Source organism: Anomaloglossus baeobatrachus, chromosome 5 (assembly GCF_048569485.1).
Source record: "Anomaloglossus baeobatrachus isolate aAnoBae1 chromosome 5, aAnoBae1.hap1, whole genome shotgun sequence".
Taxonomy (NCBI): domain Eukaryota; kingdom Metazoa; phylum Chordata; class Amphibia; order Anura; family Aromobatidae; genus Anomaloglossus; species Anomaloglossus baeobatrachus.
The window spans coordinates 118,243,115-118,387,293 of record NC_134357.1 but is presented as its reverse complement, the minus strand read 5'-3'; the positions used below and the strand labels follow the sequence as shown (position 1 = coordinate 118,387,293).

Here is a 144,179-nt window from a genome sequence, read left to right as displayed (position 1 = left end):
CTATTGCGTCTATCAGATCCATGCATTTATTACTTCTAGTTCTTCAGTGTGAGACAGATGTTCATGAAGACAAAAATGTTACATAACTTTATAAGTATTTGAAGGGGTTCTCCACTATTGGACAACCTTTTATTAATGGATCAAGGGTGTTGCAGAAATTGTGATAAATGTATATTTCGCTCCCAGCCCGATGATGCTCTTCCGCATACAGCTTTGTGTTCCCTGTCTCCGGAGTGTCTCGTGCCCACCTCTGCCGATTAGCGGCTGCTGACCGCTTATTAGCGGCGGCTGCAGCCTTCACAATTCTATTCTAACAGAAGAACCATGTCTTGTCATCTTGGACAGGAATAGCAGCCACTAATTCACAGCAGCAGTCGTGTGAAGTGATTTGTTAGATCGGTATTGAACAGATCACAGTAGCGGCTCCAGTCCTTAGAGGGAAGTATACATTATTTTTTTAATTTATGAAGCACCCTGTAGCCAATAATGGGGGTTGTCCAGTATTGTACAACCCCTTTAATGATTGATAGACTATGTGAAATTCAAGGCATTACATAAGGTCCAGTAAAAGGAAGATTTTAAAAGAAGTTCTCCATACAAAAATAAGCAGCTGAAAACTAAACGTTAAGAGCCCGTACACATGAGACAGATTCAGGCAATCAACTGAACCTCTGCTGAGTTGATGGTTGGATTTTCTCAGCCATTTATTTGCAATAGGATGTCTACGGTGTTGCTGACAGAGCATGTCTGGTCTTTTGTTACTTTGCATATGGCCTTGCATTACCTGGTAAATGTCTTGTCAATATGTTATATCTATGACCGCCTTGTACATTTAGGCAATAGCCTGTTTTTTTGGGGGAGAGGGGAACCCATAACACACCAGTTAAACGATCCTTGTGTCATGCTTAAGTTCTCAGAATGCTGAGCTCTGTATAACCCCGCCCCCACCACTGATTGGCAGCTTTCTGTGTACACTGTACATGGGCTGCAAGGTGCCAATCAGTGGTGGGGGGGGGGCACAGTTGGACTATATTGCCGCAGGTTTACTAGTCCTCTATAATCTCCTAAGTGATGTTTATGAAAATGACAGTAAGCAGCTCAGTAAGTGACACATCACTGGTATCAGGGTCTCTGTCTCTACATTACGCTGGTCTCAGTTTAGGTAACAAAAGCTGGTTACAGATTCCCTTTAATATAGAAGCATTCGTGCAAACAACCACAAGAGGGCTGCAACATTTCAGACACTCCATTGTTATCCAGTCTAATTTAGAATAGTGAATTGTGTGGGCTGAAATGGCAAGTGAGGAAGAGGCTATAGAGGGCTTTTCTATAGTCTATATTTTTCTATCTCCAGGTGCTATTTTTATGAAATGACAAATGTTAGGTGCAGATATACATGGGGACATGTGAGATTATATTGTGTAACATTTGGATCACCCAGTAATTATTCGGATGACTCCATCTCTGTCCATAGTATCATTATTGTAGCACAATGGTTTTTTTAATGTGAAATACATTCTCTAGGTTTTTATAAAATGTTCTATTGTCTCGTAAGCTGGGAATATTGAAACATATACTTTCTCCAAGTGTTGAGGATTATTTCAATACCTGTTGCTGAAAAGAGCGCATATGACATCTAAACAGGCATGTATATCCCACAAACCAGGAATACTGCACCGATAGCCACACATTATACCAGAAGTCTTCCTGCCGATGCGATCATTTATGGTGAACGGTGGTTAATCAATAATATTAGGAATGAATTGATCGCCCAACTGGTGACGCCATCTACGGCTGCATCTTGTCACACCATGGACCTGTATACTGAGAATAATAATGTAGCATGTTAATAACACAACCATGAGGTATAAGGCATGAGGAGTGGTTCATCATCCTTCCGAATACCGGCTGCTTCTAGGACGTGTAGGTCACAGGTACACTTTCAGACTGAATGCCCTTTGTTCTGGGTTGAGCTGCAGATTGTGACCCTTATCATATCTTGCTATTTTTCCCGTCACATGTGGCCATGCCCTATGTAGGATGGAATTTCCCATGACCACTTATCATTGTCCAAGAAATTTTTTTTTTTTTAATTTCTAATGCAAAAAATATTGAATCCAGCATGAGTATTAATAACATTAGAAGTATTTCTCCTAAGATAAGACGCTCTTGGGAGTCATAAAATATGTTCACCTTCATATTCTGTTTACGTTTAGAATTAAACTAAATATATTCCTTACATTGTAACATTTATCTTCCAGCCTGTATTATAACCCAGAGCTGCATTCATAATTCTGCAGGAATTCTCCCCGTTAGTTTCCGGCTCAATAGCTACATAGTGTTACACCTGGAGCTATTCAGAAATCCGATGTAGAAAAACTAATCCTAATCATAGTTCATTAGAAATGTTCTAATTACAGCAGAACTGTGAGTTCAGCTCTGGACTATAACACAGCCTTTAACTCTTGGCCACTGGAAGATGAGGAACGCTGTGTTCACATGTCCATTTATCTTTTCCATTTGTTTGTTCCGTTTACAACATAAACAGAGCTAGCATTCTGTGCATTCCTGTTTCACATGTTCACATGAAAGCAGATGGGCCCCATTGACTTATATGGGGGGGTGTCGTTTCGATTTATATTTAGAATGGAAGAATACGTTCTGCGTTCAGGACCTTTTTTTTTTTCCATTTGAAAAAAAATAACTAAATCTAAATCAGACAGACCCCATATAATTTAATGGACCCCCTCTGCTTTTATTGGAACAGCAGCTATACACAGGATTCTAATTTCTGTTTAGTTTGTTTGTTCTAAACGGAAGAAATAAATGGACAAGATAAACAGATATGGCCATAACCGAATACAAAATGTATAAAGTTACTTAAAGGGAACCTGTCACATGGATTTTCCCCTATAAGCTGCAGCCACCACCTGTATGCCCTTTTATACAGCATTCTAGAATACTGTATATAAGAGCCCAGGCTCTGTATAATATAGAAAAGACGTTTATTATACTAACCTATGGGCAGGCCCTATGGGCATCGCTGCTGTCGGGTCCAGCACCTCCTCTATCCTGTGCAGTCGCTGTCCTCCTTCCCAGCTCCATGTGGATGACACATCCTACGTCATCCACAAAGAGGCCTTCATTGCGCTCCTGCGCATGTGCACTTCTCTCTGCCCTGCTAAAGATAGATAAAAGTATTGTACTGTGCATGCGCAGGTGGTCTTTGATCTTTCCCCGTGCACACGCATTACAGTACTCTGCTCTTCTATCAGCAGGGCAGATCAAAATGCATGTGCACAGGAACGCAATGGAGGTCTCTGTGTGGATAACGTAGGATGCGTCATCCACATGGAGCTATGAAGGAGGATGGTAATGAAGAGAGGTGGCGGTGGATCAAGAGCAGCAATACCCATCGGACCGGACCACCCCCAGGCGAGTATAATAAAAGCTGTTTTTTACTTTATACAGAGCGGCCTGGGCTCTTATATACAGTATTCTAGAATATTGTATATAAGGACTCACTGGTAGTGGCCGCAGCTTATAAGGGAAAGTCCTGGTGACAGGTGCCCTTTAACAATTTTTGGGTTCTAGATGAATATACCCTTTAAGTCTTTGTTTGTTCTCCGATTATAGGGGAACCATGCATGAAAAAAATATACTCTCCTTGACAAGCGGAGTATCACACAGCAACATTTTGCTTTCTACATATTGTGCAGTACCATGCAGTATGTAATGGAGTAACATGACTTATTCTGATAGTCAATCTGTTCTGCCAACTCTTCAGTTTTGACCCAATCACATATTATGGACACACATGAAATGTTTATAAAAAAAAAAAGTGGAGCTGCACTGTAAGTTTGCACCTTGCAGTGAAAACCAGATCTAGAATGTTCTTTTGTCATAATAAGGTATATTTAATAATGTAAGATGACTATTTTTTGCTGGCGCTTTTCTACCGATTTATTAACAAAGCTATGTTGGCATGACTAGCAATATGTTTTGATAAATATACATATATATATATATTATCTGTGTTCTGAGTACTAAAGATTATTTTTTTTGCCATGTTACGTACACATTGAAATGGTTTCTAAGAGGTTAGCGACTGTAAATATGTATATTTGACTTTGTAAAGAACATGTATGTTATCTTGTATAGAAACAAAAAATTTAATTTAAGTGAATTGACCGAAGAGGAAAAATTCAGCAGCCGGGAAAAATGGAGACGCTACTTTTTTAAAGTTTAATTTAAATGAAGGAGATTTGTTATAATGTCACAGAATGGGCCTGATGTATACAACGTGTGCAGACAAAATAGTAGAGCCTTCCCCCATAATAACCAATCCTATAATTGCTGTCCTATTCCAATCTGCCTTACAAAAATGAGGGTGGCAGTCCGACTGGTTACTGCAGGACATGCCTCCATATTCCTCTGCCTTAGTTTGTATTCATCAGGTCCAGCGTGTTTAGCACAAAATATCTATAACACAATTAAGACGAGACACTGACCACCTTTTAAGAAAAGTATCCATTGTTTTATTAATATTTTAATCTTGCAGGTGCAGTTAAGCCACAGTATTTAGAACCATGTTACAAATTGGGAACCACACAGTAACGATGTGCTAGTCATTACCTATCGGACTCTGTAGTCGAGAACACATACATCATTATAGAATGACCACTTTGCTCCTCACTTTAACATAAACTTATGTTGTGTTGTTTTCTTATTGCAGTGCATTATATTTTGAATCATAATAAAAGAAAGCATTCAGTAATTCCGTGTCCCTTGATGTTCTTTACGGTGTGAACCTCAACCAAAATTAACATTGGTGCCTGATTATCAAATATTATAGGTTATCGGCAAACATACAATGGCTCATTCACGTCGGTGATTATTTCTCCGGCAAAAATATACTGTCAAAGATTCATCATTGTTTTGATCAGAAAGTCATCAGAAAATATTTTGTATACCCGGAGCTACACAGAAATCATCGGCACACACTTTGCAAACGGTGGACACCGCTTTATACATTACTAGCTGTACTACCCGGCTTCGCCCGGGTTAATAACTGTTGTTAACAAAATAGAATGTATTAACAAAAATGTATTCTCCACACAAACACCACAAAACAGAAAGATAGAAATGTAATTATAAAAAGGCAAAAACTAAGCTAATAGAAGCATTTTACAACATACACGATCTGTACACCTCCAGCACATTGCTGAACACACTCTGATTATACCTGTATATTCACTTATGTTGCTGCCAGCATCCCTCACTATCTGTATATGTTTATCACGTGTACTGAAGAAGGTCTAACCAACCGAAACGTCTTCATTTTATTTACTAGATTGAATGTTTTTGGAATTAATAAACGAATCACAGTTCCCATTGGAGTGCACGGTTATTTGCTTATGGTTATGGCTCTGGACCCTACCATTGCACCCATTAACTAAGTTAAATGTGCCATGTTCCCCTTCTAATATTGTTTCAATCCGACTTTTTCGTTAAATGTATGATTTGTTGTTTTATACTGTATTTTTGGCAGTTTTGTTTTTTGTACATATTACACTCCAAGTTAAAGCTAAAACCTAGTAATCTTGCAATTTTCAAACTGGCCAATGGAGCTTTTGTAAGCTTCTCCTTTCTTTTGTTTCAAACAATGGAAGGAAGAAAAAGGTTAATCTTCAGCGCCGTCAAACCAGTCCAAATGATGTCGATAATATGATTTGTTGGTCAACGCGTTTCAAAGCCCTCAGAGGCTTCTTCATCAGGACCTGGGTCCTGATGAAAAAGCCTCTGACTGCTTTGAAACGCATTGATCAATCATATTTTATCGACATAATTTGGACTGGTTTGACCGCGCTGGAGATTAATGCTTTTCTTCCTGGGTTCAGTCACTGTCATTCAAGTTCAGGCACAATTCTTTTTTTTTTTTTTACTTGGTCACACACCCGCATTGTAATTGAATACACCACAAGTCATTCAGCACCACTTCTCTGCTGAGCTCTGGCCATTATGGTCACATGGTCATAACATCACCACAGGTCCTTCAGCACTACAATACTGAGCACTGAAGATAAGCAGAGTAGAAATAGGGATGAAGAGAAGTGGTGGGGAAGGACGTGTGATGATCAGCAGGCGACCTGTGGTGATGTCATGACCATCTGACATTAATGGGTGGAGCTCAGCAGAGAATTGGTGGTGAAGAAGCTGCGTGATGATGTTGTGAAGCCCCGCATTACCTTCAGGTCACCTCAGGGTCTTTAGGGACTCCACGTGCTGGGATTCTTCTAGCCACATGTTAGTCAGGTTAACTTAAATGGGAATCGTGATGCCACTCTCAGTAATTGCGGTCAGGGGGTGACCGCCACTGCAGTTTGGGGAGCTCCTGGGGCTGATGGTAGATGCAGTCAGTTGTTGTAGCCTCCCGAGAGTTAGGCTGGCCCCAGGGCCCAGTGTAAGTGTGTAGTACTACAGGTCGCAGAAGAACTTACACATAGGCAGCAATGTCTTTCAGGGTTTTTACTCACTTTCAGATGGTAGCTGTGAGTCAACCCGGGCGATGCTATGATCTAGGTGAAACCAGGTATCCCTGCGGCTGATGTAGGGGTGACTGCTGACTCGCCTTCCTAGCCCTTCTTGTTTGGGGTGACTCCTACTTGTAGTATTGTGGGGAGTCACCCAGGGAAGTCGCAACTGCCGTTCTCCCCTTTATGGCTTATTTGCTGGCAGCGTGGACCAAGGTAAAGATGGCTCCAGGCTCAATCCTCCTTATGGCCCCCTCGTTGCTGCTGATGCTGCGGACTGTGTGGTTCAGTGAGGTACATCCAGTACCCTCACCAGCAGGTTTAAAAGGCCAAGTAAAGGGGTTCCTGCTTTAGGGACCTGTTTCCCCGTGCGGGCTTGGTCTACCGGTAGTCCCCTTACTCAGTCACCTCTACACTAGGTGGATTTCAGGCAGCACTGCTGGGTAGCCTCTCTCCCCTGCCAGCAGCCACTACAGGTGCAGGGTGTGAGTGTGTTCTCATCTTCTACTCCACATTTCAGACACGGCTCCTCCACTCCTACTCCTTCGGCTGCCACTGAACTCCTGTCTCCAGTCTCACTACCCACCACTAGGTGGGATGCGAGGGCTACGCCCCCTTCCTGGGACTGCCCAGGGGTCCCCTCTAAGCTGTGTGTGTTCCTGGTTACCAAGTGTCTGTGTCCACACCCTAATCAGCCATCAGGATTTCCTGTGTTGTACTCACTCAGCCTGAGTGCAGTACTCAGTGGTGCCTGACCAGGTCAGGGGTGCCACAATGTCACGACTATGTGACCCTTAGGGGGCAAAGCTCAGCAGAGGCAAATTGGTATGGGATGTCACAAAGTTAAAAATAAATAAATTGTGCCTGAACTTGAGTGACAGTGACTGAACCCAGCAAATACGGCATTCACCTAAGCATATAAAGTATTTTTTTAATAAATACATGTTTTTATTTTATTTTTTTTAAAACCTGGTTATTGATGGACATTGCATCAACGGGGCAATTTAATATAAAAGAAAATTAACATGAAAGGTTCCATTTAATAAGGTTGTTGTGCAATACTGGACTAGCCCTTTAATGATGTTTCTTTTTTTGAAATCCTCAATGTAAAGGTCTGTTCTAGCAGGTGTACAGTAGATTCCCAATGAGTAAGAATGCTTCTCATATTACTGAGAAAAAAAACTGTATGGATTACAACACCTGGTGTATGAAAGGTTAACAATGAAATATAAGAAAACTAGGGTTGGCCTTGATTAAGGTCAGGACATAGATTACATTCTTCTTCCATATGCCAAAGGTCAGAATAGTTCTTGGTGCTTCACAAATATGCAATATTCCTGGTGTGTGTTAACCAACGAGATTCTGGAATCTACATGCGATCGGTCTCAACCCTGCACTTCGTTCCTTTTGTACATATGGTCTATCATCATGAAGTACAGTAAAGGGTACTTTACATGCTGCAACATCGCTAGCGATCTCATTAGCGATATGAATTTATAGATCGTAAGTGCGATCTTTCGAGATCGCACATGCGTAAAAAGACCTATGTGCGATCCGAAAGATTGCACTTGCGGTCTAGAACTTCACATCGCTAATGACATCGCTAGCGATGTCGCAGCATGTAAAGTACCCTTTAGTTTAGATCAAAGAAAATGAGACTTCAACCAAAGTACAAAAAGAAAAAAATGTGAATGAATTTGCTTATCAGTATATTCACACATGTATAAAACAAATAAAAGATGAGATTGAAATGTTCTTCATGAGATGTCATGAGAAATTGTATCTATTTGCAGTTTTCACCATTTTTGCCTATGGGCCATGTAACAATTATGTTCTTGTAATCACATGCTTTTCTGTCAGTTTTTTGTGACAAACATCTGACATCATCATGAGAGGATCGCGGTAACACCAGGCAGATTTTCAAGTCGTACTATACAACTCGTATTTTGTTCAGTGCCATATAGCAAAAAAATATTTAAGCAACCATCCCGGCTCACCATATGGCTCTTTCTCTCAGTATACAGTATTTGTTGGCATACCTGGCTATTTATCTTACTGGTACCTTAGAATAAGTCTGTCCCTGCTGTAACAAAAATCAGCTCTCTATACAGGGACTTCCTGGTGAATTTTTTACAGAGCAACCAATCAAGAGGCAGAGCTGAAAAAGGAAAGGAGGCGTGTCTCAGACCTCCTCCGGCTCCCAGTGAATACTGTGCCTAAACTGTAGTCTCAAATAATAACTCTGAACTAACCTAGAGGAGTTGAGCAACACAATCTGAGGAAAACTAAATATCAGATGCCATAAGTATCACTTATCACTAACATGTACTTTTTGAGCTCCAGGCTGGACAATCACTTTAATTCCTCTTCTTCCAAGTGTATAAATATTCTACACCAACCTAAAGAGTCATTTCATAAGATTGATGAGATTCTATAACCGGCATCATATGTTAAGACACGTGACTATTTATAGTGAAGGGGAGTAGTCACAAGGAGCTGCACCTGAGATTAAAGGGGTATTCCCATCTCCAAGATCCTAACCCAATATGTAGTGGGTGTAATAATAATAATAATAATAATAATAATAATAATAATAATAATATCAAATACCTCCAGTTAGAAATGTAGTATAATTCTTCTGATTCACTATGTCGCTTACTAAAGATGAGCAAACATTTAGAGGCTCGGTTCGTCAGCAGTAAACGAACCGAATCTCCATTGGTTCGATCTTGCCCGAGCCTAGTTCAAAAACCATGATTGGCAGTTCTCTGCCTACATACAGCCAGTCATAAGCAGATCACTTCCGGGGAAGTGGTCTTTTTCAAATTTTCTTTTTGCACACTACATGTGATCACGCTGTTGTTACCCGCAGTGTGTGCCATTCAAACACTGCAAGCGGCGAGCACTGGGCTGAGCACAGCAAAGTCCGAACCTGTTCTTTTATGATGTTCGGTTTGAAAACCGAACCTCAGGTTCACTCATCTCTACCACTTACCTTATATTCAGGGCACTGCAGGACCTTAGGTATCCATGGTTATGACCACGCATATAGTCACAGTTAGTTGCTAGTGGTTGTAACCATGGATATCTAAGGTGTTGCAATGCCCTGCACATGAGGCGACATAGTGAATTGGAAGAACTATACTCCATTTCTTATTGGAGATATTTGTTAATATTATTATTATACCTACTACATATTGGGATAGGATCTTGGAGATGTGGATATCCCTTTAAGGCTCCAAAAGACAGTCAGATAGGAACGAGTCCTAAACCCTTACAGTACCAAAAGAAAGCAAATACAATTAAACACAAGCTGCAGTTCTGCACACAATAAGGCTTTGACTTTCTGGTCCCAGGCTCCCTGGTACTTAAGGACCCATGACATACCCAGTACGTCATGGCAAAATCGCGGCCTCGGAGCCCCGGTGGCTGCGATCGCTGCAAATACCTTAGATTCGGGGAGGAGGGGACCTCTGCCTGACCTCAGTAGGGGTGGTATCTCCTCCCCGGACCTACGGAGGCTGTGATAGGCTGACGAATGGCGCTCAGCCAATCACAGCCACTGTAATGTTTCAACCATTGAAAATGGTTGAAACATTGAAATCCAGCCATGGTTAGTGCAGCTATAGCCCTGATCATTGGCTTGAGCTGGGTGACCTCTACTTCACCCGCCCCCAGCTCTTATTGGAGAGACCGGCCTTGTGACCGATCTGTCCAATCACTGTGGATCTTTGGCCGGAGACCGCTCCCCCTCAGCGGAGTCTGTGGAAGGTGAGGGGAGCGATCGGTAAGTTATAGGCACTGGCCCCCCATTACTACAGGATGGGGACAAGGTGGGCACATTACTATGGAATGGGGATAAGGCTGGCGACATTACTATAGGATTGGGACATTACAAGGATGGACACAATACTATTGGTTGGGGACATTATTACTATAGAATGGGGTCAAGGCTGGGGACATTACTATAGGATGGGGATAAGGCTGGGGACATTACTATAGGATGGGGACTAGGATGGGCACAGTACTACAGGATAGGGACATTCCTACAAGGGGACAAGGATGGGAAACATTACTATAGAATAGGGATAATGCTGGGGACATTACTATAGGATGGGGACAAGGTTGGCACATTATATAGGATGGGCACATTACTATAGAATGGGGACAAGGATGAACACATTAGTACAGGATGGGCACATTACGATAAGATGGGGACAAGACTGGGGACATTACTATAGGATGGGGATAAGGATGGGCACATTACTATAACATGGGGACAAGGATGAGGCACATTACTACAAGATGGGGACAAGGATGGGGAACATTACTTTAGGATGGGGACAAGGATGGGACACAATACTACAAGGGGACAAGGATGGGCATGTTACAACAAGATGGGGAACATTACTAAAAGATGTTGGTCAAAATTTCTATATAGTGCTAATTGTAAGACTATTAGTTACAAGAAAGGAATAAAATGTAAAAAAAAAAAAATATATTTTTTTTTATATTTAAACAAAGAATGTGCATGTTTGCTATAATAAACAAGTGAAATTGTTCAAAATCAGTGCTCCTAAGGTGTGTAAAAAAAATAATTATTATATATGGTACCAATAAAAATGTCACTTTTTCCTGCAAAGAATGCGGCCCCCCAAATTATTTTTTTTCCTCTGTGCGGCCCATACACCCAGCCGAGTTTGAGACCCCTGATCTAGACAACCTGCTGCTGGAGGGTTTCAACCACTTTGAAACAGCACACCATTTTTGCAAAGTCGGTGCAAACTGGAAGGTTAGGCTGCCAGTTTCATAGGGTTTGTCAGATAATTAAGGAAATTAGCACAAGGTGCCAGACTAACACGAATAACTTGCAGGTATCAGAAAGTGTTCTCTAATTTTGATCAATGTTCTTTTCCATTTATCTCATTTACATTTTTATTACCGTATGTGCTTTACAATAAATTAAATTCATGAAATAAGCGGAAAATACTGCGCGTTGTATGTAGTATTGATTTATGAAATAACATTTTACATGACGATTACATTTTAATAGCTTTTTCACCAAGGCACAGCAGTTTACTATATTACACATCACTCTTTTTTGCATAATATAATAGATCAAGTCTGGGAATAAAGAATAAGTGTGAAACTTCCAGTTATTTTTATGTTTGTTAGTCACACTATATATAGTCATAGATGACTTTTATATCTATATGAACAATATGACGGCTTTCCCTATCAGTTTCCCTGCAGAGCAGCTGTATCGGAAGACCAAATATATATGCATTCAAGTTCTATTAAGAGATTTCTCTATACCCAAACATAAAACTTATTAGTATGGAAAAGTATTGTTCTATAAAACTTATCCTCCTAAATTAAGTGGACTGAATGGAATTCTCACCAGTCTTGATAATTTGAAAATTTTTTTAATTTGAAAATCTTAAATTATGTGATGTGTGCAAAAAAGTCTTTGAACCATATTTCAACGATGTAGTCATAATACATTATAGCATTGTGCTTTGTTAAAACATAATTTATGTGACCATATTTTCTTAGTTTTTAATGGAGAAAAAAATATATTGAACAACTAAGGGATCTCTATAAGAATGACTCAGTGATACGGGAAGAAACAGACTGGATATGATAGCGCACCGAACTTCTTGAGGGACGAAGTCGTTGCTGCGATGAAGCTTTTGTCAAAAAAACAAACCACCTGGATGTGACAATATGTGTTTAGAGCTAATAAAGTTTTCTGAAGCAGCAGTTATTGTCATCACACGCCTGTGTCAACTGCTATGGACAACTGGTAAATGGTCCAAGGACTGGAAAACAAATCAGTGTTTATTCTTATTCTAAAGAAGGGAGATGCTACTGGTTGTAGAAACTATCCAACTATGGCGCTCATACCTCATGTCAGCAAAATATTACTGAAGATCCTACAAAGACGGCTACTGCCTTCCTTTCACAAAGAGCTGCCAAAGGAATAAGCAGGTGTCACGGTCGTCTCCCTGTTTTTGGAGACTAGTGATGGCCTCTCATCTCTATTGGGTTATCCACATTTAAATGAGGTTCTGTGTACTTCTGTACATAAATTGTTAATGTCAGTTTTCTTCTGGCAGCTTCTCCGGCAGTCTCTGCTGCAGTTGAGGTCAACTGCACCTGCTTTGTAGACACACCCCCTTGTGCTTAAATAGCACGGTCTCCCAGCAAGCTTTGCTGACTATTCAAACCATCTGTATGAAAGCTGCCTTGGTGGAAGGAAGCTGTTGTAGATTCTCCTGAAGTCGTATCCTCTCCTTTTCGTTTTTTTATTCCCTGTTTGTCTCTCCTACCCTCTTGTCTCTTTAGTGCAGTGGTGGGTCTAGTGAACCTCACCCGCCTCTCACTAGTCAGGGCCTCTATAGGGTTTCTCAGGGACCCAGGGTGCTTTTGCAGAGACTGTATAGGGACTGGCTAGGAGAGTAGGATCAGGTGAGGTTAAGAGGTGTCCAATTACCCTCTCACTAGTCCCAGGGACCCCAGTGTTTCTCCTTGTTTGTGGTGGTTTTTAGGTGTGTTTTTCATTTTGTGTCAGACCTCTGTTGGTCTAAACGTGCTCGCCACGCTCGTTGCATGACAGCAGGATTCCGAAAAGGCAGAGGAATAAGAGATGCAATTGCTAACATTACATGGATAATGGAAAAAGCCAAAGAATACAACATAGAGATCTACAGTATTTTTGCTTCCACAGCTACAGCAAAACCTTCAACTGTATTGCTCACCAGAAACTTTGGAATACCATGAAAGATATGGGTGTGCCAAACCATCTGATCAGCGTCATCAGGAACCTTTACATCGACCAAGAAGCAATAGCCCAAATCAAACATAGTGACACAACATGGTTCAAAGTAGAGTGAGGTGTCAAACAAGGCTATTTTCAGGAAGGCTGGAGTTACCGAAAAAGAAGAAATCAAATTTGTTGGATGAATCAACAATATTAAATTCGATATAATTGATGCTCAGCCCTGTACGAGCTCTGTGCAGTGTTTGAACGGCTCACACTGGGGGTAAAATCAGCATGATCAGATGTAATGAGTGCACACACGCAAAAATGTTTTGTTTTTTTTTAATAACTCTGCCCACTCTCCCCTGGAAGGGTTCTGCTTTGGCTGGCAGCATACTAGTGGAGACACAAAATGCTCAATTACTGACTTCCATTGAGGTTCGGTTCAAGTCAGGGTCACAAACCAAACCTTATCTAAGATTCGACTGTGCAATCCGAACCGAATTTCCAAAGCTTCGCTCGTCTTTAGAGAAGACCCTGGTGGACCTATCTAGGCTTGCACAAGATAGAAATTCCTACACGGCATTCATCCATCCAGTCATCATGGCTCAAGATCAAGCTGAAGGGCGTTAAATTAAAATTAAAATAAATAAACGTAAAATTCTTTGTTTTTGAGTATTAACTCACGTACACAAAAAGGAATAGAAGAGTGGTGCATACTGTAAAGAGATGAGAGGTGAACGGAGTGCGTATTTAGATCATCCTTCTAAACAACTAAAGACAGCTCAACCTAGCCTTCAACATGTCTGGTTGGTTGCAATTTTTGCAACTATACTAGAGAACAAACTGCAGGTGAAATACTGTTGGCAAAACCCGACTCTGCTAGGCAGAGACCAAGAATGCCAACAAGTCCTGTATATCACAACATCAAAGCAAGGACTAAAATATGACTTTTATTAAGTATCAATAAAATCATGAACAGATATAAAGTGCAGTGCAACAATATAAAGTATATAAAGTGCAAATTAAAGGATAAAAGTTGTCATAGATCTCACTCGATCCTTCTCCACAAGTAGACTAAGCTCCAATCAGTAGATGAAAATCCACAGGCCGGAAAACCACTGGCAAATCCTAGGGTAAGTATGGTACATTGGCCCCCATCGTGCCCCGTGTATAGACTTCCACCCTGGGAGGTCCTTTTGTTTTTGCGGGGCAGCCTTCATACTTGGGTGCTGCCCTTGTCAGGGCGAAAGTCTATATGTGACGCCCTGGACTAGCCAGGTAGTCACAGGTAGACCCCCGCACTACACCAGTCCCCCAATAAGGTGTCATCAGCTAACTTTAAACCCTAGTCACCCCTCTCAGGACTTGATGTTCACACCAGGGGGCGGAGCCAGGCGGTTGGCCACGCCCACCGAGGAGTTCAGAGAGCCTGACGTGGGAAAGTGAGAGGAGATGAGTTGTAGAGAGTTGAGAGGAGTGGAGTGAAGGAGTCTGACGGGTGCCGGGGTCGGAGCCCTGGTACCTTGGCTAGGAGGCAAATGGTGGCCTTAGTCTGCAGGAGCCAGGAAGATGGCTCGGTGGAACCGTGGTGGACCGGGACAGGGTAGTGGCCCGCCGGTACCGACCCGGGGAACCGACTCTGAAACCGGAGCACAAAGGGGGGTACTCAGACTCTGAAACGAGGTCCAGAATCCACTGGACTGAGGTAATTAACTGATTGCGGTCTGGACCATAGGTCCTTTTCCACCCAAGTCCCGACTGAAGACAACAGCCTACCGAGGGGGATAGAAAGCCACCGTACAGGCAGAGAGATCCCACGGGCCAGTGTCTGCGGGCAAAAGGGCTTTCCCGACATCTACCAAGCCGGGGAGCGGACTCCTGACACTGAAGCGCAGACAGCCCAAGTGCACAACACGGTGCAGGAGAAAAGCCAAGATCATCGGACCGGGTGGGGGACCAGACGCAGCGGGCTGAGGGCACAGACCACCATCAACTTGGTTTACCAGAGACTTGTGTGTGTCAATAACCTTGAGTACAACAGTGCCATCCGGCCGCGCACCGCCCTGCACCGCCAAGCTATCCCCAACGGGTCTCGGGGCCATCATCCCTACCCACAGAGGGGTTAACATCTTGCTGCACTACCATCTCCCCCGAGTGCCCAGTAATCGCAGCGGTGGTGTCAAACTTCACCACAACCCGTGGGTGGCGTCACAAACTCAAACACGGCTTCGGCCGTGCACCTACCTACCCCCCCCCAAAAGCGCCAGCACCCCTTTCAGAGCGAAGTGACTCCGGGTCCGGAGGCACTCTAGCCACCCACCAACGAGCCCGGATCCGAGCGGCTCGGCTGCAGCCGAGCGCGGGGCGGTACATATACATGGGGCACGACAGGGGCTAATGTACCATACTTACCCTAGGATTTTCCACTGTTATTTCCAGCCTGTGATTTTCATCTACTGATTGGTGTTTAGTCCACTCGTGGAGAAGGATTGGGTGAGATCTATGACAACTTTTATCTTTTATTCTTCACTTTATATTGTTGCACTGCACTTTATTTCTGTTCATGATTTTATTGATACTTATTAAAAGTTATACGGTATTTTAGTCCTTGCTTTGATGTTGAAATACTGTTGGCTAAGAGAACTGGAACACTTTGAAACCTTTTTGAGATGACCACTAAAAATTGTAGTAAAAGTAATCTTTTGAAGTATGGTGGTCTTCTCAAAGAAGATTACTATTATGCATACTAGATGATGGAACTGAAAGTCTGTCACTGGAAATCAGGTCTGGAAAAAGGGGTTTTTTTTCGAGGAGTTTACATTGCACTAATCCCCAATTTTTTAAATTCTGCCCATTTCCATTCTGGAAAAAAAAAATCCTGGCTTGTTCCGAAAGATTTCACATTCTGGGACTCTGAGAGGAAATAACATCATAATTTAGCGTCATATGTTTCTTCCGTATATCACTGAAAAATTCTCCTCCATATTGGAGGCAAGGTTTACTCAAAGCAAGCAATGGACAATGATGAATTACAGGTCCATCAGGGTGTATACAAGAGCCAAAGGCAAACAGTGAAAACATGCAAACAACTGCTCAAACAATTCAGGCATGCAAATCCATATAATGGTGTCTAGTAAATGAAAAGCAAAAAGTCAGCAATCTACAGTAGACGTGTGGTTGGTAACACGAGACCATTTTTGAGGTTGTATTCCCACAGAATTTTTTTTTTTCACAATATTTTTTAGCATCTTTAGCATTTTTTTCTGCTATTTTTGCAATAAACTATTCTAAATAATTTTAAAAAAAATCCAGAAAAATATATGTTTCATGTAATTTACAACAACATAAAAGTAGACCGTGTGGGAGTAAACCGGAGGAAACTTGTGCAAACATAGCGAGAATATACAAACGCCTTGAGGATATTTTTCTTGTTTAGATTTGAACACTGGGCCCCGCTGCTGCAAAGTAACAATCCTAACCATCGGGGTTATTGTGGGCCAAAGTGCCAGGGGCCTGCCAGTTTCAGAAGCTGTTTCCAGGGCTGGATGTGTATCATTGGATGCACATCCAACTGAAAACTATTGCAGTGCCACGTAATACTTACACACGCCATCAGCCTATCGGAGGCCCACAGTTGACGTAACGCCATCACACGCAACACAATGCCAGGCCATGAAGAAAGAAGGAGATGCTGCTGCTAGTAGTGGGAGCATGGTCAGGTAACAAACATGGCTCCAACGTTTATCACTATGGAGGACATTATGGGAACAGTGCAAGTATATGGAGGCCAGAATGGAGATATGATAAGTGTGTGAGGGAGATTATTAGTATGGGGGAGCAGAATTTGATTATTAATGTATGAGAGGGAAATTAGGGGCTAGAATGGGGGACATTATAAGTATATGGGAATCAGAATGGGGGACATTATTAGAGCATAGGGCCATAATGGGATTACATTATTACTGTTTGAGGACGAGAATGGGGAACATTATACATAATATGGGGACATTGCAAGTATAGTTAGGTCCAGAAATATTTGGACAGTGACACAATTTTCGCGAGTTGGGCTCTGCATGCCACCACATTGGATTTGAAATGAAACCTCTACAACAGAATTCAAGTGCAGATTGTAATGTTTAATTTGAAGGTTTGAACAAAAATATCTGATAGAAATTGTAGGAATTGTACACATTTCTTTACAAACACTCCACATTTTAGGAGGTCAAAAGTAATTGGACAAATAAACCAAACCCAAACAAAATATTTTTATTTTCAATATTTTGTTGCGAATCCTTTGGAGGCAATCACTGCCTTAAGTCTGGAACCCATGGACATCACCAAACGCTGGGTTTCCTCCTTCTTAATGCTTTGCCAGGCCTTTACAGCCGCAGCCTTCAGGTCTTGCTTGTTTGTGGGTCTTTCCGCCTTAAGTCTGGATTTGAGCAAGTGAAATGCATGCTCAATTGGGTTAAGATCTGGTGATTGACTTGGCCATTGCAGAATGTTCCACTTTTTTGCACTCATGAACTCCTGGGTAGCTTTGGCTGTATGCTTGGGGTCATTGTCCATCTGTACTATGAAGCGCCGTCCGATCAACTTTGCGGCATTTGGCAGAATCTGGGCTGAAAGTATATCCCGGTACACTTCAGAATTCATCCGGCTACTCTTGTCTGCTGTTATGTCATCAATAAACACAAGTGACCCAGTGCCATTGAAAGCCATGCATGCCCATGCCATCACGTTGCCTCCATCATGTTTTACAGAGGATGTGGTGTGCCTTGGATCATGTGCCGTTCCCTTTCTTCTCCAAACTTTTTTCTTCCCATCATTCTGGTACAATGTAGAAAGAGAAATTTGTCAGCTCACCCCTCTTCACTCCTGGACTCTGCACCGATGCAAGGAACGCCCTGGCCCGGGCGGAGACGAAGGCAGCAAGAATCAAATATCCAGCATCAAGGAGGATAAAAATAAAACTTGTATTTATTTGTATAAGTATAAAAACATACAGACTGTGCAGTGGGCACAGAGGCACAAGTGCAAAAAGTGGATCTATCCGACGCGTTTCGACCAGAGAGTCTTATTCATGGCATGGCATTCTTGCTGCCATCATTCTGGTACAGGTTGATCTTTGTCTCATCTGTCCATAGAATACTTTTCCAGAACTGAGCTGGCTTCATGAGGTGTTTTTCAGCAAATTTAACTCTGGCCTGTCTATTTTTGGAATTGATGAATGGTTTGCATCCAGATGTGAACCCTTTGTATTTACTTTCATGGAGTCTTCTCTTTACTGTTGACTTAGAGACAGATACACCTACTTCACTGAGAGTGTTCTGGACTTCAGTTGATGTTGTGAACGGGTTCTTCTTCACCAAAGAAAGTATGCAGCGATCATCCACCACTGTTGTCATCCGTTGCCATCCCTAAAAAAAGAGGAGGCTATGCATTACAGAGCTATGATTCCTAAACCCTTTCTCCGATTTGGATGTGAAAACTCTCATATTGCAGCTGGGAGTGTGCACTTTCAGCCCATATTATATATATAATTGTATTTCTGAACATGTTTTTGTAAACAGTTAAAATAACAAAACTTGTGTCACTGTCCAAATATTTCTGGCCCTGACTGTATATGGAGGCCAGAATGGGAGATATGATAAGTGTGTGAAGGAGATTATTAGTATGTAAAGGCATAAAGGGGACATTGTTAGTGCATAAGGGTCAGAAAGGGGGAAATTATAATTATATTTGGGCTTGAATGGGGGACTTTATAAGTATATGGGAGCCAGAATGGGGAACAATATACAGAATATGAGGACATATAAGTGTATGGTGGACATTTTAAGTATAAAGTGCCCAATATGAGGTATATTATAAGTGTAAGGGGATCAGAATCAGGGACATTATCAGTATATGGTAGCCAAAATAGGGGACATTATTGGTGTATGAGGGCCAGAATTGATAATATTATTTGTCAATGGGTACACAGTGATGGATATTACTTACATATAGTTACATATAGGACAACAAAGAGGAACATAAATTTTATATATATATATATATATATGTATATATATATATATATATATATATATATATACAGTCATATGAAAAAGTTTGGGCACCCCTATTAATGTTAACCTTTTTCTTTATAACAAATTGGGTTTTTGCAACAGCTATTTCTGTTTCATATATCTAATAACTGATGGACTGAGTAATATTTCTGGATTGAAATGAGGTTTATTGTACTAACAGAAAATGTGCAATCCGCATTTAAACAAAATTTGACCGGTGCAAAAGTATGGGCACCCTTATCAATTTCTTGATTTGAACACTCCTAACTACTTTTTACTGACTTACTAAAGCACTAAATTGGTTTTGTAACCTCATTGAGCTTTGAACTTCATAGGCAGGTGTATCTAATCATGAGAAAAGGTATTTAAGGTGGCCACTTGCAAGTTGTTCTCCTATTTGAATCTACTATGAAGAGTGGCATCACGGGCTCCTCAAAACAGCTCTCAAATGATCTGAAAACAAAGATTATTCAACATAGTTGTTCAGGGGAAGGATACAAAAAGTTGCCTCAGAGATTTAAACTGTCAGTTTCCACTGTGAGGAACATAGTAAGGAAATGGAAGAACACAGGTACAGTTCTTGTTAAGCCCAGAAGTGGCAGGCCAAGAAAAATGTCAGAAAGGCAGAGAAGAAGAATGGTGAGAACAGTCAAGGACAATCCACAGACCACCTCCAAAGACCTGCAGCTTCATCTTGCTGCAGATGGTGTCAATGTGCATCGGTCAACAATACAGCGCACGTTGCCCAAGGAGAAGCTGTATGGGAGAGTGATGCGAAAGAAGCTGTTTCTGCAAGCACGCCACAAACAGAGTCGCCTGAGATATGCAAAAGCACATTTGGACAAGCCAGTTATATTTTGGAAGAAGGTCCTGTGGACTGATGAAACAAAGATTGAGTTGTTTGGTCATACAAAAAGGCGTTATGCATGGAGACAAAAAAATACGGCATTCCAAGAAAAGCACTTGCTACCCACAGTAAAATTTGGTGGCGGCTCCATCATGCTTTGGGGCTGTGTGGCCAATGCCGGCACCGGGAATCTTGTTAAAGTTGAGGGTCGCATGGATTCAACTCAGTATCAGCAGATTCTTGACAATAATTTTCAAGAATCAGGGACGAAGTAGAAGTTACGCAGGGGATGGATATTTCAGCAAGACAATGATCCAAAACACCGCTCCAAATCTACTCAGGCTTTCATTCAGAGGAACAATTACAATGTTCTGGAATGGCCATCCCAGTCCCCAGACCTGAATATCATTGAAAATCTGTGGGATGATTTGAAGCGTGCTGTCCATGCTCGGTGACCATCAAACTTAACTAAACTGGAATTGTTTTGTAAACAGGAATGGTCAAATATACCTTCATCCAGGATCCAGGAACTCATTAAAAGCTACAGGAAGCGACTAGAGGCTGTTATTTTTGCAAAAGGAGGATCTACAAAATATGAATGTCACTTTTATGTTGAGGTGCCCATACTTTTGCACCGGTCAAATTTTGTTTAAATGCGGATTGCACATTTTCTGTTAGTACAATAAACCTCATTTCAATCCAGAAATATTACTCAGTCATCAGTTATTAGATATATGAAACTGAAATAGCTGTTGCAAAAACCCAATTTGTTATAAAGAAAAAAGGTTAACATTAATAGGGGTGCCCAAACTTTTTCATATGACTGTATATAAAATCATTGTGGCCCTATACATTTCTAATATCTCCCATTGTGGCCCTATACTCTAATAATGTTCCCCATTTTGTCCCAATACCTAATAGTGTATGGGGCTAAAATTGGGGACATTATAAGAGTAACAGTGCATGAAAGGAGGAAACAATTACTGTTTGGTGGCAGAAAAGTGGTATGTTACTCTTGTGTTGGTGCCACTGGTGAGAGGGGATTATTGCTGTATTTCAGCGCATAAACATTACTATTGTGTGGGGGTATGTGATGACCTGGCAAAACCAGGTAGTCACACAATAGGCCCCCGCACAACACCATCCCTCACCTAGGTCACATACAGCCGACCTGAAACTCTAGTCACCCCCCTCAGGGCAAGACAGGCACACCAGTGGGTGGGACCAGGCGGTTAAGGAACGCCCACCTAGGGGTCTAGACAGCCCGGGGTGGGAAAACAAACAGTTCTAGTCAGTAAAGGAAGTGGTAGTTCAAGTTGAGAGGAGTGTGGGCTGGAGTTAGGTGTAGAGGAGAAGTTCAAGTTGAACGGTGCCAGGGTCGGAGCCCTGGTACCTTAGCTAGGTGGCAGACGGTGGTCTCCGTCAGCAGGAGACGGGAAGATGGCTCGGCAGATCCGAGGAGGACCGGAGCAGGGTTGGAGCCCGCCGGTACTGACACCGGAGACTCGACCGGAAACCGTGCACAGAGGGGGTACTCGGACCCTGAAGCCAGGACCGGAACCAACGGCCTAGCTAATCAACCCATTGAGGGCAGGATTACAGGTCCTGTCCCAACCAAAGTCCCAAAAGCAGACAACCACCCACAGAAAGGGATAGGGCAACCGCCAGGGCCCATAGATCCCACGGGTCAGCGTCAGCGGGCACGGCTCCTCAGGCACACAGAAAGCCGGGAGCGGACTCCCGTGTTCCACACCGGGAAGTCCAAAAACACAACCACAATCAGTGCAGAGGAAGAGACGGCAACCACCAGCCTGGGTGGGGGACCAGAGTACAACCGGCCGCAGCGGCCGGCCACCAGCACCTTGGTTTACCAAAAGACTCGTGTGATTCATTTACTCGTGAGTAACCAAACATCCCCTGCTACGTCAGGGCGCACAAGCCCCTACCACAACCATACCCTGCAAAGAGACACTGGGCCCCAGGGCAACTGTTGCGCCCTGGACAAGCCAGGACGTCACAGGTACTGCAACAACACACCCCACACCCCGGCTAGGCACATCAAGGTCAAACAAAAATCCTTGTTGCCTCCCTCCAGGGGCTGATGTCCACACCAGGGGGTGGAGCCAGGCGGTTGGCCCCACCCACCGAGGAGTACACAGTCCTGGAGGCAGGAAAAGGAAGGAGTGGAGTAGAGAGATGAGTTTGGAGTTTGAGGAGTGAAGTGGTAGTGGAGCAGACTGACGGTGTCCGGGTGCGTGGCCCGGGCACATACAGCAAGGTTGGCAGACGGTGGTGACCATCTGCAGGAGGGGCTGATTGACGTGAACCGTAAGGACCGGGGAAGGGCGGTGGCCCGCCGGTACAAGATCGGGGAGCGAAGAGAAGCCAGCACCATTCGGCAGGGCCTACGGACCCCGACCAGGCTTGGAGTTGCCGTAAAACTGGTCAAATCCGTTAGCGAAGGGAACCTCCGGGGTTTCCCAGCAGTCAAGACCCGATTAAAGGCAACAGCTCACACCGTAAAGGAAAACACAGTCACCGCCAAGGCTACAGTTCCCAGGGCCAGAGCCTGCGGGCAAAAGGGGCTCCCTCAGCCTCCATCCAAGCTGGGGAGCGGGTTACCGGTGGGAAGCCACCAGAACCGAGAACATCACACAGGTGCAGGGAAAGGCAGTCACCGCCAACCTACCGGGAGAAGAACCACCGCAGCCGTCTGTGGGACCCGTCCATCCAGCCGTTTGTTTTACCGGAGACTTTGCATTCATCATTGGCTGAGTGAGTACCACCGTGCCGTGCGGCACCGCGCTGCCCCCGCGACCCTGCACCTCACCAGGCCCCGTAACCCGCCTGCCATTCCTCCCTCACCGGGCCCCGGGACAACCAACCCCCCTACCCACGGAGGGGAAAAACAACATCCAAGCTGCTCCCTGTCATCGCTCCCGGGATCCCCGTCCAGAGCAGCGGTGGTGTCACAACCTCACCACAATCGTGGGTGGCGTCACGGACAATAAATCCCCAAAACCATTCCCCTTTTCACTCACGGGCGAGGAGCGCCGCTCGAGTCCCCGGGATCCGGCCCACTGCTTGAGCCACCGACCGAGCAGCAAGCGAAACAGCAGCAGCGCCGGACCCGAGCGTGGTGAGCGCAGCGTCCTCTCCCCGCCCGCGACAACTTGGCATCATGAACAGGATCTTACCGCTCTGCCATCTGGTAGAGGTGCGCCTTGTGACCGCCGGAGGTGTCCAGCCGAAAAATTTGAGAAGCCGCCATTTTGGGCGCGAAAAATCCCCGCTCGAGCGTCTCCTCGAGCAGTGGAGGCGCGAAAGCCGAAATACCGCCCCTGTAGAGGAGGAGCCGGAAAAAGACTAAGGGGGACGGAAACAAGATGTCTGCGCCCGATGGAGCCGCTGGAGGAGCGGCGGTCGCAGCCGCCGTGGCACCCGTGGATGGGAATGGGCCCGCCCAGGTCCCAGCCGCACTGGCGGGGGGCGCCGCGGCCCCAGCTCTCGCTCAGGTGATGCCGTTCTCCTTGCCTTATGTGCCCGGAGCTATCTGGCTGCCGCAGTACGATGGGAAACCTGACGCGTTGCAGGTCTTCCGGAAGAAGCTTAGCCCGCTACTAGAACTGTACCCCCTGACTGATAAGCAACATGCAGCGGTAGTGCCGGGGCAGCTAACCGGCGCGGCTGAGCAGGAGGCGGAGACCTGGGCCGAGGGGGACCGGTCCTCTGTAGCCACCATCTTTGAGAAGCTGCAGACTGCCTTTGAGACCCGTACCGAAGCCGAGCTACGGATGCAGTTTTATCAATGCCGGCAACGGCCCGCGGATAGTATTCGGGACTACGCCTTGCGACTGAAAACCGCCCTCCGCACACTAAAGCGGGTAGACACCATTAATGATGCGGACAGCAACAAAATGTTAGTTGAGCAGTTTGTACAGGGGATGAGGTCCTCAGAGGACCGCAAACAACTCCGGCTGTAGGCCCTAGAACACCCTGATGTGGACTTTGCCGTGTTAAAGGAACGGGCCATTAAAGCGCTGCAGCCCCCAGCATCGGAAGTCCCTGAGACAGCCCCATGGCCAGCTGAGACGGCTCCCCTCGTGGTGGCCCCTGCCCTCCCAACGCCTCCGGTACCTGCAGCCCCAAGCGGAATGATGGAGGAATTGGCTGCCCAGGTCCGCCGCATGGATGGGGACCTCGCCAAGATCCTCACCGCACTCCAGCCTCCGACCAGGTCCCAGCCCTCGGGGAAGATGCAGCTCGCCGACAGCCCCGAGGACGTCCCCTGGATGCAGCGGAGAAGGGCCAATGACTCACGGTATGGACCTCCGATTTGTTACAGGTGCAGCAAGCCCGGCCACTACTCCCGACGGTGTCTGTTAAACGAGCAACCCCTGGGGCCACGGGCCAATCCTCAGGAGTAGAACCCAGTGGCCCCCCCCGACTGGCGGGACCGGTACATCGGAGCCCGGCCCATCATCCCCCTGGCAGTGGACGGCATCCCGCTGATGGCTCTCCTGGACACTGGATCTCAGGTAACCACAATACCATACACACTGTATCAACGGTATTGGGGGAAGGACGAACTAGCCCCCCCCAGATGGCAGCATGACACTGATTGCCGCTGATGGACTCCCATTGACCCAAGTGGGGTACAAACAAGTGGCCATGACTGTGGGACGAGCTGAACTGCAACACCAGGGGTTGATTGTGATAATGAATGAACCCAATCAAAAAAGTAATAGTTCTGGCACACTAAGAAGAATGAGAACACGAAAATATTTTTTCTTGAATGCTGAATCAGTTTTATTAGTGCAAAAAACAAGATAAATTCATCCAACGTTTCGACCGTCTTAGTCGTTATCAAGGATAGAATTATCAACCTAAAAATTGCATCATTACATGACATTACAAAATAATATACAAAAGAATTCTCAGAAAGCATCATATAGTGACTGATGCCATGAACAAACAAAACATCTTATGTAGCACATGATTCCTCGTGGTATTTGACAAAAACATTGCAACAAATTCGTTGCAATGTTTTTGTCATATACCACCAGGAATCATGTGCTACATAAGATGTTTTGTTTGTTCATGGCATCAGTCACTATATGATGCTTTCTGTGAAAGAATTCTTTTGTATATTATTTTGTAATGTCATGTAATGATGCAATTTTTATGATTTTTTGGTAGATAATTCTATCCTTGATAACGACTAAGACGGTCGAAACGTTGGATGAATTTATCCAGAACTATTACTTTTTTGATTGACTCCTGTCACGAACCACCGGGGGGGTCACTCAGAAATCCCCCGCGCTGGCTACCAGTACGTCACAATCGGGGGGTAACAAGTGGGGGGTCACCCCTCCTTTATACCTCCCGACCGACAGACAGAGCACGTGACGCGCTCTCTAGCGCCCCTCTTATAGTCAGGCCAATTATGGAATTGCCCGACAATAAGCAAGGAGGCCGCTATACTACTTATGCCGATTATTGAAGGGTCCCCGGTGAGAGTAGGGTATATATTCCCCCGACCTCCGCGGGCGGAATATATAAAACCTCCCCGAATCTCACTGGCCTCCCCACAATAATCCTTGGCACAACTCGCTGCCACCAACCGCTTCACGGTAACTATTAGCCGAACACACAGGCGTGGGATTCAAGATCGAGATAACAGAACAGCCCAAGATTAATTATATAATTTAATCAGCCTAAAGCACACTAGAAACTACAATATATACAATAGGGAATCTACAGAATATACATAGGTCAGAGTACAGTTACAGACAAAGCATGGTTTACAACAGGTATGCAATTCAATCAGTTACCTTGTGCGTCTGGCCACAGGGGGGCGCTGTAGGCCAGGTTTCTAGGATCCTTCCCACAGATGTTTCCTGCACGTGACCCCCAGCGAAAGAACACTGGAAAATGGCCGAAGTAGGGTTATCAACCTGGGCAAATCCAGGTCCCCTCCTACCTTAGTGACCTCAGAGGGAGCACTGCTCCACCCCTGGCTTGAGTTATGGACAATCCACAACATGGAATATGGGCCATAACTTTGCCTGGGAGCGTCGTAGGCGGACGCCAATGCTCTCATTGTGACAGTTATGAATTTAGCTACAGAACGAGGGGACTCATGACCTGTCTGCCAGTTCCCCATTGGCTGATATCACGCCTGGGGCATTTCCCAATGTCCTGCTCCCATAAAAAGGGTGTGCCGGCATCGTCCGCATGCGGAGACACCATTTTTATGGTTGCCATATTTATCGGAAATATGGCTTGCGAGATATGAACCATTTTTTACTGGAGTCGTTCTGTCTGGCTATTTCCATAGCCTTGCTAACTAGCTAGCAGCCCCCACTACAGGGTCACGGCAGGGAGTCATCCTGTGTCCATTGTCCCCAAGCCACCTAATTTCCATATCACAGGACATGGCCATGGAGGTGTAAGTGGAACACTGAGAACAAGAAGGGAGGGGGCACTGCCAGGGAGTGATGAGGGATTATGACTGGAGTCATAATTCATCTTCATATCCCGGGATTTGCCTCACACCTCCCCCCTTTTGAGGGCGCTAGGGGGCAGCACACTCCGGTGTTCCCCCGTGCGCCCGTCCGCGACCTCTCCTTGTCGGGACAGCCCGTCTGCGTTACCGTGGTCACGGCCCCTTTTGTGGCGAATGGTGAAGTTGTATTGCTGGAGCGCAAGGCTCCATCGCAACAATCGCCCATTCGTCCCAGAGACGGTGTGCAACCAGCTGATGGGATTGTGGTCCGTCTCCACGATGAAGTGGCGCCCGTATAGATAGGGTTGCAGACGCTGCAGGGCCCACACTATGGCCAGGCACTCCTTCTCCATCGTGGAATAGGCAACTTCCCTTGGTAACAGCTTCCTGCTCAGGTACAAGACTGGGTGCTCTTGGCTCGCAGAGTCCACCTGGCTGAGCACCGCACCGAGGCCGAAGTCACTGGCGTCGGTCTGTACTACAAACGGCCGCGTGAAGTCGGCTGCCTGTAGCACGGGCGGGCTGGACAGGGCGTCCTTTAGGGCCCGGAAGGCTGTCTCGCAGTCCATTGTCCAATCGACTGCAGAGGGCAGCTTCTTCTTGGTGAGGTCCGTCAGGGGCTTTGCCAGGCTACTATAGCATGGAACAAACCTCCTATAGTACCCAGCGGTCCCCAAGAAGGACATCACCTGCTTCTTGGTCCTGGGGGTGGGCCAGGATGCGATGGCCTCCACTTTCTCAGGCTCGGGCTTCAGTGTTCCCCCGCCTACCCGGTGACCGAGGTACTGGACCTCGCTCATGGCCAGCTGACACTTGCCCGGCTTGATGGTCAAACCTGCCCGGTGGACCCGCCTGAGCACCTGTGCTAGATGCTCTAGGTGATCTTCCCAGGTGGGACTGAAGACGGCAATGTCATCCAGGTACGCGGCCGCGTACCCTTCAAGTCCCTTGAGCAGGGTGTTGACCATCCGCTGGAAAGTGGCAGGGGCATTCCTCATCCCGAATGGCATCACCGTGGACTCGTACAGTCCAAATGGGGTAATAAAGGCAGAGCGTTCCCTGGCCTTGCGAGTCAGGGGGATCTGCCAATATCCCCGGCTCAGATCCATGATGGTCAGGTACTGAGCCCCGGCCAACTGATCGAGCAGGTCATCGATGCGTGGCATTGGGTACGCATCGGCGACCGTGACAGCATTGAGCCCCCGGTAGTCCACGCAGAACCGAGTGGTTCTGTCCTTCTTAGGGACGAGGACTACAGGCGAGGCCCAAGCGCTGTTGGATGCCTGGATCACCCCCAGCTTCAGCATCTCGTCAATCTCCTGGCGCATGTGTTGCTGCACCTCCAGGGAGACCCGATATGCTGAACGCCGGATCGGGGGATGATCCCCAGTGTCCACGTGATGGACAGCCAAGTCAGTCCTTCCGGGCTGGTTGGTAAACAACCCCCGGAAGGGGTGTAGGGTGGCCCACAGCTGGGACCGTTGGTCCTCCAAGAGCTGGTGGCCAACCTCCACATCCTCAATGGATCCGCCTGCCCTAACCTGGGCTAGCATATCCAAGAGGGTTTCCGCTTCTCCCTCCTCGGGCAGGTTGCACACGGGGAGCGCACATGCCTCCCGCTCATGATGTGCCTTCATCATGTTCACATGGAAGGGCTTCCGCCTTCCACGGGCAGGGTCCAGGGTGACCAGGTACGTTACAGGGTTGAGCTGCTGGTACACGAGGTATGGGCCTTCCCAGGCTGCCTGAAGCTTGTCCTGTGGTACGGGGACCAGTACCCACACCTTTTGACCCACTTGGTAGGTCCTCTCACAAGCGTTCTGGTCGTACCAACGCTTCTGATCGGCCTGGGCTTGAGCCATATTGTCGTGTACCAGTTGCGTCAAGGCCTGCATTTTGTCCCGGAAGCGCATGACATACTCGATAACCGACACTCCAGGGGTGGCCAAATCCCCTTCCCAAGCCTCTTTCACCAGAGCCAGGGGGCCCCGCACACGTCGCCCGTACAGGAGCTCAAACGGTGAGAATCCTGTTGAGGCCTGTGGAACCTCCCGGTAAGCAAATAACAGGTGTGGGAGATACCGCTCCCAGTCACGCCCGTGGGAGTCGACCAACATCTTAAGCATCTGCTTTAAGGTGCCATTGAACCGCTCGCACAGGCCATTAGTCTGTGGATGGTACGGGCTGGCCACCAGATGTCGCACCTGGACTTGCTTACAGAGGGCCTCCATCAGCTGGGACATGAATTGGGTCCCCCGGTCAGTGAGCATTTCCTGGGGAAAACCCACTCGGGAGAAAATCTCCAGCAATGCGGTGGCCACCTTGTCAGCCCGAATGGACGACAAGGCCACTGCTTCTGGGTACCGGGTGGCATAGTCCACTACCGTCAGTATGAAGCGTTTCCCGGAGCTGCTGGGGATGGCCAGCGGGCCGACCAGATCCACAGCCACCCTCCTGAAAGGCTCATCGATGATGGGCAGAGATACCAGTGGGGCTTTGGGGCGTGGCCCCGCCTTCCCCACTCTCTGACAGGTTTCACACGAACGGCAGTAGGCAGCCACATCGGCCCCCATTTTTGGCCAGTAGAAATGCTGGTTTAACCTGGCCTTGGTCTTAGCGATCCCTAGGTGTCCGGCCATCGGAATCTCATGTGCGATCCGCAACAACTCCGTCCGGAACGGATAGGGTACCACCAACTGTCGGTCCCTGGGCCACGCCTCCGGTGAACCCTGCTGGACCGTGGCCCGGTACAGCCGTCCTTGGTCCCAGACCACTCGCTCCGGGTCCGAGTCCGAGGGAGGCTGTGCCGCCTGCTCCTTAAGAGCTTTCAGGCTGTCGTCAGCTTCTAACGCTGCCTGAAACCCCTGACTAGATGTGGCCAGAATCAACGAGACTGTCACATCTTCAGTCAGTACCCCGGGACCTGTGTCCTGGCCTCCACCTGACTCGGCTGCCACTTGGTCAGAAGGGGAAGAGCTATCGGACCTCCGGGAGGCCCCTTGGCTTCCAGCACTCCCACTGCGGGTGACAGCGGCCACAGCCGCTGCGACCGTGGGTCGTGCCTGCTCCTCCTCCGTTCCTGACCAAGTCGCCGGTTCAGGCAGACCTACCTGGCTTCCTGACACCCCGGTTGTGGGGGAACCATGCACCGAGAGCTTACCTGGGAGCACTTCCGCTCCTGGACCGGCCCCAATCTCACCTGCCTGTTCCCCTCCTGCAGCAACAGAACCCCGCTGTGAAATCTCTGGGGACCCCACATTTGCTGTGGTAGCCCCCACCCCACACACTGGTCCTCCCCCTGCAGCACCCTGCTCTCTGCTTATCCCTGCAGAGGGCAACAGATCCCAGCTCACAGGCTGGTTACTTGTAGAGGCATTGTCACACCTTTCTCTGACCCCCTCCCCTCCTGTCACAGCTGCAGCTGCGTGTGTGTCTATGGTGTCTGTGCAAGCAGAAATATCAGAGTTCACTCCCTCCTCCCTTACATCATTCATAGATAACACATTAACATTGTTAGGAGTCATGTCAGTACGGGCTGAAGGTTCAGCCCTTGGGGGGGGCCCAAACTGGGAGGTTATCTGCCCCAAATCTGTCCCAAGTAGCACGTTTGCAGGGATCCGATCAGTTACCCCCACCTCCCTCACCCCTCGCCCTGCGCCCCAGTCCACATAAATGTCAGCAACAGGCAGCGCCGGGTCAATGCCTCCAATCCCGGAGACAGCGAGGGTTTTTCCAGGGATCAAGTCTTGGGGGGACACCATCTCAGGCCGCACCAGAGTCACCTCCGAGGCGCTGTCTCGCAGTCCTATGGTCACAGACCGGCCGACGGTGACAGGTTGGAAGCTGTCCAGGGACCTACCACCACCCCCACCCACACAATACACCTTGGGCGGCCCTTGGGACGGGGACGGAGCCGGGGCCTTGGGACGCTGAGGGCACATGGCCTTGAAGTGTCCAGGTAGGTTGCACTGGTGGCACCGTCTTGGTTCTGCCACGGGCCTGGAGAGGGGAGTTGAGGGGGACACCCCCTGCAGTCTAGGGGCAGGTGGGGCAGTCGCGGAGTTCATCTTACCCCCTCTCCAGGTGCTGCTGGTGGCTGCTCTCCTGGCTTCAGGAGCCCGATTGTTGGTGTAGTCATCGGCCAGGGCAGCTGTAGCCGTGGACCCCTTTGGCTTCTGGTCTCGGATGAACTGGCGGAGATCCTCAGGGCAGTTCCACAAGAGTTGCTCCGTGATGACCAAGTCCAGGATCTCTGGTCCGGTGGAAAGCTGCAGGCCTTGGGTCCAGTGGTCGGCAGCTCGGGCAAGTGCCCGCCTGTGGTCAGCCCAGGAGTCCTTTGGTCCCTTCTGTAGGCTCCGGAACTTCTTGCGGTAGGACTCTGGAGTGAGGTTGTACTGTTGGATCAGGGCCCGCTTGATGGTGTCGTAGCCCTGATCTGCCTCAGCAGGCAAGTCCCCAAGGATATCCAGGGCCTTACCCCTTAAACGGGGGGTCAGGTATTTGGCCCACTGGTCCTTGTCCAGATGGTGCTGCAAGCAAGTCCGTTCAAAAGCAGTCAAGAAAGAGTCCAAGTCTCCATCCTTCTCCAGCACGGGAAAGTCCTCAACACGGACCTTTGGAAGTTTGGTGTCTTGAAGGTCACGTGTGGCTGATGAGGGCCGGAGCTGAGCTAGCTGCAGCTGGTAGTCACGCTCGGCCTGTTGCTGTCGCTCTTCACGTGCTGCCTGCCGCTCCGCAGCCTCACGCACTGCTTGCCGCTCCGCAGCCTCAGCGTCACGCGCTGCCTGCCGCTCTGCCCTGCGCTCTGCCAGGAGTCCCTTGTAGCCCTCCTGGTCTCCAGCCTGGAGAAGGGCCATAGCCATTTGAAGAAGGCTATCCGAGCCTCCCAGGCTCGGTGGAATGGCACGTGGTGATCTGCGGCCCGCTGCGGAGCCTGGTGATTCACTGTCCATTTCAGAGCGGAGGGCTGGCATCTGGCTCGTTGAGGACCCTTGGGCGAGCTCCTCCTCATTTTGTCCAGCAGTGCCAGGTTGTGCAATGTCCTCTGCAGAGCTGTTCTCTGGCGTCGAGCTCCTGGAGGACTCGTGGGCAACCTCCTCATTACTGTCCACAGCACCTTACAGTATCTGCACTCTGACACTCTAGTGTTGAGCTGGTCTGAAGACCCCAGCAGCCACAGCTGCTGCAGGCAGTCTTTAGTGTCTGGGAGTATGGGTCTCACACTCACACACACTATTATCTCGATCCCACCGCTATGCCACCAATATGTCACGAACCACCGGGGGGGTCACTCAGAAATCCCCCGCGCTGGCTACCAGTACGTCACAATCGGGGGGTAACAAGTGGGGGGTCACCCCTCCTTTATACCTCCCGACCGACAGACAGAGCACGTGACGCGCTCTCTAGCGCCCCTCTTATAGTCAGGCCAATTATGGAATTGCCCGACAATAAGCAAGGAGGCCGCTATACTACTTATGCCGATTATTGAAGGGTCCCCGGTGAGAGTAGGGTATATATTCCCCCGACCTCCGCGGGCGGAATATATAAAACCTCCCCGAATCTCACTGGCCTCCCCACAATAATCCTTGGCACAACTCGCTGCCACCAACCGCTTCACGGTAACTATTAGCCGAACACACAGGCGTGGGATTCAAGATCGAGATAACAGAACAGCCCAAGATTAATTATATAATTTAATCAGCCTAAAGCACACTAGAAACTACAATATATACAATAGGGAATCTACAGAATATACATAGGTCAGAGTACAGTTACAGACAAAGCATGGTTTACAACAGGTATGCAATTCAATCAGTTACCTTGTGCGTCTGGCCACAGGGGGGCGCTGTAGGCCAGGTTTCTAGGATCCTTCCCACAGATGTTTCCTGCACGTGACCCCCAGCGAAAGAACACTGGAAAATGGCCGAAGTAGGGTTATCAACCTGGGCAAATCCAGGTCCCCTCCTACCTTAGTGACCTCAGAGGGAGCACTGCTCCACCCCTGGCTTGAGTTATGGACAATCCACAACATGGAATATGGGCCATAACTTTGCCTGGGAGCGTCGTAGGCGGACGCCAATGCTCTCATTGTGACAGTTATGAATTTAGCTACAGAACGAGGGGACTCATGACCTGTCTGCCAGTTCCCCATTGGCTGATATCACGCCTGGGGCATTTCCCAATGTCCTGCTCCCATAAAAAGGGTGTGCCGGCATCGTCCGCATGCGGAGACACCATTTTTATGGTTGCCATATTTATCGGAAATATGGCTTGCGAGATATGAACCATTTTTTACTGGAGTCGTTCTGTCTGGCTATTTCCATAGCCTTGCTAACTAGCTAGCAGCCCCCACTACAGGGTCACGGCAGGGAGTCATCCTGTGTCCATTGTCCCCAAGCCACCTAATTTCCATATCACAGGACATGGCCATGGAGGTGTAAGTGGAACACTGAGAACAAGAAGGGAGGGGGCACTGCCAGGGAGTGATGAGGGATTATGACTGGAGTCATAATTCATCTTCATATCCCGGGATTTGCCTCACCTATTTTTTCTGGGCACCTAATTTATACACAGTGAGCCAGACATATTCTCTTACTAATGAATGAACCCAGTGATCATAACCCAAAAGTAGTGCTAGGGACTAATGTGATGGAGCACTGTATGAGTGAGGTGCTGACCCTACTGCAGCAGCTGGCCGCCACAGTGGCAGGGAGCCGACAGAGAGCTGTGCAGCGTGAGATCCGGGCCCAGCATGTGAACTCGACAGGAGGAGAGATTGGAGGAGTGAGAGTGATGGATGCGGCCCCTTTGATTGTGCCTCCCAGGAGTGAGATGATGATTTGGTGTAGGGCAGCGGTAGGGCCCCAAGGGCGAGACTACCCCGCCATGATAGAGCCCATGCCCTCCGAACACTGGCCCACAGTAATGGCCGCCCAAGGGGTGGTAAACGTCAAGAAAGGGAGAGTGCCCGTAAGGGTGTTGAACTGTGGGGAGGAAGAGGTTAGGGTTCCCCGGTACGCTACCCTTGCCAAGTTGCTCACTCTAGATCCCCACACCATCCATGAGGCCGTTCCCCCGATCTCACCGCCTACTGCCAGTTCTCACCCATCCCTGGGGGAGCTAGATGAGTGGTGCTGAGAGCTACACGTCGGCACTGATGATACCCCCACACATCACAAGGAAGGGGTATACCGGGTGGTACAGGAGTATGAGCGAGTTTTTAGCAAACATCCTCTAGATTTTGGGCAGATTAAAGGGGTCCAACACCACATCCCTACCGGTGAACATCCCCCTATTAAGGAGAGATACAGGCCTATTCCCCCTGCACACTACCAATGCGCCAAATACATGTTGAGGAACATGAAGGAGGCGGGGGTTATTAGGGATAGCTGTAGTCCCTGGGCCGCCCCGTTGGTGCTGGTTAAGAAGAAGGATGGCACCATGCAGATGTGTGTGGATTACCGGAAGATTAACCAGATAACGCATAAGGATGCTTACCCTCTGCCCCGTATTGAAGAGTCCCTGGCCGCGCTGAGAACCGCTAATTACTTCTCTACCCTTGACCTCACCAGTGGGTACTGGCAGGTGGCCGTGGCGCCTGAAGACCGAGAGAAGACTGCCTTCACCACTCCTATGGGACTCTGTGAGTTCAACAGCATGCCATTCGGGCTGTGCAATGCCCCTGGAACCTTCCAACGGCTGATGGAATGTTGTCTGGGGCACCTAAATTTCGAGACCGTCTTGCTGTACTTAGATGATGTGATTGTGTACTCATAGACGTATGAAGCCCACCTGGAGCACCTAGCCGAGGTGTTTGTGTCCCTTGCTAAGTATGGGATGAAGTTGAAACCCTCAAAGTGTCATCTGCTGAAGCCCAGAGTGCAGTACCTTGGACATGTGGTGGGTGCAGAGGGTGTCGCCCCTGACCCCGAGAAGATCACTGCCATCCAAGACTGTCCGAGACCGACCACAGTGAGGGAGGTGAGGCAGTTCCTGGGCCTGGTGGGATATTACCGTCGCTTCATTAAGGGGTACACGAAGATGGCTGCCCCCATGCAAGACCTCCTCGTGGGACAGACCAAGGGTGGTAGACCCCTAGGAGCCCCATTGGTGTGGGAAGAAAAGCATGAAGAATCCTTTCGCCAGCTGAGAGTGGCTCTGACCGGAGAGGAAATCCTAGCGTACCCCGACTACAGCCGCCCATTCATCCTCTACACCGATACCAGCAATGTGGGCTTGGGGGCTGTTCTATCCCAGGTCCAAGACGGAAGGGAGAAGGTGATCGCTTATGCTAGCCGAATACTCCGACCGACTGAGAGGAATCCTGAGAACTACAGCTCTTGCAAGCTTGAGCTCTTAGCACTGGTGTGGGCTATCACCGAGCGGTTCTGCCATTACCTGGCAGCAGCCAAGTTCACCGCTTACACGGACAATAACCCGCTGACCCATCTAGATACAGCCAAGCTAGGAGCATTGGAGCAGCGGTGGGTGGCCAGGTTAGCCAACTACGATTTCACCATCAAGTACCGGGCCGGCCGTACCAACGTTAATGCCGATGCACTCTCACAGATGCCCCACCTGTCGGAAGAGGGGCCAGAGGATGACGACCTCGAAGAGATCGAGTTGCCTGCGTTTCACTGGCCGCTAACTGAGAAGGTGCATGTCCATCAACAACGGGTGAACCTAGACCCCCTGCCCAGTCAGGAGTGGCAAGAAGCTCAGGACCAGGCACCTGCTGTCCGCCTGGTCAAGACCCTGGTGGAACAGGGTTCTGCTGGGATAGACCCTGCCGCCCCTGCCGAAGCCCAACGTCTGTGGCGAGAACGGACCCGGCTGTACCTGCACCAGGGGAAGTTGTATCGTGAGCTGATTAACCCGAAGACCCACGAGAATGTTTGCCAGCTGGTGATTCCCCAGGCTAATGTGCCCACTGTCTTGCAAGCATACCATGATGGTGCTGGGCACTTCGGGTGGAAGAAGCTGGAAATGTTGTTGGGAGAGCGGTTCTATTGGAGTGGAATGCGGGAATCTGTGGAGGCTTGGTGCCGAGAATGCGGCCCCTGCGCATTGAGAAGGAAGGACGAGACCAGCCAGAAGGCACCCCTACACCCAATCATTACACATCAACCGCTGGAGCTGGTTGCCCTCGACCATGTGAAGCTCACCCCCAGCCGAAGTGGGTACACCTACGCTCTGACCATTGTAGACCACTACTCAAGGTTCATGGTGGTTGTCCCAGTTAAGGACCTAACCGGCCGTACCTCTGCTAGAGCGTTCCAGGCTTATTTCTGTCGACCACATGGGTACCCCGAGAGGGTGCTTACCGACCAGGGTCCGTCCTTTGAAGCAGAGGTATTCCAAGAATTCTGCCAGTTGTACGGCTGCAAGAAAATCTGGACCACGTCTTACCATGCCCAAACCAATGGCATGTGTGAAAAGATGAACCACTTGGTCCTGGGCCTCCTCAAGACGTTGCCGCTGGAAGAGCGGAACCTGTGGCCAGAGAAGCTACCTGACCTGGTCGATATGTATAACAACATCCCTTCCAGCTCTACGAAATGCACTCCAGCATACCTGATGAGGGCTCGCCCCGGCAGGCTACCAGTGGACTTGGAAATGGGGTTGGAAGCTCCAGAAGCACTCCCTTCGACAGCTGGATGGGACACTTGGCGGAGAGCACAGTACCGACAGGTCCAGGAATATGTTGAAAAGAACTTGTGCCAGAGTCGGGGACAGCAGGAGCAGTGCTTCAACAAGAAGGCGACTGCCGGTCTCTTCCAGCCTGGGGATGTAGTGCTGAAGCGAAAAAGAAGGACCCACAAGCTGGATGGTCAATGGGAAAAGACCCCGTATGTAGTACAGCCCACTGGATGGGAGAATGGGAAGGCCTACCAGATCAGCCGTGACCAGGGGAGGACTTTGGCCACGGTTTCCCGGGACCATCTAAAGAGATGTCCACAACCATTGAGGGTAGCAGCTGAAGCTCCAGTTCCCAGACCGGCGGAGAAAGAAAAAGAGATAATCCATACCATGATGGGTGATTTCCTGGCAGACTGGCCTACGCAGAACGGCACGGTGATTCTTCCAGTGATACTGTTCCCACAACCCGTGGATGAGGAAGTGATGGAAGTGATCGACCATGAGCCAGTGCCCAGGGATGTACCTGTACCCAGCTCCCCTACGCCTCCGCCTGCCCCACACGATAGCAGGCAGGAGGAACTAGTTGTTCCCTCTGCCCCACTGCCTGCCACCACTGACACTGGGCCCCGAAGGTCCACCCACCTCAACCTAGGTAGACCCCCACTTAGGTACAGGGAAACTACTCTTTAAAGAGGGCTTTGTGTGTTGAGTGTATAGTTAAAAGTTTGAATGATAAGATTGAATCAACTGAAGAAGTTATCTGATTGGAACCGTGATTGAACCGGCCGTTGCCAGCAACTAGTCCCCATAGGGACTTTCTGCAACCGTTGCGTAAGGAACTTCTTATGGGCAAGCCCAAGAACTTGCAGGGCAACCACGAACTAGTGGAATGTAAATAATTGTTGGCTTACACCATTACCGCCCCCGGAGAGGCTGATTTAGGAGGATGGGCCTGGAGGAAAGGGATGGCCCAGGCCCGCCACTACCGTAACCGGTGGCGATCCTCCGGGGGTTCAGGGGTCCTCATGGACGCGGGTCCACTGAAAGAGACAGTACCCGCTCGGGCAAGTTGGTTCTTGACTGGGGTCAAGGGGTGCTGCCCACTTCTTAGGGGCAGCATCAGGGCCAGGTTGTTTGGGTGGGAGAAGAGCAGAAGCCGTACCGTTGTAAAATGTTTGTGATTTTTACATGTTTTTACCATTTTCTATCTTTTGCAGTTAACAAAAATAAAACCGGAGATGGACGGGCAGCCCGCGGATGGTCTGCATTTTACTAAGGGGGAATGTGGCGCCCTGGACAAGCCAGGACATCACAGGTACTGCAACAACACACCCCACACCCCGGCTAGGCACATCAAGGTCAAACAAAAATCCTTGTTGCCTCCCTCCAGGGGCTGATGTCCACACCAGGGGGTGGAGCCAGGCGGTTGGCCCCACCCACCGAGGAGTACACAGTTCTGGAGGCAGGAAAAGGAAGGAGTGGAGTAGAGAGATGAGTTTGGAGTTTGAGGAGTGAAGTGGTAGTGGAGCAGACTGACGGTGTCCGGGTGCGTGGCCCGGGCACATACAGCAAGGTTGGCAGACGGTGGTGACCATCTGCAGGAGGGGCTGATTGACGTGAACCGTAAGGACCGGGGAAGGGCGGTGGCCCGCCGGTACCAGATCGGGGAGCGAAGAGAAGCCAGCACCATTCGGCAGGGCCTACGGACCCCGACCAGGCTTGGAGTCGCCGTAAAACTGGTCAAATCCGTTAGCGAAGGGAACCTCCGGGGTTTCCCAGCAGTCAAGACCCGATTGCAGGCAACAGCTCAAACCATGAAGGGAGATACAGTCACCGCCAAGGCTACAGTTCCCAGGGCCAGAGCCTGCGGGCAAAAGGGGCTGCCTCAGCCTCCATCCAAGCTGGGGAGCGGGTTACCGGTGGGAAGCCACCAGAACCGAGAACATCACACAGGTGCAGGGAAAGGCAGTCACCGCCAACCTACCGGGAGAAGAACCACCGCAGCCGTCTGTGGGACCCGTCCATCCAGCTGTTTGTTTTACCGGAGACTTTGCATTCATCATTGGCTGAGTGAGTACCAGCCGTTTGTTTTACCGGAGACTTTGCATTCATCATTGGCTGAGTGAGTACCACCGTGCCGTGCGGCACCGCGCTGCCCCCGCGACCCTGCACCTCACCAGGCCCCGTAACCCGCCTGCCATTCCTCCCTCACCGGGCCCCGGGACAACGAACCCCCCTACCCACGGAGGGGAAAAACAACATCCAAGCTGCTCCCTGTCATCGCTCCCGGGATCCCCGTCCAGAGCAGCGGTGGTGTCACAACCTCACCACAACCGTGGGTGGCGTCACGGACAATAAATCCCCAAAACCATGCCCCTTTTCACTCACGGGCGAGGAGCGCCGCTCGAGTCCCCGGGATCTGGCCCACCGCTCGAGCCACCGACCGAGCAGCAAGCGAAGCAGCAGCAGTGCCGGAACCGAGCGTGGTGAGCGCAGCGTCCTCTCCCCGCCCGCGACACAACCATCCCTGGAGGGGTTAACATCCGGCTGCCATTACATCTCCCCCGGGTATCCCACAACAGCAGCGGTGGTGTCCCACTTCACCACACACCGTGGGTGGCGTCACGAACCGAATACTGTCAAGGCCGTACAATTCCGTCCCCCTTTTCATTCAGTGTGTCCGCGTGACCCCCAGGTCCGGAGGATCCCTCGAGCCACGCAGCGGGTCCGGATCCGAGCAGCGCCAGCTGCTGGCAAGGGGGCGGCACAGGTACAGTGTGGAGTTTTACTAATGTATGGGAGACACAGAAGGGACATAAGCATTAGTACTATACTGTATGTAGGCCACAAAGAAAGACATCCCCAGCACCACCTCCCTCTCATCTCATCTCAGCTGAAGACTTTGGCGGGCTTTGTACGTTGCGACATCGCAAGCCGATGCTGCGATGTTGCATGCAATAATCCCCGCCCCGTCGCAGCAGCGATATCTTGTGATTCCTGGCGTAGCGAACATTATTGCTACGCCAGCTTCACATGCTCTCACCTGTCCTGTGACTTCGCTGTGGCCGGCGTCCCGCCTCCTTCCTAAGGGGGCGGGTCAGATAACGTCACAGTGACGTCACACGGCAGGCGGCCAATCAAAGCGGAGGGGCGTACGTGAGCAGGATGTAAACATCCCGCCCACCTTCTTCCTTCCGTATAGCCGCCGGCGGCAGGTAAGGTGATGTTCCTCGCTCCTGCGGCTTCACACACAGCGATGTGTGCTGCCGCAGGAACGAGGAACAACATCGTACCTGTCGCGGCAGCGTAATTATGAAAAAGTCGGAGCCTACACCGATGATAGAATAACGACGCTTTTGCGCTCGTTAATCGTATCATCTAGGATTTACACACTACGATGTCGAAAGTGACGCCGGATGTGCGTCACTTTCGATTTGACCCCACCGACATCGCACGAGCGATGTTGCAACGTGCAAAGCCGCCCTTAGCCTCTTTCTTCAAGCAGAAGATTGACAACATTAGAGCAAGCTTTGGCCCACAATAACCACAGCCCCTCCTCACAACTACTCAGCCTTCTTCCTCCAAATCCAGCTTCTCCACCATGACAGAAGATCATCTTTCCACTCTACTCTCAAGATCACATCTCACAACTTGCCTGATTGATCCACTCCCATCCCACCTCATCCCGAATCCCGCCACAGTCTTCATCCCAACCCTAACCCATCTCTTCAACCTATCACTAACAACTAGTGTATTCCCTTTATGCTTTAAACATGCCTCCATTACACCCATCATCAAAAAGCCCTCCCTTGACCCTTCCTCTGTCTCAAACTATCGCCTCATATCACTTCTCCCCTATGCCTCAAAACTACTGAACAGCATGTCCATCTTGAACTGTCCTCACACCTCTCTTCCTGCTCCCTCTTTGACTGTTTACAATCTGGCTTCCGACCACATCACTCCATTGAAACTGCCCTAACTAAAGTCACTAATGACCTACTAACAGCCAAAGCCAAGCGACACTACTCTGTCCTCCTCCTCCTGGACCTGTCCTCTGCCTTTGACACAGACCATTCCCTTTTACTATAAATTCTCTCATCTCTAGGCATCACAAACTTGGCCCTATCCTGGATCTCCTCATACTTAACCTTCTGAACTTTCAGCGTCTCCCACTCTCACACCACTTTCTCATCTCACCCTCTATCTGCCAATGTCCCCCAAGGTTCAGTTCTAGGCCTGGGACAGCTCATAGAGTCTGACGGCTTTCAGTATCACCTCTACACTGCTGATACGCAAATCTACCTCTCTGGACCTGACATCACCTCCCTACTAAACAGAATCCCACAATGTCTGTCTGCTTTTTCATCCTTTTTCTCTGCTTGCTAAAACGGAACATGGACAAAACAGAATTCATTATCTTTCCTCCTCCTCACTCAACCCCCCACCTGACTTATCCATCAATGTGAATGGCTGCTTACTCTCTCCAGTCTCACGTGCTCGCTGCCTGGGAGTAACTCTAGACTCTGATCTCTCTTTGAAGCCACACATCCAAGCCCTCTTTACCTCCAGTCGCCTCCAACTCAAAAATATTTCCCGGATCTGTACATTCCTATCCCAAGAAGCTGCAGAAACCCTAGTACATGCCCTTATTATCTCCCGCTTGGATTATTGCAACCTCCTGCTCTGTGGCCTCCCTTCTAACAGTCTTGCACCCCTACAATCTATTGTAAACTATGCTGCCCAGCTAATCTATCTGTCCCCCCGCTATTCCCCGACCTCTCCTCTCTGTCAATCCCTTCACTGGCTACCCAATGCCCAACGGATCCAGTTCAAAACCCTTACCATGACCTACAAAGCCATCCACAACCTGTCTCCTCCCTACATCTGTGACCTAGCCTTCCAGTACTTACCAGCACGTAACCTTCGATCCTCACAAGATCTCCTTCTCTACTCCCCTCTCATCTCCTCTTCCCACCATCGCATTCAAGATTTCTCTCTTGCCTCCCCATACTCTGGAATGCTCTGCCACAACATATCAGACTCTCGCCTACCTTGACAAGCTTCAAAATGAACCTGAAGTCCCACCTCTTCCGAGAGGCCTACAACCTGCTGTAACCCTCAGTCTGATATAGCGCCGCACAACCAGCTCTACCCTAACCTACTGTATCCTCACCTATCCCTTGTAGACTGTGAACCCTCATGGGCAGGGACCTCTCTCCTCCTGTACCTGTCTGTGCCTTGTATTGTTTATGATTATTGTACTTGTCCCTATTATGTATACCCCTTTCACATGTAAAGCGCCATGGAATAAATGGTGCTATAATAATAATTAATAATAATAATAATTCTACTGTTAAGTGGTCACCAAAGGGGAAAACCACTATTTTTTTAGACATTGTTACTGTGTGGGGAACAAACGGGAGGTGCAGGGCACCAGGACGGCATATGTTACTTTTCTTCTTCACCTGGTGCAGGATTGGAGTTGGGGAAAAGTAGTAGTGAACTGTAAAAGTGAACAGCCATAGACTTTTGTGTGTAATTTTCTGCAGAGTTGTGGCTGGAAGAAGTCCCAGTGGATTGCATCAAATGAAGAAGAAAATGAATTACTGTACTTCAATTTATCTGCACTGTATACACTTATACCATCTACAGATCTCTTATGTACAGTATATTGTCTCTAGTGCTAATATTAGTGTTAGTACTGTGGTTAAAGATAAGCATGGTGCTATTATTCCATCACCACTGAATATACTGGTAATATGTGGTCATGGTGTTATGTGGCAGTGTTATTTGTCCCTGGTGTGTGATATCATTGGTCATGTTTTTCTTGGTATGATGGATTTTATTCTGTAAAGTATGTTGGTTATATTCAGACACTATGTGGTGTTTATATACGGTCATGGTGTAGCAGTATTTATCCCTTTTATGTGGTATTATTAGTTTTGGTGTAGTGGACTTTGTTCAGGAGCAGGATGATGGTAATATGTGGTTAGTGGGGTGGCATTATTTGTTCCTTGTATGTAGTATTTTTAGCAATATTGGACTTTGCACATACAAATATGACTAAAGTCGTCCGAAACCACTGCTATCGGCGGGCTTTACGGACAGTCTACTTTGTATGGAGGCCTCCCGTCTCTCCCCAGACAGATGATGAGAGTGATCTGGTATGTTTGACTTCAATTCTTTTGAAGTGCTCTGCTGAGTGCTCCTGTGGGTTGAGGACTTAGGAGAGATCGTTGTTGGCTGAAAGAGTGGCTGACAGCTATCTATGAGGACGGGAAGTCAGGGAGGAATGGATGATTCAGACAGCGCAGGGTCAGTGTTAGGTTTCAATCAGACTGATTTTCAGTAGTTTGATCAATGTGTCATCAGTGTTTTATTCATATACTCATATCTCATATGCAAATGTGGTGCCCCTGACCTGGTCAAGCACCATTGAGTACTGCACACATGCTGGGTCAGTACAAAACAGGTAATCCCAAAGGCTGACTAGAGTGTGGACACACAAACACTTGGTAACCAGGACACACACACACACACACACACACACACACACACACACACACCTTAGAGGGGACCCCTGGGCAGTCCCAGGGACGGGGCGTAGCCCTCGCATCCCAGCTAGTGGTGGGTAGTGGGACTGGACACAGGGAGTTGTGCAGTGGTAGTGTGGCGCCCTGGACTAGCCAGGTCGTCACAGGTACTACAACACAACACCCCCCATCCCGAGATAGGCACACCAGTCAGACACAAATCCTTGTTGCCTCCCTCCAGGGGCTGATGTCCACACCAGGTGGGGTGGAGCCAGGTGGTTGGCCCCACCCACTGAGGAGTTCACAGTCCTGGAGGCGGGAAAGGAAGTCAGTTGAGATCTGAGTAGGAGTCAGGAGAGGAGTGAAGTGGTAGTAGAGGAGCAAACTGACCGTGTCTGGGGCCCGGGCACCGAGAGCAAGGTTGGCAGACGGTGGTGGCCGTATGCAGGAGAGGCAGATCGACGCGGAACTGTAGGACCGGGGACGGGCGGTGGCCCGCCGGTACTGAACTGAAGTGAAGCCAGCACAAACCGGCAGGGCCTGTGAACCCCGACCAGGCTTGGAGTTGCCATTAATAAGGTCAAATCCGTTAGTGACCGGAACCCCAGGGGTTTCCAAACGGCCAAGACCCGATTGAAGGCAACAGTCCAAACAGCACAAGGGAAATACAGCTACCGCCACAGCTAGAGTTCCCAGGGCCAGTGCCTGCGGACAAAAGGGCTCCTCCGGCACCTATCCACGCTGGGGAGCGGGTTACCGGTGGGAAGCCATCGGGACCGAAGATACACAAAAGGTGCAGGGAAAAGCAGCCACCACCAACCGTCCGGGAGAAACCACAGCAGCCGGCTGCGGGACCCGTCCATCCAGCCGTTTGTTTTACCAGAGACTTGCATCCGTTTGTGGCTGAGTGAGTACTACCGTGCCGTCCGGCACCGCGCTGCGCAGTCCAAGCGCCCCCCCCTGCACCTTGCCAACCCTGCTTCCCCGTCAACTCAACCGGGCCCCGGGACCACCAACCCCCTACCCACAGAGAGGGAAAACATCTCAGCTGCTCCCTAACAACGCTCCCGGGATCCCCGTCCACAGCAGCGGTGGTGCCCAACCTCACCACAACCCGTGGGTGGCGTCACGGACCAAATCCCCAAACCAAATCACCCCTTTCACTCACGGGCGAGGAGCGCCGCTCAAGTCCCCGGATCCGGCCCACCGCTCGAGCCACCGATTACCCGATGTGTGCTGCAGCTACATGTGCACAGAGCAGGGAGCAGCGCACAATGCTTAGCGCTGGCTCCCTGCTCTCCTAGTTACAGCACACATCGGGTTAATTACCCGATGTGTACTGCAGCTAAATGTGCACAGAGCAGGGAGCAGCGCACAATGCTTACCGCTGGCTCCCTGCTCTCCTAGTTACAGCACACATTGGGTTAATTACCCGATAAGTACTGCAGCTAAATGTGCACAGAGCAGGGAGCAGCGCACAATGCTTAGCGCTGGCTCCCTGCTCTCCTAGTTACAGCACACATTGGGTTAATTACCCGATGTGTACTCTGCTACACGTGCAAGGAGCAGGAGCCGGCACTGACAGTGAGAGCGGAGGAGGCTGGTAACGAAGGTAAATATCGGGTAACCAAGGACAGGGCTTCTTGGTTACCCGATGTTTACCGTGGTTACCAGCCTCCGCAGAAGCCGGCTCCTGCTGCCTGCACATTTAGTTGTTGCTGTCTCGCTGTCACACACAGCGATGTGCGCTTCACAGCGGGACAGCTACAACTAAAAAATGGCCCAGGACATTCAGCAACAACCAACGACCTCACAGCAGGGGCCAGGTTGTTGCTGGATGTCACACACAGCAACATCGCTAGCAACATCGCTGCTATGTCACAAAAGTTGTTCGTTAGCAGCGATGTTGCTAGCGATGTTGCTTAGTGTGACGGGGCCTTAAGTGTCACCATCTGAGAGAAAGAAAAGGATTTTTTTCTCAGGTGTTACCCTAATTACATAGGTTTTTTCTAATCAGTTTCTTTTTTCACTGATATCGCCTCCAGCATTTTTGTTTTATTGCAGCGCCGGAGTGGTGCCACTCATATAAGGTCACTGCATTTCCTACAAGCCGCCATCTTTATCTCTTATCGGAGCCATGACAGTTGGTCTCCAGCTGTTTGTGACCTGCTGGAATATTCTAGTGTTTGCTAGACAGTTGCAGCTCAACATAAGGCCATGTGCCCACGGGAGCTTTTTGCTGCGCAGTTTGCCGTGGAAAACCTGCGGATTTTTCTCGATTTTCCAGATAAATCCGCAGGTTCTAGCATGTACAGGCACTCCCCATGTTACCCTATGGGACATGGGGAGTGTCTGTGTCCACGCTGCGGAAAGTGCGGCTGCGGAATCTCCTGCGAAGATCCCTCAGCCGCACCTAACTGCATGTCAATTATTCATGCGGATTTACTTGCGGAGATCCCGGCCCTCCGCTATGGAGATAGAGGCCGGGACGTCCGCAGGTAAATTGCGTAAAACTCCGCATGTTTCCCACAGCTATTCCGCTGGAAATTCGCAGCTAAAAATAGCTGCGAATGCCGGCGGGCAGCTGCGGGAAACATGCGGCCGTACCTGCGAATATATCCGCAGGTACGAGCGTCCCGTGGGCACATTGCCTTAGTCTATGAGAGCCAGAACGAGAGCTTATCACCATTACCTCTGATGTCTGGTCAGTCAGGCGCTGTGGTCTTAAGATGGGTAGTCAGGACCAGAGCGGTGCCAGAGAACTGAAGACGACGACGAATGATGAGTCTATACCAGATGCAGGGACTTTACATTAATAGTAGTGTACCGCCCCCCGCGCTCGGCTGCAGCCGAGCCGCTCGGATCCGGGCTTGTTGGTGGGTGGCTCGAGCGCTGCCGGACCCGGGGTGACTTCGCTCTGAAAGGGTGCTGGCGCTACTTAGGGGGGTGGTAGGTAGGTGTACGGCCGGAGCCGTGTTTAAGTTCGTGACGCCACCCACGGGATGGGGTGAAGGTAGACACCACCGCTGCAGTTGCGGGGCACCCGGGGGAGATGGTTATGCAGCAAGGTGTTAACCCCTCCGTGGGCAGGGGTGGTGGCCCCGGGACCCGTTGGGGAGAGCAGCTGGGCGGTGCAGTGCGGTGCGTGGCCAGATGGCACTGTTGTACTAACTGTTATTGACACACACAAGTCTTTGGTAAACAAAGTTGATGGTGCTCGGTGCCCGCAGCGTCTGGTCCCCCACCCAGTTCGGTGGTCTTTGCCTTTCTCCTGCACCGTGTAGTGTATGTGTAGACTGCCTGCGCTTCAGCGACGGGAGTCTGCTCCCCGGCTGTGAGTATGTCGGGAGAGCCCGTTTGCCCACAGACGCTGGCCCATGGGATCTCTCTGCCTGTGCGGTGGCTTTCTATCCCTCTCGGTGGGCTGTTGTCTTCAGTCGGGACTTGGGTGGGAAAGGACCTAAAGTCCAGACCGCAATCAGTCAATTAACTTAGTCAAGTGGATTCTGGACCTCGTTTCAGGGTCTGAGTACCCACCTGTGTGCTCCGGTTTCCAGTCGGTTCCCCGGGTTAGTACCGGTGGGCCATTACCCTGTCCCGGTCCACCACGGTTCCACCGAGCTGTCTTCCCGGCTCCTGCAGGCTAAGCCACCGTCTGCCTCCTAGCCAAGGTACCAGGGCTCCGACCCCAGCACCTGTCAGACTGTCACAGGCCTGTCCCACAGGCCTGACCTCCTCTACTGCTCAACACTGAAACTGCACTGAACTGAACTGTCTGTTTCCTGCCTCAGGCCCTCTGAACTCCTCGGTGGGCATGGCCAACCACCTGGCTCCGCCCCCCTGGTGTGTCCATCAAGCTCTGAGGGAGGTGACTAGGTTTTATGGTTTGGCTGGTGTTACCTTATTGGGGCACAGGTGTTGTGCGGCCGGGGTCTATCTGTGACTACCTGGCTAGTCCAGGGCGTCGCAGTAGCACGGCAGCGCTGCAATAAAAAGAATTGCTGAAGCATAGATTGTCTGAACTTGTTTTATCCATTGAACCTTAACAATTTACATTAAGCAGTACAGTAGATCTTATAATAATAATAATTTCCACAATTAGATGTGTTAAAAATAAAAGTTCCTATGATGACATATGTGATGCCCCTGGACTATTCAGGTCGTCACAGGGTACTGCACAAACTGCCCTCCCCGTGCAGTATTCAACCCCCTATGATTCTGGGTCTCCATCCTGCAGTGCTGCATCCATCAGCATTAACAAAACCTAGATACACTTTGCACCACACCTGTCAGGCACACCAGTGGGCTGCTTAAGCAGGAATAGGGCCGCCCACCTAGGGGTCAGACAGGGAGGGGGGAGGTGTCAAGTGAGTTGAGTGGTAGCCCTCGAGCAGTGAGGAACTCTGAGGAAGCTGGGAGTTGGAGCTCCCAGGGGAGAGGAAAACTAGGTCGCAGACGGTGGTCTGGACCTAGAGGAGTCGGACCCCCGGTCGCAGGGGATTGAGGCTAGGTGCCTGGGACCCGTTGAGGAGGATGGCCATCAGCCTGGTCCGATCACCGGTCCGGGTCCGAAGGCACGACGGGGTACTTGGATCCTAGGTCGGGGAAAAGTTTCAATCAACCCGGCAATTAACCTGAGGAGAACGGGGCCTTTATGGACTGTTCCCACCAGCTCAGAGATCGGGGCCCACTGAAATCCCAAGCGTGAGCTCCTGAGAGCAGGCTCCTTCACTTAGCCACAGTGGGGAGCGGGGCCCGGATAGCTCCAAGCTACCGGACCACAACGGACAATCTAAAACTTAGTGCCAGGAGGCAGGTTACGGACTACCAGCAGCACTGTAGGGGATGGGACCCGGACGAGCTCCCCTCGAGAGGCAACGGTGTTCAGAGACTTGGTTTAACCTGTTGTCAGCGTCTGCTTCATTGCTGAGTGAGTACCCGACTGACCCCTGTACTGCGTCCCAGCACCTCCAAACAGAGTGGCGGGGGCTGTCCCTACCTGTGGGGAGGGCAACGTCACCTAGCTGCCCCACTCAATCACCCCGGGTACTCCCAACGGCAGCGGCGGTACTCCCACGGATCAGTTGTTTACTGACTGACTGTCAGACGGGAGCAACGCTGAATGTAACGCTTTTTTTGGGAGGCGGATCATTTTTTTACTATGAGCATGCGCACAGTAAAAAACCATGATCTACTGTAAATTCAGTTCCAGCAGCTAGAACGATCAGTTGATCGCCCGGCGGCAGCCTTTTCTGGGCGATCAGCTGATCGTTCACAAAAGTCGGTAAAACAGTAAAAGCATCAGTCACATCAGTTGTGCCACTATCTGCAACGCATACGTTGCATCAGTCACACAACTTATTGTGATGGATGCAAAAAAAACGCAAGGGCGAAAGCAGCCTTAACGGACAAGGATCACATCACACTGTCTGGACTGTCCGTCGGCTCTCCTCATGTCAGCGTGTATTTCTACGCAGTTCTCACACTCAGGAGAGCCGCTGGCAGGTTCGGGCACTGTGATGCGATCCTCGTCCGTGATAGGCTGCTTTCACACTTGCATCATTTTGCATCAGTTGCATTGCGTTGTGTGACGGATGTAATGGATGCGTTGCAGATAGTGCCACAACTGATGCAACTGATGCTGCAAAAAATCTGATCTTACAGCTTTTTTTCCGAAATGTACTCATCTGAGCATGCTCAGTTGGTAAATGTCGGATCCGTCACAGGAATCCGTCCAGTGACGCATTCCAACGGATTCCGCTCCTATAGGCTTCTATTATAAAAACGGCGGACGACGACGGAATCCTGCAGATTGTGTTTTTTCGACGCTCCGAAAACCGCTACATGCTGCGTTGCTGCCGCCCGACTATCAGTCATTCCACGACTGATCCGTTGTGCGAACGCAAGGCCATCAGTCGCAATCTGTCGTCCATACAAGTCTATGGGGAAAAAACGGAATTCTGCAAAATATTAATACCGTATTTCCTCAAGGCGACGGATTGCAACTGATGCGAAACAACGTAAGTGTGAAAGCAGCGGCTGTCGAACTGCGCCCTAAGTAGGTGTATCTAGATCTATTTCCCAATTTCCGAGAGTCTGATGGAGTCATGGCCCTGGAGCTGTAACTGCAGAGGTTTCCCGCTGGGCAGGGAAGGTGCAGCAGTGGCTCCTGACTAACCCCATAGGGGAGGTAGGAGGGGGCAGGAATGCAGAGTTGTGTAAACTTTCCCCTGGTTTAGGATCCATGCTCTTCCATACAAGGAAGCAGCGCAGTGTCAGAGAGGGGAGGGGATGTTCGGGGCCATCCCAAAACAAAGAGAGTCCCATACATCCACTCACTAGTGGAGCCCACAGCTTTGTATGGGTGTTCCTGGCTGTCAGACACCACACCCCTGTGTGCTGGAGGCTCAGTGATCAGGAACAGCTCCTGCTGCACAGGAACAGCCACAGCTTGTGCCTGGAAGGACCTGAAAGAGGGGACACCTCCATATATCCCTAGGATGGCATCTAAGCAGATCACTATTAAGGGGCCAGCACCTTGGGGATTCAGACTGGTGGGCGGAAAAGACTTCGAGCAGCCTCTGACTATCTCCAGGGTAAGTGCCTTGTCCTGTGGTAACAGCTGTGTCTGGGGTGGTGAGATCACTTCTTCATTGTGCTCTGTTAGTGGAGGTTGTAAATGTAGAATATTCCTTCAGTATATAGAGTGTCACAGTCTATATGCAGGTAAAATATATCTTTGTACCGTACACTGAGCCTGAAGAAGAGACCTGCGTAGTCTCAGAAGCTTGCCATTACCATCTTTTCAGTTAGCCATTAAAAGGTATCAACCACTGAGGACTCTCAGCTCTTTTAAACAATTTTTTACAGTCTATGTGCAATCATCCATGACACGCTTACATTATGCTGGAAACACCTGGCTGCTTATACAATGATGGGCGGTGATATACCGGTATAATGCATTATGACCTGGTGGCAGCATACTTTATTATTTATCTCACTTATAGTTTTACAAACACTACAATCGCTGTCCCCATTGGGGCTCACCCTATTAGTATGTCTTTTGTCCTCCAAAACCCTGCTAAATCATTAATGTGTAATTGTGACACCATTTTTGACTTATGGTGACATATTAGTGAGGGATTATTCATAATAATGACTTTCATTCTAATTCAATGCTCCAGGCTGATTTACTGCATTGTTATCATACTGTGCGATTGTGGTAGATAATGGCGATATAATATCTCATCGAAGAACTTGTGCACACGCTGCAGAAAATCTGTTAAAAAAAAAACCCCTGCACCTTGATGCAGAAAATGCAACAAAAAAACATGCATTTTTTTCCATACTTTTTTTTTTAAGTGAAATCAATGGCTGGAAGGGCTAAATAACGCAGGACAAAAACGCACTAAGAATTGACAGGCTGCAGGTTTTTTTTGTCAACCCAAAACTGCTGGCAAAAAAAAAAAATCAACGTGCACAGCAAGCCTGAATTCTCATAGACAGAAAGACATGGAGTTTTGGGCAATAAACTGCACCAAAAAACGCATTCACACACAGCCAGTTTTGCTACTTCATCTGAGAACGTTAATGTAGAGACAGACCCTGATTCCAGTGATGTGTCACTTACTGAGCGGTTTGCTCTCATTTTGATAAAATCGTTGTTTCCTCTGCTGCAGATCTAGCAGTTGTGTGCATGCTGAGCTCTGTATATTCCTGCCCACTACCTTGTGTGACCTTTGTCTTAACCAGGTTATACATAAAGCTGCCAATCAGTGGTGAGGGTGGGATTATACAGAACTCATAAATATGCTGGACTACCTGGCAGCACGCCGAGTAGTCCTGTAATGATATTTACCTGCTGTTTAAACAGTGATTTTACAAAAATTGCAATAAGCAGCCCAAAAAGTGACACATCGCTCAAATCAGGGTCTCTGCCCCTATGTTATGCTGCTCTCAGAATAGGCAGCAAAAACCTGGTGACAAATTCCCTTTAATTAGCAATGTATTAACACCAGTCAATAGTGAACACCATAATTTTGAAGCCGCTTTTTCTAATATGCCGCTGTTTTGGCTTGGACTGACTTTACAGTTTCACAATGAAACACAGTGATGACATTTTTCAGCCACTTTATTAGTAAATGGCAATATCAGGTCAAACATTACTGTAATGGGAGAGCGGCCTGTCTAGTACTATGGTGCACTAGTGTATAAGATTGAGGCACTTCTTAAATTGTGTTCTAGTTTTGGTAAAACGGTGTTTATTTAAAAAAAAAATAAATTAAAATCTGACCCTTCTAATCCTGGACAATCTGTCTAGTTTTATTCTTAAACAGCCAATGTTGTGATCAATCTGGTTATGTGAGTGTTCTCATTATGGGGCTATAGATACAGTGGAACCTTGGATTATAAGCAGAATTGGTTCCAGGACTGTGCTCTTAAACCAAGTTACTCTTATATCAAAGGAAATTTTCCCATAGGAAATAATTGAAACACAGACAATTCGTTCCACAACCCAAAAATATTTACTATATTTATACAAACTTATGACACTAATACAAAATGCTGTACAGTAAAAAAACATATAAAACACATTAAACTGCACATTAGCTTCCAATAGAATAGTTTGTGTGCTGGAGGTACAATACAAGCAATGTGCTGCACTGGTTAGCCGAAAGAAAATGCAATACTGTATCCACAAATGCAAACTGATAGACATGCTATATAGTATATACTGTACTGTACAGTGGTATACAGTATAAAGTACATATATGCAGAAAGTTACCTCCACAGCGGGTCAGAGCGCAGTGAAATGACGGAACCTGAAGTGTGCATGGTGAGTATTTGCTCTTATTGCAAATCAATGCTCTTAAACCAAAGTACAAATTTGTAAAAAGCTTTGCTTGTCTTGTAAAATGCTCTCAAACCAAGTTACTGTTTAAACCAAGGTTCCAATGTATTAAGATTTGGCTATGACTGTTTTATTGTAGCTTAAAAGCTGTGCGATACGAAGATATTTTGATACAACGAAGCAATATTTTGCAATGTTATGATAACAATCATTGTAACAGAACACTTGCATGGGACTAGTGACAATCTTCAGGGGGCTCTTGTGAAACCTTGTAGCTCAGAAATCGCTCTGCGAAAATTCAGTCTCCAACAAGCTGTTACTTCTTGTGACTACATCGAGCGTCACACTAGAAGAAAATTGGTCTTCTATAGAATCTACAGTCTTCTATTAGAACATGTAAAGATTGTTTTATTATTCTTATATATCACATGCTGTTCTCTCCCAGAGGCATGACCTGAGAGTAGGTAAAGATCGGGATGGACTTTGTGTGATGTCATCTAGGATATGTATGCATTGCTAATACACATAACATTGAACTGGTGATGGTATCAGAATATTTAGTATTGAATACTGGATAGCAGAATCTAAATTATAACTTGGGCGACCCTCACACGTGGGCATTATAACATGATTTTTCACAGCCAGTGTTACCACCAACTAGCTTTTGCAAATCTTGTGCATGCGCATGGCTCATTTCAGCCCCGTCATGGCGCTTCAGAAGCAGGGTGGATGCTTCCCAGCTTCATTAGGCGTACTGCACATGCCCAGAACTTCAGAAGACGTGTACGTGAGCTGTGCTGACGTCATGAGCAGTACATCTAATCAAGCCGGTAACCATCCAGCCTGATTCTGAGGCGCCCCGACGAGGCCAAAATGAGCTTGTGCGCATGTGCAAGATTTCCAGGAGCTGCTGGTGATTCCAGTTTGCCATGTTGCCCACAGGGGCGTGATAACACAGAGAGCAGACTAGTCTGGGGAAACAACGCCCCTGCGACTAGTCAAGGCCCTAATTAGCATAAGGATAGCGAGGTTAAGGCTGTGGCTACAGGGGAATTAATGCGAGTCAGTTGCATAACGCTCTGCTGGAGTGTAAGCAGAGTCAGGCCACTGTTATCTGATCCTGCGATGGCAGCACAACCGCAGAGGACAGGGCAGGCGCTGCGGAGGAGAGGGCGGGAGTAATCTCTCTATCTCCTCCATTGTCAGCTGATGTGATTGTCGCACTGCACTCGCATTACACCAGTGTAATGTGAGCGCAATGCAATGTTTGTCTCGCACCCATAGCCTTGTATGGGTGCGAGAGAGAACAAATCGGATTCCACCTAGAGCATGCTGCAATTGTTTTCTTGGTCCGATTAGGGCTGAAAAAAAAAAATCACTCATGGCTTCGGGCCCACAGAGTAACATGGATGCGGTGGGAATGTTTTGCTTTTTTTTTTTTTTTCTTTTCTTCTTATTTTTATCACACTCCACTCGCTCCGTTTTTCTCGTCGTGTGTGCTCAGCCTAAGCCTAATAAGTCATGTTTTTTTTTTAAACATTCATATTAGTGAATAGCGACATACAGGCCTGGTTAGGGAGGGGATTTGGGCATTCAGGTATCAATGCTGCTGGGTTGTAGGGTTCCCTTTAAGGCTTAATTCACACATCCATGTCTATTTGTCCATCTATTTTGCCTACATTTTGCATCCATGTAGCAATGGCATCTGTTCTTAAAAACGGAAGCAGGTAGACTGTCTGAACTCTTATTTATCCATTACCTCTTAACAGTGGAGTTGAGAAAAATGGATGAAACGCTGAAGTAAAAAATGTCTTCTGTTTTTCATGTGTAACGGATCCCCATAGACGTTAATGGCCTAGTCTGATCCACTAAATCGATAAGAATAGGTCATGATGAGAGTCTCATTGGTGAGACACAAAGATACGTTTTATCCACCAGTTGTTTTTGATCGATGGAACTCTATATGTTTATGTGGTATCTGTTAAAATAAAAACAAAACGCCAGACATATGAGCATGTGGGAATGTAACCTTAGAAATATCTAGAATATTCCACATTTTTGATACTCCTGTTTGTGGATTCTAGGTTTCATGAGAACTTGGTGCAGTTTTGATGCTGCAGATCATATGTAGTAATGAGTTGGCTACTTGAGATTTTTCAGTGCGGTGCATGTTGTTGTTTTTTTTTCCTGTGTGGATTGAATGTGGCTTTTTTTTTTTTTTTCTTTTTTTGTTTTGCAGTTCCATAGTGGAAATGCACTAAAAACACACATATGGCTCATATCTGTGAATTTTCAGAATCTCATTGAAGTCGAAGGCAAAAATCTGTGAATAAAACACTTTTACCATAAGTGAAATTGACATGCTGCAGGATTGAAAATCGCACTCTAGGTCAATCTTCTACAGCATAGTAAAAGCACAATGGGCATAAGATTTTATATAAATCCCATCCAATTTTGCTGAAACTGTAATAAGCTGCATTTCTTTCTTTTTTTTTTTTTTTTTTTTTTTTTCTGTGCACAAAAATACACAGCTGAAAAACACACTGAAGAGTTTAGAAACACCAATATTTCAGAATGACTTGTGTAAATGATGATTTTATTCTTTTTGCAGTAAACGGTGTCAGGGATTATGACTTCTTTAAAAATATGTATTTATTTGTAATTCCCAATTATCTGATAGAAAATATATAATGAATTTAGCGTTCGTTCTGTCTAAAATCCCCACTCATGTTTCCCATTGTTCCTGTTATCTTATAAATGTCTTCACTGCAATCTTCAATCTTGGCCGAGCTCCCAGTGAGCTCATCGGTTTCGCAAGGACAGAAGTATAAATCTGAATATCAGACAGCCCAGGAGTTATCACGTGAATACTTGGCATATGCAGGAAAAGTTATATTATGTAGAAAAAGTATTTTACTGCAAAAAAATGTAGACATTAAAGGGATTGTCCATTACTCGGGCAACCCATCGTCAGAGTGTTTGCGAAGTGACTTCCTCTTGATCTTTGATTTGACTGAAGGAGGGGAAGTGAAGCCGGCACTGACTGGCCACAGGGCTCGTGTGAAATAATGACGTCATGTAAGCCCCGGGAGAGCGAGTGCTGACACCGTTGGAACGACACCATTGATTCCACAGTACTTTACACATTATCACTGTCCCCATCGCGGCTCACAATGTGTATTTCTTATCAATATGTCTTTGGAGTGTGGGAGAACCCGGAGGAAACCCACACAAACACACACACGGGGAGAACATACAAACTCCTGCAGATATTATCCTTGGTGTGATTTGATCCAAGGACCCCGCCATGGCAAAGCTAACCACTGAGCTATTGTGCTGCCCGTATTTGTTAATTAGACACATTATGTGGTTTAGCATCTTTCCCACGTTGGTCAGTAAGAGTATTATGAGGAAATAATTGCTATTTTTGAGTATCGCCTTCTGTGGTGCACTTTGAATTTGAGATGGGATGCACCAAAATACTGCCGATAGCAATCACGGGTGTCACATCATGGAGACAAGAGAATACATATAAAGAAGAAGGAAAAAGCTCCGCATATAAACATGTGCACACCAGGAATTAGATATACCAAGACACCTTCAAATTCTGAAACTTTATTAAATGCCAAACACAACAGAGAAGGTTAAAAACACTTAAAATGACACAAAGAAGCCACCTAAAGCCCCAATGTAGGACATAGTTGCCATAAGTAATAACCACAATGGACAGTACAATTATACAGTATAGACCCCTACAGAGATAAATAACAAAATACAGCAGCAGAAGACACATGTATGTATATATGTCTCACAAGGGAGATGATAGTGGCCTCAAATAACCACCATATATAATGCAACATCACAATAGTTATGAAGTGAGTCGCCCTCAATAGGGGAACCCAATCCACTACAAAGTAGTATGAAGAAACTGTGGTGTGGTAGAGAGGCCAGAGGCAGCCCAGGGTCAGGAAATACTATACCAAGGTGAGAACTCCCAGATTAGGGCATGCAGAGATTGATGTCACCCTTAAGGCCGCTTTACACGCTGTGACATCGCTAGCATCGGCTAGCGATGTTGCGTGCGATAACACCCGCCCCCGTCGGTGGCACGATATGTGGTGATCGCTGCCGTAGCGAACATTATTGCTACGGCAGCGTCACACGCACATACCTGTGCAGCGACGTCGCTGTGACCAGCGAATCGCTTCCTTTATAAGGGGGCGGTTCGTTCAGCATCACAGCAGCGTTACTGAACCGCCGCCCAATAGAAAAGGAGGGGAGGAGATCGGCCGGAACATCCCGCCCACCTCCTTCCTTCCTCCTTTTCTGGTGGACGCAGGTAAGGAGATGTTTGTCGTTCCAGCGGCATCACACATAGAGATGTGTGCTGCCGCAGGAACGACAAATAACATTGTTACTGCAGCAGCAACGATAATTGGGAAGAGGGGGGCATGTCACCGATGAGCGATTTTTGAACGTTTTTGCGACGATTCAAAATTGCTCATAGGAGACACACACAACGAGATCGCTACAGCGGCCGGATGTGCGTCACAAATTCCGAGACCCCAACGAGACCGCTTTAGCGATCTCGTAGCGTGTAAGGCCACCTTTCGGCTATGTATGCACCAGAAAATGCCATTTTCTTAAGAAAAATCCGGACCCTCATAAAGAATCCCGCACCCGCGGTAAAAAACTGCAGCGAAATCCACATGCGGTTTTACCGCAGATTTTCCGCAGGTTGGTCCCTGCGGATTTTTACCATTATCTATGGCAAAAAGCGCAGGTACCTGCGGAAAAAAAGTGACATGCACATTAATTTTGCAGTGGAAAATCCGTGGGTAAAAAAAAAAAAAACGCAGTGTGCGCACAGCATTTTTTTAAAACCCATAGGATTTGCTGGGGAATGACCTGCAGCAATGTTAGACACATTTTCTGCAGTAAATCCGCTGCAAAATTTGCGGTAAATCCGCAGCGTGCGCACAGGGCCTTAGCAAGGACAGAAGGCCATAGAGGTCAATGACAGACTGCAGATGGAGGCTAGGTGACACAATGCGTGTCGCCGCGCTCAGGCAGCTTTGTCAGGGGTCAGTTTTTCTGTGGTGCACTTATCTTTTAGATACCCTGTGCAATATAATTCCAGGCTTTTCAACCTTGGAGCAACCTTTTTGAAGGTAATGGTGGCGTCATGAGACAACTACTACTTCCTCAACTCCAACATTCTCATTCCATCCTTCATCCTCTGAGTATTTCATCCCCCTGCCCCCTGGGTGTTACACATGCACTATTCTGGACCAATTCATGGACCATACTTGCCCCCTGGGTGCTACACATGCACTATTCTGGACCGATTCATGGACCATACTAGGGCATGAAAAGAACAGGCAGCATCTGTATTTTTTCCCATTTATTGAGTTACATACAGATCCATTCATGAAATTTGTGGACATCACTGGCTCAAGTTTTAGTACAGCCGTCTGAACCCGGCCTTAGGAAATTGGAAAAGTATTCAGCACAGTGACCCCACTTATATCCTCATGACAGTGAAAATGCACCATCCTATGTATATACATGCCTAAAGAACGGCTTTTTCTCTCATCCATAGTTGCTGAAAATTTTTCAGTCATCTACATATAATATACCTGACAAGTGATCAACATTACATGAACTCTTTTTAAAGGGAATATGTCAGCAGGATTTCACCCCCTCCCAACCTGAGTTTCACAAATGACCAAGTTAAAACCCTGTTTTTTTGTGTAATCCTCATAACCAGTAGGAGCTCTGATCCATTATAAAGCGGTATTCACACATTACATCCGTGGTAAAGCTGCAACGTTTTTGGCACAGTCTTACACAATCACAGTAGTGGGTTTTTGTTTGTTTTTTTTTTTTGTTTTTTTTCATAGGAAAAAAACACACTTTGCATCTTCAGAGAAAGTGATTATTCAGGGCACTTGTATAACCACTGTTGTGCCATGTACAGGTGTTTTCGCTCTTCCGCTGCGTCACACAAGTATTTGTGAAAATCCCAGAATATGCTTCTTGTACGTTTTTCTCATGAAGACATCACTTTCTCAGCTGGCTTTTGTTTCTATTTGTATTGCACAATGTTGCTCCGCACATCCCAACTTGTCCAACCTGACAAATCCCATCTGCTTGTCAGATCCCCGCGGTAAACACGTTTCATTACCAGTAGCCAGTCACTATTCTAGGCTTATTACATCCCCCTTTTTCTTTGGTAATGCCACTATTTAATTGAACGTGTCCTTTACTGCACACGATTACTATATACAGTTACATACACTCTTGTCCATGTGTTTTGGAAGATAAAGGGGAGAGAACAAAGCTTTGTGTCCAGTTTATTTCCACTTTTTAGCAAAACTTTTTGATATATGCGACTGTATACAAGATATCGACTACTGTCAGGTATGACCGGGACACATTTGAGGTGGACGGCAATGAGGTGTGAGTTGTAAAGAACTTCAACCTACTCTGTGACTCAAGATCCTGCAATGGCAATAGGAGAAGGAAAATCAGCAATGATATCACTGGACAAGGTCTTCAAACCGAGGAACATTTCCCTAGCGATGAAGATACGGCTCGTACATAGTCCTTCTTTTTTTTTTTTTTCTTAACCTATATGGATTGGAAATCAGGACCATAAAGAAATGAGACAAAAGAAGAATCAACACATTCAAAATGGGGTGCTGGAGAAGGATGTTATCAATACCATGGATGGCAGAAGAACAACAAATCAACTTTTCAATAAATCAAGTAAATCAAGGTAGACATGTCACTACAGGTAGAAGCAAGGATCTCTAAGCTACGACTTGCCTATTTTGGACACATCATACAATTTCTGGAAAAGGACATCATGGTCTGAAGAAGCAAGGCGAAGAAGGCAAGCAACCCCATGGCTTGGTAAAATCAAGATAACGGCGGAGAAGACCCTGGAGGACCTATCTAGGCTGCACAAGATCAATCTTCCTACAGAGCATTCAACCATCAAGTCACCATGGCTTGAGATTGAGCCAAAGGCAGAATTAACCCCTTAACAATCGTGGGCAGTAATCTTACGTTCTAGCAGTCATAGTGTTAATGCCTGCAGTCTGCTGCAAGCAGCTTGCAGTGATCAGCGCACATATCAGCTGAGTTTTACAGCTGAGATGCGTGCCTACCAGGTACGAGCGGAAAAGTTATCCACACGTGCCTTTTAACCCTTTAAATGGCGCTGTCAAGAAGTGACAGCGCCATTATAATCGCGGTAAACATTTACTCACCGGCCGATACCGGAAGTCACGTAACGTGATCACATGACTTCCGGTGATTATCATGGTAGCACAGGGTCATGTGATGACTCCTGTAGCTCACATGACTCACTTCCTGCCTCCCTCAGCCAAGAGCTGGGTGAGACAGGAAATGAGCATATCTGGTGTTCACAGCTGTGTAGCTGTGATCAGCAGATATGGCAGAGTGATCAGACAACTGATCCAAATAGCCCCCTAGGGGACCTAGTAAAATAAAAAGTTTAAAAGTTTTAAAAAAATAGAAAAACCTAAAAGTTCAAATCCCCCCCCCCCCCTTCGCACCATTGAAAATTAAAGGGTTAAAAAAATAAAAAGTATACACACATTTGGTATCGCTGTGTTCAGAAATGCCTGCTCTATCAAAATATAAAATCAGTTAATCTGATCAGTATACGGCGTAGCAGCGAAAAAATTCCAAACGCCAAAATGTTTTTTCGTCTCCACAAATTTTGCGCTAAATGCAATAACAGGAGATCAAAACGTAGCATCTGCGCAAAAATAATACCGTTAAAACAGTCATTCTGAGACGCAAAAAATAAGCAGTCACTGAGCCATAGATCCTGAAAATTGAGAACGCTACGGGTCACGGAATATGGCGTAAAACGTACGACACTTTTTTCAGACAAACTTCTCTATTTTTTTTTTTTACCCCTTAGATAAAAGTAAACCTACTCATGTTTGGTGCCTACGAACTTGCACGGACCTGAGTCATCACAACAACACATTGGTTTTACCATATAGTGAACACAGTGAATAAAATCTCAAACAATATTTCTATCGCACTTTTTTTGCAACTTTTCCGCAGTTGGAATTTTTTTCAGTTTTACAGTACACTATATGGTAAAACTCATGGTTTCATTTAGAAGTACAGCTCGTTCCACAATCAACGAGCCCTCACATGACCATATTGACTGAAAAATAAAAAAGTTGCATCTCAGAAGAAGAATGGCCCAAAAAAAAAAGGGGCAAAATCGGCTGGTCGTGAAAGGGTTAAAAGAATAAAATAAAATACAAGACGGATTAAAGTGGTGTCTATTTCCTCCAGTTGATAAAAAAAAAATATTTTTTCTGTATCGTGTTGTACTGCACTGTCATGTCATTTTGATCCCTAAACTGCCCCGCCCTATATTGGGAGCTTCCCAGTATCCCCATCATGTGTCTGATGACAATCCTACAGTTAAGAAAAACCACAACTTTGCATAGGTCGATCGACCATATTACCTTCTTACAGTCGTGTGGATGGTGCTTTATTGTGGAACGGTCAAGCTGCTCTCTTTCATCATAACGGTGGATGTGTGTGTCTATGTCAGGGTTCCCCAACTCCAGTCCTCGAGGGCCGCCAACAGTGCATGTTTTCAGGATTTCCTTAAGAAGGAAAGCTGTGGAAAATAAAGCGCAATAGGGTCTTACCCTTATAGGCACAGGGCACGGGAGGGGGGAGCAATAATACTCACCAACTGTAGTTGTGAAAGTCACAACTACTGTATTCGCATGTAGAAATGGATCCAGGCAGCGGCAACCCAAGTGGCTGATAACAGAATTGTAGAAAAGGGTTTCTATACCGCGCCAATGATCACAAGTCTGGATGTAAGATTAATGTGGCTTTATTGTAGCAAGGTCTACGCGTTTCAGGAGCTCAGCCCCCTTCCTCAGGACCATAGAAAAGACAACATCAAATCAGATTTGATATCTTTTCTATGGTCCTGAGGAAGGAGGCAGAGCTCCTGAAACGCGTAGACCTTGCTACAATAAAGCCACATTAATCGTACATCCAGACTTGTGATCATTGGCGCGGTATAGAAACCCTTTTCTACAATTCTCTCTGTTTTCAGGATTTCCTTAGCATTGCATGGGTGTTGGAATCATCAACTGTGCAGGTGATTAAATTATCACATGTGCAATACTAAGGAAATCCTGAAAACATGCACTGTTGGCGGCCCTTGAGGACTGGAATTGGGGACCCATGGTCTATGTAATTGCCTTTTCATCAGACAATTATTACACACATTGGGACTCTTTTACTGAAGCTGTTCAGAAATTGCACCCTACAGACAGGTTAGGCTGCATTTACACTTCTGTTGTTTTAAATCAGAACGGATCCGTCGTTTTTTTTAGATGTCAACTGACGCAATGGATGTTATTTCACCATAGACCTCCATTAAAGCTCTTGACGGATTGCAACGGACACCTGCGGAGTGCGGTTTTTTTTTGTTTGTTTTTTTTTCTTCTCCAAAAAAAGGTTACATTTGGCGTTGCTCCCGCCTCAGTAAACGACTGATCCATCACACGGCGGATGCAAAGCCATCCGTCGCTAATAGAAGTCTATGGGAAAAAATCGGATTCCTGCAAAATATTTTCCAGGATACCGTAATTACACAAGGCGACAGATTGTGACTGATGCAAAACAATGGAAGTGTGAATGTAGCCTTAGACAGTCTTAAAATGGTGCAGTCTGATTTAATAATAAATGTGCATCTTCATCTTTGGTAGTCAATGTTTATACCATCTTAGCTGACTTACTTTGGTCAACTTAGTTATACCAAATTCCGGAATATGGGATTGCAATATAGGCTAGGCCCTTTTTTCTCCATTCATTTTTTTTTTTTTGCTGGCCACATCACCTGGTCAAAAAAGTTGCTAAAACACACACATATGCTGCTGTTTAGTCACATTCTAGCGACAACTCACCACTGCTGCCTCCATCTTTAACAACTGCAAGTGTGATGTAGGAAGTGCAGCACACGTGACCGCTGCAGCTAATCAATAACTGTTTCAGGGGCTCATGCCATTATTCTCAGCAGAGTCGTTGCAGTTTACATTGAACTTTTGAGCAAACCAAGTGAGGAATGAGAGGTTTACGCAATTATCATGAAACGAGCGTTTCTAGGAACACTGGTATATGGTGATTGTGCAGTGTCGGTGTACCTGGTGATAGTCATGTAGGTTTTTTACAGGTCATTCTCAGCTCTGTATGGCCCAGAGTCACTGTGTAAACACTAAAAGTGACAATGTTCAGTGCAGGCAAACAGGAAGGGAAACAATAGCTGCTAAGTCATGGTCCTAACAATGTGAAACCGGTTTTTGTTCACCCCATAACCTTTCATGTACTTAAGGTCCAGTCACACATAACGAGATCGTGAACGAGATCGCTACTACGTCACACTTTCTGGATCGTTTATGAGTCGTTGTTGAAATCGCATGTTGGGTGTCACACATAACGAGTTTATGAACGAGCATGCGTCCCGTATAACGATCTTTCAAATCGCTGGGACCCTGTCACACAGCAACTATGTTAACGATTCTAATCCCATTAGGGGCGTAGTAAAATGCAGTGAGTCACGTAGGCGTGCATTTGCGTCGCCTTTTCCATACCCCCCCTCCGCTTTCATTGGCGGCCAATACTGCGTTCTGATTGGGGGCGTATCTAGCGGTTAAATTTTGGATCGCGTCACCCTTTGTCACTTCTTTTGCGCTTTGCTTTGAGATAGAACCTGCGTCTCCACCCTGATTCCTTCGTCCATTGTACCCGGTCGCTTTGTTGGTGTGTTTTTCGGATCGAAGCCGCACCTGCACCTGGAGCTAACCAATCGGTGCAGAGAGGGGCGCGGAAACGGGGACGCAACAACACGCCTTCGTGCATCTCATCTAGGTCGTCAACGAAATCGTTAATAGGGTGTCAAACATACAGATTCATGCAGCCCAGCAGGACTCCAACGAGCCAGAAATGGCCCAAGCTGTTCGGCATCGATCAGCGATTTCGCAGCAGGGGGTGAATCGTTGGTACGTGTCAAACGTGACGAGATCGCAATTGAAGTCGTTCTTGCGTCACAGAAACTGTGACGTAGTAACGATCTCGTTTACGATCTCGTTATGTGTGAAGTGGCCTTTAGACCTTGCATCGACTTGTGTAAATTACTGCACTTATTTATTTACATAGACATTCTATTACTGCTTGATGCTAGAAGTGGCATTGATTAAAGGACTAAAGAGGATTGTATAGTCCGCCCCTGTGCCCTGCCCTATGGTTTTATGCTTTTCATTAGTATTTGCGAAAAGGTTCTTTAATATTTTTACCCAGTTTTAATATCTAACAAAGTTTCATATATATAATATGTATATATGTGTGTGTGTGTGTGTATATATGTGTCTGTGTATATGTACGTATGTATGTATGTATGTGTATATAATATATATATATATATATATATATATATATGTATATATGTGTGTGTGTGTGTGTGTGTGTATATATATATATATATATATATATATATATATATATATATATATATATATATATATATATATATATATATATATATATATATATATATATATATATATATATATATATATATATATATATATATATATATATATATACTTATTTTTTTTTAAATAAATGAGCCACACATTTACTTTGTATTGAACATTCACACTGTGGACTTTGCAGTCATTCCAGCTTATTTAAAAATAAAAAGTGTCAATCACTGCACATAATGTAGCTGCACAGAGGCAGAAGATGTAAGGGGGCACTACCACCACCAAAGCAGCTATTGTGAAGAGCCCATATACTGTACTTCACACAATGGGGTCCTCTTCTGCCTGCCCCTGCCAACAACTGAGCAAAGCCTTCATCTAATGTAAGTAAGCATTAAATCAGATGGTTCAATCGTTGTTTTATGCTGCACAGAATTAGTCAGGGAGATTTATCAAGCTAAACGTGTCAGAATTATGGTAGTAAATGCCAAAAAAAGCTTCTTTCATGAACCCTATTTATTATGTTTTCCACACGTTCTGTGCCTTGCATGAAATGGGGTTATAACTGTCTACAAGGGGGAAAATTGCATTGGGTGACACAATTTTAGTTCAAATCAGTCAACGAATAGTTTGTATAAATATGCCAAATCCTTCTCTGACAACTTCGTCTATTGTGAGAGTCAGGAGACCCCCCCCTAAATGCATTAGACTGTTGGCTGAGCACAGGGATATTATTGGGTTTGGCTGCCTGTATACAGCAGAGAAGACCATTTATATACCCATTACCCAATTATCACTTTGGGATTTGCTGACCTATGGTACCATTTCCTTGATTTACCTTAATTTTGGACCCATTTGTGTATATACAAGGTAAAGAAAGTCCAGCTCACCGATCAAACTTGCTGATGCATCTAAAAGTCCAGTGCACGGAGTAGTTTGGCCAGCAATCAATATAGAAAAATAGAAAGTACAGCGCTGACCAGATATATTTAAAAGTCCAAAATTTTATTATAGAAATTATTAAAAGCCAGCAAGTCAAGGCTAATTCTAATTGGGTTAGTGTTTTTCCTTTCTCATGCCATAAAATTGACTGTATACAGTATATTTGCTATGCCCATTTAAGTAGTGAATTTGTGGGTCATTGCTTATTGTCTCATTTTTTTATTTTCTAAGTGTTTTGTGGCAGGAATTTTCCTGCATTTGCAGCTCCTAATGTTATGGATTCTCTGTATAGACTGTTCTGTCTGTGGTTGTCATATAGTAGACTTTTGATTTCATCTTCTTGCCCTTTTTTTCTTCTTTTGCCTATTCAGGGTCACCCTAAGGACATTTAGGGCTAGATGACGGTAAGCCGGGGCTCCTTTCTTTTGCGTGCTTGTTAGGGTGCCAATCTCTCCGGATAGGCAGGTTTCCTATTTAGGACTTTACAGGGACATTTTAGGAACTTTATCATTATATTTCCTTACTCTGTACTCCTCCTCTATGTATTTAACTTTTTTGCTGCTTTTGACAAAGAATTGTCTTTTATGTATATCTATTAAAATATATTTATAAGGATATTTTATAAGGATTTCTTTCACTTCGTATAGCACCTTCTTTGAATCCTAAAACTATCTACTATAGTTAGTCTAGTGGATAACTTTAGTCTATAATGGGCCTTCAGACTAGACAGTGTTAAGATGCACCACATTACTCAAACAGCATCAATCACTATAATAAATCTTTCATATTTTTTTAGAATGCTTAATCTAAAGGCCCTTGTACACGAGATTGTTTGGTCAACAACTATCACTTCTAACTTCCTCAGCCGAGCCTTCCGGTGTACTCTTGAGAGAGATGCTGCCAAATTCTTCTGGCAGCAGCTCTCCAAGAAAAACAAAAGGATTGGACTTTTGAAATCCACGGTGCGGGATCCTTCTCGGTAAGCACCGCCCTTGTATATTAGACTTTTAGCGGATTCCATCATGGGGAACCTGACAACTGATAACATGTTGCTCGATCCAAAGACAGCATATGTCGGACATTGGCATCAGCCAATAACAGCGCCTTGAAAAGTGGTAATACCCTGTGAACCTTTCCATATTCTTTCACATTTCCTCCACAAATGTAGTTTTATTGGGCTTTCATATGGATGATCAGATCTGCAAATATATATGTGAGTAAAATTAATTAAATATACCAATAATAAGTAGCAAGTATCTGTAAAGTATAAAGGAAATTATTTTATTTTGACTATGAAAGTCAAGGAACACACCAGACAGGTCACGGATAAAGTTGTAGAGAAGTCTAAAGCAGGGTTAGGTTATATTGAAGAAAGGAAAAAAAACAAACCACTATCCTAAGCTTTGAAAATCTTACTGAGCACTATTCAATCCATCATCCTAAAATGGATGGAATAGGACCCAACTGCAAACCTCCTAAGACATGGCTGTCTGCTTAAACTGACAACCCAAGCAAGGAGAGCACTAATTAGAGAAGCAGCTCCTTTAGATTGACCATGGGTCTAATCTAAAGGAGCTGCAGAGATCCACAGCTCTGGGGCAAATCTGTCCACAAGGCAAGTATTAGTTGTATACTCTACAAATCTGTCTTTTATGGAAAAATGGCAAGAAGAAAGTGCCTATTTTTGAAAGCAAGCCATAAGTGCTGTTTGCAGTTTGGAAAAAAAACATATAGGGGACACAGCTAGTATTTATAAGAAAGTGCTTTTGGTTAGGTGAGACCAAAGTAAAACTTTTTGAGAAAAATGCAAAACGCTATGTTTCGCAAAACTAACACTTCACATTAACCTGAAAATACCATCCCCCACAGTCCAACATGGTGGTGGCAGTGCCATGTTATGGGAATTTTTTTCTTCAATATAAGGGAAGCTGGTCTTAGTTGATAAGATGTATGGAGCTTAATGCAGGGAAATCCTGGATGAAAACCCATATATAGACCTGCAAAAGTCTTGACTGGGATGGAGGATCACCTTCCATCAGGGCAAGACCCTAAACATACTACAAGAGCTACAATGGATTATTTAGATCAAAGCATATTCATGTGTGTGAATGTCACAGTCCAGACCTAAATCCCATTGAGAATCTGAGGCAAGACTTGAAAATTGTTCTTCAGAGACACTCTCCATCCAATCTCCCAGAGCTAGCACTATTTTGCAAAAAAGAATGGGCAAAAAATGTCAACCTCCCTAGATGTGTAAAGCTGGTAGAGACATAGCCCCATAGACTGGCAGCAATGATTGCAGTGAAAGATCCTACAACAGTATTGACATGGGGGGGCTGAATACAAATGCACATCACAATTTTCAGATTCATATTTTTTAGAATATTTAGAAAACCATGTATCATTTCCTTTACACTTCACAGATACTTGCTACTTTATGTTGGTATATCAAATAAAATCTCAAATGCATATGTTTGTGGGCGTAATGTAAAAAAGTGGGAAAAGTTCACTGGGTCTGTATACTTTTTCAAGGCACTGTACGTTGGAGTCTGAAAAGCTGCAGCATTTCGGAGAAAAAAAATGTAATTAAAATCCGCCGGGTATTAAGCTGCACAGATGACTAGTCAGACTGGTGAGTCCCTGCCAGCTCCACTTGAGCGACAGGTCTCTCCCTATGTGTGTAGCAGCGAGTGAGTGGAAGCTGCCAGCCCCCCACCAGACCAGCTGGTCAACATTGTGGCATGGTCGTGTGCAGTTGGAGTATGTTCCCTTAAAGGGGTTGTTCACTACTAGGACAACCTATTCCACATGTTTTCCCCATTTAAAATGAAAAATCTCATACTCCCCTCCCGTGCCTGTATGTGCTAGCGTTTGCATTTTAAGGACTCATGTGGGGTTGTGGGTTCACACGACACCCACACCCAATCACCACAGGCTTCTCTCTCCCCGCCCTCGGACCCAGGAATAATTAACAAGAAGTGAGCAGCAGCTGCAGCAGGGAGAGAGAAGCTGGTGGTGATTGGGCATGGGGCTCGTGTGACATCACATCCTGACGCGAGCGCTGACACCGCTGGAATGCTGCAGGTACGGGAGGGGAATATTAGCGTTTTTATTTTAATTGGGAGGAAACGTGGAATGACAAGAGGCTGTCCTAGTGGTCAACCCCCTTAAATGCAGCAGTGTTTGAAAGGCAAACATATATGGCTTTTCTTATACTGCCAGTGTCTGATAAATGCTGCCATGGATCGGGCAGCGTGTGTCCGCTCTCTAAGAATTAGACATGGGGGTATATTGATAAATATACTCCCATGGTTTCAGTGTAAAATATGGGAAACCCTACGTGGAGCTCTGAGGCTTAATATTTATTAATTGACTGGGATATACCTAAGTTGCTTTCTTTTTTTTGCATTTGAAAAGTTTTTTTATTTATAGATCCTCTGTCAAGTAAATTGATTAATGGTGGTCAAAAAGTCCAATATTTTAGCTGGTCTGATGATCTGTCTATGATCAATACGGTCAGGCAGGAGGGTTTTACAGCCCTTCACATCACTATGCTAACAAGGGGGTAGTTACAGCAAACATCACTTTATATACAAATGATCAATCTTCTTATGACACACTCCATTTCCAATCATTCATCATCTCGTCACCCATGGCTTCTTTCGCACTTAGAATTTTTGGCCTATTAATGATAATGCTTTTGCCATCCATGGTCATCTTAAGATAATCACTCTAATTTTCATATTTCACAAATGTTATACATAAAATGAGGCAAATTTTGGATTCCATTTGACCTCTCTTCCGGTAGTATCAATCTTTATCCACTCCGGATAGAACAGCCGGCCATGATATTGTGCTAAAGATGAATTCCATCGGGAAGGAGGTGAAACACTATCCAAAGTTTCATATTTTAGACTGTTTGTCTCCTTCAGGTAGGGGAACACCTGAGTAATGCTCTTTGGTTGGAAACGTTCCCACCCCACCATATTGGAGTATTTGGTAATGGAAACAGTTAAATAGATGCACCCTCTCCTTTTTTTACGGAACCCATTATGTAGAATGTATGATTAATATGAGAACAAGGTTGTCTACCATTTCATGACCTTTAGCAGTAAATCTAAGGAAGGGCTTTGAAGATGGTTTTGCCAGATTGTAATAATTTCTAAGCTGTCATGGCATCTCTCAGAAGTTTGGGTCTGTTCCTGTGTACCGAAAACATTCTCTGATTAGCTAGAAGAATGTTCTTGTGGAAAAGTTATTTGTGTCTCTGATAAGATCAGCCTGGTCTGCAGAACACTTCATTCTTGCATAGCAATGTTTGGCCATGTGTTTCCGTAACTTAGTTGGATGGTTTTCTACTGTATCAATATAAATATCAGTGGGGGAATATGCCGAACTGCTGAAATGTGGACATCTCTTTACCAACAAAACAGTATCACTTGCTCTTGGAGGCAGTCTCCTAAATGTCTGTGTATATCCAGTGTGACGCCCTGGCCTATCAGGTCGTCACAGGGTATTGTGCAATCTGCCCTTCTGAGCAATATCCACCTTCTCCTTGGTTATGGGTCCCCAACTATGGTGTTGCCAACAGCAGTCAATCAAAATCCTAGGAACACTCTGCACCACACCCACCAGACACACCAGTGGAGAGCCTGAGTGGAATAGGGTCGCCCACTTGGGGGCTTGGTTAAGGGGAGGTAAGAAGTAGGTCAGTGAAGTAGAGGAAGTGAAGGAGAGAGGAGGCCAGGAGCCGGGCTCCTTGGAAGTAACTAGGTGACAGACGGTCTGGGCCTTGTAGGAGCTGGACCCCCGGTCTCAGGGGATTGTGACAAGGGGCACGGAACTGTCGAGGAGGACAGCCGGTGGCCTTGTATCATCACCGGGCTGGGACCAGGGTACGACTGGGTACGTGGACCCTAGGTCAGGGAGTAGCATACGCTCTCCACCCGCTCCAAAATCGGGGTACTAGCCCAACGAGGGGGATAGGACTTTCCACAAAAAGGGTCCAGAAAATCCCAAGCGTGAACCCTGAGAGCAAGCTCCCACAGTTAGCCACACTGGGGAGCGGGACCCGACTAGCCTTATACTACAGGGGTCAACCAGCAAGGAAACTAAGTGCCAGGAAAAAGGTCACAGATCATGAGGCAACACCATCGGGGACAGGCCCCAAACTAGCTCCCCTCAGCGGCAGTGGTGTCCAGAACTTTGGTTTACCCCCCCCTACCCGTGGAGGGGTTAAACACCTAGCTGCCCACTCCATCACTCCCGTGTTCTCCCAGCTGCAGCGGTGGTACTCCATCTTACCACGCACCACGGGTGGCGTCACAAACTTTAAATATACCATACCCTGTAAATACCCCCATCATTTGAGTGGCTGCACGACCCCCGGTTCCAGATGCCCCTCGAGCCACCACGGATCCGAGCAGCCTGACCGCTTGGCGCGGGGGCGGCACATCCAGTATTGACGATTTGTGTGAAAAAGGACTGAGATGTCATCGTAGATACTTGGCACCAACTCAAAGCTTCTGGGCACCAATGCAAAGTCTGCAACTGGGCCTCCAAACTCCAAGGTATATTTAATACTATTAGTCTTATTAGTCTTTTCTCATACGGGTCAAATGGAGGCTTGGACTGTCTCACAGGAGAACATGTGGATCCCCTCAAGGGCCCTTGTGATGGAGTTGGCCTCCAGCTCCCTACTTGAGCAGGTCTTTGCACAAACATTGGATGTACGATATAAAAATTGTTTTACCACAGATTCATGGCCTATGTCGACTCACTTTTTGGCTAATTTGTGCACTTGTCCTTTACAGGATGTGTCATGTATGCCCTCTCTTGGTTCCTCATGTCTTAGGTAAATGTTTGTTCACCAATTTCCAGTATTATATTGTAGAGGAGATGTGGCTGCATACAAATGCAGCCACTTTGCCATTTAAATGGTCCTTTTGACTTTATACATTCTGATGTTTCTGTCCACTGGCTGTGCAGGAATTTCCAACACTGCTCCATTAAGTATGACATTAAAAATTATACCCATTGTGTATATTCTCGTTACCACCTTTTTTATTTTCTACTTTCTTTTATGCTGCATTAATGATGGACCAAAATATGAAAGTACAGCCATGGCCAAAGGTTTTGAGACTGACACAAGTTTTTGTTTTCACAAAGTTTGCTGGTTGTGTTTTTAAATCTTTTAGACAAATATTTCTATGGTTAACTGAAGTACATATATGTGTATGTGCCCACGATCAGGGTTATGTGGCTTTCTGGACAAAGCATAATTACGCTGCATCTGCTGCAATCTCCCACACAGGAGACTCTAGGTTCTCCACATGAGAAATTGACAAGCTGCGGATAGGAAACTCTCACCGCAGGTCAGTTTACTCAGGGTTAAAAAAAGGCACAGTGGGCAGTAGATTTCTGTAAATCCCATCCACTGTGATTGTACTGTGCAACACAGTAAAAATACTCTGCGTCTGAAACGCTAATAATCCTTATTGTGTGCACGTGGGTCATTGGGAGATGTTGTTCCTGGAGGATCTTTAGATCCCATCCTTTTATGCTTTTGGAAAGCAGTGGCTTCTTTGCTGCCATTCTTGACACCAGGTAAGCCCCCAAACGCTTTCACCTTACTGCATGCAGATGTACTGACACCTGTCTGCTGCCATTTCTGAGCAAACTCTGCACTGGTGTTGACTTAATCCCATAGTTGAATCCTCGTTAGATGTTAATCCAGGTACTTGCTGAACTTTCTTTGATGCCTTGAAACAACCTTCACAGTAATTATACCCCTTTCTTTGGGGATTTTCTAATTAGGTTAATTTTCATGGCAAAAAAATGACTTTGCAATAATTTGCTCTTTATTTGGTCACCCTTCAAAATTATCTAGAGCTAATGCAAATTGCTATTATGAAAACTGAAGCAGCACTCTTAGTGAGAACCAAAAGTTGTCAGTCTCAAAACTTTTAACCTGGAAATGTAGCATTTTGAAACTGAGGCCACCACACTGAGAGCACTACTGCTAAGAGGAACTGAATTTTATTACTCCCAGCAGCAGGCTTTCAGTCACTGCTGATTACATAATGAGCAGTGACTGTAACCATGTCTTTGGCACTGACTGATGACTTGTTCAGCACTGAGAAGCCGGCTGTCAGTCAGTAAGGGACGTACTTTCAGCCTCTGCTTACTGTATACTGAGCAGTGACTGAAACTTGCTGTCTGTGCCTTTTATGACTGAAAGTCCGAGGCTGCCAGGAAGAATAAAGTTAATTTCCTCCAGGCAGTTGCTGCATGGCTGCAAACCGCTGTTAACCTGCAGATTAACCTCTTATCTGCAGATTAAAAGCATTTTTTGACATGACAGGTTCCCTTTCAACAAGCATTCTGTAATTTACAAGGACTTTTCACAACAAACTGTCTTTTTGTATTTACTGATGAAATGGCACTATATTGGCCAATATTTGACTTTTATTCTGCTTTTTTACGGAGTCTCCCTTCTGCTGGTGCAACACTTTAATATCCGGTTAAGGGTGCTTTCACATCAGCGTTTTTTTGCCTTTAAGCAAAAAAACGCAAACTGCATATGAGCGGATCCTGTGGATTGAATGTGCAACCGCAATTGTTATTTTACCGGATCATTCTACTTTTTATGGCTGCTGCAATGGATGCAGAGGGACACAATTTATCATCTGGCACTGGAGTCAGCTGATCAGGAGTCGGCTGAACTCCTGATCTCACAGCCCACACATGCTGCGATGGATGCAAATTAACAGCAGTCACTGCCTGCTGCCAATCACGTGTGACCATGTGCAGGCTGTGTGGTCAGGAGTTCAGCTGAGTTCGGATCTGCTGAGGACTCAAGTGTCTGCCGATTTACTTGTTCTGTGTCGCACGGCATCCATCGCAGCATGTGCAGGCTGTGAGGTTAACTGAGTGCAGATCAGCGGACTCCAGTGCCCCAGTGCCGAACTCAGTTGACCTCCCAGCCCCCACACGCTGTATAATGGATGCAGGGGGACACAGAACAAGTAATCAGCCGCCACTAGAGTCAGCCGATCTGATTACTTGTTCTGCTGACTGTGTGGTCAGGAGTAGGGATGAGTGAGCATTAAAATGCTCGGGTGCTCAATGGGCGAAGCCCATGTCGATTTTTTTTTTTTTTTTTTTTTTTTTTTTTTTTTTTTTTAAATTCATTAAAAAATAAAAAGGCAAAATAAAACAACCAAAAAAAACCCAAACGCACAACCCTAACGTTAGGGGTAAAAAAAAATAATGTGGGCTTCGCCATATTTTTGTTTGCTAGCCAGGTACAGCGGGCAGGTTCTGGCTGCCCCCAACCCCCAGCTGCCTATTTGTACCCGGCTGGGAACCAAAAATATAGGGAAATCCTTTTTTAATTTCATGAAATAATTAAACAAACGACGTGGGCTTCGCCCAATTTTTCTGTCGTGCCAGGTACAACTAGGCAGCTGGGGATTGGAATTTTCAGCGCAGGGTGGCCCAAGCTTTCTGGGCGCCCTCACTGCGAATTTCAGTCCGCAGCCTCCCCAGAAAATAGCGTTTTCATAGAAGCACCATCTTCTGGCGCTGTATCCATCTCTTCTTTCAGCGGCCCTGGTGCCGGGTGGCACGCTGGATAATAAGTGGTTAATACCAGCTTTGTTTTACCAGCTGGTATAAAGCCCGAGATTCTTTGTCAGGCCAAGTTTGACCTGGCCATTAAGAATCTCCAATACAGGGTTAAAAAAAGTTTATTAGAAATAAACACACAGACACACTTAGGGACTCCATCTTTATTACTCCCTCTCACCCCTCCATGATCCTGGTCTTCTGTCTGAGAGAGAGAGTGAGATTTCTATACTGACCGTGCCAGGCTGCTTTCTGGGCATTTCTTTTCTGTCTATCAGGATCCGGCGACTTCCGGAACAGCAGGATCCGGCGCCCATTGAACTACATTGCAGGTACCGCTGCAATGCATCAGATCCAGTGAGATGCAGTATTTTGCCAGGGGACAAAAATGCTACAAGTAGCGTTTTTGAGAAAAGGTAAAATACCACAAAGCATTGGGTTTAGTGTGTGCCGCACACAACCACATGTGACCGCATATTGCCGCGATTCCATTGCAAATGCATTGAAATGACAACGCATTTGTAAAGGATCCGGCTTTGCGGCAAAAAATCCATTCGTGCCGCTGTTAAACCAAAACACTGATGTGAAAGCAGCCTAAGGCTAGGTTCACACACTGCTTTTTTTTTTTACGCTGCGTTTTGTGCGTTTTTTGCTACAAAAACGTGGCAAAAATGCATGCGTTTTTACCGCGATCTGGTGCGTGTTTTGTTGCATTTTTGCTCACTGCGTTTTGCTGGGTTTTTATCAGTGAGCAATGCCATTTAAAGATTGTTGAAAAAAAAAAACAAAAAAAAGGTCTGATGTCATTTCCTTCTTCAATATGTTCTTCATTCTCCACTAGTGTATGCAGGAGAGCAGACAGCTGTAGAACTACAAGGCTCAGCATGCTCCATCCAATAGTGTATGCAGGAGAGCAGACAGCAGCTGCAGAACTACAAGGCTCAGCCTCCTACATCCAATAGTGTATGCAGGAGAGCAGACAGCAGCTGCAGAACTACAAGGCTCAGCATCCTCCATCCAGGACTGTATGCAGGAGTTTTTTGCCCCCCCCCCCCCAAAAAATGACGTGGGCTTCGCCATATTTTTGTATGCTAGCCAGGTACAGCAGGCAGGTAAGGGCTGGCCCCAACCCCCAGCTGCCTATTTGTACCCAGCTGGGAACCAAAAATATAGGGAAGCCCCTTTTTTTTAAAAAATTATTTCATGAATTTCATGAAATAATTAAAAAAAAAAAAAAAATTTGACGTGGGATTCGCCCAATTTTTGAGTCCAGCCAGGTACAACTAGGCAGCTGTGGATTGGGATCCGCAGTGCAGGGTGCCCATGCTTTCTGGGCACCCCCGCTGCGAATTGCAGTCTGAAACCACCCCAGAAAATGGCGCTTCCATAGAAGCGCCATCTTCTGGCACGGTATACAACTCTTCCAGCTGCCCTGGTGACGGGTGGCTCGCTGGATAATAATGGGGTTAGGGCTAGCTGTATATTATCAGCTGGCCCTAAGCCCGAAATTCATGGTGTCACGCCAATATTAGACATAGCCACCATGAATTTCTAGTAAAGATAAAAAAAACACAACACACAGAAAAATATTTTTATTAGAAATAAAACACAACACAATTAGTGACTCCATCTTTATTGAAATAAAGAAGCCCCCCTCAGCAGTAATCCTGGGTCAAGGGTCCCGCGCCATCCAATCCGGATCCAATATCATCTGATCGGTTTGCTGGAAGGCATACCGATCAGATGAGGTCAGGTTAAAGGACGTGAATCACATTACACATCAGCTGATTTTATAAAAGCCGTTTATACAATCAGCTGATGCATCAGTGCAAAAAAAAAAAAATACTTAGGTGCTGATTACTGGCAGCTCCTGGACAAATTGGACGGGAGTCTGATCCCGTCCGATCGCTGCAAGAGCTGCCGGTAATCAGCTGATGAAGTCTCCTGACGGCAGGATCAGCTGATAGGTGAAACCGGCCGGGCGCCGGCGTCACCGCGAGACTTACGATCAGCTGATGCGTCAGGTGATCGCATCAGGTGATCCACCGCCACGTCCTGCAGCCATCGGATGTGCCCGGGGAGACTGCACACAGCTGGAGCGGCGGTACCGGGAGAGGAGCTGGGAGCGGACATGGCACCGGGAGTCTGCATGACATTTTTTTTTCTACTGTTCACTTTTGTTTTCGCAGCTGCTTCCACCTTGTGCCCGGCCATGGCGCCGCACGGGAGCTCACATAGCGCCACATGGAAGATTAAAGCAGCGGTGGCGGTATCAGGAGGATTCACACTTCTGTGTTTATTGACAGAAGGAATCCTCTTCCTGTACATGTCACTTTACTACCCACCCCTTGCGTTTATAGCTGCGTTTTTAGTCATAGAAACGCACTAAAATGCAGCTATATTTGCAATTTGCGTTTTTCATTGCATTTTTGAACATCTCATTGAACTCAATGGGTGGAAAATGCAGTGAAAAACGCAAAAATAATTGACATGCTGCGTTTTTGTGTGCAGCACAAAAACGCAGCTAAAAAAACCACTGTGTGCATACAGCAAAAATGAAAACTCATAGACTTTGCTGGGGAAGCAAAGTCATGCAGTTTTCTGAGCAAAAACGCACCCGAAAAACGCTGCGAAAAACGCACTGTGTGAACTTACCCTAACTCTGAGCTAATGGAGGGAGACTGGCTGCTATTATGTCTCCCTTACACAATACAGATAAGGAATTCTAGTCTTTTGTTTTTGAAGCACCTTAAGGTACCGTCACACTAAGCAACATCGCTAGCCACATCGCTGCTGTTGCACAACTTGCTAGCGATGTCGCTGTGTGTGACATCCAGCAACAACCTGGCCCCTGCTGTGAGGTCGTTGGTTGTTGCTGAATGTCCTGGACCATTTTTTAGTTGTTGCTCTCCCGCTGTGAAGCACAGATCGCTGTGTGTGACAGCGACAGAGCAACAACTAAATGTACAGTGAGCAGGGAGCCGGCTTCTGAGGACGCTGGTAACCAATGTAAACATCAGGTAACCAAGAAGCCCTTACCATATTTACCTTCGTTAACAGCGTTCGCCGCTCTCACACTGCCAGTGCCGGCTCCCTGCACACGTAGCTGGAGTACACATCGGGTAATTAACCCGATGTGTACTGTGGCTAGGACTGCAGGGAACAGGGAGCCGGCACTGGCAGTGTGAGAGCGGCGGACGCTGTTAACGAAGGTAATATCGGGTAACCAAGGGAAGTGCTTCTTGGTTACCCGATGTTTACCGTGGTTACCAGCGTCCGCAGAAGCCGGCTGCTGCACACGTAGAAGAGTACACATCGGGTAATTAACCCGATGTGTACTGTGGCTAGGTGTGCAGGGAGCCAGCGCTAAGCGGTGTGCGCTGGTAGCCTAGGTAAATATCGGCTTGGTTACCCGATATTTACCTTAGTTACCAAGCGCAGCATGCTTCCACGTGTAGCGACGCTTCAGCGATCCCTGCCAGGTCAGGTTGCTGGTGGGATCGCTGGAGCGTCGCTTAGTGTGACATCTCACCAGCGACCTCCTAGCAACTTACCAGCGATCCCTATCAGGTTGTATCGTTGTTGGGATCGCTGGTAAGTTGTTTAGTGTGACTGGGCCTTAGACATATGTTACCTGTGTGAGTTGCTCAGGCTTAAGAAAGAGAGTTGTTCATAAATGGAAAGAGATCTATAACAAAAATTCTTATATTGATTGTTGAAACAGTAACCTTTTAACTTTTCTACAGGCAGATAAGTGCACAGTAGAACATCCATCCACCTAAAGAAATCTAATGCTATATCTCATAAACAGGAATAATTCTTTAAGACTGTTCTATCTTTAGACATGTATGGCAAATCCATGGGATATGTCGTAAATATCTGATAGATTGGGTTCTCAGCTGTCACAAAGTTTTGCCAAATCTACTTGAATATAGATTGGAAGTGCGTGAAAGTGGCGGAGACGATTTTCTTCATTACCACAGAAGCTTTTGTATTCCAATTCCAGCTTCCCTTTTAGTGTATTTCTATTATTTTCTATTGTACGCCTTTTTATATGACCTCTGTATCCTCTTATAGTGAATTATTTATGTATCCATAATATATGTTGTTATTGCTTTGGACGTACTATGGTTCTGTTAAAGCAAAGGAATAGGACCATCGCCTGGGTCAGGAGTCGACATATCATTAGTACCACATGGCCAAAAGGTAAGGGGGCCAGTTTCTACCTCTAAAGCAGGTGGAATTGTGCATTTTGATGAGCTCTTGGCCTGCAAATGGCTCACATATTATTCTTGCACAGGGGCCCTTTTCTGTCTGTGTCGTAGAGTACTCGTAGAGTATCAGAGCCCCCCAAATAGTGACCTCCAGATCCTGCTTCACCCCTCCACAGTCATGACACCCAGAGCCACCATTAGTGGTATAGTAAGAGTCAAAAAGTCCACACAGTAATCACACTGAGGCAATAAATTTACATTCAGGGGTTTCCATCTTACTGCTATTTGGTATTCTCATATCAGGCACTCCAACCACACTATTGCATCCAGTTTCAAGTATCCCTTTAACTGGTAGTGTTGTCCTATCTTCAGCTTACCAGGCTTAATTTATCTCTCAAACCTTTACGCCAGTGTATAGGCTTCTAGTTCTGCTCTTGTGTTGGGTTACTCACAAGTCACCTGCTCTTCTACCGGTAAGCCGTTTGTAGGACTTGGTGCTAATGTAACGAGCGGAGTGCCGCGAGCCACACACAAAGGGCCCGCAAGCCACAGGTTGGGAACTCGTGGTGTAGAGCATAAACATAATGTATAAAACAGTCAAGGCATTGAACACCCTTTCTGGGGGTTGGGATAGAGTGTTTGATTTGTGTTTTAGAGGAATTATCCTGTGAAATAAAGTTAACACATACAGTATATGCAGGATAGGTGAAAACTTCGGCATCAGTTTGACCCACGTTGATAAACAGAATGGAAATCCTCTATAGTTATTATAGTGGAGGATCACTGCCCAGGCTCAACCGTTGCGCCTTTCCTATGGGGTTCCCGAGCAGAGCATTGACATCGACTTTTCCAGCAACTCCATACAGAATGAGAGGAGTAGCGGTCGGTTCTTCCATTTTATAACTGGGATAATTCCCTGTTCTGTAGATCGATGCAGTTCCCAGGGTTTGGACCCTCTCTGATCAATAAGTGATGACTTGTTTTTTTTCTGGACAACCCCTGTAAGGCTAAGTTCACATTTCCGTTGTTTTGTATCAGTCACATGCGTCGCTTGACGCATGTGACTGATGCGCTGTACGACGCTGTACAACGGATGACAAAGAACAGAATTCTTTGTCGGATTCCGTTGTGTGCGGGGGGGCCGGAGTTCAGGGGGGGGGGGCCGAGCGGGGCCGTGGCACTGAGGACGTCAGTGCCGCAGGGACTGCAGGACAGGTGTGTGAGGTGTGAGTGTGTGTGTGTGTGTGTGTGTGTGTATACACATGCTGAATGCGGGAGGGGGCGGAGCCGAGCGGGGGCGGGGCCAGGCGCTGAGGATGTCAGTGGCAGTGCTGCGGTCTGCATGGCTGGGGACAGGTGAGTGAGGTGTGTGTGTGTGTGTGTGTGTGTGTACATGCGGAGTGCAGGAGGGTGTCAGTGGCAGTGCTTGTCTGCATGGCTGGGGACCGGTGTGTGTGTGTGTGTGTGTGTGTGTGTGTGTGTGTGTGTACATGTGCGGAGTGCGGGAGGGGGCGGGGCCGAGCGGGGAAGTGTCGGCCTCCCTGCACACGTAACCAGACTAAATATTGGGTAACAGCAAAGCACCCGATGTTTACATTGGTTACCCGATATTTACCTTGGTTACGGGCCTACACCGCTTAGCGCTGGCTCCTTGCACCGTAACCAGGGTAAATATCGGGTAACCAACCAAAGCTGGTGACGTGTGCAGGGAGCCAGAGAGCATGCGCAGCGAAATCCGACGGATCGCGCTGCTCAAAAAACGTTACATGCTGCGTTCCTCCCGCCCGGCGGTCAGTCGTTCCACGACTGATCAGTCGGGCGGAGGGTGCAACGCAGCATCATCAGTCACAATCCGCTGCTCATACAAGTCTATGGGAGCAACGGAATCCGCTAAACGGATTCCGTTGTTTACAAGAGCAGCGGATTGTGACGGATACATTTTAGCGGAAATGTGAACTTAGCCTAAACAGAAACCATACACCCCACGCCCCTCCAACAAGCATTTTGTCTGGATTTTCCATACAGTTTATGTGCTTTACCATTAAGATCATTGGGAAATATGTTATTGCTAGATGTAATATTCCTTCAGATAAAGCCTAGATGATGAATTCTGGTTAGAATGACTGATATGGACTCAATAGTAATGAAATGTAATTTTTGTTTAATTGAGTCAGATTATATGGAAGCAGAGCACTTTTTATAGCAGCAGATGGTTCATAATAATTTTATTATATAATATAAATAGTTGGTTGAAAATAAGAGGGGAAAAAAAAAATAATTTGTAGATTGTGCATAATGATTGTTGTCCCTGTGTGAACCTGGCACAAGCATCCCCTGCTGTTTCTGTATACACATCAGACTATACTTGGTGCAAACATTGGTCTTGCTGTTTGGGCTCCATATTTAGACATACAGCCATAGAAAGCAATGTGCATCCCACCTCCATGTCTAATTGCAAAATCCAATCCATCACGGTTATGAAAGCTGAGCAGGACCTCTCAATGCCTATGAGTGCTTGGGACACAACAATTCTGTGAGCAAAAATAACAATAAAAGATATTTCTTCCGATTTTTAAAACCTGTATTGTTACAGTGCTTAAATAAATTTTCAGTGTGTTCTCTGGAGAAATACATGTTCTGCATAGGAGGTGGACATTACACAAAACCCTGGTATGACACTATAATTTAAAAGCAGGAACAAATTGGTTAGGGGTGAGGTTTAAAGGGAACAACCACCAGGATTTTCCTATACACACTAAAGCCAGTGCTATACTGGTGCTATCATGCTGATTCTATACATGCCTTTGGTTGTGAGAGCTGATATATACTTTCTGAAATACAAGCAAGTAAAGTTTGTGAAATGCACTGTTATTTGATTGATAGGTGCTGCAGAATAGCTAATAGGTGGGTCAGGTTTTGCTAGTAATTCCCACCCTTGCCTGCGAAAATCGGAGCACATGTGCGGAGAAGATGGAGGGATTAAAGAGGTTGTCCACTACTTTTACATTGATGGCTTTTCCTTATAATAGGTTATCAATATCTGATCAGCCAGATCCCGCTACCCGCCACTCTAGCCAATCAGCTGTTTTCGGAGCCTGCAGCAGGCGGCGAGAAATGCTCAGTTCTGGAGCTGCTCTGTCAACTGATAGCGGTTGTGGCCGGTACTGCACATCCCATTCATATCAATAGTAGGCCGATGTGCAGAACCCAGCCGAGTCGGTTATCAGAAGACTGGGAAGCTCCGGAACTGAGCATTTCCCGCTGTCTGCTGCAACCGCCGGCACCTAGAACATCTGATCGGCGCGGGTGAAGTGTGTCGGACCCTGGACGATCAGACATTGATGATCTGTCATAAGGAAAGGCCATCAGTGTACATGTAGTGGCCATCCTCTTTAATTTTTCCATCTTCTCCATTGCCTGTTGCTGCGTATATCGGACTGCACATGGATGTCACCGAAGTGCTGTCTGATGATTCACACATACCCATAGACTTGTATATGTGCGAAAAAGTCGAGATGCACTGCCAATCACAGCAGGCTGCCAAATTGCATGAGAAAAAAAAATCACAGATCTGCTCTGAATAATATTGGTCAGAGTGCAATGCAAGATTTCTCACATTGCACTCATCTGATACATGCTCTCGTGTGACGCTCCCCTCCTAACATGGAACATTTATTACTGATTTCAACCTATACATTGCAAAGTCTAAAATCCACAATGAAAGAAATTACAGGCTGTGAATTTTAAAATCCATAATGCAGGTTAATCAAGGCATGGACAATTTTGAAATGTGTAGATGGGATATTTACCATCTCATTTACTTAGCTGGCACTGTATTATGCTGCAGGGTTTCTGCACCAGATCTATTTACCCTTAGAGTAGTTACTGCATTTTCATTTTTTTCTTAGGTTTACAAGCCCATCTCTGATGACTCCAACTTGCTTTACTCTCCCTAACTTTTGGAATATGAGTCCCTTTCTGTCCCATTGCCTGTAATGCAATAACATTTCCAGAGCTGTGTAACTTTATGACGCATGACTGTTTTAGTTTCTTGTGGCTGATTTATGACTATTGAGGGTTCTGGGTAATGATTCTGTCATATTGCTGAGCTTGGGACACTTACAGCCAGTTGGGGAGCGCTCATCTCTGAAATTAATCACTTCCTTCAGTTTAGATGGTGTCTCCAGCTGGAAAATATTTTTCATCCTTGCTTTTGTGTTTTTGTACATTTATAGGTACTGGTTACGTAATATTTATGCCATGTGGCTTCTGTCTAATGTGACCATGGCCTTCTAAACATCAAATTACAGAAGCTATTGTTGTAATACATTTTATTCTAAATAATATACAAATTTATTACTGTAAACATTAGCAGCAGGGGTCTTCAACTAAAATGAGGACCAGGACAAGTTGGAAAAATCCCTTTAGGGTGTGGGCCACATTCTTAAATGAAATACAGTAAATATTTTTGGGTTGTGGAACAAATTGTCTGTGTTTCAGTTATTTCCTATGGGAAAATTTGCTTTGATATAAGAGTTTCTTGGCTTAACAGCACACTCCCAGAACCAATTATGCTCGTAATCCAAGGTTCCACTGTGTATGTATATATGTATATGTGTGTGTGTATGTATATATGTATACAGTCATGGCCAAAAGTTTTGAGAATGCTACAAATATTAATTTTTACAAAGTCTACTGCTTAAGTTTTTCTAATGGCAATTTGCATATACTCTAGAATGTCATAAAGAGTGATCAGCTTAACAGCAATTACTTGCAAAGTCAATATTGGCTAAGAAAATGAACTTTAACCCCCAAAACACATTTCAACATCATTGCATTCCTGCGTTAAAAAGGAGCAGCTAACATTGTTTTAGTGATTGTTCCATTAACACAGGTGTGGGTGTTGATGAGGACAGGGCTGGCGATCAATCAGTCATGATTAAGTAAGAATGACACCACTGGACACTTTAAAAGGAGGCTGGTGCTTGGTATCATTGTTTCTCTTCAGTTAACCATGGTTATCTCTAAAGAAACACGTGCAGCCATCATTGCTCTGCACAAAAATGGCCTAACAGGGAAGAGTATCGCAGCTACAAAGATTGCACCTCAGTCAACAATTTATCGTATCATCAAGAACTACAAGGATAGAGCTTCCATTGTTGCCAAAAAGGCTCCAGGGCGCCCAAGAAGAACCAGCAAACGCCAGGACCGTATCTTAAAACTGTTTCAGCTGCGGGATCGGACTACCAGCAGTGCCGAGCTAGCTCAGCAATGGTAGCAGGCTGGTGTGAGTGCTTCTGCACGCACTGTGAGGCGGAGACTGCTTGAGCAAGGCCTGGTTTCAAGGAGGGCAGCAAAGAAGCCACTTCTCTCCAGAAAAAACATCAGGGACCGACTGATATTCTGCAAAAGGTACAGGGAGTGCACTGCTGAGGACTGGGGTAAAGTCATATTCTCAGATGAATCCCCTTTTCGATTGTTTGGGACATCTGGAAAACAGCTTATTAGGAGAAGAAGAGGTGAGCGCTACCACCAGTCTTGTCTCATGCCAACTGTTAAGCATCCTGAAACGATTCATGTGTGGGGTTGCTTCTCAGCCAAGGGAATCGGCTCACTCACAGTCTTGCCTAAAAACACAGCCATGAATAAAGAATGGTACCAGAATGTCCTCCAAGAGCAACTTCTCCCAACTGTCCAAGAGCAGTTTGGCGCCCAACAATGCCTTTTCCAGCATGATGGAGCACCTTGCCATAAAGCAAAGGTGATCACTAAATGGCTAATGGAACAAAACATAGAGATTTTGGGTCCATGGCCTGGAAACTCCCCAGATCTTAATCCCATTGAGAACATGTGGGCAATCATCAAGAGACGGGTGGACAAACAAAAACCAACAAATTTTGGCAAAATGCAAGCATTGTTTATGCAAGAATGGACAGCTATCAGTCAGGATTTGGTCCAGAAGTTGATTGAGAGCATGCCAGGGAGAATTGCAGAGGTCCTGAAGAAGAAGGGTCAACACTGCAAATATTGACTTGCTGCATTAACTCATTCTAACTGTCAATATAACCTTTTGGTACTCATAATATGATTGCAATTATATTTTTGTATGTGATGTAAACATCAGACAAACACAATTTAAAAACCAGAGGGCAACAGATCATGTGAAAATATAATTTTGGTGTCATTCTCAAAACTTTTGGCCATGACTGTATATGTATGTATATATGTGTGTGTGTGTGTGTATGTATATATATATGTATGTATATTCTCACACACAGTACAGAACAAAAGTTTGGATACACCTTCTCATTCAAAGAGTTTTCTTTAATTTCAGGACTCTGAAAATTGTAGATTCACATTGAAGGCATCAAAACTATGAATTAAAACATGAGGAATGAAATACTTAAAGTGTGAAACAACTGAAAATATGTCTTATATTCTAGGTTCTTCAAAGTAGCCACTTTTTGTTTTGCTTTGATTACTGCTTTGCACAATCTTGGCATTCTCTTGATGAGCTTCAAGAGGTAGTCACCGGAAATGGTTTTTCCAACAGTCTTGAAGGAGTTCCCAGAGATGCTTAGCACTTGTTGGCCCTTTTGCCTTCACTCTGCGGTCCAGCTCACCCAAACCATCTCGATTTGGGTTCAGGTCTGGTGACTGTGGAGACCAGGTCATCTGGCGTAGCACCCCATCACTCTCCTTCTTAGTCAAATAGCCCTTACACAGCCTGGAGGTGTGTTTTGGGGTCATTGTCCTGTTGAAAAATTAAATGATGGTCCAACTAAATGCAAACCGGATGGAATAGCATGCCGCTGCAAGATGCTGTGGTAGCCATGCTGGTTCTGTATGCCTTCAATTTTGAATAAATCTCCAAAAATGTCACTAGCAAAGCACCCCCACACCATCACACCTCCTCTTCCATGCTTCACGGTGGGAACCAGGTATGTAGAGTTCATCTGTTCACCTTTTCTACAAAGACAAGGTGGTTGGATCCAAAGATCTAAAATTTGGACAAATCAGACCAAAGCACAGATTTCCACTGGTCTAATGTCCATTCCTTGTGTTCTTTAGCCCAAACAAGTCCCTTCTGCTTGTTGCCTGTCCTTAGCAGTGGTTTCCTAGCAGCTAGTTTACCATGAAGGTCTGCTACACAAAGTCTCCTCTTAATAGTTATTCTAGAGATGAGAAGGTGTGTCCAAACTTTTGGTCTGTACTGTGTGTGATATATGTATGTATGTATGTATGTATGTATGTATGTATGTATGTATGTATGTATGTATGTATGTATGTATGTGTATATGTATATGTATATGTATATATATATATATATATATATATATATATATATATATATATATATATATATATATATATATATATATATATATATATATATATATATATATATATATATATATATATATATATATATATGTGTATATATATAATATATATACACAGTGTGTATCACACACACACATACATATGTACACACACACGAACAGACATATATATATATATAATATATATATATATACATTTCTATATATAATATATATATACCGTATTTAATATTATATGTCTAGAAGGTGGCCCGATTCTAAAGCATCTGGTATGCTAGAATTTATTGTGTAGTTAATGTATGATTTTTGACTAATGGAAGGAAGACACAATATATTTTTTGTCAAAGATAAATTTTATTGTTTAAAAATTGTGAATGTTTAACATGAAGATGTAACTGTATGTAACTAAATATTGTTGGCAACTAACTGCATTAACAGTATACTGTGTGATTTCGCAATATCATTGAAAAATGTGTCCTTAGCTTGTGGAAGATTCTCTTCTTCTGGCTGTTGTCTGAGATTCTGCTTCTGGGGTTAGTAAGGTGTTCTTGTGTTGTAGTGTGGCTTCTTCTTGAAGTTGTGTGTGATGTTCATGCTCGTGTGGTTGTCTGGTCTTGCTTTGTAGCATTGTGTTTCTTGTGACGTTGTTGTTGTTGGCTTCTCCCTGCTGCTGGTTTGTTGTGTTGCTGGGTTGCGTATTTTTTCTTTTAGGAGCCCTTGTAAGGCCGGAAGGTTAAAGTGTTGTTTGTCGTAATCTGTGAAAGATACCCACATAGAAAGTGGTAGCGAATGATCAAGTAGAGTCAAGTAAAGAAGTCTGGTCAGGGCAATGTCACGGAGTATGTGGCCCCATCCTGTGATTGCCACCATCCTGGTATGTGCCCCCATCGTGGTATAGGCGGGATCCGTGTGTATGCAGTATCCTGGTCTGTGTCCCATCCTGGTATTGTCTCCATCCTTGCATGGCCCCCATCCTGGTATGTGGGTGGCTGTGTAGGGCGGTGTTTGTGTTGCATGGTGTGTTTGTATTGCATTGTGTGTGTGTGTGTGTGTGTTGCGGTGCGTATGTGGGGTGATGTGTGTGTGTGTGTGTGTGTGTGTGTTGTTGGGGGGGTGTTTTGTGCCGTGTGTGTGTGTATTTGTGTGCCGCGGTATGTGAGTGGGGGCGTGTAATTGTGGGGACAATGTGTGTGTGGTTGTGTGTGTGTGTGCGCAAGTGTGTGGGTGGTTGTGTGTGTGTGTGTGTGGGGGGGGCGTGTTTGATATGAGCGGGGTTGTTGTGTGTGTGTGTGTGTGTGTGTGTGTGTGTGTGTGTAGCTTCATTTCCCGCTGGCCATGAATAGTAATGATTGGCTCCTTAACATTCAAAGTTCCCCTTTGCTATTAAGTAGCTGTTCACACCTCTACATGAGATGCTTTAATTGTGAACAAGTGAGCGTGAAATTGTCCTAAAGGTCAAAGAATAGGACAAGTAAAACATCCGGCTTGGTGTTGACAAAGCCCAGCAGCGTGTTGGTGTTTCTCTCCTACACAGACACAGCTAGGGATGTGAATATTTAACATGATTTACAATTTTATAAAATATTAGTGTTTATTTATTTACAGATACATTTATTTTGTGGTTGGTTTTTTTTCCACCCCAAAAAAAAATATATATTTGCAGCTGGTTGTAACTGACGAAATATCTGGTGTCATTCCAGGTGAACCCAGGGAGCAAGGCTGCGCAGGCTGATCTATGCATCGGTGATGTTGTGGTGTCCATTGATGGAGAGAACACAGATGGGATGACTCATTTAGAAGCACAAAATAAAATCAAAGGCTGTGAAGATGACCTCTCCCTGACAATAAACAGGTAACGGCCAATATCTTTACCCATATGGGAATAACCTTTACCATAACTGCTGATTTCATGCCTTTTTGTCCAACTCTTTTAGCGTCCACTCATGTAAAAACATGACACACTGTACATTCCTGTGGTCTGCCCCATGACACGTGGGAGCATGATTTCTCAGGAGAACATTGCATCGAAATGCAGGGAGCTGTAAAATCCCTGAGCTTTGCTTTAGAGTGAAATCATTGCCCAGTCTTTTGGCAATGTAATTCTGATATCCACATCTGGTGTAGTGGAGAATGAAAGCAATCTCTGTAAATGAATGTGTGACTTGGTTAAAGACAGAGGTATTGATTTGTCGGAATCCTGGTTCAGTGATAATGTTAGCACTCAATGGCTGACCCAACAAAATGCCTCCAACCTGCTGACATCTCCAGAGCTTCTTCTGATTATTAGGCCCAGGACAATATCATGTGTATGTCACATCGCAACGATGAGGTTACACCAGGGGTGCAAATCAAGAGACCCTCGAGATGCTGGCAAGTATCAAAAGGCTCCTATTTGTCCTCCACGGACTATTAATGTGGCATCTTGGCCAAGGTCCTTCAAGTTGATTCAGTCTTCTCTAAAAGGGTTCATGTTAATAAGACTGTAAAATCCTAGAATTCTAAATTGTGGGTGATTGAAAAGTCCAGGTTATTTCAGCAGCGCAGGAAAGAGCATAATAAGCTGCATAATGCTTTGCTCTATGGTAAAAATATTATCTCACATGAGGAACCCAACCCGTATGTATAATCCATGTATCTCCCTACAGGACGCGTAAAGGCAGTGTCTGTCCTCGCCCCTGGGGAGATAATCAGAGACATCGAGAATCTTAATATTTTGGGGCAGATCATTACTAACTACTTGCATTCCCCATAAAATAACTATTCTAGAGCAACTTTTCTGAGAGGTCTTCATTGTGGCTTTGTTGAGATAAGTCCCTTTTAAAAAGGAAAATATGAACAATTACTTCATTAACGTCTTAGAGAAACAACAGTAACTGTACAAAGCAGAATATTAAGAAAATATTTTCCAGAACTTTTTATTTTTTGGGAAAATTACATAAATTTACTAATATGGACAAGTCAAGAGCGATGGCAAGTCCTTTTTTAACATAATGACAGGTGACGATTTGGTGAAATATGTTCATTAGCAGAACAGGCAATGATACACGCAGAGCTAAGAAATGAGCACGTCATGAACGTTAAACCTCCTCATCATCTGAATAAATCATTATCTAAGGTCATTCACTGTTGTAACAATTAATCCTTTTAACAATTAATCTGATGTGAACTGTTCTAGTACCTCACCATGATCTGTTTCTTCTTACGTACTTACACCCCAGACACAGAGAGACTGCAGTCACTGACCTCATAAAACAAAAATCAGACTGTCAGCGCTCTGAAGACTGTTTTTCTCATGTATTTTCAGCCGTGTAAACCTATTACACTGCATATAATAATCAAGACTGATTCAGGCACTCAAACTATTAAATGTCGGTATGATCCCTGAAGAAAAGTAGATGTGTCTTGCATTTTAAGGGGATTGGCAGGGATTTATCAAAAACAAGCTAAGAGCAGGAAATGTGTTTTTAAAGAAAACCTGTCATGTAATAAATGTGATTAACCTACAAATATGGAGTTAATCTGTAGGTTAGTAGGGTTCTGAAGGAGCCCGGCGCCGGTACTGACAGCACCTACTGCAGAGAGGAAATTAACTTTATTTCTCCCAGCAGCCTCGGGCTTCCAGTCATTAAAGTGGCGCCAGCGTAGCTTAATTCAACACCCTGTGCATAGTGCATAGCTGTTACTGCATCCCTGGCAGTAATTGACAGCATTAGAGCAGGCTGTCAGTCACTGTCAGGGGCGTGGTTAAAGCACAACTGGCTGTCAGTCACTGCTGGGGGCATGGTTACAGAACAACGATCCATCAGCCACTCCTAGGGGCTGCGGTTACAACCGCTGCTCACAATGCACAGAGCAGTGACTGAAGCCACAATGGCACCTCCGCTATGACTATAAGCCTGAGGCTCCCAGGAAGAAAAAACTTCATTTCATCCCAGTATCCGGGCTCTTCGTGGGGTGGCTGCACAGCTTCAGAATGCTATTAACCTGCAGAGTAACCCCATATCTTAAGGTTAATAGCATTTTTTTTTCACATGGCAGGTTCCCTTTAAAGGGAATCTCTCACTCTTTTGAGATTTTTGAGTTATTAATATAGGTATACAGGTTATATACAGCTGAAATTAGCCATACTTGTATGCCTCCTAGATGATGCTTTGTTCAGTAAAAGTCATCTTTTATAGCTTTAATCTTCCAGGCTATGGGGCGTGCACTGCCCAGAAGATAACCCTGCGTCCAGTCTTCATTATACAAGATTTTTCCTCTGCTTCTCTTCCTTAGTGTCCCTGTGGCGTCAGGTGTGCGGCCAGAAATCCCTTGTCTGAGCATTCGGCCTGCCGTCTCTGCCCTGGATTGTTCCTCCCCTCCGGAGTTATAAATGCCGTATTAGAAACTACAGAAGAGCGGAACAGTGCAGAGAAGGGATGGCAGGGAGAATGCACAGGAGCGAGATTTCTGGCCGTGCACCTGACATTAAGGGACACTAAGAAAGGGAAGGCTGAGGAAATATCTTGCATAATGAAGTCTTCTCTTTCGGGCAGCGCACACCCCGTGTGCACAACTTTTGTGCGTGTGTGTGTACGCACGAGCGCATAGGATATTGTAGTAGAAGATGAAATCGGTGACCATAACCAGAGATTAACTAGTCCGACTTCGCTTTACGCTGGCTTTTTCTGGTGCAGCTACAAGTGATTGACAGGTCTCTTGCTATGGAAGATTAATTATCTGTGAGAAGCCGGCCGAGGGCAGCGCCGGATAGGTCTCATATAAGTACATTTTCTCTGAAACGCTCCTGCACAACCATGTAGCAAGGATCTGATTCCTGCTGCCTGTGGTTTTAAGTACACCGTGCATAAAGTTCCTCATTGTACCATATTTTATGACTTGTCTGGTTTGTGGTCGATTCTCTTTTATGTCGTGAGAGTGTAGATAATGTCAGAAATAAAACCGTTCATTCTCCCACAATGTCTGAGTGCTAGTGATTCTGTTCAAAGCTGAAATTCTGTAACTGGGAATGAGACATACAGAACTGCGCAGCTTGGTGAACAGACTGATATAAGGAATCTTCAAGACGTTCTTATAACCTGTATACAAGTAAGAAGCTCAGTATAACTGTATACAGTGTTGGACTGAGGTGCCAAGGGCGCGCTGTTCAACCACACGTAAATATTACAACACTCATTAATCACTAATTTACCTGTGATTCTATATGATTATTATTGTGTTGGTTGTTGGATGAATGATCAAATGCTGCCTTTGTCTGTACACTGTGTGCAGAACTATTAGGCAAATGAGTATTTTGATCACATGATAGGTGTGTATGTATGTATGTGTGTGTGTGTGTGTGTGTGTGTGTGTGTGTGTGTATATATATATATATATATATATATATATATATATATATATATATATATATATATATATATATATATATATATATATATATATATATATATATATATATATATATATATCTCTATATATCCAATTTAATTGTTTTTTGATTAGGAACGAGCAAATCATAGTACATTACATTTTATGTTTACAAATATAGTCATATAAAACTAACAGTTTCTCTATAAAATACAGAAGAGAGAATGCAGATTGAACCCAGAAAATGGGGGAGGGGGGGTAAGTAGTAAAAGGGGGGAATGAGTCCAGTGTCAACTTGGCAGTCCAACATGATAATTTTTATACATTTTGTCCTACTCTAAGCTGTATAGGTTTGAGAGCCAACTACCAATTAAGTAAATCAGGTGATGTACATCTCTGTAATGGAGGGGTGTGGTGTAATGACATCAACACCCTATATAAGGTGGGCTTAATTATTAGGCAACTTCCTTTCCTTTGGCAAAATGGGTCAGAAGAGAGATTTGACCGGCTCTGAAAAATCCAAAATTGTGAGATGTTTTGCAGAGGGTTGCAGCAGTATTGAAGTTGAAATTGCCAAACCTTTTGAAGCGTGGTCTCCGAACAATCAAGCGTTTCATGGCAAATAGCCAACAGGGTCGCAAGAAGCGTGTTGGACAAAAAAAGGCGCAAAATAACTACCCATGAATTGAGGAAAATCAAGTGTGAAGCTGCCAAGATGCCATTTGCCACCAGTTTGGCCATATTTCAGAGCTGCAACAGGGATATGGCCAAGGTAAGTAAGGCTGAAAAACGACCACCTTTGCACAAGAAACATAAAATAAAACGTCAAGACTTGGCCAAGAAATATCTTAAGACTGATTTTTCAAAGGTTTTATGGACTGATGAAATGAGAGTGACTCTTGATGGGCCAGATGGATGGGCCAGAGGCTGGATCAGTAAAGGGCAGAGAGCTCCACTCCGACTTAGACACCAGCAACGTGGAGGTGGGGTACTGGTATGGGCTGGTATCATCAAAAATGAACTTGTGGGACCTTTTTGGGTTGAGGATGGAGTGAAGCTCAACTCCCAGAGCTACTGCCAGTTTTTGGAAGACAACTTCTTCAAGCAGTGGTACAGGAAGAAGTCGATACGTTCAAGAAAAACATGATTTTCATGCAGGACAATGCTCCATTACATGCATCCAACTACTCCACAGCGTGGCTGACCAGTAAAGGTCTAAAAGATGATAAAGTAATGACATGGCCCCCTTGTTCACCTGATCTGAACCCCATAGAGAAACTGTGGTCCCTCATTAAATGTAAGATCTACAGGGAGGGAAAACGGTACACCTCTCAGAACAGTGTCTGGGAGGCTGTGGTGGCTGCTGCACGCAATGTTGATCATAAATTAATCAAGCAATTGACAAAATCTATGGATGGTAGGCTGTTGAGTTTCATAATAAAGAAAGGTGGCTCAATTGGTCACTAATTTTTTGGGTCTTGTTTTTGCATGTCAGAAATGTTTATTTCTAAATTTTGTGGGAATATATTTGGGTTTTATTAAGTTGTCTAATAATTCTGCACAGTAATAGTTACCTGCACAAACAGATATCCTCCTAAGATAGCCAAATCTTAAAGCCACTCCAACTTCCAAAAATATTAAGCTTTGATATTTATGAGTCTTTTGGGTTGATTGAGAACATAGTTGTTGATTAATAATAAAAAAAATCCTCTAAAATACAACTTGCCTAATTCTGCACAGTGTATATAGCGAATCTAGTGTATTGTGCGAACTACTGCTCACATAGGTGGAGTGTGGGGCCCACCGGATGTTTCACCTACTCCCCCTTTTGTCTAGTCCAAGCCTAAACAATATGCAATTTTTGGATCAGTCTTGGGTCCTATGATTCATACTCAGCAGCCGCCTATTTCTATGAAACTATTGAATTTGGGTCAGGAGATCCGCAGCAGGTGCATAAATTGTGATCTGTATATGTACCATGAAGCTCAGATTTGTGAAACCAGTCTAAGTCTAAATTCACATGTTTGTATGACCCATCCATGTGCTATCCAAAGTTTTTCCCAGACAACACATCGGAACATCGTGTTTCATTGATTCACACACAAAATCCCATTTTAAAAACAGATCTGTGCCTCCAGTCCATGAGACTCTTAGCATGTCCTAATCTCATCCATTTTGCGGATCATACTCTGCTATTAAAGGAGTTTCCCCACCAACAAAGTTAATTTTAAAGTTGATTTTAATCAATAGATCTTGGAATAATAATAATTTCTACAATTGGATGTGTTTAAAAAAAAAATTGTTCCTGTTCTGAGATATTACATATGTGTCCCTGCTATGTACTATGTAATGGCCGTGTCTGACCGTACAGGGACATGATCAGATCATATCACAGCTACTGGGCAGAGGAGGTTGTTAAAAAGTATACAGATGTAACAGCATGGGATCATAGATGATGATGATTTTTGTGAGGTAAAACATTGTTATTTTCAGAAAATGTTTTACATCAGAGAATGTTTTGTGATCTTTTGCTGTTCTGTCTATATAGGTACTTCCTCCCTGGCCCAGGAGATGTCGTATGATCAGACAATGTCCCTGTACGGTCAGAGACGGCCATGAACTTTGTTAGTGGGGAAAACCCCTTTAAGGCCTATGGGGACATGCTAAAATAATATGGATGAAAAAAACTGAAGACTAACTTTGTACTTCTATTTCATCAAATTTTACTGATCCATTGCTAATTAATGATTTAAAAAAAATGGAGGCAAATGGATGATGCATAGAAGGAAAACACTCTGTTTTTCACTGATGTAATAATGAAAACTGATGTGTGAAAGTAACCTTATACTGAGAGAATGCTGCTCTGTCAGGTTGTAAGTCTCCTTGATTATGAGTTGTAAGGAATTTGGTTTAAATGCCGCCGTCCATTGTGTATCTGTAAAAAGTACTTTCCCGGTTGTTGCGATCATCATTGCACGTAATAAACACTGTGTAATCGTTTCTAGTATTGTCTAGATCCCTGCCAAGCGGTGTTTGTTCAAAGATTGTCACTGTTTCGGTGAAGCAAAAAATCTTTATTTATGAGTGTAATAAAGGTGTAACCTTCAAGATGAAAAGAAAGCCACACCGTAATCGAGTGGAAAGAAACCATGGACGGACTGCGCTCTACAGACCAGGAGTTAGGTGTGAATACCAACTCAATGACTCTGCATAATTGGTCACACTAAACAAATAACTTGTTGAATCCTCCCTTTAATTTAAGTTTAATATTTGGATATATTTAATCTGAGGAAATAATTTTGAATTATCCTATCTTACACAAGTGTCTAAGGGGAAAACTTTTCTTGCGGAGACTGACAAACCAATCTGGCTGTCAGTGGGAGGAGGCATATAGCGGCAATGCTCCTCTGGGATATATTCAAATTGTCTCTTCAGGGAGGATGGAGACAAACTCTAGCGCCACCTCAAATTGAGGTTCTGATCTGATATAAATCCTAGGTCATATGAAAAAGCTTGTTAAAGAGCCACTTTTGACTTTTAGGATTGCTACTTCCAATAGGTGGCGCTAGAGTTTGTCTCCTATCTTATACATTGAGTATGAAGACTTGGCTAGACAAGCAGACTACTGAGAACAATTTTTCTTGGAACCAGCAAAACATTTTCAAGCACATAGTTACCTGGCTTCTGGTGCTTACACCAATTTGTATTCTAATTAACAGCCCTCTAACCATTACTAGAATTAAAAAGCCAAACAAAGATATTCAAAAGGCATAAAGATCATATACATTTTTATTAGTTAAAAAAACATACACAAATTTTAAAAACATTCATGACAAAACATAAAAAAGAGAGGAGGAAGGTAAGAAATAATACAAAATATATACGGTGGCCACAAAATATGTATATAAATAGGTGAGATAATCTGCTGTATCACATAATTTGATGTAAAGACAAAGGAAGTCTACAACAGGCTGAATAACCAAATTGATTTGGTCAAAATAGGCAGGTGCGGACTACAGCACCTAGCAAAAGCAACTCCGTTCTATATAGGTCATTATAAAATCCTCCCAAAAGGTATCAGTCAATAGTTTTGCCCATATAGCCAAACAGTGTATTTGCAACCTCCTGCTCTCTGGCCTCCCTTCCAACACTCTTGCACCCCTCCAATCTATCCTAAACTCTGCGGCCCGCTTAATCCACCTCTCCCCTCGCTACTCCCCAGCCTCGCCACTCTGCCAATCCCTTCACTGGCTTCCCATCACCCAACGACTCCAGTTCAAAACACTAACCATGACCTATAAAGCCATCCACAACTTTTCTCCTCCCTACATCTGTGACCTAGTCTCCCGGTACCTACCCGCACGCAACCTCAGATCCTCACAAGATCTCCTTCTCTACTCCTCTCTTATCTCCTCTTCCCACAATCGCGTACAAGATTTCTCCCATGCATCCCCCCCATACTCTGGAACGCTCTATCTCAGCATATCAGACTCTTCCCTACCGTGGAAAGCTTCAAGAGGAACCTCAAGACCCACCTCTTCCAACAAGCCTACAACCTACAATAGCCCTCAGTCCAGTACACCACTGCACAACCAGCTCTGTCCTCACCTATTGTACCATCACCCATTCCCTGTAGACTGTGAGCCCTCGCGGGCAGGGTCCTCTCTCCTCCTCTACCAGTCTGTTTTGTACTGTTAATGATTGTTGTACGTATACCCTCTTTCACTTGTAAAGTGCCATGGAATAAATGGCGCTATAATAATAATAATAATAATAATAATAATAATAATAATAATAATAATAATTTGAACATATATGATTATACATGCAAAGGCACTAACATAAAAGCTATTTGCCAAAATTGTTATATTAAAAAGGAGGAAGGATGCAAAGACCAAGGAGAAATGCTGCCTGTATAGTCCATACAGCCAAAACATATGATGGTAAATGATGCAGGCAGAAAAAAGTTCCCCATACCATATTAGAGATCAAAACTTCAAAATTACCTCATAATGGTATAAATAGAAGCCACAGCTCAGCGAGCAAGAAACAAGCCCTCATCCTTTCAAAAGTACAATTGGGCCCATAAAACAACAAGGTCTCATGGCTGAGTTGGTAGAAAAATAATAAAGTTATGAGTCTTGGAGGAAAGAGAAGAAAAGACAAAAGTGGAAAAATGTCCACAGAGTCATAACTGAGCTGAGGTTCCCTTTAACAGTGAGCTGACAAATGGAAGCTGACATCACAACCTCTGCACCATATGGTGTGACATATGTGAACTTTTGTAGGGAACTATTAAGAGAGGTCACCAGGAGTATTTAATTTTATTTTTTTCAGGGTTTTGATCTTGTATTACCATTTCCATTTGTCAAGATATACACTGTGTGCAGAATTATTAGGCAAATGAGTATGTTGATCACATGATACTTTTTATACATGTTGTCCTACTACAAGCTGTATAGGCTTGAGAGCCAACTACCAATTAAGTAAATCATGTGATGTGCATCTCTGTAATGAGGAGGGGTGTGGTGTAATGACATCAACACCCTATATAAGGGGTGCTTAATTATTCAGGCAACTTATTTTCCTTTGGCAAAATGGGTCAGACTAGAGATTTGACAGGCTCTGAAAAGTCCAAAATTGTGAGATGTCTTGCAGAGGGATGCAGCAGTCTTGAAATTGCCAAACTTTTGAAGCCTGATCACCGAACAATCAAGCGTTTCATGGCAAATAGCCAACAGGGTCGCAAGAAGCGTGTTGGGCAATAAAAAAGGCGCAAAATAACTGCCCATGAATTGAGGAAAATCAAGCGTGAAGCTGCCAAGATGCCATTTGCCACCAGTTTGGCCATATTTCAGAGCTGAAACGTTACTAGAGTATCAAAAAGCACAAGGTGTGCCATACTCAGGGACATGGCCAAGGTAAGGAAGGCTGAAAAACGACCACCTTTGAACAAGAAACATAAAATAAAACGTCAAGACTTGGCCAAGAAATATCTTAAGACTGATTTTTCAAAGGTTTTTTGGACTGATGAAATGAGTGACTCTTGATGGGCCAGAGGCTGGATCAGTAAAGGGCAGAGAGCTCCACTCCGACTCAGACAACAGCAAGGTGGAGGTGGGGTACTGGTATGGGCTGGTATCATCAAAGATGAACTTGTGGGACCTTTTCGGGTTGAGGATGGAGTGAAGCTCAACTCCCAGACCTACTGCCAGTTTCTGGAAGACAACTTCTTCAAGCAGTGGTACAGCAGGAAGTCGGTATCATTCAAGAAAAACATGATTTTCATGCAGGACAAAGCTCCATCACATGCATCCAACTACTCTACAGCGTGGCTGGCCAGTAAAGGTCTAAAAGATGAAGAAATAATGACATGGCCCCCTTGTTCACCTGATCTGAACCCCATAGAGAACCTGTGGTCCCTCATTAAAATGTAAGATCTACAGGGAGAGAAAACAGTACACCTCTCGGAACAGTGTCTGGGAGGCTGTGGTGGCTGCTGCATGCAGTGTTGATCGTAAACAGATCAAGCAACTGACAGAATCTATGGATGGTAGGCTGTTCAGTGTCATCATGAAGAAAGGTGGTTATATTGGTCACTAATTTTTTGGGGGTTTGTTTTTGCATGTCAAATGTTTATTTCTAAATGTTGTGCAGTTATATTGGTTTACCTGGTGAAAATAAACTTTCCTAATAATTCTGCACACAGTGTAGAGCCTCTTTCAAAAAAGGAATTGGTCATCAGGTTTTTGCTGCCCCCATCTGAGAGGAGCATAATGTAGAGACAGAGATCCTGATTCCAGCGATGTCACTTATTGAGCGGTTTGCTGTCATTTTGATAAAATCACTGTTTTCTCTGCTGCAGATCTAGCAGTTATACAGAACTCATGAATATGCTGACTACCTGGCAGCACACCGAGTAGTGCTCTAATTACTGTTTAATCAGCAGCAGATTACCAAAACTACACTAAGCAGCCCAGTAAGTGACACACTGCTGGAATCAGGATCTCTGACCCTACATTATGCTGCTCTGAGATAAGGTTGCAAAAACCTGGTGAGAGACTCCCTTTAAGACTTTTCCTAGCTGTAACTAATGCAAATTTTTCTCATGAAGTTTCTGAACATTTCTGTTTATTTCTTGGCAGAATTCAGTATTTTAGATATAAATAAGCAGTTATATTGAGTAATATTTTTTCATTTTAGATTCCAAGACATCCTGTCATTTATCACCCTGACTTATTATTTTAGTGTTACCATTGGTATTTTAGTTTTCCCATCACTTGTCATTCTTGGAACGCTTGTGAAACATAAACTAACACTAACTCACAAGATTAAAAAAAAAAAAAAAAAAAAAAAGTACATTAAAATTCCATAGTAAGTTACAGTCTGTGTTCCTGCAATGGTAAGAAACCCATTGGTTTCTAAATGTATTTTAAAGGGGTGGTCTCCACACATGCAGCCATTTGTAAAAAACGACACCCAGAGAAACTATTAATTTTGTAATATTACAAGGCCACTATTGCAGTGACTGATCATCTCTCTCCTCTGAATCCTGGGGGATCTTAACGAGGAAATTCCCCTTTATGATGTTCATAGGGATAATAAAGCATATGGACATTGGTGATTTCCGCATTGTATCACTTACTGGACAAGCTTGCTGCAGTTTTGATAGAATCCATGTATTTTCTGTTGTAGATGTACAAGACAAAACAATCACTGATCTCGGGGAGACCAGCCAGAGAAAACACTGCCGGCAGCCAACGAAGGCGCTCAACACAGTGAAATCCAAGGTGCATTGCCCCCTGGGAAGTATGCAAATCAAAAAGGTCCATGGAGCCTCTGTTAGGAGTCTCGACACGGAAAATAGCCAGATGTCCCTCCGGGAAGGACCTAGCTGAGGAGTCGCTCTTTTTAGGAGACCACCATAACCACAATATTAAGTGGCCCTTTTTAGTCAATATCCAACTCTTGACGATATCCGGAGGGATATCTGGCTATTTTTCCGTGTCGAGACTCCTAACAGAGGCTCCATGGACCTTTTTGATTTGCATACTTCCCAGGGAGCAATGCACCTTGGATTTCACTGTGTTGAGCGCCTTCGTTGGCTGCCGGCAATGTTTTCTCTGGCTGGTCTCCCCGAGATCAGTGATTGTTTTGTCTTGCTGGTCTACTAGGCATTGCTCCCACCTGGTCAGAATCGTACTCCACACTGATGAGGAGCAATACCCCGCAACAGCTGTCTGTGGATGGATACCTGGCTTGGTATTTCCCTTGTCATATCTTTTTAAACTTGTCAAAGAGTTGGCTATTGACTAAAAGGACCACTTAATATGGTGGTCTACTAAAAAGAGCCACTCCTTGGCTTAGGTCCTTCCCGGAGGGATATCTGGCTATTTTTCCCTGTCAAGACTCCTAACAGAGGCTACACGGACCTTTTTGATTTGCTGTTGTAGATGTAGCAGTGGTGAAATTTCTAAAACCCCATCCACACCACTGATTGGCAGCTTCCTGTGTACATTGTCAGCAAGCTGCCAATCGGTGGTTCAGATGGGGTTACACGTACTATCTAGACTGTCATGCACATGAGACCTAGTCAGGCAGTGATAATCTCTCCTACTGATAAAACACTGATTTGTATTAAAACTGCAACACACATCCCTGATGTGTGTCAAGTCACGTCACGACATCACATCACGACACATCACTGTAATCATGTTTTCTTACTCAATATTCTGCTACTCTCAGATAAAATAGCAAACATTTCCTGACAAATTCCCTTTTAGAGAAATAACTAGTAATAATGAAGCAAATTTTATTGCTCCTCAAGTTAAAAATGCTCGATATTTTTTAAAACCTGTGCATCTTTTCATAAATTTGAATGTAAGTTATTACATCTTTCTACATTATAACTGATGTTGGAGAGAAGCCACAGCAGATGGGTGACTGCCAGAGGTGTCCAGCAGCAGCTTATTCGCCTTATTTGAACATGCATGTTAATGAGTAGTAGGGAGGAATAGCTGCTGGCCAAATACTCTATCTATGAACGATTTCCTATGGCCGACAATCGCGGCTCGAGGTTTTTGTTGTGATGACTGGACCGATTGCGGATCATCTGACTTATACACAACAGCTTTATAAGTATAAATGAGGCTTGTGAGTTTTGAGTTTACGTCAGGATATCCATATTGGTCCAGATATCGTAATCTGTGCTGGGATTGTAAATGTTGAGATTGGTATAAGATCCACAAGTGAACTAAAACGTATGTCTTGTCTTGTCTAGTATATGCACCACACAGACCATTGGATTTAACTAGACTTTAATTTTGTGATGTGTCCCATAGAGCTTGGCTTCTCTCTATAACTTTGTCAAATGTTGACTGGTTGGTTTAGTTGCATAACTTCTGAATTCAGCAAGACTGTCCCGATTTGAGCGGCTAGTACCACTGTCCTGGCTTTTGTTCCGATTTCCTCTCGCTCATTTCGCAGGCTCCGTAGTTCTTCTTCTTGAGGGAGGGGGGTGTGGGGAGGGGGGAGGCGGTGAGGTCAGAGCTGGATCTGTAGCTCCTCCTCCTGACCTTTTGGGGGGCCGACTATGTAGCGCCTCTTGCTCAGGGGCCTGCAATAATCTTCTTTTCTGTGAACATCCCACAGATTGTATTGGTTTCCAGAGATGCATGTGTATATAGCAGTGTATTTGTATGTACCTGTATTCGTGAAGTGAAGAAAAAAAATCTGTTTGGGTATTTTTTTTTTTTTTTTTTTTATGTTCCTAGAAAATTAATAAAAATAATTATCCTTGTATTCTAGCGGGAAACTAAAATTAAATATGTAGATTTTTTTTTTTTTCTTATAAAATTATTAAATAATACTAAACAATCACAATGTCATTTTTACTTTGCTTTATTAATTAATAAACATCAGAAATCAGCAAATAAAATGGACATAAATAGTGTCCCTGTAATTGTAACGACCCACACAACACAGCGATCAGATTATTTATGATAATCCTTAATGGGTGCAAATAAATGGTGATTGATTTATTTTCTGGATTAAATACATAAAAAGTGTAATACCAATGGGACACTGAGGCCGCGTTCACACATAGTGTAAATGCTGCATTTTTTTTTTTTCTCTTTCCACTTGTCTTCTTGTGTCCGTAACACCAGACGCAGTAACAATCTTCTCTGATTATTGCATGTTTGTTGTATTTATTTATTTATTTTTTTTAAATTAATTTTCCCTTTTATTTGATGCATTTTTGGTGCAGATATGAAACAGCGTTTTTAATACTACACAAAAGCTTCGACTGTGCTCTTAAAAAATTCATCAGCTTTTTTTTATCTGGTTTTTTTCAGGCTACACTTAGAAACGGATAGAGGAAAAAAAAGCACCAAAGCCAAAAAGTTCAACAGCGTCTTTAGATGCACCGCGAGCAGAGGTTTCACGAAATCACATCCACTATATTTGGAAATTTAGGTCATGTTCACATGTAGAGTAAATGCAGCATTTTTTTTAGGCTTTTTTTTTTTATTTTGCACACTATGTCCGCTGCAATTACCGTAACTGTTCAAGCAAAGTGGATGTGATTATATGAAAACTGCACCCCCTATGCGCCTAAAGACTGTACTGTGGAGTTTTGGTGCCTGTTGTTTTTTTTTTTTTTTTGTTTTGTTTTTTTTTCCTCTTGCAGTTTCTACTTTAAGTTCTGAATAAAAGATTTTCTATACTATAAAGAACGTAAAGACATGGCTTCATATCTGCACCAAAAACACATCAAAAGGGGGGAAAAGGCATAAAAATTACAATCAGAGAAGATTGTTATTGCGCAGTTTGGTGCCGACATCTTCCTAAAGCAAATAAGTTTATATGCAGTATGTGAACACAGGCTTACAGACAACAAGAAGCCGATATCTGATATTGAAGAGTACATCGAGATGAGAAAGTTCTGGCTGCTACAACTATGAATAAACAAAGAAAATTAATTCCATACGGCCAATTTGTAGATGAGCAGGACGCACAGATGACTTTGCACAAGCACTGGATAATCAAAAGCCGCGGTGGGGACTCCGGAAGGTCAGAGGTTCTTTGGCCTCCTGTCCAACCACCAGGTACACTGACCTGAACTCTGGACTGGAGTCCTGTGAATTGACCCTCTCCTCTCCAATCCCAACCATCCTGGATACACCGGACAGTCACGGATTTGGGTGTACACCATGCAGTCTCAGGTGTTCCTCACTGACACTGCCTCTCTGACATCTCCTCCTGACAGGGTAGAAAGAAATGGCACATAGGTGTGGCTTGGGGTTTGACTAGTGCCGTGGTCCAAATATGCCCCGGCGTTCTACATGCACCCCATAATTTGTCCCTTTTTTCAAAAGTTGGGAGTTATGCTAGTTGACGAGTCAGTATCTTACATGACTATCATGCACTTACTGAAAAATAATAGCTATGAATAGAAATAATAGGTTTGCAGGATGGAGGAGGAATAGGAAATGCCAGAAAATTAAGTTGAAATGGAAGGGACAGGATATAAATCTTTTAAAATTCCAAAGCTCAAGCTAAACTGATATTCTTTCTGTTTTCTTCTAGGGTTGAGTCTAAAATATGGTCACCTCTTGTAACAACAGAAGAAGGCAAAACAAACCCATATAAGATGAACCTGGCCACAAATCCTCAGGTATATCATTGTATCAAGAACCCTTTGTTTTACTCTAAGGGCAGCTATTAATAAAGCTTAAATGTAATTTTCAGGCCATGCTCCTGATTACAGCATACTGGTATAAAATGGCTCCAGATTTATTGGGGGCACAAGTCGATTATTTATACTTCTGCGGTAAACTAAACCACTGTCTTAGGCTAAAGTGACCCTCCATCCTGAAACTGAAGCGTAACTCTACATGTCTAACAAGTAGTCACTCTGCCTCATCCCCTCCGTTTGCCTCCTATGCTCAGATCGGCATTATGCTCCTCCGGCTTCCAGTGTAACACAGGTGTACCTGTCTTCGGATTCCCTCATCAGAAATAGGTTATTTAGTGTGCATAGGCTGTCATTGTTCTCAGCAGCGCACATTCTGTGCACATAGGGCGATGCTCTAAAACAGGGGCGGATATATCATTGGTGCGACCTGTGCAGCTGCACATGGACTCGAAAGTCAAGGGGGCTGATTTCTACCTCCAAAGTAGGAGAAATTATACATTATGATGTGCATTCGGGCTGCAGAGGGCTCATACATGGTTCTTCATCAGGGTCACTTTCCTGTCTATGTCCACCAGTGCTCTACCGAGAACAAGGATCTTTTGGCCAAAGCAGAAGATGAACGAGTCTTTTGATCTGTTGTCAGGGGATTGACAGCTTGTTTAGACTACCCAATTATCCAAGCAGCACTCATTTCCGATAATCTTGCTGTTGTAAATGGACATTTAGCCACACTATTCCTGCCTTTCCTATCCCACAGCACATGATAGGCAGGGGAGGCATGGTTCAGACTTACCACTGCACTTGCCATGCCACTGTAGCAACCATCTTTGAAGCAGGATGACACTGATCTGGGCAGAGAAGGGCAAGCGGAAGGCACCAGGTAGGACAAGTGTCCATGAGAAATGTATAGTCCCTTTTCAGGTTAAGGATGGAAGGTCATATTTATATGTAATAACTCCTTCTCTGCTTGGCTGCTGTAATAATTCAGCACCAGAAGTGTGTGAAGCACATGGCACAGTGTAATTGTCCCTCCATTACTCAGTACATTTAGAATATTTATGCTTGTTAAGAATGATCGATTCTCCAGTTGAGTTGCTAAATATACAAATGCTTCTATTTGTGCGTCACGCTGTTTTGCATCTATTGTATATTTCCATACCTAATGAATTAGTGTTTATATAACCACAGCTGCGACTTTACTCAATGTAAACTATGCTGTCATCTCCAATGAGGAAAAGGATGTTTTTATGCTTATACTACACATTTTGTTGACTGAAACAAAAAAAAAAGTTTTTTTTCCTGCATTTTAATTTATAAAACCCTTTCCTATACAATGAATAGCTGCCGTCACTCTCAACGAGGGTTTCAGCAGACTGCTACCTCTCCTGACCCCTTCATACACGGATCAGCCAAGGGCTCCTGTGCTTCCTAGTCTGGAAGATTCCTCTGGTAGATGACTTCTCTCACCAAGAACAAAAGGATCAGCAGTCCGAAATCAAACATCCCAGATCCTTGTCTTCAACATCATAATTTGTTGGAGGAGAGTCTTGAGGCCTCCATACACTTTAGTATCTTGGCTGAGCCAATATCTGTGGGTTTGGCCAGTTTTATGATGGACATGCAAAGCTGAAAGGATGGACCCTGTATGGCAGAAGATTGCGTGCCTATGGGTTCTTATTATATTATAAGCACTCCATTCTACTGCTTATGATATTCCTGTAAGGTCCCATATTTTACCCTAAAAGCAATGCCTGTAGCGGGAAAATGCATCCATAATTTGCTTAAGATTGAAAATGCTTCATTTTTTCCTTTTTTATAGAATTTTTTAGAAAAAAGACCTATCTAGGTTTCGTGTAGGTCTCCTTTTACAGACTTATAAAGGGATGTATAACTCTCCCAAGTGCATGAAATCTTAAATTGCGTAACAGATAACAGGCGGTCTGGTTTTATAACCTGTAATTTGCTGCTTGCAGTCTATGATAAGGCCGGGTTCACACAGGCATATTTCACGGTCCATATACAACCTGCAATGCCCGGCCTCTAAACACGTCTACTAACCTGAACTGATGGCCTCATAAACACATATGAGGATATCTGCTCGGGTGGGGAGGCGCACAGTTAGTCCGAACCTTGCAGTCCGAATATAGACCATGAGATATACCTGTACGAACACTGCCTTACAATTACTATAATTGTCTCACAAATCTGTACAATTAGGACTGTAATTAATTGAGAATACATATATCAGTCACTTTGAGGGCTACACCTGCACTTTGCATGTTAGGGGGGGGATGCCGGCGTGTGTCGTAGTTTGGAATTGCCTCATCACAAAAGAAATCCTTGTATTGCACAAAGAGGCTGAATAAATCACCACTTAGCATGGGATATTTTGCATGTGTGGCACTGGCACTACTGTATGGAATGGGATTGTGTGGTGTGGAGTTTGCCATACTGGTTTTACATTACAAGATCATGAACGACTGTTTTGTAGCCAGAGATAGATTATATTTATATATATATACAGTTAGGTCCAGAAATATTTGGACAGTGACACAAGTTTTGTTATTTTAGCTGTTTACAAAAACATGTTCAGAAATACAATTCTATATATAATATGGGCTGAACGTGCACACTCCCAGCTGCAATATGAGAGTTTTCACATCCAAATCGGAGAACGGGTTTAGGAATCATAGCTCTGTAATGCATAGCCTCCTCTTTTTCAAGGGACCAAAAGTAATTGGACAAGGGACTCTAAGGGCTGCAATTAACTCTGAAGGCGTCTCCCTCGTTAACCTGTAATCAATGAAGTAGTTAAAAGGTCTGGGGTTGATTACAGGTGTGTGGTTTTGCATTTGGAAGCTGTTGCTGTGACCAGACAACATGCGGGCTAAGGAACTCTCAATTGAGGTGAAGCAGAACATCCTGAGGCTGAAAAAAAGAAAAAATCCATCAGAGAGATAGCAGACATGCTTGGAGTAGCAAAATCAACAGTCGGGTACATTCTGAGAAAAAAGGAATTGACTGGTGAGCTTGGGAACTCAAAAAGGCCTGGGCGTCCACGGATGACAACAGTGGTGGATGATCGCTGCATACTTTCTTTGGTGAAGAAGAACCCGTTCACAACATCAACTGAAGTCCAGAACACTCTCAGTGAAGTAGGTGTATCTGTCTCTAAGTCAACAGTAAAGAGAAGACTCCATGAAAGTAAATACAAAGGGTTCACATCTAGATGCAAACCATTCATTAATTCCAAAAATAGACACTCCAGAGTTAAATTTGCTGAAAAACACCTCATGAAGCCAGCTCAGTTCTGGAAAAGTATTCTATGGACAGATGAGACAAAGATCAACCTGTACCAGTATGATGGGAAGAAAAAAGTTTGGAGAAGAAAGGGAACGGCACATGATCCAAGGCACACCACATCCTCTGTAAAACATGGTGGAGGCAACGTGATGGCATGGGCATGCATGGCTTTCAATGGCACTGGGTCACTTGTGTTTATTGATGACATAACAGCAGACAAGAGTAGCCAGATGAATTCTGAAGTGTACCGGGATATACTTTCAGCCCAGATTCAGCCAAATGCCGCAAAGTTGATCGGACGGCGCTTCATAGTACAGATGGACAATGACCCCAAGCATAAAGCCAAAGCTACCCAGGAGTTCATGAGTGCAAAAAAGTGGAACATTCTGCAATGGCCAAGTCAATCACCAGATCTTAACCCAATTGAGCATGCATTTCACTTGCTCAAATCCAGACTTAAGACGGAAAGACCCACAAACAAGCAAGACCTGAAGGCTGCGGCTGTAAAGGCCTGGCAAAGCATTAAGAAGGAGGAAACCCAGCGTTTGGTGATGTCCATGGGTTCCAGACTTAAGGCAGTGATTGCCTCCAAAGGATTCGCAACAAAATATTGAAAATAAAAATATTTTGTTTGGGTTTGGTTTATCTGTCCAATTACTTTTGACCTCCTAAAATGTGGAGTGTTTGTAAAGAAATGTGTACAATTCCTACAATTTCTATCAGATATGTTTGTTCAAACCTTCAAATTAAAGGTTACAATCTGCACTTGAATTCTGTTGTAGAGGTTTCATTTCAAATCCAATGTGGTGGCATGCAGAGCCCAACTCGCGAAAATTGTGTCGCTGTCCAAATATTCCTGGACCTAACTGTATGTATATATGTGTGTATATATGTGTATATATATATATGTGTATATATGTGTATATATGTGTATATATATATATATATATATATATATATATATATTTTATATTATATTATGCCACTATAAATCACTTCTGTAAATAACACGTATGGTAACTTCAACTTGTAATCCTATGAAAGTTGTACAGAAATGGTAGTTGGTAAAATACTAATTAAAATTCTATAATATTACTAATATATTGCTCATTAAATGGTCCCAATAATGCTGATCACGAGACCTAAAGATACACTTCTAAAAAATTGGAGATAAAATATTGATTGCTGTGGTTTTGGCCTCCTCTTGAGATAAATAGATATCTCAGTACTGTATGTCACACAAGTGAGTACACCCTACACATTCTTGTAACTATTTTATTATCTTTTCATGGGACAGCACTGAAGATATGATACTTTGTTACAATGTAAAGCAGTCAGTGTACAGCTTGTATAACAGTAAATTTGGTTCCCTTTAAATAACTAAACATACAGCCATTAATGTCTAAACTGCTGGCAACAAAAGTTAGTATACCCCTAAGTGAAAATGACCAAATTGTACCCAAAGTGTCAATATTTTCTGTGGCCTCCATTATTTTGAAGCTCTGCCTTAACTCTTTTGGGCATAGAGTTCACTAGAGCTTCACAGGATCCACTGGACTCCACTTCTATCCTCCATGACAACATCATGGAGCTTGTGGATATTAGAGACCTTGCCCTCCTCCACCTTCCTCTTGAGGATGCCCCACAGATGCTCAATAAGGTTTAGATCTGGAGACATGGATGGCCACTCCAGCACCTTTACCCTCAGTTTCTTTAGCAAGGCAGTAGTCATTTTGGAGGTGTGTTTGGGGTCATTATGTTGGACTACTGCCCTGCTGCCCAGTTTCCAAAGGGAGGGGATCATGTGCTGCTTCAGTATGTCACAGTACATGTTGGCATTCATGGTTCCCTCAATGAACTGTAGCTCCCCACAGCTGTGCATTCCCAAACCATGACACTCCCACTACCATGCTTAACTGTAGGCAAGACACACTTGTCTTTGTACTTCTCACTTGGTTGACACCACACATGCTTTTTTTTTATCAGACCACCAATAATCCATGTCCTTAATCTGCTTGTCTTCAGCAAACTGTTTGTAAGCCTTCTACTTTAGAAAAGGCTTCCTTCTGGGATGACAGCCATGCAGACCAATTTGATGCAGTGTTCAGCGTATGGTGTGAGCACTGATAGGCTGACCCCACCACCCCCCTTATAACCTGTGCAGCAATGCTGGCAGCACTCATACGTCTATTTTGAAAAGACAACCTCTGGATATGACGCTGAGCTCGTGCACTCAACTTCTTTCATAGACCATAGTGAGGCCTGTTCTGAGTGGAACCTGTCTTGTTAAACTGCTATATGGTCTTGGTCACTGTGCTGCAGCTCAATTTAAGGGTGTTGGCAATCTTCTTCCAGCCTAGACCATCTTTATGTAGAGTAGTAATTCTTTTTTTCCAGATCCTCAGAGAATTCTTTGCCATGAGGAGCCATGTTGAACTTCCAGTGACCAGTATCAGAGTGTGTGAGCGATTACACCAACTTTAACACACCTGTTCCCCATTCACTCCTGAGACCTTGTAACACTAATGAGCCAATGACACCAGGGAGGGATAATGGCTCAGTGGGCACAATTTGGCTATATACGCTTAGGGGTGTACTCCTTCTTTTTTTTTGTTGCCAGCAGTTTGGACTAATAGCTGTGTGTTGAGTTATTTTAGAGGGCACCAAATTTACATTGTTATACAAGCTGTACACTGACTACGTTACATTATATCAGTGTCATATCTTCAGTGTTGTCCCATGAAAAGATACAATTTAAATAAAAAAAAAAAGTGGGGTGTAATCACTTTTGTGATATACTGTGTAAAAAAAAAATAAAAAAAAAAAAAAAAAAAAAATATTATTATATATAATATAATAATTTTTTACTGTCTATGATCGTAAATTAGGGACACCATTTAATGGGCAAAATCAAACCTTTTGACTTCGTCCTTATTTCAGTCGATCGCAGACATAGGATGGATGTTGAAGCACTGATAACTTAGACATATCTGGCCTTCTAATTAACCAACATGCATGTTATTTCTTCTTGAGAAGGAAATGAGTTAGATGCCAGACTGTCATATTAACCTCTTGGGAAAGAAGTAAAATATATAGCTCTGTAAATAGCTCATGGCTGTAAAAATTTGTTACAAAATTTGTTATCCTTTATAAAAAAAAAAAATTAATGTCACATCTGATCAGCAATTAAATCAAATGTCAAAAAAAAAACCATTGTGCCATTTGGATCCAACAGAAATACTACACGGGATTTCTTTGTTATAAGCCCATTTGTTTCCCAGTCATGTCCTGGCCCAGTCAGGACCCCTCACCAATGATTGACAGCTGCTAATGTATAAGTCTGTACACCCTGCCATCCATCATTCATTACTGAGGAGGTGGAGGATTGTCAGGTTTGTGATTTTTGTGCTCATCTGACCTATTATAATACTTCTCGTAGGCCAGGCTGAATTGTTATTGGCATCCGTAAGATATAAGGCTGGAGCTTCATTACATTTTAACAGGTTGCTCAGAGCGGTCTGTTTCCTGGGGCCTTACTTTGCTAACCCAGCCCTGTATCTAAATACCAAGACCAAGGCAAAATGTCTTGTAGGCACCGTCCTCGTCACTCAGTACCTGGCGTGCTCACCCTCTCTGATATGTCCCTGGGGTAGCAGTATAGTGTAGGTGCGATAACGTCAAATCTTTGTCAAACAAGGAAGTTTCACTGTTTTTCTGTGGTATTATTCTAGCTAATTGACAGAGAAGTAATTCTTACAGTGTTGTATAGGAAACTGATGTAATGTGGTCAGCGCACAAGAGAAGCACATTACTATTTATCTTTAATTTAAAGGGGTTGTTCAAAAAGCAAAGTACATTTTAATGAAAATATTCTTGGAATAATAATTCCACAATTGGATGTGTTAAAAAAAAAAAAAAAAATACTCCTGTGCTGAGAGAATTTTTTGTTAATGTGTCCCTGCTATGTACTTGTACTGTGTAATGGCCGTGTCTGACTATACAGGGACATGGTCTGATCATACCACATCTCCTGGGCAGAGGAGGGTGGTAAAGATTATACAGATGGCAGAGCACTGGATCATAAATGATTCTTTCTGTGAGGTAAAATATTTTTAACCCGTTCACGACCTTGGACGTATATCTATACACACCCTAGTTCGTGTGTGTGTGTGTGTGTGTGTGTGTCCCCCCCTCCCCCACCCGGTACCGCGGGCTCCGGCAGCCAGCCCATGGGAATCCCCGTCCATGTCTGCTGATCCGCTTAGCAGATGTGCGGCTAACAGGCGCAGGTGAATCAGAGATCCAGCCATGCCTGCTTACCTCTTAGATTGCGCTGTCAAAATCTGACATTTTACATCGGTGTGTTGGCCAGAAGCAGGCGAGGACAGCATGGAGCATTCTTGCTGGGAGCGCCTGCCAAAGAGCGCAGGAGGACCTAGGAGTGATGCAGACGCTTGGAGTCTGGTAAGTATGATTCTCCTGGGAAGGGGAATCTGCATTTTTGGGGGTAAACTTTTCCCCAACCGGGTATGGCTGAGAATAAGCCTCACCCCAAAAGTTAGCCCTGGCACATTTTGGGGGCAAAAAAAAAAGACTTTGTTACAGCGTTTCCCCAAAAATAAAACAAACTAAAAAATAAATTATATATCTATAAAATGGAATTGGAGTTGGGTACCTCCTTAATTCCTAAATTTCTAGACAGTTATCAGGCAGACAGAAGTTGCAAGGCATTACGTTCAACATTTCCACTAGTGACCCCATAACAACACAAGATAGGAAGTATTATCATCAGGATTTTGGAACCCCAGGATCATGCTTAATAGTTCAAATTTTAAAGAAGTTATCTACTACCCTAACTCATATAATTTCTTACTCCTCAGTCATGCTATTATGTGCCACTAAATGCATCCATACTCTTATTATAGTAATGTATACTTTTTATCATGCAGATAGCATCACTTGGTGTCTGCAGCTTCAGCTCTGATGTTTACATTGATAACGTCCTCTTCCCGGCTTACTGTGCTTTATTACTACCAGTTTCATCATGCATTGCAGTGACCTATGAGAGAGCACTTGGCATGCCCCTCCATTCTCCACCCAAACTTACTGCCATAGAAACAGTCCTGACAAAAATATTGGGGGATATTAAGTGTCAGAGCAGCCGAAGGTAGGGTCCAGCCTATTTGACAATTTCCAGATGGCCAGTACAGCCCTGCCACTGTATTTGTTATGCAGATTTCGCACTTTTCAGCTGTTTATGTCCGTGATTGGAATACCTAACACCTTTGCTTATGAAATAGAAATTATAGGACTTCACTAGCAAAGTTGTCAGCCCCAGCTGTAACTGCTGAATTAAACGGTCAACTCAGCTTGTATGAGGCAGACTAATTGTGTCTTCAGTAGGCATGCTCAGGAAGCTGTCATTCACTCCTTATCGTCCACACCCACCATCAGGAGCCCAGTGACAACATCCTTTCATTTGGTCTGATTTTCTATGCCAGAAAAGGTAGTATTGGACATAACATGGGAGGAAAAATAATCTGCATAACAATCCAGTACTATGTGATCCCTGCTGAGATGTGTTCATGGAAGCTTTTCATCCGACAGAAGTATATTACAAAAGGTATTGTTTTCAAGATTAGTCCTGTGTTCAGAATCCCCATCTCTTGGGCAGAGTATAAGTGATTACAAAGAGTCTCTCTCTCTCTCGGGAACTCATCCTGTATGACACAGACAACCCAATGATGTGAACATGCTTTTGTCTGTCTGTGTGGTGAAGTCTAGAATGTAATTATTTTATTATATCTATACAAGGGACAACACTAAAGATATGACACTTTGATACAATGTAAAGTAGCCAGTGTACGGCTTGTATAATAGTGTAAATTTGGTGCCCTCTAAATAACTCAACACACAGCCATAATTTGTCTAAATCGCTAGCCACAAAAGTGAGTACACCCCTATGTGAAAATGGTAAATAGTACCCAATTAGCCATTTTCCCTCTCTGGTGTCATGTGACCCTTTAGTGTTACAAGGTCTCAGGTGTGAATGGGTACCAGATGTGTTACATTTGGTGTTATTGCTCACACGCTCTCATACTGGTCCCTGGAATTTCAACATGGCTCCTCATGTCAAAGAATCCTCTAAAGATTTGAAAAAAAGAATTGATGCTGTAAATTGTATGGCTGTCGCCCCTATGAATGATTAGCACACTATGACTTTAAGAGAAAGTGTTCCCCTTGTGTTTTTGTGTACTACTCAGCAGAGTGGGTGTTCTCCCTTGATCAGTGCAGTTGGACTAACCCTACCCAAAACGTGCTGGAAGCTGAGAAAGCGCAGGATGAGAGCTTAGGGCGGGAACAAGAGAAGCCGGTTACCTGAATAAGTGCAAGAGAGGAAACTACCTGAGAGAATATCCAAGAACGGTGGTTGGGAGACAGGCACGGTGCTGGGCTGCGAGAGAGATTGCGAGCTGGACCGTGACAGAGCTCTGGTGTCTGCCAAGCCAGTACCAGATTGGGAAGTTTCTGAAGTTGGGGATTCCAAAGATGAGAAGAGATGCCGAAGGAGACAAGCACTCCAGGTCTGTGGAGAAGTAGTTCCCCCTGCCTGGAAGGAAAATGCGCACCGACAAACTATCCGAACACCGCAGTATCGAGCTCCCAGTCCCGGACTTGGTCCTCCATTGTGGTATTGAGAGTCTTTTAGCAGTGTACACCGCTGATGGGGTTCAGCATCAGCCTTGGTAGCCGCATGGCCCGAATAGCAAAAGCCAGTTAGTTCTGACAGTAGAATAGTTTCTAACTTATCCTGTATATCAAAGTTATCTGCTGCATTTGCGTTGGTAATAGGACGACTGTGTTGGTGTGGCCCAGTTAGAACCTGCCAGTTTGTTACTTTTATTGTTACCACATTAGACTTTACCGCTGACTTTATCTCCTGTCCGATAATAAAGCTGTTACCTTGTTTCTTCAGCCTCGTCTATTGCACCGTAATTGAACCCTGCCCAGCGGAGGTACCTTAACCTCTTTTACAACATAAAGTTGGTCTAAGCTATAAGAAGATCGCCAACACCATGAAACTGAGCTGCAGCATGATGGCAAAGTCCGTACAGAAGTTTAACTAGACAGGTTCCACTCCGAATAGGTCTTGCCATGGTCGACCAAAGAAGTTGATTGCCCTTGCTCAGTGTCATATCCAGAGGTGGTTGTTTCAAAATAGACATGAGTGCTGCCAGCATTGCTGCAGAGGTTAAAGGGGTGGGGTGAGTGGGTCAGACTGTCAGTGCTCAGGCCATACATCGCACACTGCATTAATTTGTCTGCATGGCTGTCGTCTCAAAAGGAAGCCTCTTCTAAACATGATGCACATGAAAATCTACAAACAGTTTGCTGAAGACAAGCAGCATTGATTACTGGAATCATATCCTGTGATCTGATGAGACCAAGATTAAGGGGTGCTTCACACATAGCGAGATCGCTACCGAAATCGCTGCTACGGCATGGTTTTGGTGACGCAACAGTGACCTCATTAGCGATCTCGCTGTGTGTGACACTGAGCAGCGATCTGGCCCCTGCTGCGAGATCGCTGCTCGTTACACACAGCCCTGGTTCGTTTTCTTCAAAGGCGCTCTCCCGCTGTGACACACAGATCGCTGTGTGTGACAGCGAGAGAGCGACGAAATGAAGCGAGCAGGGAGCAGGAGCCGGCATCTGGCAGCTGCGGTAAGCTGTAACCAGGGTAAACATCGGGTAACCAAGGTGGTTACCCGATATTTACCTTAGTTACCAGCCTCCGCAGCTCTCACGCTGCCTGTGCTGCCGGCTCCGGCTCTCTGCACATGTAGCTGCAGTACACATCGGGTTAATTAACCCGATGTGTACTGTAGCTAGGAGAGCAAGGAGCCAGCGCTAAGCAGTGTGCGCGGCTCCCTGCTCTCTGCACATGTAGCTGCAGTACACATCGGGTTAATTAACCCGATGTGTACTGTAGCTGGGAGAGCAAGGAGCCAGCGCTAAGCAGTGTGCGCGGCTCCCTGCTCTCTGCACATGTAGCAATGTTATGATCGCTGCTGCATCGCTGTGTTTGACAGCTAAGCAGCGATCATAACAGCGACTTACCAGGTCGCTGTTACGTCACAGAAAATGGTGACGTAACAGCGACGTCGTTGTTGCTGTCGCTATGTGTGAAGCACCCCTAACTTGGTTCAGATAGAGTTAAGCGTATGTGGAGGAAATCAGGTAAAAAGTGCAAAGACCAGTGTGTCTTGCCTACAGTCAAGCATGGCGGTGGGAATGTCCTAGTTTGAGGCTACATGAGTGCTGCCAGCTGTGGGGAGCCACAAATCATTCAGGAAACCACGAATGCCCAACATTTCATGCGACATACTGAAGCAGAGCATAACTCCTTCCCTTCAATAACTGGGCCACAGGGCAGTGTTCCAACATGACAACGACCCCAAATATAGCTCTCAGTACACTACATAGTAAAATTACTTTTCATTCAAAAGTACAACTCGTCCTCCAAAATATAAACACTCATCTATATATATAATTGTCTAATTCTGTCTAACGGAAATCCCACGTCGCAGATTGGTCGCGGGCGGCCCGCGACCAATCAGCAACAGGTGAATTGGCACGGGATTTGAACCACGCTTCGCTCATTTGTCGCACGCAGAAGCCTCTACACCCCAGCAGCCTCTCTATACACCCCAACAGCCTTAATATACACACCAGCATATACACCCCAGCAATCTTTATATACACCCCAGCATATATACCCCAGCAGTCTTTATATACACCCCACAAGGCAAAGCCTCTATATACACCCCAGCAGCAGCCTCCAGCACACAGTAAAGAAGAAAAGCAAAAAAGAACCCGATTATACTCACCTTGCACTTTCTTCTCTTTTCATACTCTGTAGTACTTTTCTCCCTTCCCTCACTGGCCCTGCAGGCTGGGAGATGCATCTGCTTGCTATTTCCTCCTCGGCTTTTTCCGCCCACCTCTCTGCTCAGCTGCCTCCGGATTGCATGTGGGTGTTGATGTGGAGTGGTGCGGGCCGGCCCTTTAGATACCCGACTGCGGCCTTAGCAACGTGACACAGACTGTAACAGAACCTGTGTTAGAGAGCAGATGGAGGGGAAATTTAGCAAATGCAGGGGAAAATAATGATTGTGGCGTGATGGCACGATGTGTGTGGGTGCTGACGCCGGCCCTGCGTAGCTCTCATGCTTACTAAACAAGTGTGATGTAATTCAGTCACGTTTATTGGACAAGTTCTGTCAGTCACAGAGTGACGTAGTTCTGTCACGTTTATTGAATACGTTCTGTAACAGTGCAACATAGTTCAGTCCCGTTCACTGCGCTGAACAGATACTTCTTTACTGTACACTATCACGATTAACGCTTTCTGTCTTCCAATGGGTCTTAAGCGAAAATATGCCACTGAGGATGACCGAAAAGCAGCATAAACTACACACACATTCTAGAATACCCGATGCGCTAGAATCAGGCCACCATCTAGTTTGATTATATTGAATGAAAAATAGAAACGATATGCCTCTTGGAAGAAGATGAAAGATGGAAAATAGTAAGGTCATGAAGCTGTTAAAATCCCAGCATGCATAACATAGGAAGTCTGAAACAGAATTGATAAAGATGTCTTGACTGATGGATTAGTGAATTGCGCTCCTGGTAACCTAATAAATAAGACACCACACACTGCGTGACATGGATTAAAATTTTGGCCACAGCAGCCCTTTATTTTATAAGAAAAAACATCAACAAGAAAAAACAAGATTATCGGCCCAGAGATGTGGTTGTTATAAGTCCCAGCCCCATATCCCCCTCCGCCGTGTACACCTAGCTCAAGGGGGAATCTGGGTATACCCCTTGATCAATTTCCTTGTGTCCGCTGAGCTCCTCCCCAGGGATCCTAAATGAGTGTGAAGTGAATGCATTTGGAGTCTCTCCCAATATTGTCAGGCATTTTTTAAGAACTGCTGTGAATTGAAATTGTGACAATGACTTACAATCCTCATGAATTAGCAATGAACCTTGGATATTTGGCCTTCTTGAGACATAGTTTCTAAAACAGATGACCGGGCAGGCCCTGGAACCGCTTAAAGGAAACAATGTGATCCATTTTCCTTTACCCTGTTGATCAGTTTTTGACTTTGCCAGAAAACATTCCAATCTGTCTGTGTACTGATGCACGTCCTCGGCTTGTAGACCCAATCTGTCTGTGTACTGATGCACGTCCTCGGCTTGTAGACCCCCACTTCTGATGGAGCTACTCGACACTAACTCGCTGATTCTAAAAGCTCCAAAAGAGGCCAGTGTGAATGCACAACTAAAGAGTAACACTTCAAACGGACTGCTCCAGACTCGGCCTAGTACACTCAGTATCTGCTGCAATAACTGGAAAGAAATCGGACGCCGTTTATCTCTGGTCTTCTTACAACTTTTCCTGTAACCCTTTAGGGCCTGCTTAACTAAAAAATGTTTTGTGTAATCAGTGACGTCGTGCAACTTAAACCAAAAGGCTAATCCTGACATTTTACTACTAATACTGGACAATGAAGTACCGTCCACAAAGGCCCTGCTAATGTAAAATAACAACAAGGAAACATTATCATGTAACCTGGCATCATGTCCCACTAGAGCACACAAGTCTTCCCATTCCCTCCATGCTGACTGGTACCTCTGCCATGTGCTTACACCTACAGACCGTTCTATCAGAGCGTATGCGGTGTCACTGGCAGTGACCACAGAAAGTCCGGACACTTCTTGCCTTGTACCTCTGCCATCGGGGCTAACGAACGGAATCTGTCCCACTGAAAACGAGACAGAGCATCAGCCACAGAATTACACACACCGGGGACATGCACAGCTGTAATCTGACAATGTGACTTTAAACAGCGCAGCACTAGATGACGCAGCAAAGTAACAACAGGCATGGAAGAAGCTGATTGTTTGTTGATGACTTCTACAACTCCCAAGTTATCACAATGAAATCTCACTTTTCGGTTTTGGAAAATATTGCACCAAATTTCACAAGCAACCACTATGGGGAACAATTCAAGGAGTACTAAGTTTCGTGTTAACCCATTGTTTCTCCAACTCTCTGGCCACCTATCTGCACACCACTGTCTAGAACAATATGCACCAAAACCAGTTGACCCCGCTGCATCAGTGTGGATGTCTAGATCAAAATTTGAAACCGGTGGTCTGATCCACTATGACCTCCCATTAAACTCCATTAAGAACTGTTCCCATACCGCCAGATCGTCCTTTAATGTTCTAGCCAGCCGCACAAAGTGATGTGGAAAGGTTATGCCTGAGGTAGCTGCAGCTAGGCGCCTACAAAAAACTCTACCCATTGGAATAATGCGACAAGCAAAGTTCATGTACACTTCAGTCTGCTCCTACTCCCCTGAAACTGATCATCCTTAAAGGGAATCTGTCACCAGGCTTTTGCTACCCAATCTGAGAGCAGCATAATATAGCGACAAAGACCCTGATTCCAACAGTGTGTCACTTACTGAGCTGTTTGCTGTCATTTTAATAAAATCAATGTTTTCTCTGCTGCAGGTCTAGTAGTTATACAGAGCTCATGAATATGCTGGACTATCTGGCAGCATGTCAAGTAGTCCTGATAATCTACTCCTGATTAAACAGTGCTTTTATCAAAAGTACACAAAGCAGCCCAGTAAGTGACACATCACTGGAATCAGGATGTCTGTCTCTACATTATGCTGCTCTTAGATTAGGTGGCACAAACCAAGTGACAGAGGCATTAAGGCATTGTTTGCAAATAATGGTGGCCATACAAAATATTGACATTTTGGGCACAATTTTGCCATTTTAACTTAGTGGTGTACACATTTTCTACATTGTTGTATGCTGGGCAATTTTAGTGTTTGGGCCCAATGGGTACTTACCCGTGGGCTCCACGAACACAGGGACCCCTGTTAATCTCTATGTTAAAGTGTAACTAAACTATTGGACATAAGTAAGGATGGTTGACCTCGGGGAGATCAACATCCAACACCGCGGAGACACCATCACGTGTTTCTCAACGCAGTGACACTAGAACAAGGCCCCCTGGGAAAATATGCAAAACAAGAATGCTGCGGAGACACCATCACATGTTTCTCAACGCTGGCAGGAAACTAGCCAGGTCTTTCACCGGGAAGGGACAACCACGGGAAGGGCAGTCTCCAGTCAAGGAAACCGCCTATACCAAAACATGGTATCCATCCACAAACAGCTGTTTCGGGGTATTTGCCCCTCATCAGTGTGGTGTAGGAAACTAGCTAGTGGGAGCAATGCCTAGTAGAAGACTACATAGGTAAGGATGGTTGAACAGCTGTCTGTGGATGGATACCATGTTTGGCATAGGTGGTCTCCTTGACTGGAGACTGCCCTTCCCGTGGTTGTCCCATCCCGGTGAAAGACCTGGCTAGTTTCCTGCCAGCGTTGAGAAACATGTGATGGTGTCTCCGCAGGCTTTCTTGTTTTGTAAACTTTTGGACAAGTTTACACTAAAACAATCGCCACTTTTAACTGAGCATTATGCTGGTGACATAGTAGCGCACTGCCTCCTTCACCCTTAATACTAGCAATATATAGCCTGAAAATATAACATTCTACCTCCAACCGTCCATACCACAAGTTGAACAGCATGCTTTAGTGCCAGTTTTGTTGAAGTGCCAATAAAATGTTTTTTAATGTTATTGATCATTTACATTTTATTACTGTGAGTGGGTGTCGTAGGGGCACAAGCGCACTGATTTGCCCAGGGGCCTATAATGCTGTTAAGACGGCCCCGGCTGTGTGTTGAGGCATGTAGAGGAGACCAAATTTGCACTGTTTAAAGGTACTTTACACACTGCGATATCGGTACCAATAGCGCTAGTGAGTGTATCCGCCCCCGTCGGTTGTGTGTCATGGCAAATCACTGCCTGTGGCGCACAACATCGCTTACACCCGTCACATGGACTTACCTTCCCTGCGACGTCGCTCTGGCCGGCGAACCGCCTCCTTTCTAAGGGGGTGTTTCATGCAGCGTCACAGCGACGTCACATGGCAGCCGTCCAATAGCAGAGGAGGGGCGGAGATGAACGGCTGGAACATGCCGCCCACCTCCTTCCTTCCTCATTGCCGGTGGATGCAGGTAAGGAGATGTTCTTCGTTCCTGCGGTGTCACATGTAGCGATGTGTGCTGCCGCAGGAACGAGTAACAACATCGCTACTGACCAGACAACGATTTTTCATAAATAAACGACCTCTCTCAGACAAACTATTTTTGCCTCTTTTGCGATCGTTTAAGGTCGCTCCAGCCTGTCACATGCTGCGATGTTGCTAACGACGCCGGATGTGCGTCACAAACACCGTGACCCCGACGATATATCGTTAGCGATGTCTGTGTGTAAATGACCCTTTATACAAGCTGTACACTGATTATTGTACATTGTATCAAAGTATCATATCTTCAGTGTTGTCCCATGAAAAGATTAAATAGAATATTTTCAAAAATGTGATGGTATACTCACTTTTGTGATTATACTGTATATATATGTGAAGACGTATTTTTGCTCTGTGTACATGTGTCTGTTGTGTGTGTAACATACAGTGTGTAGGGGACGGATTGATCTACTAGTCAGCGTTCTGTCCCCATCATTCTTCCTCATCCTGTTTAAAGAGGCCTGGAAAAAAGCGCTGAACGACTTGCATATTGTCGATTGCACTTATATACCAGTCTGAACTCTGCGCATGTAAATGCAACCTAAATGCTTGAGTGTGATGGTGCGATATGTCAGCATTTAGGACCACTTTAAACCTTGGCCCTACTGTGTCTAAAACAGGCCCTGATTCCACTCTATGGGTGCCTAGAACACATCGGACGGCTCTGAAACAGAACCACATAGTGTTAAAACAAGGTTATGGGTTTAGTGATCATAACAGAGACTTAGTAGATTTTTGTTTCACAAATAGGGATGATCGAATACCTCAAATATTCAACTTCACAAATATTTTCCAAATACGTCGCCGCTATGTGAATATTTGATGCGCAATGTAAGTCTATGGGAAGCCCGAATAGTTATTCGGGTTTCTCATAGACTTACATTGCGCATCGAATATTCGCGAATAGTCGAATAGCGGCGAATTATTCGGAAAATATTCGCGAAGCTGAATATTTGAGGTATTCGATCATCCCTAATCATAAACTAATTTCATCTAATTTCCTTTTAAATTAACGTCATGACAAAATAGCGCCCTCTGGTGGCACTACCGGTGCCTTTATGGTAACCTCCCTCATTGTGCTCGGCTAGCTGCCAACTTTTCTCAGCAGCCAATGGGACACACAATATAGTTCATTTGCTGGATAGTTGTTTAAGGTTTATTGCTGTATAATTTCCTGTAAAATCTCTACATAGACATTGAGAGGAAATGTCGGTGCACACGGTGTTAGTGCTCTGCGTGATGGTGGTTTCATCATTTTCTGCTGTATTTGTTCTTGTTGATCTGTTTCCTGAGAGACATGATGTAATTACCAGGGTGCGTCACCCAGCGCTAGGTGTGATAAGAATGGAATAACAGGCACAAGATCTAACAGGACTATTGTTTCATTCACTGGAGCCATAATTGCCTCATGGGTTAGGAATGTCAGGGGAAAATGGATTGTGGGGAATTTATCGTCACACCATCAGTGCTAGGCATGTAGGCCATTGTCTGACCGGCATAAGCCACTTGTGTTCCCAGATCAGTTATTAGTAAATAAAGTTTAAGTTTTGTAAAGTGAAAAGTTATTCATTTTTTCCAGTATACTCTCTGTATAAAGTCCTAAAGATTTCCAAGATGTCTGCCTGCAGTCTCTCCATAGAAACCTTCATTATTTACTGTCTTGTGATGGTCACACAGGCGTTCAGCTCGTTACAGGACACATGACCAGGACAGGTTTACAATTCATCATTGCATTTGCACTTTTTTTTTGCATATTTTTGATTTGCACCTTTAGGGTACTTTCACACTTGCGTTAAGCGCAGTCCGTCACTATGGAGAATGGCGCAGTCCGTTAATGCACTGCGCTATTCTCCATAGACTTGTATGGACGACGCACTGTAACGCAAGTGTCAGCGTTGCATCTGCTGCTCCGGGCGGGAGGAACGCAGCATGTAACGTTTTTTTGAGCAGCGCAATCCGTAGGATTTCACTGCGCATGCTCTCTCTGGCTCCCTGCACCTGTAACCAAGGTAAATATTGGGTAACCAAGCAAAGTGCTTTGCTGATATTTACCCTCGCTACGTGTGCAGGGAGCCCGACACTTCCCCCGCTTGGCCCCGCCCCCTCCCGAACTCCACTCCGCATGTATGTATACACTCACCTGTCCTCAGCACCATGGCCCACTCTGCTCCACCCACTCCGCACTCCGCCCCCCACACACATTCTCGGCGGCCGAACGATCAGCTGATCGACCGGCTGCCGGCATGTGAGAGCGATCAGCTGATCGTTCACAATAGTCTGCTGCTGGTAAAACTGTAAAGAAGAAAAAAAAGAAGAAAAAAACCAAAGTTTTCCGTTGTTTTGTACGATCCATTGCATCCGTTGTGCCACTATATGCAACGCATCCGTTGCATCCATCACACAACGCAATGCAACGGATGACGTTCAACGCAAGTGTGAAACTAGCCTTATACGTCTTTTAATTTCAAACATCTATTTGTGTTTTATGATGTATTCTTTTGTTTGTTTCTTTATGTTCATCATTCTGGATTGGGTCTGGGGGGGTCTTCAGGTATTTTTCACTGATCCATCAAATTTTTAAAACGTTGTAAAATGTTTGCACAAGGCATCCCAGCCTCCAGACCACCCTCCCTTCACATGTATTCCACCCCACACCCCTCCCCAAACACTCACACCCAGACTTATTTTATGCATACCTCCCAACCGTCCCGGATTCTGCGGGACTGCCACGATTTTAGAGGTGTGCCCAGCGGCTCACAGCTGATGTCCCGGCTCCTCCCCTCAGTGCAGTGAATAAATTAAATTATCATCGGCTCTGGATTTTCGGGGTGGCCGGTACTCTAACCCGTGGAACTGAGTTCATTGTTTCAAAGGCAGCAGCTTTACCACTGCGCTACTGCCTGTATTGAAACCCATAGGAAGATTTTGTTATCTTGACCTCTATACTGCAGGTGAGGCACCAGAAGCAGATTATTCAGCTGCAAAGATGGAGGGAGGGATGGATGGATGGATGGAGGGATGGAGGGATGGATGAATGGAGGGATGGATGGATGATAGAGGGATATATAGATACATGACAGATAATAGATACATACATGATAGAATAGTTAGAATCCTAGATAGAGGGGATAGATAGAATCATAGATAGATAGAGGGATGGATAGAAAGATAGAATCCTAGATAGATAGAATCCTAGATAGATAGAATCCTAGATAGATAGAATCCTAGATAGATAGAATCCTAGATAGATAGAATCCTAGATAGATAGAGGAATAGACAGACAGTGGGATAGATAGATAAATACTGTATCTCAATGTAGGTGAAGGAAAGAGTCAGATTAATTTGTTCCCATAAAACTACTATAAAGAAAAAAATACAAATACAGTTTATTTTTTTTTTCTTCACCACCTTGGATTCAAACCAGCAACATTCAAAACTTGTGTCCAGCAGCCTCATTGAGCCACTAGGATTGATGATGTCAGAGGAAGGATTTTACATAAATGAACCTACAATGCAGCCTCTTACACAGCAGATTAGGACACAGCTCCATTGTACACAGCAGTGTCTCTATCTCCTGTATTCTGGAGAGAGAGGAAAAGAGGATTTTTTTTTTCTTCTAATAAAATTACTAAAAATAATAAAAAAAATAGAATAATGTAATTTTATTACACATTTTTAATAAAATAATAAACATCACAAACCAGCAAATAACATAGACATATTTGGTGTCCCTGTGACCGTAATGACCTGAACAACGCAGCGATCAGATTATCTATGGGGATCGGTAAATGGCAAGAAAAAATGGCGCAATTTTACTATTTTTCTTTATTAAAACCCATAAAAACTGTAATAAAAATGTATCACTGAGGCCGTGTTCACACATAGCGTAAATGCTGTATTTTTTCTGCAGGTGTCCGCGCCACGAGCGCAATATCAATCTCCTCTGATTATTGCGTGTCTGCGGTATTTTTTATGCATTGTCGCCTTATTTGATACATGTTTGTTGCTGATGTGAATCCTGAAGCTTATAAAAAAAGAAACCCCAAAACCGCACAGTTCAGCAGCGTCTTTACACGCACCAGGGGCGGAGATTTCATGACGAAACATCCACTTTCCTTGGACAATTAGTCCATATTCCCATGTAGTGTAAATTTTGCATTTTTTTTCTGCTGTTTTTTTGCACATTTTCTGCTGTTTTAATTGTCCAAGTAAAGTGGATGTGATTCCATGAAAAGACGTCGCTGAATTCTGCGGTTTTCGGGGGGTTTTTTTTCTCTGGAGGTTTCTATGTGGAGCTTAAAAAAATGCAGGAAAAAGCTTCTCGGTACAATAAAAACACTTAAAAACGCAGATTCACATCTAAACCAAGAACACATTAAATAATGGAGAAAAGGCAGAAAAAATGCAGCAAAATTGGAAAAAACAGAGAAGATAGTTATTGTGTAGTTTGGTGCAGACAGAAACAAAAAGAAACAGAATTTATGCAACGTGTGAACACGGATTTATAGGTACAAATAAGCAACATGTCATATAGTGACACATAGAAATATAAAAAAATTCTGACTGCTATGAATATGAATGGACAGTCTGGGACATCTGCTGAATGACAATTACTGCCAAATGGGTGTGGCTAGGGGCGTGGTCAAAATTTGCCGTGGCGCACTGCACGCGCCACATACTTTGTCCATCTTTCCTTTCTTGAAAAGTTGGGAGGTATGTTTTTATGTACATCTCTACTTTTGGTGAATATTTTGTGACATTTTAGTAGAACCTTCGACTTTTTGCACTAAAAAAATTTAAACCAATGAAATGAGCCAGAGCATAAGTTGGTATACATGCAATTTACAAGAACATGTTCAGACAAAATCTAGGATATAAACAAAATGAGCATATACCCTGTAGTAAGTAAAATAAATGGTAATATTACATATAAATAACATTTTAGGAACTTAGTAACACTGTTGTTGATTTAAAAAAAAAAAAAAAGTGTCAGTTATCCCACCGCAACATGGTGTACCCCAATGTGGATGGTCCTGTCCTCTAGTATTAAAAACCTCACCTTCTGTCAATTGAACTCAGTGTGGATGAGGGCAGAGTAGGACAGGGGTCCAGACATTTGGCCATTGGACGCTATATAAATGAAATACGTGTTTCAAAAGGGGGGCCACAGCAAAACCAAAGAATTGAACCCTGGCATAAGTTGGTATACATGCAGTGTGTGTGTGTGTATGTGTATGTGTATGTATGTATGTATGTATATATGTATATAATTATAAAAATATGTGAGCATGTTCACACTGTGGCCGTTTATCAGACAAAATCTAAGGTAGAAATGCACTAAAAAGTTGCTAGATGTGTTAAAGACAAATATATATATATTTTTTTATTTTGCACAAAAATCATACAACAACGTGCGCAATTTAGTAACGTTTGGCACAAAAGTAATTACTACAAGACAAAAAAAAAAAAGTCTGAAAAAAATGCAGATGGTGAATTGAGCCCTGAATGCTACTGGTAAGTGCAAGCAGAGATCTTCAAAAAGCTTAAAGAACTAATCTTGAAAGTGTATTGGAAAACTACCGTATGTAAGTTACACCAATATATGGTCATGTGCAAGAAGTCTTTGGTTTCCCACAGGAAATCGAGCCGTTCCCACGTTACTGCCCAGTTGACACATTTCTCCTCCTGTGATTTGTGCATGATCTACATTCCCTCACTGTACATGTAAACAATTGTAACTATTCTTTCCAAATTGTGTCCTATAAAGGAAAACTAATCCTAGAAATTAAACTTGCCCATACTGTGAATATTTCATTTTTTGTATATATAAAGTTAATATTTTTTGATAGGGTTACAAATAAATTTGGCGATGTTGCACTTCAGTCATATAATTTTACAAAGTGGTAAATTATCCCAAGAAATTTGCTTTTAGAGAATATTGTATCCAATTAAACTGATCAAGAAGTCTGCCCTATGAAGGGCAAAGTATTTTGTATACTCTTTACAAGTCCTTTACAATATATCTTTACTTTGTTACATTTTGACTTAAAAGGGTTGTATCATCATAAATGGGTAAAATTATAAAGTGCGTGTAAAAATGAGCAACTTTGCAAATTACCTTTAATTGAAAATTCTGTTCTGAAGAATGGAGGCTTTATAAATTTTGTTTACTTCTCAATGACAAGGTTACTGGATATCACTGCAGTCAGAGGTCTCCTAGACATGGAGCACAGTGCTTACAAGCTCTTTATGAAGCTTGTAAGCACTGCTCTAAAGCAGGCTCCATCAAAGAGCCCATAGTTGCTCCGAGTTGCTTGATGATGCCACTGGGCTGAACTGTCAGTCAAGCACATGGCTTCCCCGGCAATCAGGAAGCCGAAAGGCTGGAGAGTAGTGTGATCCAGAAGACCAGACGAGACAAACCCTTTAATGTTATGAAGATAAAAGGAAGTATTTTGATGTTATGTTGGGTAGAAACTGACCTCTCAGATGTTCCGTAACAAAAGTGGTTACAGTGGAGCCTTTTTTTTTTTTTTTGTAATTGTATGATCTTTACTATGGGGTGTGGCTGACAGGATTCTTTAGGGGTGAGTATAAATACACCTGCTCTGTATTTTTACCTTGTGCGCACCAGTTCCTTGATAAAGACCATGAGGCAAACTGTAGCACTGAATAAAAAGACCCATCTCTCTGGAAGCATATGGTGGATCAAAAAATACCCCCAAAAATGCATATTTGGGGAAGCAGCTGTAAGAAGAGAAGAGCAAAAACTGGCTGCTTTGAACCGGGTGATTGTTGCATTCAGATCTTGCATTCCCTCATTGTAATCTTCATTTGGATGGTTTGCTGCCTACAGATGTAGAAGACTCCTAAGCATTCAATTTTTCAATGAAGAGGACTCCTAGGCAAGGATTGTAGTGTCACCAGGACTATAGGGTTTTCTTGGCCGAAATGAAAAGGCTAACACTATTGAAGACCCATAATAGTTGGGGTCCCTGTTGGAGATTTTGCATTGTTGTGCACTAGATTGAAGTTATACAACTGCAAGTCGTAGGTCTCCATCACCAGCATAGACGCCATCATGCAGCACATTCCCTTTGTGGAGGTTTATAGCGCAGGAATGCAAATGAGTAGACAGATAAAAATGTCCACTTCTGAATTAGCGTCTTTTCAGTTGTTTATATATCATTGGAGTCTCCCGTTCTGATATGGACGGTACTGGCTAACTCGTGGAGTTGTTGCTTGGCATTGCATGAATATTGGCTGTCTTGTCACTCCACGCGTGCATGTTAGAGACACTTCTGATTTTCCTTCTGGTCCCTTTGCATGCAGGAAATAAAACAAATAGGAACTGCACACAATCGAAGTGCTATGCCATTCACTGCCGCCTCCGCTTCCAACACCCCCAAAGTGATCACTGCTCAGTACAACAACCCAGCCGGCCTCTATTCCTCTGACAATATCCAAAACTTCAATAACACTTTGGAGACAAAATCCTCTGGTGCCCAAGTGCCAAGTCAAGTGTAAGTATCTATGTGGATTACGTCAATGGTCTGTATATTCTATATGTATACTATATATGATTTCTTGTCATTTTACAGAGGTCAATAATGTGATTTTCCTTTTCTGGCAACTATAAAGTATATGAGTGGTAATGTCAGCTGGAATCTTGTATAAATGTATTTAAATTCTGATATTTTATTTCTCTCCAGTCACAAGTAAATTATGAATGATTAACAGATGGGAAACTAACTTATATATTTTTTTTTCATTTACCAGAGACCTGTCCAATTTCAGCGTGCTTTCAGCATGACTTACCAACCACTAAAATCACCAACAGGCTCCATCAGGTGCTTTCTCCATAAACAGTCTACTCCTAGTTTACACTAGACTAGTTAGCAATAGCATGACGCAAGATTGGGCTAATTGAATACTCTGGAAAATGGATTCTGTAAAGTTGTCGCCCCCATAATGACACTAGATCCTAAAGAATTAATTTGACTGATCAGAAAAATGGCTACTCCAGTTTATAGGATTTACAGAGTATTGGTTCTAGGTGTACTATCTCCTATAATATTACAGACCAGTTGTTAAAAACACCTTTATTAATATACATTATTGAAAATGGAAAACCTTGATTAAATATAAATCTACTATCCCCCTATGGAACAAAACAAACCTCCATCCAGTGTTATAACCAATTTATGGGAAATACTACCTCAGACAGCAGGGGAGAATTTCTTCCTCTGTTCTTGAGGCAATAGATCTCAGAGAGGACCTCTCTGTTCTTAGGACCTCAATGTCGATATATAACTATCAATGTCCTGTCTACTGTAGGTCTCATATAGACCTGGTACCCACTCTTGCTTAAAGAGACCAGATATAGATATCAGTAAAGGATTCCAAGTAACCAAGTGAAAATAATCCACGTATTAGTACTTAGAAAATGATCTTAGATGCATCAAATAGATCCATCCTTATCTGGGCACACCAAAATTGATCTCAAATCAAAAACTACATTACACGCAATAGTTCAAATAGGTAAAGTTAATCAGGTAAACCAAAAATTAACTGTAGCCCCCTCCGGGGTTACTCACTAGTATAGAACATTGATACCCGACTATAGTTCATTCATATCTCAGAAATATATTAAAAAATCATTCCTGCATGGAGCTAAAGAAATCTACTCCCCAACTCTAATATTTAAACCGACAAATGAGAATGACCCGACGCGCTTCCCCTCGACAATAGACGACGTTGATCAGGGGTTCAATGGATAATTTTTCGATGTAGTCACGTACAGTATGTCTAGTAAAGAGCTAAGTCCACCCTCAGCCACTTTAGATATAAATTGCTATTCACATTAAGCAATAATTGTCCAGAGTGATTTCCTGGTTCATAGGAATCATATTTATATCTTCTCTTGATCTGTTTAATTCCAACTTCGTATAGACATCTGTTTCATTCTTCTCTGATAAAGGGAGAAAATCTGATTTTTTTTTTTTATCTCCAAAGTAGTATACTCCGAAGACTCGCTACCAATACTGGGTCAGAATAGATAACCTTTTAACCTTAAAAAAAATAAAATAAAAAATCAGCACCCACTTGATGTATATTACGTTGTATGTACCCACTAATAATGAGGGGGATTCGGGGAAGCACCCTCAAGGTCACATTTGAACCCATCACTGCAAAAAAACAGCTAATCTCAAATGCCTTCATAGGTAAATAAACCCAAGCTGCCATATACTAGGGCTATGATCTACTCCTCCAAGTTGATCCAGGAGCTTCTGAGGCCCTCTGAGATCTATGGCCTCGAGCACAGAGGAGGAAATTCTCCCTTGCTGTCTGAGATAGCGTTTCCCATAAATTGGTTATAATACTGCGTGGAGGTTTGTTTTGTTCCATAGGGGAATAGTAGATGTATCAGGGTTTTCCATTTTAATAATGTATATTAATAAAGGTGTTTTTTAACAATTGGTCTGTGATATTACTTCAGTTTATAGACAACCACTTTGAATAATTGTGGGTGTCATTGTATATCTAGAACTAAGAAAAACCCTTTTAAAAGTGTAACTTTATTAATGTACTCGAAATTAAAAATGGGGGTATAAATTAACAGCTTGACAGAAATTTGCTAGGTTCTGCAAGCTTCCATATATAAAGGATTAGGCGTACAGGGACTCTAATGTATACCTCCTACCTAGCGGCAGAGGTTGGCACCCTAGCTATTAAGTTAAGTACCATCTAACAATGTAAGCCAGTTCAGGTTTATCTGAACCTTGCATGGGTTCATATTGCTTATCCAAGTTATCTATACGAATATATGGGGCAAATTGTATATGCCACATTGAATTTTATGTCTACTGCAAATTTGAACTAATTTGGGGTATTTTCACTAGACATCCTGTTATCTGCTTTATCTGTGTTTTTTTACACACTACTTATCTAGGTTATTAATGTATCCATAAATATACTCACAAAAAGTTAAGAATATTTGGCTTTTGGGTGAAATTTCAGGATGATCCTAAAATGCACTCTAACCTTTTCATGTGAACTTAATGCGACTTTCTCTAAACTTTTGAATGCACATGTCCAACTGTTCAATGTTTCAGTACATTTTGTACAACTTGCTTTTCTCTAACCTGGAGCTTAATGGCAAAATTTACAACATTAATCGCCCAATAAATTTCGAGGTTCAATTGGAATCCGTATTTAAACCGTCCTCCTCCTCATGTTTTTCACATTTTGACATCATGAGACCAAGAGGACACCTAACAATTGATCAGCAGTACCTCGCAATTGCGAGTCTTCAAGCAGGATGTGTCAGATGCAAGTGGCCACTGAGCTTAGAGTGTCCTCAGCAGTTTGCAACAGAGATAGAGAGACTGGAAGAGTCACAGAAATGCATAGAAGTGAATGTCCTTTGGCCACATCTCACACCGATGACAGCTTCATTGGGAACAACAGTCTTTGGAACTGGATGATGAATTCCACACAACTCTAGGCACATTTAATGAAGGTGAGAGGTGCCCAAGTAACACATTAAACCATTGAAAACCATTTACATCAGCGTGGTCTGTATGATGACTTTAAAGGGTACCTGACCACACCAGGCACAGGCATCATTGTCTTGCATGGGCCAGAGAGCCTCTACCCTGGATGAAGGACCAGTGGGCCTCAGTACTGTTCACTGATGAAAGTCGATTCACGCTGAGGTGAAATGATGTTGAAGACATCAGGGAGAGCGCCATGCATCAGCCACTGTTGTCACCAAATGAGCCTTTGTTGGTGGTGGTGTTAGTGTGGGCAGGTTTTTCTAGTCAATACAGAACTGCCCTACACTTTTTGAGCGGTACAGTGACAAGCCCCTATTGAATTACATCATTAATCCAGTCATGGCGCCTCTGCATGAACAACACAGGCCTAATTCCAACTTTATGGACTACAGTGTTCCAGCATTAAGGAATGGCTGCTAGACACTGGGATACCTCAAATGGAGTGGCCTGCACTTTCTCCAGACCTGAATCCTATAGAAATAGAAAACCTATACGAACAGTTAAGGCGCTGTGTAAAAGCTTATAACTCTGTACCTGATAACCTGAGAGCCTCCCTTCAAGAAGAGTGGGATGCCATGCCTCAGCAGACAATAACTCTTAATTGTGAACAGCATGAGACATGATTGTCAAGCTGGAATTGATGTTCAAGGACACATGACAAGTTATTGAGACAACACTGATGTTTTTTGGCTTTTCTTTCAATACATTGTTTGAGATGAGGAAATCCTCATTGCATACTTCTACTTTAATGCCCTACTTTCATGATAAAATATCACTGCAGCCTGAACTTTTTACGTTTTCCATAAATTTCACCAGAAAGCCATATTTCCCTAACTTTTTTGAGTAGTGTATATTTGAATTTAGTGCAGGGATGTATAAGGACAGCCGATGGTGAGCGGGGGTGCCATATCACTATATTTTAGGGTGATGATCTCCGCAGCTAGGTAGGAATATGTTAGGGTATAAGAGTCCCTATCCCACCTGATCGTTTAAATTTGGAAAATTGCAAAAGTGTGTGAATTTGATTGTCTTGAATACCTATTTTTAATAACATTAATAAAGGGTTTTGATTCGCTTTTCCAGTTTATGCTGGTAATAAATCCATTAATGTAGTACTATGGCCATTTTAACTAAAATACCATGTCGCATTATAATGCTAGTGACAGGTACAACGGACATCACGAGCAGCATAACTGCCCATGTGATACTCATATTTAGTAATTTGTTAACTATTTTTTAGTATTGTTTATGTAACCCTCTTATTTTAGAGTCACACAGGGTAGCTTTGGAAGTAGGCACCTTTTATAGAAACATGATTGCTGTTACAAAATATTAACTTTTACATTTCCTTCCCTCTCTTGATCACCTATCCTAAACCATTCTCTCTATTCTCTTTAACCTCATACTGGTTCCCAGTCCCGTCTCTCCCTCTGCCATGTTGAAGGCTCCCTTTTCTTCTGTCTATAACCCTCTTCAGTCACGTACTACCCCTGCCTCTTTACAAAGAAGGCACAGCACATCCTCTATCCCAAATCGAGTGGTACCTGAAGAGTTAAAACAAGCTGCACAGGTCTGTCCCAACAGTCCTGTGGAAGTGGATATTCCTGGACTCAAAGTCAGCCACATCCAATTTAACTCCCCATTACAGCTGTATTCTCAGGAAAACATTATGGACACATTGCAGGGGCAGATCTCTTGCATTAACCCAACTTACTCCAGGTAACGTTGCCTGTGTGCACAATTACCTGGCACCCTGCATGTTTATTGTGGATTGGCACTGCTTGCTTCACATTTGGCATCCATTGTAATACCATGTAATACGTCTTCCTCTAAACTCATCCCCCTCTTCATCGCGAACACCTCTTTTTGTCTGATTTTTATGTGCCTGTATATTGGCGTTCTTGAAAATGTGCTGCCTTGCAATGCCTATACATATGTGTAATATGCAGTGTTTAAAATCATTTTTATACTGATTTAATACAGATTTTATGAAAACCCAGGATTTTTACTGTAAACTCAGAATTCCTTCAATAGTTGGAGTGCGTTGATGTCTTCTATCACTGTTTGTGGTAATCCTTAGTTAAATCTTTCACAGGTTTAGGCCAGGTTTACATCACATTTGAGCCACAAATTTTTAGCTGTCGTAGCTTCTATCTAAAGACTTGAAAAACAGGATTCAGATATAACCGTAGTTGCTCTGTCTGGCCTCCGTTCTGGCACTGTCTGTCTTTTTAAGTGGGCACAAAGCATGGTCTAATCAATTTGGGGATCAGACAGTAGCCCCCATATAGCTACAGTTGTGTCTCAGAAAAATAATGTGCATATAGCCCAAGGAGAACCAGTTAAAGGTACTCTGTCACCAGGTTTTTTTTATGTAAGCTGAAGACATCATGCTGCAAGGGTTAATACAGAGAATTCAGCGATAACTGTCTTGTCCAGGTTCAATCTATAGTTTATTTGCTATATTTGTTTAAGCAGCCGGACACAAGCAGGACTTATCATTGCTCGGACTACAATGTCACACGCCTGGAGTCCGGCACACCCCTCCTCTGATTGACACCTCCCTGTCAATGTACAATCTCTATAGAGAGCCTAATGTGGACCGTATAGTCAGGATCCTTTACACCTCCCCTGTAAAGGATCCTGACAGCTGATACATGCTGCCCAGTCCTCCGGGAAACCAACAATGCTGGAGACTAGTCAGAAAGGTGCGTCCTTAGAGGCTTTTCCCCGCCCCCTGACACGGAGTGACAGGGCTCTCCCTATACACGCATTTCGAGAGAGACTTATCAATCCAGGGAAGCATGCTGGTTGAAACCTTCAGGGACCTGCTTGTCCGACTAGTTGACAGCACAGCTCGATCCACAGCAGCTTTTGTAAGTATGTGAGTTTTTTTTGTTTTTTGTTAAATGCTGCAGCGTTTAACAGACCAACATATCTTGCTGAGATCACACAGCCAGTGCTTGACAAATGATGCTTGTGGATCAGAAAGCATGTATCAGCTGTCAGATTCCCCCTTATGGGAACCATATTTGTTAATCGGTCTGATGTCCTGTTAGCCCAAATGGTGCAAAAAATTGTACCTTATGGCTAAGGTCAGTTTCTCATGTCCAATATTTCTAGTTCATTTATGGACCATGATTTCCTGAACCAGACACTGGTCTCCTGTCTTCATCTTAAGTCCCCTATAAGCTTATGAGGCTGCAGAGTTTTGATTGGGTGACCATAGGCCAGTCATTAAAATTATAAAAAGTTATGAAGTTAAACCTGCTTAAAATAGCACAATTGTATAGTTATGTCAGATCTTTTAAAATAGTTCTATGAGCATAGAAAAAAAACCAAACAATGGACATAAGATTATAAATTCCTAAAGTCACAATTGTATAGTCTTGGGAGGTAATCACTATATGGGATTAAATGGTCATTGCCTTGTTGCATTGACAAAAAGCTGTCCTAGAATGCTATTAGGACAAGTGCCTGAAGCATTTGCAGTAGAAAGCTCTGCCCCCTTTTATGTATAGGAATATGTGCTCCCAGTGGATAACTGGCTAGGATACTGAAGATACCAGGGGTGCAGAGATAAGAGAGGCTGCTCACACTGCTGAATATCCAGCCTATCTGACCTAATACAGGAGATACCAAGAGTCCTGAGGTAAGAGGCGGCTGTTCACTTCTAACCCCACCCTGCCTTTCTGACCTAATACTGGAGATACTAGGAGTACTGAGGTAAGAAGAGGCTGCTCACACTGCTGTACTTCCTCCCTATTTGACCTAATACTGGAGATACCAAGAGTGCTGAAGTAAGAAGAGGCTGCTCACACTACTGGCAATGCTAAATTTCTGACCTAAAGGCCACGTCACACTAAGCAACATCGCTAGCAACATCGCTGCTAAGGAACAACTTTTGTGACGTTGCTAGCGATGTTGCGGTGTGTGACATCCAGCAACAACCTGGCCCCTGCTGTGAGGTCGTTGGTTGTTGCTGAATGTCCTGGGCCATTTTTTAGTTGTTGCTCTCCCGCTGTGAAGCATACATCGCTGTGTGTGACAGCGACAGAGCAACAACTAAATGTGCAGGCAGCAGGGAGCCGGCTTCTGCGGATGCTGGTAACCACAGTAAACATCGGGTAACCAAGAAGCCCTTTCCTTGGTTACCCGATATTTACCTTCGTTACCAGCGTCCACCGCTCTCGGCTGTCAGTGCCGGATCCTGTTCTCTGCACACGTAGCTGGAGTACACATGGGGTAATTAACGCTGGTGACGAAGGTAAACATCGGGTAACCAAGGTAAGGGCTTCTTGGTTACCCGATGTTTACTGTGGTTACCAGCGTCCGCAGAAGCCGGCTCCTGTAGCTGGAGTACACATTGGGTAATTAACCCAATGTGTACTGTGGCTAGGTGTGCAGGGAGCCAGCGCTAAGCGGTGTGCGCTGGTAACCAAGGTAAATATCGGGTTGGTTACCAAATATTTACCTTAGTTACCAAGCGCAGCATCGCTTCCACGCGGCGCTGGGCTGGCTGGTGACAGGTTGCTGGTGAGATCTGCCTGTGTGACAAGCTCACCAACCCGTGTAGCGACGCTCCAGCGATCCCTGCCAGGTCAGGTTGCTGGTGGGATCGCTGGAGCGTCGCTTAGTGTGACATCTCACCAGCGACCTCCTAGCAACTTACCAGCGATCCCTATCAGGTTGTATCGTTGTTGGGATCGCTGGTAAGTTGTTTAGTGTGACTGGGCCTTAAGAAGAAGCTGCCCTTTCCATCTGGATTTGACTGTACATTATATAGGTATATACAGCTTACAGCAGTGGAGCCGCCTCCTTCACATACTTAGCGGCTCATGTACTAACATTCTAGACGGCAGCCATTTTAATTCTATATAGATTACTTGCCTTGGCAAAACAATTATTTGTTAATTACAAGTTTTTAGGAATTTTATAATGACCGTTCCATTTAGTTTATTACTTTTCCTGTTCCTGGAAAACCCCTTCAATGAAAGAAGAGCTCACTCATTCCCGGTCACCAGTGATTGATTGGCTTTGTATGTACATGACATACAAAGCAACTTCAAGATTTATTGGTGTAAGACTAAAATTATTGGGTATGGCTGAGGACAGTTTCTTCTACTTGTCAAGTTCAGTTATCATGTAAGTGTTAATGTTTTCTTGGTTGTCAGTGGTAAACACCATGCTCAGGAGCGGACCCAGACTGAACAGGGCACATGTGCAAGAACAGTATACGGGCCCTTCACTGTTCAATAGCTTATCATAATGGACAATTCCACCCATTTTGGAGGTGGTAGAGGGCTCTCTTACCTCATGGGCCCTGTACTGATGCTATATTATCCGTCCCTGACCATGATATAGCGTTCATCTCAATATAGTGGCTGACACATACATATGAGGCAAAAGCTTCTATAAACTATGTGGCTAAATGTTTACCGGGTAACTAATAACTGGTAATAACAACCATCTTAAATAGTGATGAATTTCCTCTAGTTTTGTGCGTTCATGTGTTTTTTGTTTTTTTTTCTCTTTTAGTTGTAGCAGTGGTATTTTCAGTGCAGTGGTGTTATGGGGATTGGCAAATTGGGTCTGTTTTGTTTTTTTTTTTGGGGAGGGGGTGGGGGGGTTGTCCATTTGTCTACATTTATGACACATCCACAGTATATACTATAGGTGCCTCATAAGTATGTGTCTGAGTAATGAAACCTGCACCTCAAGAATGGAGCCCGCTACATGTGTATGGCCACCTCTCTATAGCTGGCAGCGTGGGATCGGGCCCCACACTTGGCACAAATACGGGTCTGGGTGGTGGCTCCTGCACCCATCACAAATTGATAAAATAGCCTATGGATCTGTTACAAATGTGGAAGATTAGAATATACATTTATAGAGTACCTGTCACCAGGTCAAAATGGCCAATTTATGCTCCTATTTTTTACCTCCTGCTACATTGAGCATTGTGTTTTTTTTGTTTCGTTTTTTTCTTTCAAATCAGCCATACACATCCAGATATACAGTATATGGCTTTTTATTTGTTGCTAGTTCTCTAACAACCTTTACGTCTCTTTAGGTTATAATGCAGATATTGCCCTGTGAGCAACTCCCCCTTGGTAAAGCCCAGAGAAGTTAGCAGTGAATAAAAGTTCATATCTCTACAACCATATTGGTGTATTTGAAATGCTACAAAACTTAGTGGAGCAGTGGGAATAAAATACGAATGGCCACTTTTAACCTGGTGACAGGTCCCCTTTAAGTTTTTACACAACTCCTGCAACTCTTATAAAATGTGCCATAAAAACAAGGTATTTTCATACTTCTGCTTGTCTTTATTTTCTGTCACATTCAGTGTGGAGCAACCTCAGCCGACCGGTGTTCGCCCAATTGACAAAGATTCTGAGGTTTACAAGATGTTGCAGGAGAATCAAGAGGCAAATGAACCACCGAGGCAATCTGCTTCCTTCTTAGTATTGCAGGAAATTTTAGAGACTGATGAAAAAGGCAAGTAACAACTATCGTATTTTTCAGACTATAAGACACACTAAAGGCCGCTTTACATGCAGCGACATCGCTAAAACGATGTCGTTGTGGTCACGGAATTCGTGACGCACATCCGGCCTCTTTAGCGATGCCATTGCGTGTGAAACCTACGGCCGATTTGAAAAAGGACAAAAAATCGTGCAAACTCGTTGACATGCTCCCCTATTCCCAATTATCGTTGCTGCTGCAGGTAGGATGTTGTTCGTCATTCCTGCGGCAGCACACATCGCTGTGTGTGACACCGCAGGAACGAGGAACCTCACCTTACCTGTGGCCGCCGGCAATTAGGAAGGAAGGAGGTGGGCAGGATGTTACGTCCCACTCATCTCCGCCCCTCCGCTTCTATTGGGCGCCTGCTTGGTGACGTCGCTGTGACGCCGAACGAACCGCCCCCTTAGAAAGCGACGTCGCTAGGCAGGTAAGTAGTGTGACAGGTCCGAGCGATGTTGTGCGCCACGGGCAGCGATTTGCCCGTGACGCACAACCGATGGGGTCGGGTACTCACGCTAGCGATATCTGTAACGATATCACAGCGTGTAAAGCGGCCTTTAGGTTTTTGAAGAGGAAAATAGGGGGAAAAAATTTTGAAGCAAAAAATGTGGTCATGATGCATTGTTATGGGGGGATCTGCTTTTGACACTGTTTTAAGGGTAATCTCCCCCAATTCTGTACTGATGTCCCCCATCCTGGGTCCCTTCCTGGTATATATGGCCCTCATTTTGAAATAAATGTTCCTCATCCTGGTATATGTCCCTCTTCCTTATGTATGTGTTCCCTATCATGGGCCCCTTCCTGGTATATATGTTCCCCCATCCTGGACCCCATCCTGGTATATGTCCCCCACCATGGGTCCATCCTGGTGTATATGCCTTTCCTTCGCTCCCAGGCGCGAATTCCTCTTCTGATGTTGGCAACTGACTTTGGCGTGTAAATGATAGGCAGTACATATCATCACAGCCATGCTCCTCCAGTCACAGGCACGGCGAATGCAGAACCAAGTCAGCAGGAAGTCTGTGGTGGCAGGAGCAGTGAATATTAATTTAATTTCCCCATTAAAGGGAAATTAATATTCACTGCTCCGCACTCGCATAATCCCGGCCACCTCTCGGCATCAGTGATTAGTAAAAAATCTTTTACAGTCATTTACGATCACTGGCCTGTGTGCTGAGAGGTGAGCAGGATTATGTGCGTGATGAGCAGTGAATATTTATTTCCTTGTTAATAAAAAATTAATATTCACTGCTCCTGAAGCTGTCTACTTCCTGTAATGGCGACCCTGCGCCTGCCTCCTGTGACCTCCTTTTCCCCACAGCGAGACCGATACATTCAGATTAGAAGACGCACCTCTATTTTCCTCCCAAACTTGGGGGGAAAATAAGTGTGTCTTTTAGTCTGAAAAATATGATAATTTACTGAAATTATGTTGAATGTGAATTTATAAAATGACGATAAAAAGAAAAAAAATCTAGTGGACAGAAAGGCATGTCTAACAGAATTCAATGGATTTTTTTTTTCTTTTTTAAGAAACATAATTTGATGTCAATAGGAGATGCCTCCTATCTTATTGTATGAGCCCCCCCCCCCCCCCCCAAGAAGGCCTTTTTTTTTTTTTACCGCAGTGGCGCTTTTCAGGGAGAAAGCAGACACATGTTTTTAAAGTAATTTATTTTATTCTCTTATATAGCGCCATTAACTCAACAGCAATAATAGCTGTAGGCACAGAATGGCCTTAGCCTTTTTTTAATCTGTGTCCATATTCCAATATGGATTGATAAAGTATTTAAAAGATCGATGGTGAGTGCCGCTACTTTACCTTCCCTTTTGCTTTTGAAAGTAATGATTTTTCCGGCTCCAGTAGACATGTAGGCATGCATTAACTAGAAAAACACTGCACGCGTGATGAGAGCAAGGACACTGGTTATAAAGGACTATATGACAATGGAAAAAAAATGCGGAAGATAATTTCATTGAACAATGTGTACATCAGTCACAAACATTATTGAAGTTATTGATTTTTGAGTTGTACAGCCTGATAATTGTCAGTCATATCTGTACACAGTCCAAGGTCAGCACTCAGCGCAGCTTACCGTATACACCGTGCCCAGATTAGATGTCTCTTATTTCACAAAAATTTTTTTTTTTTAAATTTTTACATTTATTTTTAATCTTTTCCTCCTCCCCATCAGAAATGTTTATTTTTTTTATTAACTGTATGAAGGCTTCTTTTTGCAGAATGAGTTGTAAATTTTAAATGTCTGTCACTTTCCATATAGTGTACTGAAAAGTGGAAACAAATAAAATGGTGCAAAAAAACTTACAGTATTATTTTTGGGTTTTGTTGCCATTCAGTGTGTAGTAATAATTACCAGGAGGCAATATTACCCTTCAGGTCTGTATGATTATGACAATACTGAACTTGTATTGTGTGGGTTGTTTTGTTTTTTTTTTTATTTTAAATTATAGTAGTCGAAAATGAAGAACTGTGACCAAAATACATTTGGTTTGTATTCCCATTTTCTAAGACTTATAACTTTTTATTTTTCAAATAATGAACCTGTATGAGGGCTAGTTTTTTTTATTTTTTTTTTTATGTAGCAAGTTTATGATTTTATTCATTCTATATAGGGCGCCTTTATTGCATATTTTTTTTTTTTTTTTTTTTTTTTTTATGGGTATGTGGTGACTGAAAAACGGCTATATGTGGAGTTCACTCTGCTCCTGAGTCAACTTTATACATCCACACCCAGCATATGATGTACACGTATATCACATGTCTGGGTTAAAGGGAATCTGTCACCAGGTTTTTACTCCCCCAATTGAGAGCAGCATAATGTAGAGAGAGAGACCCTGATTCCAGTGATGTGTCACTTACTGAGCGGTTTGCTGTCATTTTGATGAAATCAATAGTTTTTCTGCTGCAGATCTAGCAGTAAGGCTGGACTCACACTAGCGTATGGCATCTGATGCGAGAGCATAAGATGCAATATGCTAATGACCCCCGGCTCAGGCTCTGCTGTGAGCATGAGCCGAGTGTCATGCGACTTTGAAGCTGAGGGCGGGTGCTGCGGAGGAGAGGGAGGGGTTAATCCTCCCATCTCCTCCATTGTCAGCCTGTGTAACATCCAAGTGCAGCCTGATGTTTCTCTCGCACCCATTCACTTGAATGGGTGCGAGTGATACGGCTTTCGTAGAAAATTGCAGCATTTTTGTCGCATCCAGAATCTGTATGCAAGAAAAGCTGACTAACTGCTCTCCCGCATTGATTAACATTGGTCAGAGTGCAGTGCCAGATTTTCTCGAATCACACTCGTCCGTTTTTCACACTCGTGTGAGCGTGCTCTTATACAGAGCTCATGAATATACTGGACTACCTGGCAGCAAAACAAGTAGTCCTGTAATGATGATCTACCGCTGATTAAGCAGTGATTTTCTGAAAACTACACTAAGCAGCCCAGTAAGTGAAACATCGCTGGAATCAGGATATGTGCACCTAAGTTATGCTGCTGTCATATTAGGTGGCAAAAAACTGGTGACAGAATCACTTTAGAGTGGACCTGTCAGCGCTCCTGACATATCTGGATCAGTAAATGCTTGTATTCCTGTAAAATAACAATTGTGGAGCATCTTTTCTTGGATCTCTACATTGTGCTGTTACTGTTCATTTTTCCTGATCACGAATCAACTGATAACTAGGTGAAACCATGCTCCTTGTCAATGAGGTGTGTCCCAACAAAGTAATTGCTTGCACCACAATTTTTTAGAGCCTTCACAGCAAAAGGGGTGAATACATATGCACATGGCAATTTTTATTTTGTCCCATAAATTTAATTTTTGCATTGTAATTTTTCTCACTTTACTTCCCCAATTTAAACTATTTTTAATGCTGATGCATCACACACAAAATGGATTACAAAAACATTTAAACACCGGTTGTAATCTAACAAAATAGGTAAAAAGCCAAGGGGGTGAATATTTGCACAAGACACTGTACGTCCAACACGTTCCTCAAGTTGCTATATGAAAAGACAACAATTTTTGATACGATTTATATTGGATTGGATGGAAGGATCATAACGTTATACAGCTAATTTTTCAATGAATATCAATCCAACAAATAAAGATGTGGTGTAGTGTGTGAGAGTAAAGAAACATTCTTTTAAAAATGTTATATATGTGTGTTTTTTTTCTCCTGATGTTTTATATGTGGCAAAATTGTTCAAATAAAAAAAAAATTGATCCCAGTCTCAAATAGGAAAAGTGATTTGTCAGCTCCATTGGGACAGAGACTGATGTGAATGACGATGTATGCTAGTGCTACATAATTAACTGGGAATAAATACATTAAATGATTTACCGTTCTTTTCTGGTGCAGATTTTGAGGGCACAGAACTTGCATACACAGGTCCTGGAGGTGAATATTTTATAGACCCAGGTAGAGGACGTTATACAGATCTATAGCTCTTTTTCACATGCACGTTAATGCTGTTCACTTCTATCACTGAGTGCACGATGCCTGCAGTCATTTGCATGTTGTCTATGAAGGATGGCAGCGCCATGTACGTGATATGACCAGGATTACATCTGCGCTGTGATCTGTTTCACGCTATAGCAGCAAATTTCAGTAGATTTGCTAGCAGCTGTAAATAAATTGCTTAGGCGGAGTTCACATGTCCTGTAATAATCCGTTAGAATGCATCCTGCAGAGATCCATTGGCAAAATGATTTCTGCCAGATCCCTTTTTTTTACATGGGAGTCTATGGAGAATGGATCTGTTAACTGATTGCTATTTATCTTCGATTTAAAACAGATCCTGTAAGAAAAAACATATCCATTACAAATGGAATAATGGATGACTAAATGGCAATCCAATAACAGTTCTGTTCTCCATACACTCCAAAGTTAAACAATCGGATCTGGCAGACATCAGCTATTTCACAGTGGACAAAAAAGTTGTTTGCAGAACATTTTTGCCAACAGATCTCTGCAGGATCCGTTGTAATAGATGATTACAGGACATGTGAATTCAGCCTTTATAGTTCTGAATGTTCTTTAAAGTAACCATCCCTCCCAACTAATGAGCATTAACAATATTAAACATAAAAATGGTGGCAAACGTGGCCGGGAAAGCAGTAGAGCATAGAAACCATATCAATAAAGGCTATCTTCAAGGGTCCAGGATTTCACAACGATTTCAAGGTGGATTCTGCACCAAGGTTCATGTTAAAAATCAACAATGATCCCCATCCTACGGTATGGATATGATAGGATTTCTACAATTCACTTCAAATGCAACAAAAAAATTCCATATTTTCCAATGGAGAAATCTTAGAATAAGCCAGATACAGATTAGTCTCATGAAATAAAGTTGGTATTTCCACTGTATAACTGGGGAAAAATCCATTAATCTATGGCAAATCCTCATTTGTAGAGCAATAGTAATCTGGGTGTATGTAAAAATACACAAGCACACACTTATTAAAGACCATTTTGTTAAAAGTAGACCACTCCTTGAAGGATATTTGGAGTTAGTAAGGCTATGTGCACACGCTGTGTTTTTTTTACGCTGCGTTTTTGGTTGCTAAAAACGCACAAAAACGCACCCGCGGCAAAAACGCATGCGTTTTTACCGCGATTTGGTGCGTTTTTTGGCTGCGTTTTTGATCTCTGCGTTTTTCCAATGCATTGCATGGGGGGAAAACGCAGACAAATGCAGGAAAGAATTGACATGTCCATTTTTTTTTTTTTTTTTTTTTAAGCTCAAAAATGCAGCTTAAAAAAAAAAAAGTTGTGTGCGGACAGCAAAAATGAAAACTCATAGACTTTGCTGGGGAAGCAAAGTCATGCAGTTTTGAGGCCAAAAACGCACCCGAAAAACGCGCAAAAACGCCGCGAATAACGTACTGTGTGAACTTACCCTAAGTCTGTCCCATAAGAACTGTGAGCCACAGTATAGGGTCTGCACATAGCTAGCTGCACAAACTCAAGTATTGGGAAACTTGTTTGTCATTGCAAATTTCTCTGTATAGTGTATTCATTATTTAGGAAAAAAAACAACTTTTTAAATAAATGGAAGAGTTGGGTCATTGGTATCATGACATGTTCTTACCACCTCCAACCTTCTTCACATATTCAAAGGCTGAGCAGCTTCTAAGCTTCACTAGTTTCAGATGTGAAATATACAATGTATCTGGTATAGCAATTGTTATGTGCCTAATTTGTATGTATGTCTCCATTACTGGTGCAGGGGAGAAACCTTCGGGGTTCCGGAGTGTAAGAGCTCCTACTACCAAAGTGGCTGCCTCCGTTGGGAGTGGACAGAAACTGCCAATATGTGATCACTGTGGAAATGGGATTGTGTAAGTGGCATCTCTACTATACTTTATCTGCAATATGACATACTGGATATATAATCTGCTGTGTAGATGCTCACCCTAATTTATTGCTACTACGTCATGTAGGGGGACGTGGTTAAAACACCTTTTAAAAACCAGATCTAAAACGCTGAACCTGAGGGCTTAATGTTTCCAAAGTTAATACAAGGCTTTCTTCCACCTGCACCAGCACGTATGTATTCAGGCCATCTAGAATGCCATTCTCCTTCTTATCTAACACCCGTGACCTATCAAACCCTCCCTAGCCCTGTTTCTGTACTTGCCCTCGCCTTTTAAATCTGCTCTGACAACAGAAGCTGATAAAAAGTGAAGAGACATAACTGAAATAAATCAAATGATAGCTCCTGGGGAAGAATTTGAATTAAGCCCCCTTCACCTGTTTGTTTAAAAAAAAAACCCCCGCAGATGTAGAAGTTTCCACTTTGACCATCCGTATGCCGACCATGTGACACATAGTGGAAAAAAACCGCATGACACTGAATGTTTTTCATGTGTTACAGATGTGCAAAGATATATAGATTGATATATTTTACAACTATTAACAAAATAAGTACCGTAATAGAAAAAAGCGACATGGGTTTCCCCTGTATTTTTCATAACCAGCACAAAGGTAAAGCAGACAGCTATGATATGATATGGTATTATCAGGCTGGGAAAGACTATTGTTATTGGGTGCTTCCCAGCCAAAAAGTACAAGCCCGCAGCTGCCCTAGAAGTGGCACATCACATTAGAATAACCAATTTTGGTGCTTCGCCTTGGCTCTTCCTGATTGCCCTGGTGTAATGGCAATGGTTTATGGGGTTGATGTGAGCTGTGTGGTGTCAGCTGGCATCCAGCCCTGGTGTTAGTAATGGAGAGGCGAGGATCAGACTCCCCTATTACTAACTAAGTTAAAAGGAAAAAAAAAGCGCGTGTGTACACAAGTAATTTATCTCAGTAACACTCCATGAACCTTTCCCTCCTTTACCATTTTCTTGACAAATATACCCAAGCTGCTCCGCCATAGTCCACCGAATCCATTGTAGTCCAAAAAGGATATATGAAAAAACAAAAAAAAACAAATCAACAAATATAGAGAGAGAAAACAAGACACTTACCCTTGTTCACCACGTTATTCAAAAGAAAAAAAAATATTCCCAACGGCTCCGACGTAGTCCAGGGATTTCGACGAACCGGAGCATAGTTCTGACACTTCATAGACTTTGCTTACAGTCAATTCTGAGTCACATTGCACTGCACGAGACCCATTGCCTCTGAAAAGCAGGGACATCAGTAATGTTACCACTGTTGAGGGTCACTCCAGGTTATGCTGCACTGTAAGAGACTCCGTTCCTCTGATGAGCAGTGATATCATTAACGTTACTGCTCATCAGCGTCGCTGAGTGACCTGTTGACCCAGCGACCCTTAACCCTTTGACTTTAGTTTTGTATTTTATTTATTTATTTTTTTTTTTATTTTTTTCAGTGGAATCTTTGTAAAGATCCGAGACAAGCCACGTCACCCTGAATGCTACGTGTGCACTGACTGTGGAGTGAATCTCAAACAGAAGGGGCACTTCTTTGTAGAGGAAAAGATGTACTGTGAAAAGCATGCCCGGGAACGTATGACACCACCTGAAGGATATGATGTGGTTACCGTATACCCCAAGTAAACTCTCCACAGCTGAAAAATGACATTTTGGAGCCTGTTTAATGCTAAGCAAGACTTCAATTCACCTGAACATGAATGTTGGCAGTAAAGCTTCTTGAGAATATACTGGGGGGGAACCTGTGAAAATTTTATACATGATAGTTATTTCAAACCAACATCTATGATGTTTTTCATCCTTGCTTTTGTTGATATTCAATACAGAAAGTCTTTATTACAGAGACCTGTGTCATTTGTATTTTGTTGTGATCTGTGACAATCTATACAGTGTGTGTTCACCCATATCCTGTCCACCGCCATTAACTTGAGAATGGCGGCAGCTATAGGCATAGAAGTGGTGTCTAGGTATAGTAAAGTAGCCATGCGCTGCGCAATGAAACTACCTATTGCGCTACCTGGTGGAAAACAACGGAGTTGGCATTTTTATCTCAAACGGAACGAGATAGAGAAAAAAAGTGAATTACAAAGTTGTAGGGCATCATCAATTCAATACGAATCGACACCTTGCATACAGAAATGCTATGATTTAGAACGTGTAAAACTCACAAGGCTGCGGACGTGAAGCGATACCTCACCTGACCTGATCCCATTGGACTTCTTTCTGTGATGTCACATCAAACAGCAGGTGTATGCGACCCCTTCACCAACATTGCAGGACCTATGACGACGTATCACAGATGCTTGTGCAAACGTGTCACCTACCATATTGCACAACGTGCAGCAAGATACTGCATGCTGTCCAGATATGCATTGAAGCTGAGCGCCATATGCGTCACCAGCATTCAATGTTTTAGGGGGGGGGGGGTCATGGGTTTCATATCATAGCATTTCTGTATGTAAGGTGTCGATTCGTATTGAAATGATGATGCCCTAGAATTTTTTAATTCACTTTTTTACTGTCTCGTTCAGTTTTCAAGATAAAAATGCTAACTCTGTTGTTTTTCCACCAAGTGGCGCTATAGGTGGTTTCATTGCGTAGCGCA

General features: G+C 44.3%; 2 protein-coding genes across 12 annotated transcripts in view; both read left to right on the top strand.

The window, feature by feature from the left end:
- The window catches only part of SORBS1 (sorbin and SH3 domain containing 1), a 583,014-nt gene extending 578,237 nt beyond the window's left edge, over positions 1-4,777 (top strand). For all 7 annotated transcript variants that reach the window (XM_075348809.1, XM_075348810.1, XM_075348812.1 and 4 more), the window contains one exon: positions 1-4,777. This exon is cut by the window's left edge and continues 956 nt beyond it. The gene's annotated coding sequence lies outside the window, so the exon portion shown is untranslated.
- Positions 4,778-49,214: 44,437 nt separating this feature from the next.
- Positions 49,215-143,417, top strand: PDLIM1 (PDZ and LIM domain 1). 5 transcript variants are annotated; one of them, XM_075348802.1, is made up of 9 exons: positions 49,215-49,490; positions 86,137-86,288; positions 101,393-101,480; positions 125,835-125,905; positions 130,031-130,333; positions 134,964-135,115; positions 139,527-139,586; positions 141,400-141,511; positions 143,014-143,417. In XM_075348802.1, exons 1-9 carry the CDS (start codon positions 49,395-49,397, stop codon positions 143,198-143,200), a joined length of 1,221 nt encoding a protein of 406 aa, XP_075204917.1. In that variant the 5' UTR covers positions 49,215-49,394; the 3' UTR covers positions 143,201-143,417. The 5 variants fall into 5 exon arrangements, with proteins under 5 accessions (XP_075204917.1, XP_075204918.1, XP_075204921.1 ...); XM_075348803.1 differs by lacking the exon at positions 139,527-139,586 and having other exon boundaries at positions 49,216-49,490; XM_075348806.1 differs by lacking the exons at positions 125,835-125,905; positions 130,031-130,333 and adding an exon at positions 125,388-125,578 and having other exon boundaries at positions 49,221-49,490.
- Positions 143,418-144,179: the final 762 nt, after the last annotated feature.

Excerpts from the sequence above, each read along its gene's own strand:
- PDLIM1 (XM_075348802.1), top strand. The coding sequence starts at position 49,395 with ATGGCATCTAAGCAGATCACTATTAAGGGGCCAGCACCTTGGGGATTC. Across the intron at positions 86,289-101,392 it reads CTCTCCCTGACAATAAACAG|GGTTGAGTCTAAAATATGGT; the intron begins GTAACGGCCAAT and ends GTTTTCTTCTAG. Across the intron at positions 139,587-141,399 it reads TGAATATTTTATAGACCCAG|GGGAGAAACCTTCGGGGTTC; the intron begins GTAGAGGACGTT and ends TTACTGGTGCAG.